Source organism: Prionailurus bengalensis, chromosome D1, assembly GCF_016509475.1.
Source record: "Prionailurus bengalensis isolate Pbe53 chromosome D1, Fcat_Pben_1.1_paternal_pri, whole genome shotgun sequence".
Lineage (NCBI taxonomy): Eukaryota > Metazoa > Chordata > Mammalia > Carnivora > Felidae > Prionailurus > Prionailurus bengalensis.
Window position 1 is genome coordinate 32,407,503 of NC_057346.1, and position 144,179 is coordinate 32,551,681.

Genomic DNA, 144,179 nt, shown 5'->3' on the forward strand with positions numbered 1-144,179 from the left:
TCATTGCAAATGGCAAGATTTCATTCTTTTTTATGGTGGAATAATATTCCATTGTGTGTATATACCACATCTTTTTTTTTTTTAACGTTTATTTTTGAGACAGAGGGAGACAGAGCATGAACGGGGGAGGGTCAGAGAGAGAGGGAGACACAGAATCTGAACAGGCTCCAGGCTCTGAGCAGTCAGCACAGAGCCCGATGCGGGGTTCGAACTCCTGGACTGCGAGATCGTGACCTGAGCCAAAGTCTGACGCTTAACCAACTGAGCCACCCAGGCACCCCTACCACATCTTCTTTATCCATTCCTCAGTTGATGGACACTTGGGCTGCTTCCATAATTTGGCTATTATAAATACTGCTGCTATAAATATAGGGACACATGTACGCTTTAAATTAGGGTGTATTTAAAGATATATATATATGATATATAAGATAGATATTTCTTATATTCTTAAATACTCAGTAATGCAATTGTTGTATCATAAAGTAGTTATATTTTTAACTTTTTGAGGAAAATTTTTCTGCACTGGCTGCACCAGTTTGCATTCCTTCTGATGCTGTATGAGTGTTCCATTTTCTCCACATCATTGCCAACACCTATTTTTCTTGTGTTGTTGATGTTAGCTATTCTGACAGGTGTGAGGTGATATCTCTTTGTACTTTGATTTGCATTTTCCTGGTGATCAGTAATGATGAACACCTTTCCATGTGCCTATTAGCGTATGTATGTCTTCTTTGGAGAAATGTCCATTTATGCCTTTTGCCCATATTTCAATTGTATTATTTGTTTTGGTGGTGTGGGGTTATATAAGTTCTTTATGTTTTTGGATACTAACCCTTTATCAGATATGTCATTTGCAAATATCTTCTCCCATTCAGTAGGTTGCTTTTAGTTTTGGTGACTGTTTCCTTCACTGTTGCAGAAGTTTTTTCTTTTGGTGTAGTCCCAATAGTTTATTTTTCGCTTTTGTTTACCTTACCACAGTAGACATATCTAGAAAGATACAGCCAATGTTAAAAAGGTTACTGCCTGTGCTGTCTTCTAGGATTTTTATAATTTTAGGTCTCATTTTAGGTCATTAATCTATTTTGAATTTATTTTTGTGTATGGTAAAAGGAAGTGGTCCAGTTTCATTCTTTTCATGTTGCTGTCCAGTTTTCCCAACACCATTTGTTGAATAGATCATCCTCTTCCAATTTGATATTCTTTCCTGCTTTGTCAAAGATTAATTGACCATATAACTGTGGTTTCATTTGTTGATTTTCTATTCGGTTCCATTGATCATGTACCTATTTTTGTGCCTGTACCATATTGTTCTGATTACTAAAGCTTTGTAATATAACTTGAAGTCTGGAATTGTCTCCAGCTTTACTTTTCTTTTTCAAAATTGTTTTGGCTGTTTATGGTCATTTGTAGTTCCATACAAATTTTAGGATTGTTTGTTCTACTTCTGTGAAAATGATGTTATTTTGGTATGGATTGCATTATATGTGTAGCCTGCTTTGGGTAGTATAGACACTAACAATATTTAATTTTTTTAATGTTTATTTTTGAAGGAGAGATAGACAGAGTGTGAGTGGGAAAGGGGAAGAGAGAGAGAGAGAGAGACAAACAGAATCTGACACAGGCTCCAGGCTCCGAGCTGTCAGCACAGAACCCGACACGGGGCTCAAACCCACAGACTGCAAGATCATGACCTGAGCCAAAGTTGGATGCTCAACCGACTGAGACACCCAGGTGTCACAAGACACTAACAATATTTGTTCTTCCAATCCATGAGCATGGAATGTCTTTCCATTTCATTGTGTTATCCTCAATTTCTTTCATCTGTGTTTTATAGTTTTCAGAGTACAGGACTTTCACTTCTTTGGTTAGTTTATTCCTAGGTGTCTTACTATTTTGGGTGCAATTGTAAATGGGAATATTTTCTTTTTTTAATGTTTATTTATTTATTTTTAGAGAGATGAGGGAGAGGGGGAGGGGCAGCAAAAGAGGGGTAGAGAGATTATCCCAAGCAGGTTCCATGCTGTCAGCACAGAACCCAGTGTAGGGCTTGACCTCAAGAATGATGAGATCATGACCTGAGCCAAAACCAAGAGTCAAATGCTTAACCAACTGAGCCACCCAAGTGCCCACAAATGTGATTATTTTTTTTAATTTCTCTTTATGAAACGGATTTCCATAAATTGATTTTATATCCTGCCACTTTACTGAATTTGTTTATCAATTCTAGCAGTTTTTTGCTAGAGAGATTTAGGTTTTCTATATTTAGTGTCATGTCATCTGCAAGTATTGAAAGCTTTACTTCTTTCTACTGATTTGGTTGTCTTTTATTTCTTTTTGTTGTCTGACTGCTGTGCTTAGGACTTCCAGTACTATGTTGAATAAAAGTGTTGACAGTGGACATCCTTATCTTGTTCCTGATCTTAGGGAAAGGGTCTTAGGTTTTCTCCATTGAGGATGATGTTAGTTGCGTGTTTTTCATAGATGGCCTTTATTATGTTGAAGTATGTTCTCTCTAAACCTACTTTGTTATGGGCTTCTATCATGCATGGGTGTTGTACTTTGTCAAATCCTTTCTCTGAATTTATTGAAATGATTATTTGGTTTTTATCCGTTCTCTTGTGATGTATCATATTCATTGATTTGCAAATACTTAATTGCACTTGCATTCAGGGAATTAAAATCCATCTTGATATTGGTGAATGATATATTCTATTGTTTTTAAAGTTTTAAACTATATTTGTTCTCTAATCTTCATTTGTTTGTTTTTATTTTCCAGCTCCTTTAGGTGCAAGGTTAGGTTGTTTATTTTGAAATTTTCTTTCTTGTTTTATTTTCTGATTGATCCATTCATTGCTTAGTAGCATATTATTTAACCTCCAGGTATTTGTGGTCTTTCCAGATTTTTTCTTATGGTTGATTTCTGTTTTCATAGCCTTGTGGTCAGAAGAGATGCATGATATAACTGAACTATTCTAATTTTTTGAGGCCTAATTTGTGACCTAGTAGGTGATCTTTTCTGGAGCATGCTTTGTGTGCTCTTGAAAATAATGGGTATTTTTCTATTTAAGGATGGAATCTTCTGAATATATCTGTTTAAATCCATCTGTTCTAGTGTGTCATTCAAAGCTATTATTTCCTTTTTAATATTCTGTTTAGATGATCTATCTCTTGGTGTAACTGGGGTATTAAAGTCCCCTAGTATTTTTATACTACTATAGATTAGTTACTTGTGTTTATTATTAACTATTTTATGTATTTAGGTGTTTTCATGTTGCGTGCATAAGTATTTATAATTGTCATATCTTCTGGTTGGATTGTCCCCTTTATTATTATATAGTGTCCTTTTTGTCTCTGGTTACAGTATTTGTTTTATTTTTATTTTTTATTGTTTTGAGAGTGAGAGGGTGCAAGCGCATGAGGGGCAGGGAGAGGGAGGTAGAGAGAGAGAGAGAGAGAGAAAAGCAGTGCTTACCCAAAGTGGGGCTCACATTCACCTAAAGCAGGCTTTGACCTGACCGGATGTGGGATTTGAACTCCCAAACCATGAGATCATGACCTGAGCCAAATTCAGATGCTTAATGACTGAGCCACACAGGTGCCCTACAGTATTTGTTTTAAATTCTATTTTGACCAATATAATTATTGCTCCTCAGGCTTTATTTTGACATCCATTTGGATGATAGATATTTCTCCAGCTTCTCAGTTTCAATCTGCAGGTGTGTTGAGGTCTAAAATGGATCTCTTGTAGGCAGTATTTAGATGGGTCTTGTTTATTTTTTATCCATTCTCTTACCCTATATCTTTTCATTGAAATGTATTGTCCATTTTCATTCTAAGTACTTAGTGATAAATATGTATTTATTGTCATGTTATTATTTGTTTGTGGCTGTTTCTGAAGATTTTCTCTGATCTTATTTTGTCTTTCTTTCATGGTTTGCTGATTTTCTTCAGTTATATATTTGGATTTCTTTTTATTTTTTTGGATATTTATTAGTGGTCTTTGATATATGGTTACCATTAAGTTTGTATATAAAGTCTTCTGCATATGGCAGTCTATATTTAGTTGATCATCACCTAATTTTCAACCCATTATTCTCTCCTCATATTTTAGGTATATGTTGTCATATTTTACATCCTTTTATCTTGTGAGTTCCTTGACTGATTTTTCACAGAAATATTCATTTTTATTGTTTTTGTCTTTCCTACCTTTATACTGTCACTTTTGGTCTCTCCACTCAAGGAGAGTGTCCTTTTTAATATTTCTTGCAGAGTTGGCTTAGTAGTCATGAACTCCTTTAGGTTTTGTTTGGGAAATGTTTTATCTCTTCTTATATTCTGAATGTTAGCTTTGTTGTATAGAGTCTTAACTGCAGATTTTTCCCATTTAGCACTTTGAATGCCACTTCTTTCTGGCTTGGAAAGTGTCTGCTAAGAAATCCCCTGGTAGTCTTATGGGTTTTCCTTTGTAAGTTACTGTGTTCTTTTGTCTCACTGCTTTAAAAATTATTTTTCATCACTATATATTGCTAATTTAATTATAATATGTCTTGGTGTAGATCTCCTTTTTTTTTTAATGTTTTTGAGACTTCACTTCACCTCCTGGATCTGGATATCTGTTTCCTTCCAAAGACTAGGGAATCTTTCAGCTATTATTTCTTCAAATACATTGCATGCCTCACCCCCACTTTTCTCTCTCTTCTTATTCTGAGACTTCTATAATGCAAATTTTATTATGCTTGATGGAGTCATTGAGTTCCCTTTTGCATACTCTCCTTTTGCATATTTATTTTCTCTCTCTTTTGTTCAGCTTGATTACTTTACTCTGTCTTCCAGGTCATTAATTCATTCCTCTGTTTCTGCTATTTTGTTGTTCATTCCATCAAGCATGTTTCTTATTTCATTTATTGAGCCCTTTACTTTTGGTGTATTATTGCTTATCTCTCTGTTAAAGATATCACTCATATCTTCCTTTTTTCTCCTCAAGTCCAGTGAGTATTCTAATGATCATTGCTTTAAATTCTTTACCTGGCATGTTACTTATATTTGCTTTGATTAGATGTCTGGCTGTAGCCTTGTTCTTCTTTCATTTGAGACAAATTTCCTTGTCTCATCCTTTTGTTTTCCTCTCCATGTCTGTTTCTCTTTCAGCTATGTCTTCTGCTCTTGAAAGTAGTGACTTTATGAAGAAAAGGTCCTGAAGAGCCCTGCAGTGCAGTGTCTTCTGTTCACCATAACCTAGCACTTCCAAAGAATATCTTGTGTTTCTTACTCACTCATGTTTTGTCTGAGTCACTTTTCCTTTCAGTGCAGTTATCTGCACTGACTTTCTTCCTATTGTAGCCTGTACTTGTTCTCTGTGGTGTTACACAAGCTCTGAGGGTACGTGCCTGTCATGGAAGTTGAGAGTGGGGCAGTGGTGTTAGCCAAATTTGTGCTAGACCACTAGCTTTATGCTAGATCACCTGATGCACTTTGGTAGCTGATGGCTGCACACAGGGTTGCCCAGGGGTGCAATGCTGGACATGCACACAGCAATGGCCAGGTACATTTGGGTCCAGCATGTGAGCCTGGCTGGGATTGGCAACTGGGTGAAGTGCAAGCCTGACCACTGTATGGTGACTGGGCATAGTGCATGCAACCAGCTGTGCACCTGGTGCCTTGGCCTGGTATGGGTGCAACTTTAACAAAAGTTGTTTTCAGCCCAGGGCCAAGGCTAGCAGGCTTCGAGTAGGCAAGTCCTCATGAGAACTTGTGGATGTGGCCCACAGCTAGCAGATAAGGTGACTAAGGTTTGTGCAGCTTCACCTCCTGCAGATATCCCTGTGTTTATGCTGGGGACTGGAGAAGGAAAGTGGCTCCTGTCAGCTCCTTCATTTTCAGAGAGGTCCCCAACATGCTCCAAAATTAGTATGAACTGATCCTTTCTCCAGTTTGCCTCAAGCATTGTGTAAATTGTCAGTTTTATGTTTCCTCTTCAGGCAGGCTGCTGACCCTTTAAGGGTGATAACCTCACTCTCCTGGCCTGCTCATTGCTGAATCAGCTGACTTTTAAAGCTCTATGTTCCGATTCCCACTTGTTTTACAAACTCACAGAATTTAGTCAGTCCTTGTTTTTTGAAGTCAAATATTATGGGGATTTGTCTTCCTCATGTAAGCTCCCTGTTTTGAGGGCCCATTTCTCTGCCTCTCTTCACACAGCTCCCTTCCTCCTATAGGCAGCCTGCCTTGCCATCCCGGCCTTCCTAACCTTTCATATTCAATTTCTTTATATGTAGTTGTAAAGTTTATTCTGCCAATATCCAGATCCCTCTTTGGTTTATTGACTTTCATGTGGATGATATCTAATTGAAGATGAAGGATGGGGTGGGATTAGGTTCCTCATACTCTTCAATTTGTGGTTCGTCAGCATTTAAATATGCTTAAATGTCTCCTATCTTAAGAGTAATGACCTTTCTCCAACGTAATAACTTTCCAGCTACTATATTGTGGTTTTCTACACCTATCACTTATCTTCATCTTCCATTCACTCTTCAACCCTCTCTAATCTGGCCCCAACTTCTTCAATGTCATTGAGACTATAATTTTCAAGGTCACCATAATTTCCTTTTTGCTAAATCCATAGTCACTTTTACATACAGATGTTACATGTCTATATACTGAAAGTGCTGACCGTTCTATCCTCTTCTTGAAACCATCCTTCTATTGAGAACAGTAAATTCCTAATGTTCTTCCCAACTTTTTCACACCCCTTATTAGGGTTTTCTTTTCAGCTTCTTTTTAACTGCCCACCCCTTCAATAATGTTGTTAAGATTCTGTTCAGTTCCTCTTGATTTCTCATTCTTCATGGTCATTCTTATTTAGGACCAATTTTTTAATTACTACACATATGCTAATGATTCAAAAGTCTCTATCTTACCCCCAAATTCCATTCTCTCTTGAAGGCTAGATCAGTATATACAGCTGCTTACTTAACATTATCTTTCATTTGACTTTCCCACAAGTACCTCAAATTCATATGATTGTAGCTAAAATTATTATCTTGTCCTCAAGCGTGTTATTCCCCATACTCTTCATCTAGTGATGAAGTACTACTCATCTAGATGAAGAGCATGGGCAATAGTATGTTTGAATTGTTTAAGCTGGAAATTTGGAAATTATTGCGATCACTTTCTCTCCTCCCACTCCCAGTATCAAGTTAACTTCAAAGGCCTTTTATTCACTTTACATTTCAAAATCCACTTGTCTCTATTTCTATGACACTACTCTACTTTCCAACTGGTCTGCCTCCTTATATCTTGATTTACAAGGCCTCTCCTCCTACTGTATGCACACACCCAGAAAAACTTACCTATAATCCATTCTTCTTATTGTGCCAAGTGATCTATCTAAATGTGAATGTGATCAGACTACCCTCTTTCTTACAATAATTCAATATCTCCTCATTGCCCTGAGGAAAACTTTTAGTTTTTATAACTAGCTTCATGGAGTGTCTCAATTTGAAGTGTTTTTTTTTTCTTCATTCACTGCTGGTGGTCAGTATTGACTCTCCTTCCCTGCTCAAAGCAAGGTCTTCCATGACATGTTTAGATTCCTTAACATCCAGGTCATTTTTTTTTACTATTAAAAGTCTATAAAGTTTAAAATTCCAATCTCTTATTAGGGATTAATCTAACCTCCTCCTATGTTCTTCTTGTTAGTAAGGTGAGTGAGATGGGGGAGGGAGCCTCCTTCTTGCCCTCTCAGCTTGAATGATACTGGAGGAAGCATGATGTGCCTCTGGGACAATTGCTTTTCCTCTCTTTTCAAAGTCATAACTCCTAGGCTGTGTCAAGACAGAGTAGGGACAGGCAGAGTTTGTCTTTTCCTAACCTATGCTGGTTGGTTGCTGGTTTTGCTACTTCTTTGGCTAACACTGACTACATCCTCAGTGTTTCAGGCATTTGAATACTGAGGAAGAGAAATACCATATAACCTCTCTTATATGTGGAATCTAAAAAAACCAAACCAAACCAAAACAAAACAAAAAACAACAGACACATTGAACACAAAGAACAAAATTGTGGTTGTCAGAGGTGGGGGATGGGAGAAATGGGTAAAGAGGATCAAAAGATAAAAATGAAAAAATACCATTAAAATTAATTTTAAAAAGGTGATTTCATATTATACTAAAAATATAATTAAAATAATAACAATAAAAGTTGATAAAGCTTGGAAAAGGTTGATAAAACTTGGGGCCCTGAAAAATGAGATGAGGGCATTTGTATGGATGTCCTGAAAGTGTTGGCTTTACACACACATCTAGCTCCCTTGATAATCCTCAGGACTTGCAGCAGTGAGCTACCATTCCCTTGTGAGTGCTAACACTTCCCCCATACTAGAAATAGACCACATAATACTATAAGCTCAGCTTAGTAGTAGCCCTAATCACACTGACACTGATCCATTGCATTGATGATAACATATTGATCAGAGAGGACAAGAGAGAGTGATTAGTACAGTGGAGACACATGCACTCCAGAAGGCAGAAGACAAACCCTATGAAGATATTCAGGGACCTGCCATTTCAGTGACATTTCTAGGAATCCAGTGGTCAGGGGTATACTGAGATATCCCTTATAAAGTATAAGACAAATTGCTGCATCTCGCCTCACCTACCATAAAGAAGAAGCACAGTGCCTGCTTCTTGCATCTCTCCTACCATAAAGAAGGAATCACAGGTCTTTTGGGATATAAAGACAACACATTCTTATTAGGGATTGTGCTGATTTGGCTCATGTTCCAGGTGACATAGAAGACTGTGAGCCTTTAAAGAACTTAGAGCAACAAATGCAGGCTATAATGTCCTGCCCATTGGTCAGTATAATCAGGCTGACTCTATGGGCCATGCAATCTGTCCGGTGATGGGAAAAGATTCAGTGTGAAGCTTGTGTTAAACCCCAGTAGGAGAATCACAATTCAGGCTCTTGGCATTCCAAAGCAACGCTATGGCTTCTACAGCAGAGAATTAATTATACAGTTCTTGACAAACAGTTCCTAGTATGGCCACCAAGTGACATTACATCCTAAAATACCCAAAATTACTTGGATTCTATCAGACCGAACAACTAATAAAGCTGAACAGGCCACACTTGCTGCAGTTGTCTCATTCAGTGAGTACAGTGGGGGCTACACTGCAGGTCTCTTCTTATGAGAAATTCTGCTCTTTCACAAGACAACCAGGCAACATTGGCTGGAGAACTCCCCATTAGCTTGGCCATAGCATTCCTGAGAATGCACAGTGTGCTTCTGGGTAAGTCTCTACCCAGTTGTCCTTCTTTCTCCCTTTGCCTCACCAGTAGCCTGTCTCTGCCCACCCTCTCAGTTTCCTTCCCTTTTATCCTTATAAGAATTTCTCCCCAAAATCTTTTACATCTAATTATCATGTTGAGCCTACATTGAGGAGGGTCTAAACTAACACAAAGGAGACTTTTGGTGTTAGTATATGAGGAAAAACAAAAAAAGAGTAAGAAACTCCATTAGGACTTGATTTCATGATAATTTTTCATCCATGATGAAAGATTGGGATATTATCCCCAAATCTCTGGTAAACAACATCAAATAATGAATTGTTTGTCCCCAAGCTCTTCCTATATTCTCAGACTAGGAATTCTATTTTCCAAGACTACCCCCCTCCAGAGTAGTATTAAAAATTATAACTCCAACTCTATCAAGGATTGAAGAATGTGAGCTCCAATTCAGGTCTCTGGGGCCAAAGAGCTGTCATCCTCAGTAATTCCATTCCAAATCAGCTTTAATTGGTGATAATTTTTAAAAAATCAGAAAAGCTTGCTAATCGTAGGCCTTTGTGGTCCCCACTTCTTTCATTTTTCTTAATTTAAATTTTAGTTAGTCAACATACAGAAACATATTGGTTTCAGGACTAGAATTCAGTGATTCTTCACTTACATAAAACACCCAGTGCTCATCACAAGTGCCCTCCTTAATACCCATCACCCATCTAGCCCATCTCCCACCCACCTCCGTCCATCAACCCTCAGTCTGTTCTCTGTTATTAAGCGTTTTCTGTGGTTTGCTTCCCTCTCTTCTTTCCCCTCCCCCATTACCATGTGCTCATGTTTTGTTTCTTAAATTCTACACATGAGTGAAATTGTATGGTATTTGTCTTTCTGTTATTGACTTATTTCTATTAGCATAATACATTCAACTCAATCCACATCATTGCAAATGATGTTATTTCATTCTGATGGCTAATTAATATTCCATTGTATAATATACCACATATTCTTTATCCATTCAGTAGTTGATGAAAATTTAGGCTCTCTCCATAGTTTAACTATTGTTGACTATGCTGCTATAAACATTGGGATGCATGTATCCCCTTCCAATCTGTATTTTTTTTATCTTTTGGGTTGATATCTAATAGTGTAGCTGCTAGATTGGCAGGTAGTTCTATTTTGAACTTTTTGAGGAACCTCCATACCATTCTCCAGAGTGGCTACAGCAATTTGCATTCCCACCAACAGTGTAAGAGGGTTCCCCTTTCTCCACATCCTCTCCAACACCAATTGTTTCTTGTGTTGTTAATTTTAGCAATTCTGACAGGAGTGAAATGGTATCTCAATGTGGTTTTGATTTGTATTTCCCTAATAATGAGTGATGTTGAGTATCTTTTCATGTGTCTGTTAGCCCTTTGGATGTCTTCCTTGGAAAAGTGCCTATTCATGTATTCTGCCCATTTCTTAATTGGGTTGTTTGTTTTTTGGGTGTTGAAATCAATAAATTCTTTACAGATTTTGGATATCATCCCTTTAACTGAAATTTCATTTGTGAATATCTTCTCCATTCTGTAGGCTGCCTTTTAGTTTTGTTGATTATTTCCCTTACTGTGAAGAATCTTCATATCTTGACGAAGTCCCAATAGCTTAAGTTTGCTTTTGTTTCCCTTGCCTTCAGCAATGTGTCTAAAGAAGTTGCTACTTTAGCAACGTGGATGGAACTGGAGAGTGTGATGCTAAGTGAAATAAGCCATACAGAGAAAGACAGATACCATATGGTTTCACTCTTATGTGGATCCTGAGAAACTTAACAGGAACCCATGGGGGAGGGGAAGGAAAAAAAAAAGAGGTTAGAATGGGAGAGAGCCAAGGCATAAGAGACTGTTAAAAACTGAGAACAAACTGAGGGTTGATGGGGGGTGGGAGGGAGGAGAGGGTGGGTGATGGGTATTGAGGAGGGAACCTTTTGGGATGAGCACTGGGTGTTGTATGGAAACCAATTTGTCAATAAATTTCATAAAAAAAAATAAATAAAGAAGTTGCTACTTTGAGGTCAAAGAGGCTGCTGCCGGTGTTCTCCTCTAGGATTTGGATGGTTTCCTGTCTCACATTTATGTCTTTCATCCATTTTAAATTTATTTTTGTGTATGGTGTAAGAAAGGTGTCCAGTGTCATTCTTCTGCATGTCACCATACAGTTTTCCCAATACAATTTGTTGAAGAGACTTTTTCCCACTGGTATTCTTTCCTGCTTTGTTGAAGATGAATTGACCATATAGTTTGAGTCCATTTCTGGATTTTATATTGTGTTCCATTAGTTTATGTGTCTGTTTTTGTGCCAGCACCATATTGTCTCGATGACTACAGCTCTGTAATGTAGGTTGAATTCCAGAATTATGATGCCTCCAGTTTTGTTTTTCTTTTTCAGGATTGCTTTGGCTACTTGAAGCCTTTTCTGTTTCCATACAAATTTTAGGGTTGTTTGTTCTAATTCTGTGAAGAATGCTAGTGGTATTTTGATAAGGATTGCATTAAATGTATAGATTGCCTTAACAATGTTTGTTCTTCCAATCAATGAGCATAAAATTTTTTTTCCATTCTACAATTTCTTTCATAAACTTTCTATACTTTTCAGCATACAGATTTTTTACCTATTTAGTTAAGTTTATTCCTAGGTATCTTAATTGTTTTTGGTGCAATTATAAATGGGATTGATTCCTTGATTTCTCTTTCTGTTGCTGTGTTAGTCGTGTATAGAAATGCAACAGATTGGTTTTATATCCTGAGACTTTGCTGGATTCATGTATTAGTTCTAACAGTTTTTTGGTAGAGTCTTTTGGGCTTTCAACTCTATGTAGAAATACTCTATGTAGAATACATGTCATCTGTAAATAGTGAAAGTTTGACTTCTCCCTTGTCGATTTGTATGCCTTTTATTTTGTTTTGTTTTCTGATTAATGAATCTGAGACTTCCAGTACTATGTTAAATAGTAATTGTGATAGTGGTTATCCTTGTCTCATTCCTCTGACTGTAGGAGAAAGACTCTCAGTTTTTCCCCATTGAGGATGATATTAGCTCTGGGTCTTTTGTATATGGCCTTTATGATCTTGAGGTATGTTCCATCTATCCCTACTTTGTTGAGGGTTTTTTATCAATAAAGGATGCTGCATTTTGTCAAATTCTTTTTCTGCATCTTTTGACAGGATCATATTGTTTTTATCCTTTTTTTCTATTAATGTAGTGTATCATGCACATATTGAACCAACCTGCATCCCAGGAATAAATCCCACTTAATCATGATGAAAAATTATTTTAATGTACTGTTAGATTTGATTTGCTAGTATCTTGTGGAGAATTTTGGCATTCAGTTTGATTGGGAATATTGGCCTATAATTCTCTTTTTTCGTGGGGTCTTTGGTTTGGGAATCAAGGTAATGCTGGCTTAGAATGTGTTTGGAGGCTTTTCTTCCATTCCTATTTTTGGGAATAGTTTGAAAAGAATAGGTATTAACTCTTCTTTAAATGTCTGGAAGAATTCCTCTGAGAAGCCATCTGGCCTCGGACTCTTCTTTTTTGGGAGATTTTTAAAATTTTTTTTAAATGTTTATCCATTTTTGAGAGACAGAGACAGAGCATGAGCAGGGGAGGGACAAAGAGAGGAGGACACAGAATCCGAAGCAGGCTCCAGGCTCCAAGATCATGACCTGAGCCAAAGTTGGACACTTAACCAAACCTTCGTTGGGAGATTTTTAATTACCAATTTGATTTATTTGCTGGTTATGGGATTTTCAAATTTTCTATTTCTTCCTGTTTCAATTTTGGTAGTGTGTGAGTTTCCAGGAATTTGTCCATTTCTTCCAGGTTGGCCAGTTTGTTGGCATATAATTTTTCACAGTATTCTCTTATAATCGTTTGTATTTCTGTGGTGTTGGTTGTGATCTCTCCTCTTTCATTCGGAATTTTACCTTTTTGGGTCCTTTCTCTTTTATTTTTGGTAAGTCTAGCTAGGGCTTTATCAATTTTGTTAATTATTTCAAACAAACAGCTCTTAGTTTTGTTGATCTGTTATACTGTTGCTTTTGTTTCTATATTGTTTATTTCTTTATTATTTCTCTTCTTCTGCTGGATTTAGTCTTTGTAGGCTGTTCCTTTTCTAGTTCCTATAGATGTAAAGCTAAGTTGTATATTTGGGAACTTTCTTGCTTCTTGAGATAGTCTTGAATTGCAATATATTTTCCTTTTAGCACTTCCTATCCTGCATCCTAAAGGGTTTGGACCATTGTGTTTTCATTTTCATTGGCTTCCATGTATTTTTTAAATTTCTTGTTTAATTTCATGGTTACCCATTTATTCTTTAACTGGATTTTCTTTAACCTCCATGCATTTGAAGACTTTACAAATTTTTTCTTGTGGTTGACTTAAAGTTTCATAGCATTGTGATCTGAAAATATGCACGTTATGATCTCAATCTTTTGTACTCGTTCAGGGCTGATTTGTGACCAGTATGTCACAGTGTTCCATGTGCACTCAAACAGAATGTGTATTCTTCTGCTTTAGGATGAAATGTTCTGAATATATCTGTTAAGTCTTCTGGTTCAGTGTGTCATTTCAAATTCATTGTTTCCTTATTGATTGTCTGCTTAGATGATCTGTCCATTATTGTAAGTGGGGTGTTAAAGTCTCTTACTATTATTGTATTATTATCAATTAATTTCTCTATGTTTGTGATTAATTGATGTATATATTTGGGTGCTTTCAGGTTGGGAGAATTATTTACAATTGTTAGATCTTCTTGATGGATAAGCCCCCCCTTTCTCATCTCTTGTTACAAGTCATTGTTTCAAAGTCCAGTTTGTCTGATATAAGTATGGTTACTCTGGGGGTGCCTGGGTTGCTCAGTTTGTTAAGCATAGGGCTTTGGCTCAGGTCATGATCTCAAGGTTCATGGGTAAGCCCGCATCAGGCTCTGTGCTGACAGCTCAGAGTCTGGAGCCTGCTTTGGATTCTGTCTCCCTCTCTTTCTAACCCTTCCATGCTCATCCTCTCTCTCTCTCTCTCTCTGAAAAATACATAATAAACATTTTAAAAATTTTAAAAAGTATGGCTATTCTGTCTTTCTTTTGACGTCCATTAACATTATAGATGGTTCTCCATCCTGTCTCTTTTAATTTGCAGGTATCTTTAGGTCTAAAATGAGTCTTGTAAGCAGCATATAGATGGATCTTTTTTCTTAATCCATTTTGATACCCTACATCTTTTGATGGGAGCATTTAGTCCATTTACATTCAAAGTGATTATTAAAAGATATGACTTTAGTGCTACTGTGTAACCTGTAGAGTTTCTGGTGATGTTCTCTGGCTCTTTCTGGTCTTTGTTGCTTTTGGTCTTTTGTTTTGTTATTTTTTCCACTCAAAGAGTCCTCCTTAAAATTTCCTGCAGGGCTTATTTAGTGGTCACAAACTCCTTTAGTTTTTGTTTGCCTGGGAAACTCTTTATCTTTCCTTCTATTCTGAATAACAGCTTTCTTGGATAAAGAAATCTTATTTACATATTTTTCCTATTCATCATGTGGAAAATATCCTGCCATTCCTTTCTGGCCTGCCAGTTTTCTGTGGAAAGGTCTGCTGTGAATCTGATCTGTCTTCCCTTGTAGGTTTAGGATGTTTTTTGTCCCCTTGCTGTTTTTAGATTTTTTCCTTGTCTGAATATTTTGTGAATTTGATGATGATATGCTTTGGTGATGGTCTGTTGAATTTAATGGGAGTTCTCTGTGCTTCTTGGATTTTGATGTCTGTGTCTTTCCCCACATTAGGGAAGTTTTCAGCTACAATTTACTCAAATAAAGCTTCTGCCCATTTTTCTCTCTCTTAATCTTCTGAGACTCCTATGATACAAATATTATTGCTCTTTAATATGTCACTGAGTTCTCTAAGAATTGTCTGATGATCTTTAGCATTTGTATCCCTATTTTTTCAGCTTCATTATTTTCCATAATTTTATCGCCTGTATCACTGATTCACTGCTCTGCTTTGTCCATCCTCACAGTCATGGCATCTATTTGAGATTGCATTTCAGTTACAGCATTTTTTAAAGTTTATTTATTTTTAGAGAGAGAGAGAGAGCAAGAGAGCAAGTGGGGAGAGGTAGAGAGAGGGAGAGAGAGAGAATCCCAAGCAGGCTCCGCATTGAAAGTGCAGAGCCCAGTACAGGGCTCAAACTCACAAAACCATGAGACCATGACTTGAGCTGAAACCAAGAGTTAGATGTTTCACTGACTGAGCCACTCAGTTGCCCCTTGGTTATAGCATTTTTAATCTGGGCCTGAATAGATTTTAGTTCTTTTACCTCTGCAGAAAGAAATTCTCTGGTGTCTTCACTGCTTTTTTCAACCTCAGCTAGTATTCTTTTGTGTGTGTGTGTAGTTTAACTTTATTTCCCAGCTAGTATTCTTATAATCATGGTTTTGAATTCTAGCTCAGGCATCTTAACTTACATCTGTGTTGATTAAATCCTTGGCTATGAGTTCTACTGAGTGTTCTTTCTTTTGGGGTGAATTTTTCTGTCTCATCATTTTTTCTGGAAAATAAAATAGCGAATAAAGAAAAGAAAAGAAAAAAACACACAAAGAAAACAAAAAGCAAGCAAACAAAAAACACTAGATCCTGGGTATGTTTTCCCTTGCTTGTTAAAAGAATCTAGATCCTAAAATAAAATATAATAAACGATAAAGTAAAAAATAAATAACAATAAAAGAATATTTATATATAAAATTAAAATAATAATAATAATAGTAAAAAGAGAAAAAATTGAAAAGAATAGTAAAAAATAAAGAATGAAAGTAAAACAGACGTTAATTCCTATTTTTCGCTAGACCTGAAACTTTGCAGTACTATGATAGATTTGGTGCAAAGGAGTTATTTGTGTGGATTCTAAGGGTGACTTGTTTCAGTGGAAATGCACCTCTGAGATACAGGGGGTGAGGTTTGGTATAAGTGACCCTGGCCTCCCCTAGGTAGCCCTGTTTTGCTGCCAGAAGCCTTTTAGCTCTTGAAGCGGGAATGAAGAGGGGAAATAAATCTGGCTGCTCATGCTCTATAGCCCAGAAGCTGAATGTTAGCACCTCCTTCTCTTCAGGGAACCCCCACAGAAGGGCAATGAATCACCCTTCTTGTGTCCGTGGTTTCTGTCAGAACCCCATGTTCACTCAGCCTGTGTCCAAGCTTTTTTTTTTTCCTTTCAGGTGCAGGACTGAGTTTCAAAGCCAAGTTTTAGAGATTCTGAGGGTGCAGACCTGCACTGCTCTTCTGGAGGGGGGTCTGACCACAGTTTTGTATGACTCCAGGGTGAAAAAAGCAGAGGTGTGACTGCACTGATGTTCAGAGTTTATGTCAAAACAGAGCAGAAAGCAGGAACCCCTGCTTGCAGCCCTCAGCTAAGGCAAGTCTCCTTTATGTCTTGAAACAACACAGCATGTTGGTGTGACCCCTCTTTCTTGCAACCTAAGGGATACTCTGGCCTCATGGTCACTCCTGGGATTCTACCCTCACTTCATAACTTGAGCACCCTTAAGCTAGGCACCTCCCCCATGATAGCAGAGGGCTAAAAGTTCAGATTTTGTGCTCAGCTGTTTATATTACTTTCAGCAGGCTCCCTCCCCTGCCCACCAACCAGAGCAATGTCTTTCCCAGTAAACTTTCCACTTCTCCTATCTTGTAAACAGTGGTCACTTTTCTAAATGTAGTCTTGCAGTTTTTGTTCATTCAGACCTCTGGCTGATTTCTTTGATGTTTGGAATGCTTTGATAACTATCTAGCTGTTTTCAAGGACCAGACAAGTTTAGGGTCACACTATTCCTCCACCATCATAACTCCTACTTTCAGTTTCAATAGTGTTGCAGGCACCCCATTAAGGACCCATAAGGTTTTTCTACATCCCTATGTAGTTTCTACATCCCTATCTAGTTTCCCTAGATAAATAATTGTGTGGTTCTAATAAGGTTTGAAGGTACACCATGTCCAGAGCTTTTGGGATCTGACAGGATGACCTCCCTTGGAGTTTAATGGAAATTATTGGTGAGAGCCCTCATTGTGTAATTTACCTTCCATTTGAACTCAAATTAACAATCGCCTCCACCTCACTTGTAAGCAAGGAATCACCTGGCCAGCATTGACTTGCCTTCATCACAATATTCCCTGAGGGTCCCTAGAGCATGGATTTATAAAATATTCTTCAGCACTGCCCTTCACCTGCAAGTTTTTGTGTTTCACATTAATTGGCTGTGTGAGATGCATGTTCCTTTTGTTTGCCTTGCTCAAAATGTGTATGCTTAACACTGATTCCTTGCAATGTTAACAATTGTTCTATAAATATGGCTCCATGGTGTTAATTTAAAAAGGAGGCCAGTAGACTGAGGTTGCTCTAATGCCATGGTGGTCTACCTAAGCAAATCAAAATCTAAACATGTAAAGCCCTCAAGATTACTTAATTGAAACCTAAGGAAAACCAACCACAAACAGCCAAAGAGGCTTTAAGCTATTGCCAATCACATAATTTCTTTCTTTCTTTCTTTCTTTTTCTCTCTTTCTTTGTTTTCTTTCTTTCTTCTTTCTGTTTTTTACAATCCCATCTTCTCTATATGTCATTTATCAGCTCCTGTCAGAGAACTCCTAACCAATTCAGTTTGGTATTGCTCAATTTAAATAGATTTTTGCTCAAATGAAATAAAATTAGTATGTCTTTGTTTATCTCTTTGTAATTATTTTTTTTTGAGTATAGTTGACATTCAACATTAATTAGTTTCAAGTGTACAGCATAGTAATATGACAACTCTGTACATCACTCTATGCTCACCCAAGTGTAGCTACCATCTGTCACCATATAACACTATTACAATACCATTGATTATATTCCCTATGCTATAACTTCTATTACCATGACTTACCCATTCCATAACTGGGAGTTCATATTTCCCACTCCCCTTCATTCATTTTGCACCTTCACCCTCTCTCTTGTGGCTACCATCAGTTTCTTCTCTGTATTTATAGGTCTCGTGCTTTTTGTTTGTTTATTCATTTGTTTGTTCAAAATTCCACATATAAATGAAATCATATGGTATTCGTCTTTCTCTGTCTGACTTATATCACTTAGCATAATACCCTGTAGTCCATCCATGTTGATGCAAATGGAAAAATCTCAAACACTTTTATAGCTGAGTAACATTCCATTATACATACACATACCACTTCCTCAGCCATTCATCTATGGATGGACATGGGTTGCTTCCATAGCTTGGCTGTTGTAAATAATGCTGCAATAAACATAGGAGTGCATATATTTTTTCAAATTGGTGCTTTCATTTTCTCTGGGTAAATAGCCAGTAATGGAACTACTGGAGTATATGGTATTTCTATTTTTAATTTTATTGAGAAGCCTCCATTCTGTTTTCCATAGTGACTGCTTCCATAGTTTGCATGCCTACCAACTGTACACAGGACTTCCATTTTCTCCATTAATACTTATTTTTCAATAAGTATTAAATAATAATTATCTCTCACTAATACTTATTTTTATGGTTTTATTTATTTTTTTAAGTTACATCCAAATTGGTTAGCATATAGTGCAACGATGATTTCAGGAGTAGATTCTTTAGTGCCCCTTACCCATTTAGCCCATCCCCCCTTCCACATCCCCTCCTGTAACTCACTAATACTTATTTTTTATGTTTTTTTTAATTTTAACCATCTGACAGGTATGACGTTATATCTTCTTGTAGTTTTCATTTGCATTTCCCTGATGATGAGTGATGTTGAACATCTTTCAAGTGTCTTTTTCAATTCCAATATCTTCTTTGGAAAAATATCTATTCAGATACTCTGTCCATTATTTAATCAGATTAATTAGTTCTTTTGGTGTTAAGTTTTATAAGTTATTCATATATTTTGAATATTAACCCGTTATTTTATATATATATATATATACATACATATACATATATATATATCTCATTTGAGAATATCTTCTTACATTAAGTAGGTTTCCTTTGCCATTAAGATGGGTTTTTTTGCTATGTAAGAGTTTTTTTAATTTCTCTATAGTCCCAATTGTAGCCTCACACCAAAGAAAAAGTTCTCAGACACTAAGATTGAGTGGACATGCAGGGCTGCTTCTGCTAGCAAAACAGCAGCAGCAGCAAACTGTACATAGCCTTTATTTCATGTTCACCTGGTATAATGTTTGCTTCCAGACATAGATCAAACACACATCTGGTGTTTATGTGAAAGCATGCAGGGAAGATGTGCAGTCTCAAGGACTGCTAGGCAATTACAGTGGGTCTGTTTCCTAACTGGCTCCTGGGAGATCATAGGGCTCTATATCTCATAGTGCTATCACGTTCAACAGATTTGAGACCAGAACATCACTGATGTTTCAGCAATTACCCCATTCACTTTGCCAGGGCTTATAATACACTCTAAAAATAACTCCACATCTCACCCCCCTTTTTTCTATTAGCAGGACCATGACTTGTCATTGAAGTGGTGAGCATCTGGGTACTGGTGAAGAACATCTTGAGTGACCTGTTAGAGGAGCAAAGAGACATCATCATTTTGAAAACTGCAATAAAAAAAGATTAGCAATAATACAATAGTGTTAAACCAGGAGTGTAGATTGAAATCAGAGAACCACTTTTTTTCGTTTGATCCAGTTAGAAATATAATTGAGAGTGTTAATTATGGCCTGTTGGCCTTCTTGTTGAAGCTTTTATAATTGTTTTTGCAATCTGATTTTTAAGTTGTTAATGGAAACATTTAGGGGTGGTGAGTTGAATGCTTGATTAAAACGTCAATGCATTGGACTCCAGGACTCATTGTATAAAGTGGGAGTGAGACAGTAGGTTGTGAAACCTGAATCACATACAAGTTGTGTATGCCCATTGATTATGTCGGTATAGGACCAGTTGAATTTACCATGTACAAATGTAGCAGGATTATGTGTACATTTTTTTTTAGTAAATTGCAGGCCAATCCTACAAGAGAAACTTTGAATAGAGGAATAGGCATTAGTGGAGTATTTGAGTCTAATATTGGACCTGCAAATCGAGGGTTCTATATGGGTTTATCAGTGTCATAATGGAAAGGAAGTGAGCAATTTTAGATGCATCCCTCCAGAGATTTGTTACTTTTTATCACCATCAGTCCTTTGAGTACCAAATTTTTAAGGATAATATTGTTAAATAGGGTATTTTGGTAAAATTTCAAGAACAGTAGAAGTCCCATGAGAAGCCATCATAGGACCCCATCTCCAGCCAGGGTCTGGCTGGCACTGGAGGCACTGGCATTTTTCTTCAGTTAGGTTTTCTCCTATTTTTATTGTGAGAACAAAATGTTGATCTTTGATAGTACTTACCCAAGATTCATCTTCTGGTGTTTTAAGTATGCTATTCACATATCATTGTTTGTGAAGAGGGACACAGAGACTTTGGTTAAGTATGGCGAGTATTAGCATCATAATAGAAACAGAGGGATGCCCAAGTGAGAAAAAGTCCAATTTATTGGGCGCTTATGGGATGAGTAGGTAAACAAATCATCAGCATTAATGGGAACCCAGTGTCTTCTGGTAATAGAGGAGTCATTAGATGAAACAGGAATTTTAGGATCTTTCCAGGAGACTAAATCAAACATAAGAGAGCTAAGAAGTTGAGCCCAATAGGTAAAAGTAGAGTGTGGGTGAGTAGAAGCAAGAGATAAAGAAGGCGACACATTAGCAGCAGTATTACCTTAGTTGAGTTGGTAGCAAGTCAAGAGATGATGGACAGAAACATACCTTTAGGAGTCACAAGCATGCCTGTGATGGCTAAGACCTCTTTAGCCTCTGAGGTTATTTTTTTTAAACATCACCCAAGGAGATGTCTTGCAATCTTCCTCTTATTTGGATTTGACATCTCGTTGGGAGGTGACACTGCGATCAGTTTGAAGTTTGGTACTGGATTTTTGAGTCCCTTTTCCCACTCATGATGTGGTTTTATTAACCAAGCAGGTACACACACAGGATCTTGAGGAGAAAGCACAACCACAAAACCTCTCTCCGAGATTAACAATTGTATTAGACCCTTCCAGGTTGGCCCCTCATTGGGCAATCTATATCATACCTTGGGTTTTGGAAGTTCCTGTTCCATCTGAAAATGTTTGAGCATTGCAGAATGAAAATTTCTATGTAATCATAAATGATTTAATGTGGATAGAGTTCTCAATCTTTCCCTAGGGCTGGCATTCCCCCCCTTTTGTTTTAATAAGAGTAGTTTAAATATGTTTATGGTTTTAAGCTCTGGCAGTGAAGGAGTCTTGGCATCAGGTGGACACACATAGGAGAAAACAGCAAAACATGATTAGATTAACAGAAAGAAAGGAGCCCAAATAAGAGTCCTTTTATAGTTGATAAAATTTTGTTTACTTAATTTTATGTTATTAATTTTTGTTTAGTTTGAATGTAGTTTTATACTTTTGTATATTTTTACCATTTGTTTTATGATCTTAAAGATGTCAAATATCTGTATTTGTCCTAAAAGTTTTTTTATAAGCCTCTATGGATATAAAACACATTTTGTAAAGGCTTCAGAACAATAATTATAAATGACAAAAGTCTTAAAAATGGGCATGGTTAATAATATGATTTGAAAGTTTACTATGATATATGTGAAAGGAAATTTAGTTACTTTTGTGACATATAACATTTTAATAGTTAGAATATTAAATGATTATCTTATATAAAAACATATTAACATTTTAGGAATTATATATAAATGAGCAATTATTGCACTGACCCAAAAGCAATATAACCTAAGTTTTCTTATTATTTGCCAGACAGGGCTTTTAAGTAAAATAAGAAATACAAAGGCCCAACTGTTAAAAAGATTTTATTTACAATTTAATTCTTGGGAAGTTTGTTAACACTTTACAAAGTTACAAAGCACATCCTAAATAGGATTATAGATTATTATAAATTTTAATTATTTATTTAACCAGGGTAGCAATAAATTTTTAAGACAAATATGTAGCTTTATATAGTTGCTAGCAAAACCTACCTCCTTTAGCCCATCCGCCCTCCCATATTCCCTCCAGTAACCGTCAGTTTGTTCTCCATATTTAAGAGTCTCTTCTGTTTTTTCCCCTCCCTGTTTTTATATTACTTTTGTTTCCCTTCCCTTATGTTCATCTGTTTTGTCTCTTAAAGTCCTCATATGAGTAAAGTCATATGATTTTTGTGTTTCTCTAATTTCACTTAGCATAATACCCTCCAGTTCCATCCACATAGTTGCAAATGGCAAGATTTCATTCTTTTTGATTGCTGAATAATAGTCCATTGTATATATATACCACTTCTTTATCCATTCATCCATTGATGGACATTTGGGCTCTCTCCATTGATGGACATTTGTTGGTAGTGCTGCTATAAACTTGGGGGTGCACGTGTCCCTTCGAAACAGCCCACCTGTATCCTATGGATAAATCCCTAGTAAAGCAATTGCTGGGTTGTAGGGCAGTTCTATTTTTAGTTTTTTGAGGAACCTCCAAACATTTCCAGAGTGGCTGCACCAGCTTGCATTCCCACCAACAATGTAAAAGAGATCCTCTATCTCCGCATCCTCACCAACATCTGTTATTGCCTGAGTTGTTAATGTTAACCATTCTGACAAGTGTAAGGTGGTATCTCATTGTGGTTTTGATTTGTATTTCCCTGATTATGAGTGATGGTAAGCATTTTTTTCATGTATCGGTTGGCCATCTGGATGTCTTCTTTGGAGAAGTGTCTATTCATGTCTGTCGCCCATTTCTTCACTGGATTATTATTATTATTATTTTGGTGTTGAGTTTGATAATCCTTTGTAGATTTTTGGATACTAACCCTTTATGTGATATGTTATTTGCAAACATCTTGTCCCATTCTGTCAGTTGCCTTTTAGTTTTGCTGATTGTTTCCTTCACTGTGCAAAAGCTTTTTATTTTGATGAGGTCCCAGTAGTTCATTTTTGCTTTTGTTTCCCTTGCCTCTGGAGACGTGTTGAGTAAGAGATTGCTGCGGGCAAGATCAAAGAAGCTTTTGCCTGCTTTCTCCTCGAGGATTTTGATGGCTTCCTGTCTTACATTGAGGTCTTTCATCCACTTTGAGTTTATTTTTGTGTATGGTGTAAGAAAGTGGTCCATGCAGCGACAACTGCATGTCACTGTCCAGTTTTCCCAGAACCACTTGCTGAAGAGACTGTCTTTATTCCATTGGATATTCTTTCCTGCTTTCTCGAAGATTAGTTGGCCATACGTTTGTGGGTCCATTTCTGGGCTCTCTATTCTATTCCACTGATTTGAGTGTCTGTTCTTCTGCCAGTACCATACTGTCTTGATGATTACAGCTTTGTAGTACAGCTTGAAGTCTGGGATTGTGATGCCTCCTGCTTTGGTTTTATTTTTTAAGATTGCTTTGGCTATTCGGGGTCTTTAATGGTTCTATACAAATTTTAAGATTATTTGTTCTATCTGTGTGAAGAATGCTGGTGTTACTTTGGTAGGGATCACGTTGAATATGTAGATTGCTTTGGGTAGCATTGACATTTTAACAATATTTGTTCTTCCTATCCAGGAGCATGGAATATTTTCCCTTTTATTGTGTATTTTTTTCAATTTCTTTCATAAGGTTTATATAGTTTTCAGTGTATAGATTTTTCACCTCTTTGGCTAGATTTATTCCTAGGTACCTTATAGTTTTTGGTGCAACTGTAAATGGGATCCATTCCTTGATTTCTCTTTCTGTCACATCATTGTTGGTGTATAGGAATGCAAACGATTTCTGTGCATTGATTTTATATCCTGCAACTTTGCTGAATTCATGAATCAGTTCTAGCAGTTTTTTGGTGGAATCTTTTGGGTTTTCCATAGAGACTATCATGCCATCTGTGAAGAGTGAACGTTTGACCTCCTCCTGGCCGATTTGGATGCCTTTTATTTCTTTGTGTTGTTTGCAGTGGCTAAGACTTCCAATACTAAGTTGAATAACAGTGGTGAGAGTGAACATCCCTGTCTTGTTCCTGACCTTCGGGGGAAAGCTCTCCGTTTTTCCCCATTGAGGATGATATTAGCGTTGGGTCGTGCATATATGGCTTTTATGATCTCGAGGTATGCTCCTTCTATCCCTACTTTCTTGACGGTTTTTACCAAGAAAGGATCCTGCATTTTCTCAAATGCTTTCTCTGCATATATTGAGAGGGTCATATGGTTCTTGTCCTTTCTTTTATTGATGTGATGCATCACATTAATTGTTTTGCAGATACTGAACCAGCCCTGCATCCCAGGTATAAATCCCATTTGGTCATGGTGAAAAATATTTTTAATGTCTCGTTGGGTCCACTTGGCTAATATCTTGTTGAGGAGTTTTGCATCCATGTTCATCAGGGAAATTGGTCTATAGTTCTCCTTTTTAGTGGGGTCTCTGTCTGGTTTTAGAATCAAGGTAATGCTGGCTTCATAAAAAGAATTTGGAAGTTTTCCTTCCGTTTCTATTTTTTGGAACACCTTCAAGAGAATAGGTGTTAACTCTTCCTTAAATGTTTGATAGAATTCCCTTGCAAAGCCATCTGGCCTGGACCCTTGTTTTTGGAGAGATTTTTGATTACTAATTCGATTTTCTTACTGGTTATGGGTCTGTTCAAATTTTCTATTTCTTCCTGTTTCAGTTTTGGTAGTGTATATGTTTCTAGGAATTGGTCCATTTCTTCCAGATTACCCATTTTATTGGCATATAGTTAATCATAATATTCTCTTATTATTGTTTTTCTTTCTGTTGTGTTGGTTGTGATCTCTCCTCTTTCATTCTTGATTTTATTTATCCGGGTCTTTACCTTTCTCTTCTTAATCAAACTAGCTAGTGGTTTATCAATTTTGTTAATTCTTTGAAAGAACCAGCTTTTGGTTTCATTGATCTGTTCTACTGTTTTGTTTTTTTTTCGATAGCATTGATTTCTGCTCTAATCATTATTATTTCCTGTCTTCTGCTTGTTATGTTTTATTTGCTGTTCTTTTTCCAGCTCCTTAAGGTATAAGGTTAGGTTGTGTATCTGAGATCTTTCTTCCTTCTTTAGGAAGGCCTGGATTGCTATATACTTTCCTCTTATGACTGCCTTTGCTGCATCCCAGAGGTTTTGGGTTGTTGTATTATCATTTTCATTGGCTTCCACATACTTTTTAATTTCCTCTTTAGCTGCTTGGTTAGCCCATTCATTCTTTACTCGGTTGTTCTTCAGTCTCCAAGTATTTGTTACATTTCCAAATTTTTTCTTGTGGTTGATTTCAAGTTTCATAGCGTTGTGGTCTGAAAATATGCACGGTATGATATCGATCTTTTTGTACTTACTTAGGGCTGATTTGTGTCCCAGTATATGGTCTATTCTGGAGAACGTTCCTTGTGCACTGGAGAAGAATGTATATTCTGCTGCTTTAGGATGAAATGTTCTGAATATATCTGTTAAGTCCATCTGGTCCAGTGTGTCGTTCAAAGCCATTGTTTCCTAGTTGATTTTTTGATTAGATGATCTGTCCATTGTTGTGAGTGGGTTATTGAGGTCTCCTACTATTAAGGTACTACTATTGATGAGTTTCTTTCTGTTTGTGATTAATTTATGTATATATTTGGGTGCTGTCACATTTGGCGCATAAATGTTTACAATTGTTAGGTCTTCTTGGTCTATAGACTCCTTGATTATGATATAATGCCCTTCTGCATCCTTTGATACAGTCTTTATTTTAAAGTCTAGATTGTCTGATATAAGTATGGCTACTCTGGCTTTCTTTTGTTGACCATTAGCATGATAGATGGTTCTCCATCCCCTTACTTTCAATCTGAAGGTGTCTTTAGGTCTAAAGTGGGTCTCTTGTAAACATAATATAGATGGATCTTGTTTTCTTATCCATTCAGTTACTCTATGTCTTTTGGTTGGAGCATTGAGTCCACTGACGTTTAGAGTGAGTACTGAAAGATATGAATTTATTGCCATTATGATTCTTGTAGAGTTGGAGTTTCTGGTGGTGTTCTCTGGTCCTTTCTAATCTTTTGTTGCTTTTGATATTTGTTTATTTATTTATTTGTTTGCTTGTTTGTTTATTATATATTTTCATCTTTGGTCCCCTCAGAAAGTCCCCCTTAATATTTCTTGCAGGGCTGGTTCAGTGGTCACAAACTCCTTTAATTTTTGTCTGGGAAACTTTTTATCTCTCCTTCTATTTTGAATGACAGCCTTTCTGGATAAAGAATTCTTGGCTTTGGAAGATGGTGACGTAGGAGGACACTGGGCTCACCACGTCCTGCTGATCAGATTCCACCCATATCTGCCTAAATAACCCAGAAAACTGCCAGAAGATTAGCGGAACAGACTCTCCAGAGCAAAGCATAGACAAGAGGACCACGTAAAAGGACGGATCTGCCCCCTCCCTAGTGGACCACCCAAGGCAAAGTGAGTTGAGCCTGCCCCTCCTGCCGCTATGCAGCTTGCAGATCCACCCCAGCTAATATGCCGGATCCCATAGAAGCAGCACCACAAGCCTATCAGTGTGCAAGTTGCCCAGACCGGGGCCACGCCACTCCACAGTGAGTCCTGCCTCTGGGAGAGGGGAAGATAAGGTACACACCAGTCTGACTGTGGCCCCAGCGGTGGGCTGGGGGCAGGCACCAGGTCTGAATGCAGCCCCGCCCACCAACGCAACTTACTCCAGATAGCACAGGGCAAGTGCCCTGCAGTTCCACGCCACTCCAGGGACTATCCAAAATGACGAAATGGAAGAATTCCCCTCAAATGAAACTCCAGGAAATAGCGACAGCTAACGAACCGATCAAAAACAATTTAAGCAATGTAACAGAAAATGAATTAAAATAATGGTCATAAAGTTAATCGCTGGGCTTGAAAAAAGTATAGAGAACAGCAGAGAATCTATTACTACAGAGATCAAGGGACCAAGAAACAGTCAGGAGGAGCTAGAAGATGCTATAAATGAGTTGCAAAATAAAATGGAGGCAACGACAGCTTGCATTGAAGAGGCAGAGGAGAGATTAGGTGAATTAGAAGATAAAATTATGGAAAAAGAGGAAGCTGAGAAAAAGAGAGATAAAAAAAATCCAGGAGTATGAGGGGAGAATTAGAGAACTAAGTGATGCAATCAAATGGAACAATATCTGTATTATAGGAATTCCAGAAGAGAAAGAGAGAAAGGGGCTGAAGGTGTACTTGAACAAATCATAGCTGAGAACTTCGCTGATCTGGGGAGGGAAAAAGGCATTGAAATCCAAGAGGCACAGAGAACTCCCTTCAGACATAATTTGAATCAATTTTCTGCATGACATGTCATACGGAAACTGGCAAAATACAATGGTAAAGAGAAAATTCCAAAAGCAGCTGGGGATAAACAGGCTCTAACTTACAAAGGGAGACCCATAAGACTAGTGGCAGATCTATCTACTGAAACTTGGCAGGCTAAAGAAATGGCAAGAAATCTTCAGTGTGATGAACAGAAAAAATATGCAGCCAAGAATCCTTTACCCAGCAAGTCTGTCATTCAGAATAGGAGAGATAAAGGTCTTCCCAAACAAAAACTGAAGGAATTCATCACCACTAAACCATCCCTACAAGAGATCCTAAGGGGGATCCTTTGAGACAAAGTACCAGAGACATCACTACAAGCATGAAATCTACAGACATCACAATGACTCTAAACCCAAATCTTTCTATAACACTGAATATAAATGGACTAACTGCTCCAACCAAAAGACATAGGGTATCAGAATGGATAAAAAACAAAAAACAAAAAACAAAAAACAAAAAACAAGACCCATCGATTTGCTGTCTACAAGAGACTCATTTTAGACCTGAGGACACCTTCAGATTGCAAGTGAGGGGTTGGAGAACTATCTATCATGCTACTGGAAGTCAAAAGAAAGCTGGAGTAGCCATACTTATATCAGAAAAACTAGACTTTAAAGTAAAGGCTGTACAAGAGATGAAAAAGGGCATTATAGAATCATTGCAGGGTCTATACATCAGGAAGAGCTAACAATTATAAATGTCTATGCGCCAAATATGGAAACCCCCAAATATATAAAACGATTAATCAGAAACATAAGCAACCTTATTGATAAGAATGTGGTAATTTCAGGGGACTTTAATACTCCACTTATAGCAATGGACAGATCATCTAGACACAGGATCAATAAAGAAACAAGGGCCCTGAATGATATATTGGATCTGATGGACTTGACAGATATAATTAGAACTCTGCATCCCAAAGCAACAGAATATACTTTCTTCTTGAGTGCACATGCAACATTCTCCAAGATAGATCACATGCTGGGTCACAAAACAGCCCTTCATAAGTATACAAGAATTGAGATCATACCATGCATCCTTTCAGACCACAATGCTATGAAGCTTGAAATCAACCACAGGAAAAAGTCTGGAAAACCTCCAAAAGCATGGAGGTTAAAGAAAACCCTACTAAAGAATGAATGGGTCAACCAGGCAATTAGAGAAGAAATTTAAAAATATATATGGAAATAAATGAAAATGAAAATACAACAATCCAAACGCTTTGGGACGCAGTGAAGGCAGTCCTGAAAGGAAAACACATTGCAATCTAGGCCTATCTCAAGAAACAAGAAAAATCCTAAATACAAAATCTAACAGCACACCTAAAGGAAATAGAAGCAGAACAGCAAAGACACCCCAAACCCAGAAGAAGAAGAGAAATAATAAATATCAGAGCAGAAATAAACAATATAGAATCCAAAGGAAAAAAAAAACAGTAGAGCAGATCAATGAAAGCAAGAGTGGGTTTTTTGAAACAATAAACAAAATCGATAAACCTCTAGCCAGGCTTCTCACAAAGAAAAGGGAGATGGCCCAAATAGATAAAATCATGAATGAAAATGGAATTATTAAAACCAATCCCTCAGAAATATAAGCAATTATCAGAGAACACTATGAAAAATTATATGCCGACAAATTGGACAACCTGGAAGAAATGGATAAATTCCTAAATACCCACACACTTCCAAAACTCAAACAGGAAGAAATAGAAACCTTGAACAGACCCATAACCAGCAAAGAAATAGAATCAGTTATCAAAAATCTCCCAACAAATAAGAGTCCAGGACCAGATGGCTTCCCAGGGGAGTTCTACCAGACGTTTAAAGCAGAGATAATACCTATCCTTCTCAAGCTATTCCAAGAAATAGAAAGGGAAGGAAAACTTCCAGACTCATTCTATGAAGCCAGTATTACTTTGATTCCTAAACCAGACAGAGACCCAGTAAAAAAAGAGAACTACAGGCCAATATCCCTGATGAATATGGATGCAAAAATTCTCAAGATACTAGCAAATCAAATTCAACAGCATATAAAAAGAATTATCCACCATGATCAAGTGGGATTCATTCCTGGGATGCAGGGCTGGTTCAACATTCGCAAATCAATCAACATGATACATCACATTACTAAAAGAAGAGATAAGAACCATATGATCCTGTCAATCGATGCAGAAGAGGCCTTTGACAAAATTCAGCAACGTTTCTTAATAAAAACCCTCGAGAAAGTAGGGATGGAAGGAACATACTTAAAGATCATAAAAGCCATTTATGAAAAGCCTACAGCTAACATCATCCTCAATGGAGAAAAACTGAGAGCTTCTTCCCTGAGATCAGGAACACGACAGGGATGTCCACTCTCACCGCTGTTGTTTAACATATAGTGTTGGAAGTGCTAGCATCAGCAATCAGACACCAAAAGAAAATCAAAGGCATCAAAAATGGCAAAGATGAAGTTAAGCTTTCACTTTTTGCAGATGACATGATATTATACATAGAAAATCCGATAGACTCCACCAAAAGTCTGCTAGAAATGATACATGAATTCAGCAAAGTTGCAAAGAAATCAGTTGCATTCTTATACATTAATAATGAAGCAACAGAAAGACAAATAAAGAAACTGATCCCATTCACAATTGCACCAAGAAGCATAAAATACCTAGGAATAAATCTAACCACAGATGTAAAAGATATGTATGCTGAAAACTATAGAAAGCTTATGAAGGAAATTGAAGAAGGTATAAAGAAATGGAAAAACATTCCGTGCTCATGGATTGGAAGAATAAATATTGTCAAAATGTCAATACTACCCAAAGCTATCTACACATTCAATGCAATCCCAATCAAAATTGCACCAGCATCCTTCTCAAAGCTAGAACAACTAATCCTAAAATTCATATGGAACCACAAAAGGCCCCGAATAGCCAAAGTAATTTTGAAGAAGAAGGCCAAAGCAGGAGGCATCACAATCCCAGACTTTAGCCTCTACTACAAAGCTGTAACCATCAAGACAACATGGTATTGGCACCAAAACAGACTCATAGACCAATGGCATAGAACAGAAACCCCAGAACTAGACCCACAAACGTATGGCAAACTCATCTTTGACAAAGCAGGAAAGAATATCCAATGGAAAAATGACAGTCTCTACAACAAATGGTGCTGGGAGAACTGGACAGCAACATGCAGAAGGATGAAACTAGACCACTTTCTCACACCATTCACAAAAATAAACTCAAAATGCATAAAGGATCTGAATGTGAGACAGGAAACCATCAAAACCCTAGAGGAGAAAGCAGGAAAAGACCTCTCTGACCTCAGCCATAGCAATTTCTTACTTGACACATCCCCAAAGGCAAGGGAATTAAAAGCAAAAATGAACTACTGGGACCTTATGAAGATAAAAAGCTTCTGCATAACAAAGGAAACAACCAACAAAACTAAAAGGCAACCAACGGAATGGGAAAAGATATTTGCAAGTGACATATCGGACAAAGGACTAGTATCCAAAATCTATAAAGAGCTCACCAAACTCCACACCCAAAAAACAAATAATCCAGTCAAGAAATGGGCAGAAAACATGAATAGACACTTCTCTAAAGAAGACATCCAGATGGCCAGCAGGCACAAGAAAAGATGCTCAACGTCGCTCCTCACCAGGGAAATACAAATCAAAACCACAGTCAGGTATCACCTCACGCCAGTCAGAGTGGCCAAAATGAACAAATCAGGAGACATAGATGCTGGACAGGATGTGGAGAAAGGGGAACCTTCTTGCACCGTTGGTGGGAATGCAAATTGGTGCAGCCACTCTGGAAAACAGGATGGAGGTTCCTCAGAAAATGAAAACTAGACCTACCCTATGACCCAGCAATAGCACTGCTAGGAATTTACCCAAGAGATACAGGAGTGCTGATGCATAGGGGCACTTGTACCCCAATGTTTATAGCAGCACTCTCAACAATAGCCAAATTATGGAAAGAGCCTAAAGATCCATCAAATGATGAATGGATAAAAAAATTTTGGTTTACATACACAATGGAGTACTACGTGGCAATGAGAAGGAATGACATATGGCCCTTTGTAGCAACATGGATGGAACTGGAGATTGTTATGCTAAGTGAAATAAGCCATACATAAAAAGACAGATCCCATATGGTTTTACTCTTATGTGGATCCTGAGATACTTATCAGAAACCCATGGGGGAGGGGAAGGAAAAAAAAAAAAGAGGTTAGAATGGGAGAGAGCCAAAGCATAAGAGACTGTTAAAAACTGAGAACAAACTGAGGGTTGATGGGGGGTGGGAGGGAGGGGAGGGTGGGTGATGGGTATTGAGGAGGGCACCTTTTGGGATGAGCACTGGGTGTTGTATGGAAACAAATTTGACAATAAACTTCATATATTGAAAAAAAATAAAGAAAAAAAGAAAAAAAGAAAGACAAAAGAATAGTTTGAAAATTTGAAGAAGTGAATCCACTGTAGTAGATTAAAATAAAATAATGGGAGTAAGATAGAATTTGCAAAAAATTAGATAAAATCAAAAAATATAGTAATAAAAATTAAATGAAACTATTTTTAAAAGAGATTGAAAGTAAAAATGAAGTTTTACTCTTTTTGCGTTCAAGAAAAAGAAAAGAAAAAGAAAAAAAAGAAAAAGAAAAGAAAGGAAATTGTTTAAAAATTTGAAAAAGTGAGTACACCGAGTAGACTAAGATAAAATGATGGAAGTAAAGTAGAATTTGAAAAAATTTACACAAAAGTAAAAAATATAGTAATAAAAATTAAAGAAAGATATTTTTTAATAAACATTAAAAATAAAAATGTGTCTTCTCTCTTTCTGTATTCAAGAAAAAGGAAAGAATTGTAAAAGAGAAAAAGGAAAAAGAGAGAAAAAAATTGAATTGATGAACCTGCTAACAGATTGAAGTAGGACTGAAATTGCTTTGGTTTCCCCTAGAGGTCAGTCCATGTAGCTCTTTATAGTCCATAGATTAAGTCAGTGGTGAGGTTTGTGTTCTTGAAGAGTGAAGTTGGCCCAGTTGGGCAGGGCTTGGTGTAACAGCTCCACTCTCCCCTAGATGGTGCTGCTAGCCTACTGGGGTGGATTGTTGTGGTGCTTGTCGATGCACATGTGCATGCGCTGGAGTGGTGAAAAATGGCGCCACCCAGGCACTCAGTCTGTTCTTCCGGATCACCAGTTATGCACTGGTCCTCCGTCTTCAGCTCTCGTCCACTCCCTGCTTTTCCACTCTCTGTGGGCAGGCCCCAGGCAGTACCTCTCTCCCAAGTTTTGTCTCAGATGCGTCTGTTTTCCCTGGCCCCTTACTTCCAAAGGACTGCGGCTTTGACCAGCTACACCCCTCTGTGGGAGGGTATCACCGAGCGATGGCCGAATGAGCAATGGCCGAATGTTGGCTGCACCTGGGAACCCCCGCTGGATCCTGCTATTCCTGGTGCCCCGAGACTGCAGCCAGGTGCCAGCCTGCCCCCCCCGCCAAGAAAATCGCGAGACAGTGTAGCCTCAGCGTTTCAGGGACCATGGAAAATCCGCAACATACATCTGACACCAGGCTTCACCCTCAGCAACCTTGCCCCAGCACCAGCAAATGTGTCTGCCTTCCGGGGTCTGATGGGACCAGGTGGCTTCAACAGTCTTTACCAAGTGTCCTTCCAGCAGTGGAACCTCTTTTCCCCGTGTGACCCAAGAACCTCCCGGACCCCACTCTGTTCCTGGAGATTCACCTTTCCCACCAGAGCACTGCCAGGTATCAAGCTGCGGAGTTGCAGCCTTTGCGCTCCCCTTGTTTACAGTCTTAATGTAATTTAAACCCTTTCCTTTCTCCTTTCTCCCTTTTTAGTTTAGTCCCTGGGGCTGTTACCAATTTTTAAAATTTTTTAAATGTTTTAGTTATTTGTGAGACAGAGAGAGACAGAGCATGAACGGGGGAGGGGCAGAGAGAGAGGGAGACACAGAATCAGAAGCAGGCTCCAGGCTCTGAGCCATCAGCCCAGAGCCTGACACGGGCCTCGAACTCACGGACCACGAGATCCGTGAGTCGGACGCTTAACCGACTGAGCCACCCAGCCGCCCCTCACCGCTGTTGTTTAACATAGTGTTGGATGTGCTAGTGTCAGCAATCAGACACCAAAAGAAAATCAAAGGCATCCAAATTGGCAAAGATGAAGTCAAGCTTTCACTTTTTGCATATGACATGATATTATACATAGAAAATCCTATAGACTCCACCAAAAGTCTGCTAGAACTGATACATGAATTCAGCAAAGTTGCAGGATACAAAATCAATGTACAGAAATCAGGTGCATTCTTATACAGTAACAATGAAGCAACAGAAAGACAAATAAAGAAACTGATCCCATTCACAATTGCACCAAGAAGCATAAAATACCTAGGAATAAACCTAACCACAGATGTAAAAGGTCTGTATGCTGAAAACTATAGAAAGTTTATGAAGGTAATTGAAGAAGATATAAAGAAATGGAAAAGCATTTCGTGCTCATGGATTGGAAGAATAAATATTGTCAAAATGTCAATACTACCCAAAGCTATCTATACATTCAGTGCAAACCCAATCAAAATTGCACCAGCATTCTTCTCAAAACTAGAACAAGCAATCCTAAAATTTGTACGGAACCACAAAAGGCCCCAAATATCCAAAGTAATTTTGAAGTAGAAGACCAAAGCAGGAGGCATCACAATCCCAGACTTTAGCCTCTACTACAAAGCTGCCATCATCAAGACAGCATGGGATTGGCACAAAAACAGACACAATGGAATAGAATAGAATAGACCAATGGAATAGAATAGAAACCCCAGAACTAGACCCACAAACGTATGGCCAACTCATCTTTGACAAAGCAGGAAAGAATATCCAATGGAAAAATGACAGTCTCTTTAACACATGGTGCTGGGAGACCTGGACAACTACATGCAGAAGGATGAAACTAGACCACTTTCTTACACCATTCACAAAAACAAACCAAAAATGGATAAAGGACCTGAATGTGAGGCAGGAAACCATCAAAACCCTAGAGGAGAAAGCAGGAAAAAAACCTCTCTGACCTCAGCCGTAGCAATTTCTTACTTGACACATGCCCAAAGGCAAGGGGATTGAAAGCAAAAATGAACTACGGGACCTAATGAAGATAAAAAGCTTCTGCACTGCAAAGGAAATAATCAACAAAACTAAAAGGCAACAGACAGAATGGGAAAAGATATTTTCAAATGACATATCGGACAAAGGGCTAGTATCCAAAATCTATAAAGAGCTCACCAAACTCCACACCCAAAAAACAAATAATCCAGTCAAGAAATGGGCAGAAAACATGAATAGACACTTCTCTAAAGAAGACATCCAGATGGCCAGCAGGCACAAGAAAAGATGCTCAACGTCGCTCCTCATCAGGGAAATACAAATCAAAACCACACTCAGATATCACCTCACGCCGGTCAGAGTGGCTAAAATGAACAAATCAGGAGACTATAGATGTTGAAGAGGATGTGGAGATATGGGAACCCTCTTGCACTGTTGGTGGGAATGCAAACTGGTGCAGCCACTCTGGAAGAGTGTAGAGGTTCCTCAAAAAATTAAAAATAGATCTACCCTATGACCTAGCTAGGTCATAGCACTGCTAGGAATTTACCCAAGAGATACAGGAGTGCTGATGCATAGGGGCGCTTTACCCCAAAGTTTAAAGCAGCCCTCTCAACAATAGCCAAATTATGGAAAGAGCCTAAATGTCCATCAACTGACGAATGGAGAAAGAAATTGTGCTTTATATGCACAATGGAATACTACATGGCAATGAGAAAGAATGAAATATGGCCTTTTGTAGCAACTTGGTATAAGCTGTCATATATTACATCCTTTTATCTTGTGAGTTCCTTGACTGATTTTTAACAGAAGTATTCACTTTTACTGCTTTTGTGCTTCCTATCTTTAATACTGTCACTTTTGGTCTCTCCTTTCTACTCAAAGTGTCCTGTTTAAAATATTTCTTGAGGAGCTGGCTTAGTAGCTGTGAACTCCTTTAGGTTTTGTTTGGGAAACTTTTTATTTCTCCTTATATTCTAAATTTTAGTTGCAGATTTTTCCCACTCAGCACTTTGAATACATCATGCCACTCCTTTCTGGCTTGGAAAGTGCCTGCTGAGAAATCCCCTGCTAGCCTTATGGGTTTTTCCTTGTAAGATACTGTCTTCTTTTGCATTTCTGGTTTTAAGATTTTTTTTCTTTACCATATATTTTGCCAACTTAATTACAATATGCCTTGGATTTGGTCTGCTTTTGTTGATTCTGTTGGGGTTTCTCTGTGCCTCCTGGATCTGGGTATCTGATTCCTTCCCCACGTTAGGAAAGTTTTCTGCTATTATTTCTTCAAATAAATTATCTTCACCCCTTCTCCATCTTCTTTTCCTGAGACTCCTATAATACAAATGCTATTATGCTTGATGGAGTCATTGAGTTCCCTAATTCTACTTTCATTTTGTATAATTCTTTTCTCTCTTTTGTTCTCTCTTTCTGGTTTAGGTTACTTACTTTCCATTACTCTGTCTTCCAGGTCACTAATTCATTCCTCTGTTTCTTCCATCCTACTGTTCATTCCATCAAGTGTGTTTCTCCTTTCATTTATTGTGCCTTTTATCTCTGCCATGTTATTCCTTACTTTTCTATTAAGCCTCTCACTCATGTCTTCCACTCTTTTCTCAAATCCAGTGGACATACTTATAATCATTTCCTTAAATTGTCTATCAGCCTTGTTAATTATATCTATTTTTCTTAGATCTGAGGCCATGGCCTTGTCCTGTTCTTTTATTTGAGATGCATTTCTCTGTCGCCTCATTTTGTCTGCCTCTCTGTATCTGTGTGTTAAAAAATGTCAACTGTGTCTTCTGCCTTTGAATGTAATGCCTTTATGAATAAGACGTCCTAGAGTGCCATGCAGTGCAGTGTTCCCTCTTTAGCATAATCTGATACTTTAGGACACTATCTTGTGTGTATTTCTTTGGCCCTGATGTGCTGTTTGAGTTGCTTCTACTTTTAGTGAAGTCATCTGCACTGACTCTGCCTTTTGTGAGCTGTGTTTGTTCCCTTTGGTGTTAGTGGGCCTCAGGCAGGCCATGCGTAAGGGGGGCATGCCTGCTGGGGAACGTGAGCATGGAGCTGTGGTGTTAACAAAATTTGTGCTGGACCACTACCTCTATATAGGATCCCCAAAAGGACTGCAACAAGAGGGGGTTGTGTTCTGGGTCTGCCAGAGCCAGAAGACTAGGTGTGGCATGCAATGATGGCTGAGCATGGCTGAGCCAGGTGCCCAGCTGCAGCTGTGTGCCTGGCAACTGGGAGTTCATAGCTGGATACAATGTGACTAATGTGCTCGGAGTACTTGGCAGCTGTGCACTCAGTTTCTGGTATGGCACATGCACAGCTTTAAACAAATTTGTGCTGAGCCCAGAACTGAGACTAGCAGGCTTGGATTGGGCTAGTATTCAGGAGAACTTGTGGGAATGGCACACTGTTAGCATGTTGGCAGCACGTGTCTGTGTAGCCTCGCCTTTCACAGGTGGCTCTGTGTTATGTTGGGGGATAAGGGAGGGTATTGGCACCTGCCAGCTCCCTCATTTCCAGAGAAGTCCTCACAATGTGCTCCAAAATCAGTATGAATATATATGTCTCTTGTTTGCCCCCAGTATTGTGTAAACTGCCATTTTTATGTTTTCTGTCTGCACCCAAGTGCCTCGTTTATCACACATCTAGAAACCTACTGAAATACTTTCCATCTCAGGGGCTGGAGGTGCCATCTTTGCACTGTCCCTCTGTCCCACTTCAGATCACCTGTATCTCTTGGAAAGGAACTTGTACACTTGTCTGGTGCCCCAATTTTTGCATTTACTACCTAAAAGACATCTCTAAGTTGCCTAGTTCTGGTTCCAGCAGAGCTTATACTTACAGGTCCCTCAAGACTGTAATAAATGTAGAAAAAGTTATTAACCAGCTACCACACACAGGGCACAGCAGAAAGGCAACAGACTGAAGTACCCAGTCTTTTGGTAAAAGAGCTTATTGGCTTATTAGCTTATTTTCATAGGTTTGGTGAGGTGCAGGCTTTAATTAAAAACACAACTAGAGCTGACTATAATACTCTCCAGAGACCTTGGTAGGTTGATGCTATTATCTTGCACTCCCTCAGTTGTCTCCCCAGAGAGCCATTATCTCTGAAAGGGAAGACTGTGCTTGTGTCTGGTTACCCAGTTTTTATGTCTTGTACCCTGGCTATATGGCTTGCCTCCCAGGGAATGCCTCTTGATTTCCTGGCTCTAGTGGCCAGCAGGATTGTATTCATGGTCCCATGGGATGGTAGCAAATAAAAAGAGTTCTTCGACAGCTTCCAACCACAGGACACAGTGCAAAGACAGCAGACTAGCACACCCCAGTCTTTCTATGGAAAAAAAGCCTATTTGCCAATCTTAGAGCTTCAGATTTAGGGACAGCTTTCTGATTTGATAAACATCTAAAATCCTACTAAGGTGTTTTCCATGGATAAAGACCGGTGGGCACAATATTTGTATTCTCCTTTTGCCTTACCCCAGGTCTTTGGTATTTTTGGGGAAGGAGTACTTGTGCACTCATCTGGCATCCCATTTTTTTGAAGTTGCCCCCCACAGGATGCCTTTTGATCATCTGGCTCTGGTGGTAAGTGGGGTTTTAACTCACAACTACTGCAGGACTGTTATAAATAAACAATTCTTAGCTGGCTAACGAACCCCCCCAAACACAGAGACAGCTGACTGAAACACACCCCTAGACTTATTGTGAAGGATTCATATTAGCCATATATTCTAGGTTGTCCAATTTTTTGTTCTATAATTATTCATAGTAGTCTCTTATGATCCTTTGTGTTTGTGTGGTATCAGGTATAATACCTCTTCTTTCATTTCAATTTTATTTGAGTCCTCTCCCCCCACCCCCCTTTTAAGTTTAGCTAAAGGTTCATCAGTTTGGTATATCTGTTCTTTTTTTTAATTTAAAATTTTTATTTATTTTTGGGAGAGAGAGACAGAGTGTGAGCAAGGGAGGGGCAGAGACAAGGGAAGACACAAAATCCAAAGCAGGCTCCAGGTTTTGAGCTGTCAGCACAGAGCCTGAAGTGGGGCTTGAACTCATGAACTGTGAGATCATGACCTGAGCTGAAGTCAGACACCTAACAGACTGAGCCATCCAGGTGCTAGTGTTTTGTTTATCTTTTCGAAACAACAGCTATTATTTTTAGTGATCTATTTTTTCCAAATTTCTTCTTATTATCTCTCCTTTTACCATATCAACTGAGTTAACAATTATGTCATGCAACAATTCTTTTGCTTGATTGTTTCTTTTGCTGATTTAAACAACCTTAGGAAACATTTTTATAACTCCACATTCTAAGAAATGTCAACATTATTTTAAATTCAAAAAAAATTAAATAAAATTATACTAATGCCAAAACTAAAATTATTGCCCTCTCTTTGCTATTAACAAATCTTTAAATTCTGTCCTTATTTTGCAAAGTAAAATATTCAAATAAAGAAATCTGCATCTCAAATGGAAAAAAAGCTAATGTTTTTGTTAATTATTTTCATAGAATTATATTGATTATTTTCCAGTTAATTCCATTGTGTTTTTGTTTTGTTTTGGTAGGTAAAGACTTCTTAAACCTGTCTTGTGGAGGTCCATTCACGACCTCATTATGCAGCATACTATGAAATTTGAATACAAAATTTATTTGGCTTGTTGCAATAGGAAATCTTAAACAGTGAAGGAAGAAAATAAGTAGAAAATTCATGTTAGTATTTGTTTCAAGGGGAATTATTTTTGTGTTCCAGGCAAAAGGCAGACTATTAGTGCAGAAATCGTCCTTACAAGCACCAATAAAGCCTGAACTTTATATAAATATGTATGTGTGTGCACACATGTGCTGTAGTTTTTTTTTAATTGTTTTTAATTGTTGATTTTTGAAAGAGAGAGAGAAACAGAGTGTGAGCAGCAGAGGGGCAGAGAGAGAGACACACACAGAATCTGAAGCAGGCTCCAGGCTCCAAGCTGTCAGCACAGAGCCCAGTGCAGGGCTTGAACTCATAAACAGTATAAACAGTAAGATCATGACCTGAGCCGAAGTCAGAGGCTTAACCCACTGAGCCACCCAGGTGCCCCATTGTACTGTACTTTCCTAGCTGATCTCTCTAGATAGAATAGAAAACTCATATATACCAAAATCAAAGAAAAAATGGAAATTCTATGCTGATGAAAGCCCCAGTAGTAAGGGAATGGGAGTTTATTATACAGGTTTCTGCTACAGACCTGATTTGGTCTTTCATAAGGGAAATTAGAAGGAAGAATTCTGCATAAGAACAAGATCCTCAAATAGGTGAGTCCTTAGTAAAAAGAAGATGAGAGACATCCACTGATGTGGACCTCCCAAAGTTCACTCTTGCTGGCCCTGGTGATTTTTCTCAGTGTTGTCCTTCTATCCTCTAGGCCAGAGTAGCTGAACCTTTATGATTCTAGCTTCCAGCTTACTCTCAAGATGTGAAGATGTCACCTTTACTACCATCATTTCTTACAGAAGGACATTAGGAATATGGCTTTACCCTATTTTTCTTGCCTTCTGTCTATTACATACAAGTCAGTATTAATATATTAATTATATTAAATAGCTACCAGTAAAGAAAATCTATGAATTTGGACTTTAAGGCTTGGGTTCCATTGAGGGAAAAGTGTGCATTTGAGAAGGATACAAGTAACAGAATAAGGAGGAACAGCATATAGTACCAATTAATGAAAGACAGTAGGCAGGCACAAGAAAAACTTCTCTGTGGTTTAAAATATGTGGGAGAAACTGAGAGCAGAGTTTAGAATAGCATCTGGAAAGTCAAAACTCACTAACTATGCATAGAAAAATATTTCCTATCATTGATGATGATGATAATGATAAATAACATTTTTTTTTAATTTTTTAACGTTTATTTATTTTTGAGACAGAGAGAGACAGAGCATGAACAGGGGAGGGGCAGAGAGAGAGGGAGACACGGAATCGGAAGAAGGCTCCAGACTCTGAGCCATCAGCCCAGAGCCCGACGCGGGGCTCGAACTCACGGATGGCGAGATCGTGACCTGAGCCGAAGTCAGACGCTCAACCGACTGAGCCACCCAGGTGCCCCAACATTTTAAAATTATATACCATGTGCCAGTTGTTTCATTTATGGTTTCTCATTTATCCTCATAAACATAGATACAATTGCATATACCACTGTGTTCGTTTCAGAGAAACTGAAGATGAAGCTCACTCACATAAGGTCTTGCCCAAATTCCAACAGCCAATATGTGGAGGAAATGGCACTGGAGTCGAGATCTGTCAGAATCTAATGTTCACATTTTTTTCATTAGTGCTTTGCCTAGCAGATTTGAGGTTGTTCGGCTAAGACTTCTATCCAAAATATGAAAAAAAATGAGTGGAATGTCAAATTTAATGTGTCAAAGCTGGGCTGCCAAGCATTCCCCCCCCCCCAACACACCCATATAGGTACACACCAGTTGTTTCACCTGCAACCTTTCCATGTCAGCTGCTATAAATCCATAATTTCAGCTTCTGAAGCCCTAAATTCTGTATTTTTGGCTCCTCTTTTCGCTCATGTTCCATGGATAATCTAACAAGAAAACTTAAACTCTATGTTCAAAATATATCCAGAATGTGACTACTTCATACCATGTTTCTTGCTACCACCCTAACTTGAGTTTATATCATCTTTTACTTGAATTTTTGCAATAGCCTCCAAACATAGAAGACAAAGTGATCCTTTTAAAGGGTAAGCCAAATCACGTCATTCCTAGGCTTACAAACTTTCAAAGCCTGTGATCTTCCCACCAGCCTTCCCTGTGTCCCACACTGCAGAACTTAGAAAGTAAGAAATTAAATGACTTGCCTAAGTTCACAGAGCTATAGTTAAAAAGTTGATGTTAGAACCCAAATCAATGCAAAAAAAGAAAAAAAATGAGAATAGTAAGTTATGGGTTCTTTAGTCACATTTAACACTGACAATAAATGAATATAAATAAACGAATACTGACAATTTATTCAAATTAATTAATAATGGAAAAGATATGGGGAGAGAGCTGTTTTACCTACCAAAATAAAAGTTAGTCAAAGGCAGTGATTAGTTCTAATTTTAGAATCTTTCAAGGATCTGTCTTAAATGAATGAACCACTCTTCCTCAAAATGACTAAGTGTATAGCACAATGACTGACTTTCAGAGTATATTCTCTATTCTAGGTAATGGATACGACCCCTTAAAATGCATTACCATCAGGATTCTACTATTTCCACTCTGCTATATCCAGCAAGTTATTAAGAAAACCTTTGATGGTACATACATTTATAAATAAGAAGTACTTAATAATTAATTATAAGCAATTAATTATACATTTACAATAAATCATAAATAAATAAAATATTTATGAATAATTAATTACAAATAATTTATAATTATAAATAAATTAATTATAATAAGTGATGAAAATATTAGCTCAATAATACCTTTATACTCTTAAAACTCCCAAACAGCTTTTTCCTAAGGTCTGCTATTCTGTTGAAAATGTTTCCTTACATCCATCCTCCTTTCTACTCCTACACACATGTGAAATAAAACCTTTTAGCCTGGACATCCTCCGTAAGTAAACAAACATTAACCACCAACTTTGCACTGGGTCTCACTCAGAATATTATGTATTAACCTATTCTGGATGCTAAAAATGAGAGTTTTCCAATTAGCACTGGATAATACAAAAAGCCCCTTACCAGAGGCAGGAGGCCCTATTTCCACCTTTCCAACAAACTGTAGAGGTAAGTGCAAATTGAGCTGGTAAGCTTATACGGCAAATGTCCATTTTCCTTTGGAATTGTTTCACTCCTGCTTATCAGCCTGTTTGATCTGGAGAAGGCAATTCAGTTGGTGTTCATGGTTCTGGTTGGCAATATTTTTATTAGCAGCCCTCACTGACATGACACCCCAGTAGTGGCAAGAGATAGATGTGAATAGACCAATATAATAAATTTTCTATTATATATGTATATGTTAACCCCAGGAACTCTTTTGAAAGTATTACATTCTTTCCAACCAATCATTTTTAAAGGTATTAAAAAAGTAATATAGCAAGTAGTATTTTGAGTTCAAATCTCTGAGTTAAAAGTCTCTTAATTGTGTTGTGTCATGTCACATTAGAGAGCTATGCTTATAAATCACTCATTCTTTCTCATTTTATAGATGGGTCAAAAAAGGGATCAAATCATTTATGTAAAGGCACAGAACAAACAGTACTGGCATCAAGCCCCATAATTCCACGATCCAACACAGTGATGCCTAAGGCGATTTGTGCAGTTCTGATGAACAATGTATCAACAAAAAGAGGTGGAACCAGAGGCCCAAAAGTTTACCTTACTCTAATTTCCTTTATTGAAGTAGCAGAAAAATTGCTCCCTATATTTCACAGTAAAAAATAGTAATCTTGAAGCAGTTCTTAAAATGTTATATTATGGGATGCTCTCTGTGAAATAAACATTTGCCAGATTACCTGCATTCCTAACAAACATTTGTATTCAAGAAGGTAGATTGTCTTTAATTATGCAAAAAAGGATTTAGTCAGAAATTGGAAAACTGAATATCCTCAACTAAGAACTCCTTTGATCTTTTGAAATAGAAGATAAAAAACAAAGTCAACAAAAATCATTCAGGTACATGGGGATAGTGCCTGGGGAGATTATTAAATGCAAGGTACCATGTTTCCTGTAGCTTGAGTGAGATTTACCACAAAGAGCCTAAAGAACAAACTTAGTCATTTTAGACGTACCTCTCTCATGAGATACAAAAGGAGAATGAAAGTGTGGACTATGATCCAAAGAACCTGATGTTTATTACCATCAGCTGCAGGACTTTAAGTCCTTTAGCCTTTCTAGGGCTCAGTCAACTTTTATCTTAAAGCTAAATGATCATATAATGGTTCTCTTCAGTTTTAAAATTCAAAAGCTTTACCTTTTCACTTTAACAAAGTATTTACTCTGAACACCACCTCATCCTTTACCCACAACCAAAACACACACAATTCAAATTTCCTCCATTTTGAATATCCTCACACTGTTGCATAAACTATAAAACCATTCTTCCTTCTGAGATAATGTGATCATTTCACAAGACCAGTCTAATCATATCATTCCCTAGATTGAAACACATCATAATTCTAATATCTCAAACTTACTGAGAGGTTAACCATGTTCCAGGCACTGTTCTGAGTCCTTTATGTAGTTTAAGCTGTTCAGTTATTTCAACAACTTTATGAGTGGGTTTTATTATGATTATCACATTTTATAGAAGGATACCTCAGTTTCCTAAACAGTCCACAATCTTAAACGCTCTAAGTTGTTGCCTCTTCCCATAAGATTTTGGAAAACACATTGTGCCTATTACCCTTAGGTTAAAGTTCAATTCTTAGCAAAGCTGGAAAGCCTTTCAGGGATTGAGTCCATGCTTAACCTCATTTCTAGTTATCTTCCTAATAGTCTGCTGCAACTATATTGAACTCACTGAAGCTCTTCTGAAATGCAGCCTTGAGGTGATTGGGAGAGCATGCTGTTTCCTCTACCTCTGCCATTCCTCTCTTTGCCTAGATAACAGAAATGTCATAGTACAGAATTCACCTCCTCCAGGAAACTGATGCAATTATTTTTTTTTTTTTTTTTTTTCATGGTGAAAGACTTTCTTTATAAACATCCGGAAGGAAGTTTTCTCACCCATCTTCTCAAGATGTCCCATGGGGGAGGGAGGGAGGGTAGAGCTGCCTGGAGCAGAGCTAGGACCAGGGCTGTACCTGGTAGGGAGACTCTGGGGCCTCAGTCAAGCCAGGCCAAGCCAATGGTTTCAGAGGCTCCACAGCGTGCAGCTGTGCCCCTCCTCTTGTGTTCGTATACATTATTGCACTACTCCTATTGTAGTATGCCAGATAGAATATTTAAATTACCTGTTTATGTTTTCCTCTACTGTTAACTTTTTGAGTGGAAACTATATATTACTAAAGCCTAACATCTTTTCAAATACTTGTTGAATTAATGAAAGAAGGAAACTTTTTTCCCTCTTCCCATCTCACATTCCTAATATTGTCATGTTAATTCTGTGGAAACTTTTCTTCTCCATTAAAACTTACCCAGTTGCTGCTCTTTTGCTCTTTTTTTTTATCATAGTCTTAGTTTACTTGACCATTTGTCTAATAGTAGCTCACATTTCCCCACCAGTTTTCCAAAGGAAAGACTTCAAGCAATGAGGTAATCTCATTGAGGTAAATGAGATATTTCTAGGCAAGTGATACCACAAAAGGGCCTCCTTGTTTTATTAATACATAAAGCCTTGTGACAGCATTATGACACTTCTGGTTTTCAGAAATGTATGGGTTTTGACATTCTATCAATTAGTGTTATCACTGTTATTCCTTGGGAAAATACAAAAATAACTTTAATTCAGAAAAAAAGATTATTTTATTAATTATAAATATTGGCCTGAAATTTCCAGATTTGGAACATACTTCTGAGATTCTTGTTTTATTTAAGTCTCCAATTTGTATATGGGTTTTTTTTTATAAAGATATAACTTTGGCAATTCCAACCAGAGCAAAAAACATGAAAAAGATTGGGGGTCACAAAACTATGTTGTTTCTTTCCATGGGAGAAAGTATAAAAGGCATTGATAAGAAAATTCTTCACTTTAGAGTTGGTACCATGCCCATTTAAAATCAAGGGCTACTTGACACTTCACGACTTACACAGTTTCTACATTATACAGTTTCTTGGACTTAAGGTTTGAAGTTTGAGGACTGTAAACACAAGAACAAGACAGAATATGACTGCACCAGCCAATAATGTTTTTGCAAATTTGAATCATCCTATGTCCTCCTAAGCCTTCAAACACTGTTTTTGTAAAAGACTGAAGAAAACAGGTTGCCAATAAGGAAACAGGAAGCAGCACATTCCTAGTCTGGACAAACCTTGATAAGCCAGACAAACTCAGATCTACTGGAGTTGTGTTCTGTGTGAAACAATAATATGAGCAAATCTTTCTGGATTTGATGACATTAAATTAGATTCGGAGATATCTAGATTTTGGCTGGGCATCTGAAGTTTTGTCTTGCATGGAATGGCAACTTATTGCAGAAGCGATTTTTTTTTACAGCAAACAAACTTCTTTGCCCATGTCACATTAACAGATAAGTTTAGCCTTACAATTTTATGGAATTATTCCTTTTGGTGTTTAGAGGATTTTGACTTTAAGGATTTTGTAAATGACCTAACTCTAAAATCTAAAAAGGGCAAGTCAGAATAAGAGTCTTTTGCCAGACCATTTCTCATCTGATCCTTTTTCTAAGTGAATTCTTAGTGCACCAAGGAATTTCCTTTTTTCAGTCCCTTCATCCTGGGGCATTATAGCAAATGATGATTGTTAATAATAGTTGGCATATTACATAGAACATTTACATGCATTATCTAGGTCATGATTTGAGGATTAACACAACAATCTGCACAATCTGAACCACAGAATTCAGCAGGTATGTGGCATAGAGAGCTGAACTGGGAGAAAAAGAAGCTGCAGGGGGCAGGGAGCTGTTTTTGCTTACAAAGAGAGGACAGAGATTGGGGAGAGTATGGGAAAAGCATCCCCCTTCACCAAAAGCAATTGGAGAGAAAGAGAAAGTGGAAATAGACACAAGGGTCTGAACAAAAAGGGATAGATGAGAAAGGAGAGCATTTAAATTCCATTAAGACTCTGTAAACAGGGAGAGTGCAGAGTCTGAAACTCCAAGCTGGATACTGGTGGTACTCTGGTGGGAAGGGTGAATCCCCAGGAGCAAAGACCAAAGTCCAAGGGGACCTCAGGCCACATGGGGAGTGATAGTTCCCCTGTTGGGAGGACATTTGGTAGAGTCTGTGCAGTCTCCCCACAGGCAAAAGTCCTAGAAGAGCCCGGAGAACAGCCACATTTGCTCGTGTTGAAACAAGGATTTTAAGGGTGAAGCCTAGCCCCAGATGTGTGTTATTATTTACCATAATCCCCGAAATGCTGCTGCTACATGATTGTGTAAATTTCTGGGGGGATGGGCTGGCACCCAGCCACAGTCTCTGGGCATTGCCAGCAGCACAGTCTCATGAACATTTCTGGGGTTGGGCCAGCACCTGGCCATTGCTCAGTGAGACCCTCCTCCAGATGGTCTGAGCAAGTCAAAGCCACAGTCCCTCAGAAGTGAGGGGTTGGAAAACAGCCCCATCTGAGGTAAAACTCAGGAGGGAGGTGCCACTTGGCAGCCTGATGGCTTGGTCATGGACAGTGTAGAAGTGGAGAATGGATGGAAGCTGAAGACAAAGGAGAGGTGCTTGATTGCTGGTTGGGGAGAGCACAGAGTTAAGACACTAGAGATTGGGTAGCTGGGTGACACCATTTTCATCCCTCCCACGCATGTGCTTACATGCTTACATGCACCAAAACAATCCACTCCAGTAAGCTAAGCAGCTCCATCTAATGGAGAACAGAGCCATTACACTAAGCCCTGCCCAACTGAGCCAATCTTGCTTTTGAGCAACACAAGTCTCTCTGATGGCTTAGTTTTTGGATTAAAGTGCTTCATAGTTTGACTTCTAGGGGAAAATGGATGTAATTCCAATTGTATTGCATTCTGTTTCTAGACCATGTATTCATTTTTTTTCCTTTTCTTTACTTATTCTTGAATACAGAAGAGAAAAAATTATTCTTATTTTCTTTTTAGTAAAAATGTTTTTCTTTAAATTTTTTCTGCTATATTTTTACTTTTTTGTAATTTTTAAAAATTCTATTTTACTTTAACCATTTCGTTTGATTCTATTTTATTGTATTCGTTTTTTAAAATTTTCAAATGTTTTTCTTTCTTTCCCCCCTTTTTTTCTTTTCTTATGTTTCCCTTTTTTTCTCTAATCTGTCAAGCCTCTTTCAACAACTAGACCAAAACACACCTAGGATCTAGAATCCTTTATTTGATTTTTTGTGTTGTTTTTATTTCTTTATTAATTATTTATTTTTTTACTTTGTTAATTCCTTTTCTTCCTTCAAAATGACAAAGTGAAGGAATTCACCCTGAAAGAAAGAACAACAACAACAAAATGACAGCCAGGAACATAATCAACACAGACACAAGCAAGATATCTGAACCAGAATTTAGAATCATGATAATAAGAATACTAGCTGGGGTTGAAAATAGATTAGAATCCCTTTCTGTGGAGATAAAAGAAGCAAAAACTAGCCAGGATGAAACAAAAAATGCTATAACTGAGCTGCAAACTCGAATGGATGCCACGGCAGCAAGGATGGATGAAGCAGAGCAGGGAATCAGTGATATAGAGGACAAATTTATGGAGTATAATGAAACAGAAAAAGGGAGGGAGACTAGGCAAAAGAGCATGCTATAAAATTTAGAGAACTCAGTGACTCATTAAAAAGAAACAACATCAGAATAATAGGGGTCCCAGAAGATGAAGGCAGAGTAAAAGGGGTAGAAGATTTATGTGAGCCAATCATAGAGGAAAACTTTCCCAACCTGGAGAAAGGCACGGACATCAAAATCAAGGAAGCACAGAGAACTCCTATTAGATTAAAAAAAAAACGACCATCAACAAGACATATCAGTGTCAAATTCACAAAATTCTCAGGCAAGAAAACAATCATGAAAGCAGCAAGGGAAAAAAAGACCTTAACCCACAAGGGAAGATGGATCAGGTTCACAGCAGACCTGTCCACAGAAATTTGGTAGGCCAGAAAGGAGTGGTAGGATATATTCAATGTGTTGAATCAGGAAAATATGCAGCCAAGAGTTCTTTATCCAGCAAGGCTGTCATTAAAAATAGAATGACAAATAAAAAGTTTCTCAGACAAACAAAAATTAAAGGAGTTTGTGACCACTAAACCAGCTCTGCAAGAAATTTTAAGGGGGAGTCTCTGAGGGGAGAAAAGATGAAAAAACAAAACAAAACAAAAACAAAAACACCAAAAGCAACAAAGACTAGAAAAGAGCATAGAACACCACCAGAAACTCCAACTCTACAAGCAACATAATGGCAATAAAGTCATATCTTTCAGTACTCACTCTAAACATCAATGGACTAAATGCTCCAATCAAAAGACATAGGGTAACAAAATGGCTAAGAAAACAAGATTCATCTATATGCTGTTTACAAGAGACCCATTTTAGACCTAAAGGCACCTTCAGATTGAAAGCAAGGGAATGGAGAACCATCTATCATGCTAATGGTCAACAAAAGAAAGCTGGAGTAGCCATACTTATATCAGACAATCTAGACTTTAAAGACTGTAACAAGAAATGAAAAAGGGCATTATATCATGATTAAGGGGTATATCCCCCAAGAAGACCTAACAATTGTAAACATTTATTCTCCAAAGATGGGCGAACCCAGATACATAAATCAATCAACAACATAAAGAAACATTGATAATAATACCATAATGGTAGGGGATTTCAACACTGCACTTACAGCAATGGACAGATGATCTAAACAGAAAATCAACAAGGAAACAATGGCTTTGAATGACACACTGGACCAGATGGACTAAACAGATATATTCAGAACATTTCATCCTAAAGCAGTAGAATACACATTCTTCTCTAGTGCACATAGAATGATCTCCAGAATAGATCACATACTGGGTCACAAATTTGCCTTCAATAAGTACAAAAATATCGAGATCGTACTGTGCATATTTTCAGACCACAACGCTATGCCACTTGAAATCAACCACAAGAAAAAATATGGAAAGATAACAAATACTTGGAGACTAAAGAACATCCTACTAAAGAATGAATGGGCTAACCAAGAAGTTAAAGAGGAAATTAAAAATGACATGGAAGCCAATAAAATGATAACACCACAGCCCCAAAACCTCTGTGATGCAGCAAAGGTGGTCATAAGAGGAAAATGTATAGCAATCTAGGCCTTCCTAAAGAAGGAAGAAAGGCCTCAATACACAACCTAACCTTACAACTTAAAGAGCTAGAAAAAGAACAGTAAATAAAACCCCAAACCAGCAGAAGACAGGAAATAATAAAGACAAGAGCAGAAATCAAGGAGCATACCTCGAGATCATAAAAACCATATATGAACAACCCAATGCTAATATCATCCTCAGTGGGGAAAAACTGAGAGCTTTCCCCCTAAGGTCAGGAACAAGACAGGGATGTCCACTCTCAACACTGTTATTCAATATAGTATTGGAAGTCTTAGCCTCAGCAATCAGACAACACAAAGGAATAAAAGGCATCTAAATCAGCCAGGAGGAAGTCAAACTTTCACTCTTCACAGATGACAGGATACTCTATATGGAAAACCCAAGAGATTCCACCAAAAACTGATAGAACTTATCCATATATTCAGCAGAGTCATAGGCTATAAAATCAATGCACAGAAAGCAGTTGCATTTCTATACACCAATAATGAAACAACAGGAAAAGAAATCAAGGAATTGATCCCATTTACAATTGCACCAAAAGCCATAAAATACCTAGGAATAATCCTGACTGAAGAGGTACAAATCTATACACTGAAAACTATAGAAAGCTAATGAAAGAAATTGAAGAAAAAACAAAAATATGGGAGAATATTCCATGATCCTGGATAGGAAGGACAAACATTGTTAAAATGTTGATACTACCCAAAGCAATCTACATAGTCAATGCAATCCCTATCAAAATAACACCAGCATTCTTCACAGAGCTGGAAGAAACAATCCTAAAATTTGTATGGAGCCAGAAAAGACCCCGAATAGCCAAAGCAATCTTGAAAAAGAAAAACAAAGCTAGAGGCATCACAATCCTGGTCTTCAAGATGTTTTACAAAGCTGTAATTATCAAGACAGTATGATATTGGCACAAAAACAGACATTCATATAAATGGAACAGAATGGAGAACTCAGAAATGTACCCACAAATATATGGCCAACTAATCTTTGACAAAGCAGGAAAAAATATCCAATGGAGTAAAGACAGTCTCTTCAGCAAGTGGTGCTGGGAAAACTGGACCGCGACAGTGAAGAATGGACCTGGACCACTTTCTTACACCATACACAAAAATAAACTCAAAATGGATGAGAGGCCTAAATGAAGACAGGAAGTCGTCAAAATCCTAGAGGAGAAAGCAGGCAAAAACCTCTTTGACCTCGGCCACAGCAACTTCTTACTCACCACGTCTCCAGAGGCAAGGGAAGCAAAAGCAAAAATGAAGTCTTGGGACCTCATCAAAATAAAAAGCTCACAGTGAAGGAAACTATCAGCAAAACTAAAAGGCAGCCAAAGGAATGGGAGAAGATATTTGCAAACAGCATAACAGATAAAGGGTTAGTATCCAAAATCTATAAAGCACTTATCAAACTCAACACCCAAAAAAAAAATAATCCAGTGAAGAAATGGACAAAAGACATGAATAGACACTTCTCAAAGAAGACATCCAGATGGCTAACAGACACATGAAAAAATGCTCAACATCACTCATCATCAGGGAAAAACAAATCAAAATCACAATGAGATACCACCTCACATCTGTCAGAGTGGCTAAAATTAACAACTTAGGCAATACCAGATGTTGGTGAGGATGCAGAGAAAGATGTTGTCTTTTGCACTGCTGGTGGGAATGCAAACTGGTGTAGTCATTCTGGAAAACAGTATGGAGGTTACTCAAAAAATTTAAAAAAAATCCTACCCTACAACCCAGCAATTGCACTACTATGTATTTATCCAAGGGACACAGGTGTGCTGCTTTGAAGGGGCACATGCACACCAATGTTTATAGCAGCACTATTGACAATAGCAAAAGTATGGAAAGAGCCCAAATGTCTATCGATGGATGAATGGATAAAGAAAAATTGGCATATATATACAATAGAGTATTACTCAGCAATCAAAAATAATAAAATCTTGCCATTTGCAACTACATGGATGGAACTGGAGGGTATTATGCTAAGCGTAATTAGTCAGAGAAAGACAAATATCATATGACTTCACTCATATGAGGAATTTAAGATACAAAACAGATGAACTCATATGAATAAGAGAAGGGAAACAAAAATATACAAAAACATGAAGGGGGACAAAACATAAGAGACTCTTAAATATAGACAACAAACTGAGGGTTGCTGGAGGGCTTTGGGTGGTGGGTTAATTGGTAAGGGACATTAAGGAATTTATTCCTGAAATCATTGCTGCACTATATGCTACCTAACTTGATGTAAATTAATTAATTAATTCATTAATTAATTAAAATTAAATAACAGTGTACTCTTGATTTTTTAAAATCTATTTCACGAATCTCCCTGCCTCCCCTTTGACGATCACAAATTTGTTCTCTGTATTTAAGATTTTGGTTTTTTTGGTCTCCTTTTTTTGTTTCTTCATTTGTTTTGTTTCTTAAATTCTGCATATGAGTGAGATCGTATGGTATTTGTCTTTCTCTGACTAATTTCACTTAGCCTTAGAACATCTAGGTGTATCCATGTTGCAAATGGCAAGATCTCATTCTTTTTTTATGGCTGAGTAACATTCCATTATATATCTATATGTGTATATGGAAACATATTGTTTCCATATCTTGACTATTATAAATATGCTGCAATAAACCTAGGTGTCATGTATAGTTTCAAATTAGTGTTTAATTTTTTTTAGTGTTTAATTTTCTCCCAGCAGTAGAATTGGGAGATCATATAATTCTATTTTCAATCTTTCGAGGAAACTCCATACTGTTTATCACAATGGCTGTGCCAATTTGCATTCTCAACAACAGCACGGGAGGGTTCCTTTTTCTCCACATCCTCACCAACACCTATTGTTTGTGTGTCTGATTTTAACCATTCTGACAGGTATAGGGTGATATCTCATTGTGGTTTTGATTTGCATTTCCCCAGTGATTAGTGATGCTAAGCATCTGTTCTTTGCTGTTGGCCCTCTGAATGACTTCTTTGAAAAAATGTCTATTCAGGTGCTCCAGACATTTTTAAATCAGATTATTTGTGTGTGTGTGTGTGTGTGTGTGTGTGTGTGAAATTGAATAAATTGTTTATATGTTTTTGATACGATTCCCTTATTGGATATACCATTTGCAAATATCTTCTCCCATTCAGTAGGTTGCCTTTTTGCTTTGCTTATGGTTTCTTTCACTGTACAAAAGCTTTTTATTTTGGTGTACTACCAATAGTTTAATTTTGGTTTTATTTTCTTGCCAAGGAGACATATTTAGAAAAATGTTTCTACAGTGAATGTCAAGGAAATTAGTGCCTATGTTTTCTTCTAGGAGTTTTATAGTTTCAGGTCTCACATTGGGGTATTTGTTCCATTTTGAGTTTATATTTGTGTATAGTGTAAGAAAATGATTCATTTTCCTTCTTTGCATGTAGTTGATCAGTTTTCCCAATACCATTTTTTTCTTTTCCCCATTGCTTATTCTTGCTTTCTTTGTCTAGATTAATGGACTATATATGTGTTGGTTTATTTCTGGGCTCTCTATACTGTTCCATTGATGTAGGTGTCTATTTTTGTGCTTGTATTATATTGTTTTGATTACTACAGCTTTGTAACTATATTTTGAAATCTGGGGATGTGATACCTCCAGCTTTGTTCTTCTTTCTCAAATTTGCTTTGGCCATTGGGGTTTTTTATGGTTCCACACAAATTTTAGGATAACTTGTTCTGGTTCTGTGAAAAATGCTGTTGGTATTTTGATGGGGATTGCAGTAAATTTGAAGATTGCTTTGGGTAGTGGACATTTTAACAATATTAGTTCTTCCAACACATGAGCATAGAATATCTTTCCATTTGTTGGTATGATTTTCTATTTCCTTTCTTTTTTCTTCAATTTCATTAATCAATATATTTTTTAATGTTTATTTATGTTTGAGAGAGAGAGAGAGAGAGAGAGCACTAGCAGGGGAAGGGCAGAGAGAGAGGGAGGCACAGAATTTGAAGCAGGCTCCAGGTTCTGAGGTGTCAGTAAAGAGCCTGATGTGGGGCTCAAACTCACAAACTGTTGAGATCATGACCTGAGTCATGACCTAAAGTCAGACACTTAACTGACTGAGCCACCCAGGTGCCCCAATTCAATATTTTATAGTATTCAGAATATGGATATTTCACCTCTTTGGTTTAGTTTATTCCTAGGTATTTTATTATTTTTGGTGCAACTGTAAAGGGGATGTTTTTCTAGTTTCTCTTTTTGCTACTTCATTATTAATATATAAAATACAAATGATTTCTGCATATTAATTTTGTATTCTGTACTGAATTCATTTATTAGTTCTAGCAGGTTTTTGGTGGAATCTTTAGGGTTTTGTATATATAGTATGATGTCATTTGCAAATAGTGAAAGTTTTACTTTTTCCTTATAAAATGGGTGCCTTTTATTTCTTAATCTTGTCTGATTACTAGGGCTTTCAATACGTTGAAGAAAAGTGATGAGTGGACATCTTTGTATTATACTTGTTTACAGAGGGGAAGCCCTCAATTTTTCACCATATATATTAGTTGTGGGTTTTTCATATGTTTCTATTATGTTGAGGCATGTTTCCTCTAAATCTACTTTGTTGTTGAGTTTTTCTCATGAATAGATGCTGTACTTTTGTCAAATACCTTTTATGCACCCATTGAGATATAATTGTTACCTTTTTTCTTGTTAATTTGATGTAATACACTGATTGATTTTGAATAGAGAACCAACCTTTATTCCTGGAATAAGTATCATTTGATCATGGTGAATGAATTTTTTTAAAGTATTGATGGATTTAATTTGCTAATATTTTGTTGAGGATATTTGCATCTGTGTATATCTAAGATATTCACCTGTAGTTTTTTTTGTTTGCATTTTTTTTCCTTTGGTTTCCTTATCTGGTTTCAGTATCAGGATAATGCTGTCCTTGAATATAAATTTGGAAACTTTCCTGTCTCTTCTATTTTTTGAAATAATTTGAGAAGAAAAGGTATTAAATCTTTAAATGTTCAACAGGATTCACCTGTAAAGCCCTATCTGCTCCTGGACATTTGTTTGTTGGGAGCTTTTTTATTACTGATTTCATTTCATTGCTAGAAATCAGTCTGTTCAAATGTTCTATGTCTTTCTGATTCATTTTGGAAGGCTTTTAATTTCTATGAATGTATGCATCTCTTTTAGGTTGTCCAATATGTTGGTATGTAGTTTTCCATAATATTTTCTTATAATTCACTGTGTTTTTGTGATGTTGATTGTTATTTCTCTTCTTTCATTTATCATTTTATATATTTGAGTTCTCTCTTTTCCTTTTTTTGATGAGTCTGGCTAAAAGTCTGACTAAATTTTGTTGATCTTTTCAAAGAACCAGCTCTTGGTTTCATTGACTTAGTCTATTTTTTTTAGTCTAAATTATTTATCTTTGCTCTAAGCTCTATTATTTCCTTCCTTCTACTGGCTTTGGGCTTTGCTTTTCTTGTTCTAACTCCTTTAGGTGTAAGGTTAGATTTTTTATTTGAGATTTCTCTTGCTTCTTAAGGTAGGCATGTATTGCCACAATCTTCTTTATTAGAACAGCTTTTTCTGTATTCCAAATATTTTGTACCATTGTGTTTAATTTTCTTTTGTCTCCATGTATGTTTTGATTTCTTGTTTGACCTTAGTTGACCCATTCATTGTTTATTAGCATGTTATTTTGCCTCCATGTATTAGTGTTCTTTCCAGATTTTTTCTTGTAATTGATTTCTATCTGCATACTGTCGTATTTGGAAAAAATGCACGGTATGATTTCAATCTTTTTTAATTTATTGAGACTTGTTTTGTGGCCTAAGATGTGATCTATTCTGGAGAATGTTCCACGTGCACTTGAAAAGAGTAAATATTCCACTATTTTGGGTGGAATGTTCTAAATACATATGTTAGGTCCATCGGGTCCAAAGTGTCACTGAAAGTCACTGTTTCTTTGTTGAGTTTCTGTCTGGATGTTCTATCCGTTGATGTAAGTGGGGTATTAAAGTCCCTTATTAGTGTTGTATTACTATCAATTTTTTTCTTTACATTTGTTAACAGTTGCTTTATGTATTTTGGTGTTTCATGTTGGGTTCATAAATATTTACAATTATTATATCTTCTTGATGGATTGTCTCCTTTATAGTGATGTAATGTGTTTCTTTGTCTCTTGTAACAGTCTTTGTTTTTTAAAGTCTTTTTTATTCAAAAATAGAAATCTCAGTCATTGTTTTTTAAAGTCTATTTTGTTCAAATAGAAACCCCAGGTTTCTTTTCACTTCCATTTGCATGGTTAATATTTTTCTATACATTCATTTTCAATCTACAGGTATCTTAAGGTCTGAAGTGAGTCTCTTGGAATCAACAATTAGGTGGGTCTTGTTTTTTATCCTTTCAATCACCTTATGTCTTTTGATTGGAGCAAATAAAGTCATTATTGATAAATAAATATTGCTATTTTGTTGCTTATTTATGTTTGCTTTTGTAGTTCTCTGTTCCTTTCATCTGTTCTTGCCGCCTTCCCTTGTGGTTTGATGACTTCCTTTAGTGTTATTCTTGGATTCCTTTATCTCTATTGTTTGATTTGTGGTTGCCATTAGCTTCATATATAACATCTCCTGCCCATACCAGTCTATATTAATCTGATGGTTGCTTAAGATTGAACCCATTCTAGAAGCAATAACATTTACTCTCCTCCCTCATGTTTTAAGTATATGTCATACATTATTTTATTTTCTGAATCTCTTGATTAATTTTTATAGATGAAATATATTTTACCCCTTTTTTGCTTTAATCTTCATACTGGTTTTATAAGTGATGAATCTACTACTTTTATTATACATTCGGATTTACCTGTGAGATATTTTTCCTTTCATAATTTTCTTATTTTTGATTATGGCTTTTTTATTTCCATTTGAATAATTCCTTTAATGTTTCTTATAAGGTTGTTTTAGTGGTTTTGAACTCTTTTTAACTTTTGTTCTCTGGGAAACTCTTTATTTCTCCTATTCTAAATGATAACTTGTCTGGGCAGAGTATTCTTGGTTGCAGGGTTTTTTTTGTTTTTTGTTTGTTTTTTTTTCCTTTCAGTTCTTTAAATATATTATGGCACTCCCTTCTGACCTTTAATGTTTCTGCAGGAAAGTCAGCTAAGAGCCTTATGGGGTTCCCCTTGTATGCAACTTTTTTTCTTTCTTTCAGTCACTTTTATCACTACTTTTTGCTATTTTAGTTATTATGTGTTTTGGTACAGAACTCTTTGGGTTAATTTTCTTGGGTGCTCTCTGTGCTTCCTGGGTCCAGATGTCTACTTCCTTCCCCAGATTAAGCAGTTTTCAGCTATTATTTCTTCAAATAAATTTTCTGCCCCCTTCTCTCTCTCTTCTCCTTCTGGGATCCCTGTTATGCAAATGTTACTATGCCTGATGATGTCACTTAGTCCCCTTAACCTACTGTCATTTTTCAATATTCTTTTTCTTTTTGCTATTCAGTTTAGTTGCTTTTCATTACCTGTCTTCCAGGCCTCTGATCTGTTCTGCTTCCTTTAATCTGCTGTTGATTCCCTTCAGTGTATTTTTTTTTTATTTCAGTTACTGCATTCTTCATTTCTACTGATTGTTTAAATATTTTTTTATCTCTTTGTTAAAGGACTGATTGAGATCTCCCACTCTTCTGAAGTCTACAGAATATCTTTATGACTATTACTATAAATTGTTAACTAGGCATGTTGTTTAATCTCCATTTTATTTAGTCCTTTTGCTGATTTTGTCCTCTTCTTTAATTTGGGATACTTTCCTCTGTCTTCTCTTATTGTTGAAATGTCTGTATTTTTTCTATATTTTGTGGAAGTAAGCTATGTGTCCTGATCTTTAAAGTGTTGGTCTTGGGGTGCCTGGGTGGCGCAGTTGGTTAAGCGTCCGACTTCAGCCAGGTCACGATCTCGCGGTCCGTGAGTTCGAGCCCCGCGTCAGGCTCTGGGCTGATGGCTTACAGCCTGGAGCCTGTTTCCAATTCTGTGTCTCCCTCTCTCTCTGCCCCTCCCCCGTTCATGCTCTGTCTCTCTCTGTCCCCAAAATAAATAAACGTTGAAAAAAAATTTATAAAGTGTTGGTCTTATGAAGAAAAGGTCCTGTGGTGCCCTGTAGCACAATGTCTCCTGTTCACCAGAACCAGTTGCTTCAGAGATGTCTCTTATATGGGTCACATGTGCCATATTGTTGTGGTTGAGCTCCTTGCCTTCAGTCTAGTTAGCTTCAGTGGCCTACTTTTCTTGTTATGGGTGCGATAAACAGGGTTTAGTCCTTGTGCTATTTAAGGGCCAATTTGGGGCCACCTGGGACTTATAGTGGGTATTGTCAGCAGTCAAACCAGCTACCTGCCCTCAGCCCATCTGCTAGGCCTGCAGTTGCACTGACCTGCAAAATACTGTCTCTGCTTTGTTTCCTAAGATACTCTCATTGGTGGGTAGTGCCAGCATTCAGAACAAACGCCTGCTCAGCCCATCTGCTGGGGCTGTAGTCACACTGATTGGCAGGATACCCTCTGCACTGCTAGCTATAAGTTTGGCTGCTAGGAGTATGGGCACACTGGTGTGTGCATTTATCTCTCCCATGGCAGGAGTCATTTTGGAATGGCACTGGTCTTTGCCAAAGCTGCTTGCAGGGTGTGTTGGGGCAGACTCTGCTTTGAAGGGACTACTGCTGAGTGAGGAGGCTTGCATAGGATAGATCCATAGGAGAATGTGGGAGTGGGGAACATGGTCTAAAAAGATAGGTAGAGAATGTTCATGCTGGTTCCTGTAAATTTGCTTATATATAAACTGGGTGAAACAAGTGATGTTACAGCTCTTCTACTCTTGGAGAAGTCTCTTAAAGCTCCCAGCCCTTTCAGCACAGGTGCTGAAGTTAAATAAATCTATAAGGATAGCCCAGGCACTTTTCAAACTGCTGCTTCTGTGCTGTATCTCAGCAGAATTCTTTGTTTTGTCATCTCTTTAAGGGCAGGAACTCAGTTTTCCATTGCCCTCTGGTTCTCCCAGAGCTAAGCCCACTGAATTTTATTTTATTTTATTTATTTATTTTTTATTTATTTATTTTTTATTATGAAATTTATTGTCAAATTGGTTTCCACACAGCACCCAGTGCTCATCCCAACAGGTGCCCTCAATACCATTACCCACCCAGCCCTCCCTCCCACCCCCCATAAACCCTTAGCTTGTTCTCAGTTTTTAGGAGTCTCTTATGTTTGGCTCCCTCCCTCTCTAACCATTTTATTTTCTTGCCCTCCCCCATGTTTTCTGTTAAGTTAATCAGGATCCACATAGGAGTGAAAACATATGGAGTTTGTCCTTCTCTATATGACTTATTTCACCTAGCATAACATTCTCCAGTTCCATCCATGTTGCTACAAAAGGCCATATTTCATTCTTTCTCATTGCCACGTAGTATTCCATTGTGCATATAAACCATAATTTCTTTATCCATTCATTAGTTGACAGACATTTAGTCTCTTTCCATAATTTAGCTATTGTTGAGAATGCTGCTATAAACAATGGGGTACAAGGGCCCCTATGCATCAGTACTCCTGTATCCCTTGGGTAAATTCCTAGCAGTGCTACTGCCGGGTCATAGAGTATGTCTATTTTTAATTTTTTGAGGAACTCCACACTGTTTTCCAGAGTGGCTGCACCAGTTTGCATTCCCACCAACGGTGCAAGAGTGTTCCCATTTCTCCACATCCTCTCCATCATCTATAGTCTCTTGATTTGTTCATTTTAGCCATTCTGACTGGCGTGAGGTGATATCTGAGTGTGGTTTTGATTTGTATTTCCCTGATGAGAGGCGATGTTGAGCATCTTTTCATGTGCCTGTTGGCCATCTACATGTCTTTTTTAGACAAGTGTCTATTCATTTTTTCTGCCCATTTCTTGACTGGTTTGTTTGTTTATCGGGTGTGGAGTTTGGTGAGCTCTTTATGGATTTTGGAGACTAGCCCTTTGTCCGATATGTCATTTGCAAATACCTTTTCCCATCCCGTTGGTTGCCTTTTAGTTTTATTGATTGTTTTCTTTGATGTGCAGAGGTTTTTATCTTCATGAGGTCCCAATAGTTCATTTTTCCTTTTAATTCCCTTGCCTTTGGGGATGTGTCAAGTAAGAAATTGCTACGTCTGAGGTCAGAGAGGTATTTTCCTGCTGTCTCCTCTAGGGTTTTGTTGGTTTCCTGTCTCACAGTTAGGTCATTTATCCATTTTTGGTTTGTTTTTGTGAATGATGTAAGAAAGTGGTCTAATTTCATCCTTCTGCATGTTGCTGTCCAGTTATCCCAGCACCATTTGTTAAAGGGACTGTCTTTTTTACATTGGATATCCTTTCCTGCTTTGTCAAAGATGAGTTGGCCATACGTTTGTGGGTCTAGTTCTGGGGTTTCTATTCTATTCCATTGGTCTATGAGTCTGTTTTTGTGCCAATACCATGCTGTCTTGATGATTGCAGCTTTGTGGTAGAGGCTAAAGTCTGGAATTGTGATGTCTCCTGCTTTGGTCTTCTTCTTCAAAATTACTTTGGATATTTGGGGCCTTTTGTGGTTCCATACAAATTTTAGGATTGCTTGTTCTAGCTTCGAGAAGAATGTTGGTGCAAATTTGATTGGGATTGCATTGAATGTGTAGATAGCTTTGGGTAGTATTGACATTTTAACAATATTTATTCTACCAATCCATGAGCACAGAATGTTTTCCCATTTATTTGTGTCTTCTTCAATTTCCTTCGTAGGCTTTCTATAGTTTTCAGCATACAGATCTTTTACATCTGTGGTTAGGATTATTCCTAGGTATTTTATGCTTCTTGGTGCAATTGTGAATGGAATCAGTTTCTTTATTTGTCTTTCTGTTGCTTCATTATTAATATATAAGAATGCACGTGATTTCTGTACATTGATTTTGTATCCTGTGACTTTGCTGAATTCATGTATCACTTCTAGAAGACTTTTGGTAGAGTCTGTAGGGTTTTCCATGTATAATATCATGTCATCTGCAAAAAGTGAAAGCTTGACTTCATCTTTGCCAATTTTGATGCCTTTGATTTCCTTTTGTTGTCTGCTGATGCTAGCACTTCCAACACTATGTTAAACAACAGTGGTGAGAGTGGACATCCCTGTCATGTTCTTGATCTCAGAGGGAAAGCTCTCAGTTTTTCCCCATTGAGGATGATATTAGCTGTGTGCTTTTCATAAATGGCTTTTATGATCTTTAAGTATGTTCCTTCGATCCTGACTTTCTCGACGGTTTTTATTAAGAAACGTTGCTGAATTTTGTCAAATGCTTTTTCTGCATTGATTGACAGGATCATATGGTTCTTATCTTTTCTTTTATTAATGTGATGTATCACGTTGATTGATTTGCGAATGTTGAACCAGCCCTGCATCCCAGGAATGAGTCCCACTTGATCATGGTGAATAATTTTTTTTGTATGCTGTTGAATTCGATTTGCTAGTATCTTATTGAGAACTTTTGCATCCATATTCATCAGGGATATTGGCCTGTAATTCTCTTTTTTTACTGGGTCTCTGTCTGGTTTAGGAATCAAAGTAATACTGGCTTCATAGAATGAGTCTGGAAGTTTTCCTTCCCTTTCTATTTTTTGGAACAGCTTGAGAAGGATAGGTATTAACTCTCCTTTAAATGTCTGGTAGAATTCCCCAGGGAAGCCATCTGGTCCTGGACTCTTATTTGTTGGGAGATTTTTGATAACTGATTCCATTTCTCTGCTGGTTATGGGTCTGTTCAAGCTTTCTATTTCTTCCTGTTTGAGTTTGGAAGTGTGTGGGTGTTTAGGAATTTGTCCATTTCTTTCAGGTTGTCCAATTTGTTGGCATATAATTTTTCATAGTATTCCCTGATAATTGCTTATATTTCTGAGGGATTGGTTTTAATAATTCCATTTTCATTCATGATTTTATCTATTTGGGCCATCTCCCTTTTCTTTTTGAGAAGCCTGGCTAGAGGTTTATCAATTTGTTTATTGTTTCAAAAAACCCACTCTTGCTTTCATTGATCTGCTCTACTGTTTTTTTCTTTGGATTCTATATTGTTTATTTCTGTTCTGATATTTATTATTTCTCTTCTTCTTCTGGGTTTGGGGTGTCTTTGCTGTTCTGCTTCTAGTTCCTTTAGGTGTACTGTTAGATTTTGTTTTTGGGATTTTTCTTGTTTCTTGAGATAGGCCTGGATTGCAATGTGTTTTCCTTTCAGGACTGCCTTCACTGCATCTGAAAGCGTTTTGATTGTTGTATTTTCATTTTCATTTGTTTCCATATATTTTAAAATTTCTTCTCTAATTGCCTGGTTGACCCATTCATTCTTTAGTAAGGTGTTTTTTAACCTCCATGCTTTTGGAAGTTTTCATCCTTTTTCCTGTGGTTGATTTCAAGCTTCACAGCATTGTGGTCTGAAAGTATGCATGGTATGATCTCAATTCTTGTATACTTATGAAGTATACTTATATATACTTTTGTGACCCAGCATGTGATCTATCTTGGAGAAGGTTCCATGTGCACTCAAGAAGAAAGTATATTCTGTTGCTTTGGGATGCAGAGTTCTAAATATATCTGTCAAGTCCATGTGATCCAATGTATCATTCAGGGCCCTTGTTTCTTTATTGATCCTGTGTCTAGATGATCTGTCCATTGCTATAAGTGGAGTATTAAAGTCTCCTGCAATTACCACATTCTTATCAATAAGGTTGCTTATGTTTGTGATTAATTGCTTTATATATTTGGGGCTCCTGTATTCGGCACATAGACATTTATAATTGTTAGCTCTTCCTGATGTTAGACCCTGTAATGATTATATAATGCCCTTCTTCATCCTTTGTTACAGCCTTTAATCTGAGTTGTAGTTTGTCTGATATAAGTATGGCTACTCCAGCTTTTTTTGAGTTTCAGTAGCGTGATAGTTCTCCATCCCCTCACTTTCAATCTGAAGGTGTTCCCAGGTCTAAAATCAGTCTCTTATAGATAGCAAATAGATGGGTCTTGTTTTTTTATCCATTTTGATACCCTATGTCCTTTGGTTGGAGCATTTAGTCCGTTTACATTCAGTCTTATTATTGAAAGATATGGGTTTAGGGCCATTGTGATGTGTGTAGATTTCATGCTTGCTGTGATGTCACTGGTACTTTGTCTCACAGAATGCCCCTTAGGATCTCTTGTAGGGCTGGTTTAGTGGTGGGTGATAAACTCCTTCAGTTTGTGTTTGTTTGGGAAGACCTTTATCTCTCCTTCTATTCTAAATGACAGACTTGCTGGATAAAGGATTATTGGCTGCATATTTTTTCTGTTCATCACATTGAAGATTTCCTGCCATTTATTTCTGGCTTGCCAAATTTCAGTAGACAGATCCGTCATGAGTGTTTTTGGTCTCCCTTTATATGTTAGAGCATGTTTATCCCTAGCTGCTTTCAGAATTCTCTCTTTATCCTTGTATTTTGCCAGTTTCACTATGATATATCATGCAGAAGATCGATTCAAGTTAAGTCTGAAGGGAGTTCTCTGTGCCTCTTTGATTTCAATGCCTTTTTCCTTCCCCAGTTGAGGGAATTTCTCAGCTATGATTTGTTCAAGTACACCTCAGCCCCTTTCTCTTTCTCTTCCTCTTCTGGATTCCTATTATAAGGATATTGTTGCTCTAGATTACATCACTTAGTTCTCTAATTCTCCCCTCATACTTCTGAATTTTTTATATCTCTTTTTCTTAGTCCTCTTTTTCCATAATTTTATCTTCTGATTCATCTATTCTCTCCTCTGCCTCTTCAATCCGAGCTGTGGTAGCTTCCATTTTATTTTGCCCCTCATTTATTCCATTTTTTTTAGCTCCTCATGACTATTTTTTAGTCCCTTGATCTCTGTAGCAATACATTCTCTGCTGTCCTGTATGCTTTTTTTCAAGCCCAGCAATTAAATTTATGACTATTTTTCTAAATTCATGTTCTGTTATGTTGCTTAAATCGTTTTTGATCAATTTGTTAGCTGTAGCTGCTTCCTGGAGTTTGTTTTGAGAATTGTTCCATTTCATCATTTTGGATAGTCTCTGGAGTGGTGCAGAACTGCAGGGCAATTCCTCTGTGCTGTCTGGAGTAACTTGTGTTGGTGGGTGTTGCCGCTGTCAGACCTGATGTCTGTCCCCAGCCCACCGCTGGGGCCACAGTCAGACTGGTGTGTACCTTATCTTCCCCTCTCCCAGGGGCAGGACTCACTGTGGAGTGGTGTAGCCTCTGTCTGGGCTCCTTGCACACTGCCAGTCTTGTGGTACTGCTTTGATGGGATCTGGTGTATTGGCCGGGGTGGATCCGCAAGGTGAACCATGGCAGGAGTGGTAGTCTCAGCTAGCTTTGCCTTCAGTGGTCCACTTTGGGAGGGGCCTCACACTACCGGGAGGGAGGCAGAGCAGTCGGAGGGATGGATCTGCAGAAGCACAGCGTTGGGTGTTTGTGCGGTGCAAGAAAGTTCCATGACGGGAACTGGTTCCCTTTGGGATTTTGGCTGGGGGATGGGCGAGGGAGAAGGTTCTTCCCAGCGCCTTTGTTCACCACCAAGCTGAGCTCTGTCCTCTGGGGCTCAACAACTCTCCCTTTCACTCTGCAAGCAGAGCTTTTGACTTATAACATTCCAGATGTTAAATCCCACTGGGTGTCAGAACACACTCCATCTGGCCCCTCCACTTTTGCAAGCCAGACTCGGGGGCTCTGCCTTGCCAGGTGGGCTGGCTGCCCCTCCACTGCCCTGCCTCCCTCATGCCAGTCCGTGTAGCACGCACTGCCTTTCCACCCTTCCCACCCTCTTCCATGGACCTCTCATCTATGCTTGGCTCCGGAGCGTCCATTCTGGTAGTCTTCTGGTCGTTATTGGGGTAAATTAGGCAGATGTGTGTGGAATCTAAGTGATCAGCAGGATGCGGTGAGCCCAGTGTACTAACGCCACAATTTTCAGCCCACTGCATTTTAAAGTGTTCAGAGTTAATCCCTGCTTACTGTAAAAACTCAAGGAGTTAAGCCCTACTGGTTTTCAAAGCCAAATATTTTGGAAATTCACCTTCCTGGCATGGGTCCCCCTGCTTAGTATGCCTGGTGTGGGTTCAGGGATTTTGTTCCAAACTGTGTTTCCACCTCTCCTACCCTTTTTGATGTGGCCTCCTCTCTATGATTAACTTGGAAAGTCTGTTCTGCCAATCTTTGTGTCGTTTTCCGAGTTAGTTGCACTGATGTGTCTCAGTTTGTTCATGGGTTGAGGTGAGGTCAGGATCTTCTAACTCCATCATGTTCTTAGAAGCTGTTAAGATCAACTTTTTTACACTCACTTGTCAGCATAAATATTCTTACATAATGCTTGCAGAAAAAGTTTCCTTGTTTTTAAAAGTGATCATTTGGGTTCACTCAGAAAATGCATGTCAGGATTCTTGTATTATAAATTTACTAGTTGTGGGATGCCTGGGTGGCTCAGTCAGTTAAGCATCCAACTTCAGCTTAAGTCATGATCTCGTGGTTCATGAGTTTGAGCCCTGTATCTAGCTATGTGCTAACAGCTCAAAGCCTGGAGCCTGCTTTGGATTCTATGTCTTCCTCTCTCTCTGCCCCTCTCCAGCTCATGCTATCTCTCTCTCTCTCAAAAATAAATAAATATTATAAAAATTATAAATAAATAAATACATTTACTAATTATAATGTCAGTAACTGCTGTTACCCTCTTTAAAAAAATATAATTAATTTTGAAGTTTTCTGGATTGCCACTTGCTTTGTGAATAATGAAAGGAAATCCAGTCATGCGTTGTATTTGTTCTAGCCATTTCTATTTAGGCTACAACTTGTAGCTAATTTTATCTGCAATTAATTAATTCAAAAAAGTAAATACTTTTCAAAATTAAAAAAATATATAAAAGTAACTTAAAATTAATTATTTAATTAAAAGTAAAACGTTGTTACACAAAATTTTGATATCCTTTCAAGGTGATGTCTAGATTTGATGATCCATATTTATTAACACATTTAATTTTTTTTATTCACAATACATTTATTGTACACATAAAGTATAGCTTGCCATCAGCAGAAAATAAGTTCTGCTTTACGTTGGGGTTCAAGGTAAAACTTGAAAAACTTGTAAAACTTGTAAAACTTCAGTGGAAAGAATTTTGTAAGAAATTATTGTTGGCATGAAAGATTTCACATAAATTCTGTAATGAAATTATTACTGTGCAGAAAGGCTGGTTTTGATGATTGTATTTTTTCAGTCTATTAAGACACTAACAAGGAAGATATTTAAACCTGATTTATATAAAATATAACCATAGTGCAAGGCACATAGATAAAAGAAGTATGGGTCTCTGATGACTACAGAGTTACCTTATGCCTAAGGCTGCCTATCTTGGGACTTCTTCTACATGAGAATAAAAATAACTTCTTTCTTAAACAACTATTATTTTGGGTGCTCCCCTATATACAGTTGAATTTAATAACATCAGAGCAGCCTGAGGGTGACAATAAACAAGTTATTTTTAAGGTCAGATAAAGGTGTTTTTGGAGAAGTCAGAACTTGAGTTGCAATTTTTAGATCCTCACTTTATGTATGATTAGTAAAAGAGCCTCATGGATGTATCAGGATAGGACAGATAGCTACATGCTGTGATAGGAAGTATGAGAGAAATTTGGAAACACATTTGACCACTTAGCTCTTTCAAATAATACTAAAAATACTGCTATCAGACCATTAGGTATCTGCAATAGCAAACTTGGCCACAGTCTTAGCTCCTTGTCTATATAAATATTTTTATCATGGCCTGTGTAGTAGGAGGAAGAGGAGAAGAAAAGAAAGGAAGTTGCATGGCTTAATATGTGTGAGGAAACTTTCATCTGTTGTGTGTTCTTGAACTTAAGGTCTGTTTTCCAGTTTTTACTAGGCTCTAAGCCAAATTTCATGGCTGTTGCCCCCACTCAACAACACAAGACCCCAATTTCTTGAAGTCTTTGGTATATCAAAAGTATCTAAAAATAATCTATTATATATGAATGACCTGTTACGTACCTCTTACACTTCCATGTTTCTGTTACTTCATGCTGCACACTGCTTGTGATTGCTAGAATCTTCTGGTTGTCAATATTATATGACAACTTATACTCCAGTCTATAAAACACTCAAGTACACACAGACTTATTTTCATTCTTCTCCAACAGATTTATAGTGAAGCAGCTCTTTGAATTTTTCTCTTTTCTTTTCTTTTCTTTTCTTTTCCTTTCTTTTCTTTTCTCTTCTACTTCTCTCTCTCTCTTTCTTTCTTTTTTTACAGAATGAGTAATTTATAGTTACTATAGTAGTTTTTCATGGGGAGGAAGTGAGACACACAAATCCAAAGGTTTCTCCTGTATCTTTCCATGACACTTTTATAGATCTAAATGACTTATCCATGGTCAAAAACACTAGTAACTAGTGAATCTTAATCAAACCCAGATCTCTGATTTCATGTTGACATTATATATATGATTTTAATGGATAGATTAGATAGTCTCATTCCATCTCATAATATTGGGAATATTAAAGTGAACATGCCCCATCTAGGTACTAGAAAAAAAAAAAGATGAATCAGAAACCTCTTAAGTGTCACTTCATTCTTCAAGTGCCCTCTTTATTCCTTGGCCCAGAGGCTGGATCATTTCTTTATGGGCTCTACAGAAACATGAAAGCACCTTGTCTCATGCTGGTGCAGGAGAAATTTACCACTCATTTCCTACCTTCGTTGGGATGCCATGTAATGTTCACATGTGTGTAAGCCGTAAAAACTTGGTGTCAATGCCCTATAGAACATACCTTTAGTGAATGTAAAGTATTGTGGAAAATTCTTTGCCTTTCCTTCACATCAATGGACTATTCTGATGTACAGTTTATTTTTTTTAAGATTTTATTTTTAAATAATCTCTACACCTGAGATAGGGCTTGAATTTACAACCCCAAGATGAAGAGTCTCATTCTTTATTGACTCTCAGCCAGATGCTCCCTGAAATACAGTTTATATAGCTTCTTAAGGACTGTCTTTTAGGATCAAGCATTCTTATCTTGATTCTTCTTCCTTCCCTGCTTCACCGCCTGTAGTGTAAGGGGGGGGCACATCACTGATAAGATTAAAGTACTTCCATATGTGTCATTTAGAAGTAACTGTCATTTAGAAGTAGCACAAATTATGCTGTACTATGTGATGAAATCAATTAAATTTGAGAAGGCTTGGGTTTTTTTTTAATTTTATTTTTTATTTTGTAAAATTTACATCCAAATCAGTTAGCATGTAATGCAACAATGATTTCAGGAGATTTCTTAGTGCCCCTTACCCATTAGCCCACCCCCCTCCCCCAACCCCTCCAGTAACCCTCTGTTTGTTCTCCATATTTATGAGTCTCTTCTGTTTTGTCCCCTTCCCTGTTTTTATATTATTTTTGTTTCCCTTCCCTTATGTTCATCTGTTTTGTCTCTTAAAGTCCTCATATGAAAGCTTGGTATTTTAATGACAAAATGATAATGAGAAGCTGTACAGAGTAAAAAAAAAGGGTTAAATTCTGGACTGTTACTGCTAGAACTCTCCTTTTAAATGGCCTTGTTAAACTTCCTCATTTTAATTTTTATAAATTGATTTAGATATGTACTTAGTTTTTGAAAGACAGAGAGAGACACAAGCATGAGTGGTGAAGGAGCAGAGAGAGGGAGATACAGAATTTGAAGCAGGCTCTAAGTTCCAAGCTGTCAGCACAGAGCCTGACACGGGTCTCGATCCCATGAACTTTGAGATCAAAACCTGAGCTGAAGTCAGATGTTTAACCAACTGAGCCACTCAGGTGCTCCTAAACTTCCCCATTTTAGAAATGAGGAAAACTAAGAGATAAGTCACCTCTCCCAACTCACACAGCCAGTTCATGACAAAGTCTGGGTAGCATCCAGGCCCCCAACTCTCAACACTGTGTTTCTTACATCACACTGCAATACTGATCCTGACTAATGATATCAACATTCTGTCCACTTGGCATTATTGGTACAGAGAACAAAGAGTGAAACATCAGACCCTCACAGCTTGGTGAAAAATATCCAGGAAGGATTCCAACCTGACACGCTCTGTTCTCCCACATAATTTTGGTTGTTAACCAGTTTGCACAGATTCTTTCATTCCAAAAAGAGGTAGCCATGATTACTGTACACAAATATTAAATATACCTAATAGCTTCAGGCTTGAATGTAAATTATTTTGAATCAGGTCAATTCTCCAGAGTAATCTGGAGTTCATCTCTAAGTAAATGAACAAGTAAAGTTTCATTTCTTGAATTGGAGAGTCAGAGGAAAAAACTTCAGAGCATGTAACTACAGCAACACTTGAGTGTCTGCCTGAAACAGAAGCCAAACTACAGAAGCCATAAGGCTTTCTCCTCATCTTTGGTTCCAATCCATGAATAGAAAGTTGGCTCAGAAATTTGTGTCAATTTAATTCAACAAACATCTGTTGAGGATTGACTATATGCAAGAAGCTGAGCTCATGGAAACAGCAATCTCTGAGAATCCGCTGAAGCCCTTCTCTTCCATAAAAGTCTTCCACAGATACTGTATATCTCTCTCCCTGAGTGACAATAGCACTTAAACAAACTAAGTTTGTGAATAGGAAAATCAGTGTGGCATAATTAGTATGCCACATAATTAGTACTTTTTTTTTAAAGTCTTTAAACTCTATAAGGGCAGAAACTGTATAGGTGTATGTTTTGTTTACTGTTGTCATCCTTGTTGTCTAACGCATTGCACAGCAGGTACTAGGCATTTATTAAATACTTGTTGAATTAATTGTTGAATCAATTAGTCTTGTTCCGCACCCTGTAGGGTAACAAACTTGTTCCAATTTGCTGGAGACTTTCTTGGTTTATCACTAAAAGTCTCACATCCCAGGACATGCCTAAATCCCAGAGAAATGGGAATGATTGGTCACTCACCCCATTATAGGAATTTACAAGCTGGCAAACTTGTGAAAATCATGCCTTCTAAAAGTACATACCTTGAGACTCTGCTGGGTCTGTAATAAATAGTAAATATATATTTATCCTGATACTTTCCAGATACTTTCTTTCCAGATACTAACTAGAACTCTTTCAAAAGAGATTGCTTTCCCAGACTATTCCCAAAAATCTACTAATACTATCCTCACATGACTAGAATTATCTTGGAGAATCTTTTCTCTGGCAAAAAATAAATTCCTTTGTTATTAAAATCTGACTTGCTGAGATGCTCAAGGGACCAAGGATCAGGGTAGTTCACAGGAAAGAGGAGAGCATAGTGACCCAGCAATTCTTGTGAATGGCCATAAATGTCTCACAGAACATCAAAGTGAAGAGAGGCAATTTCCTTTAGTTATTAGTAAGTGACTGTATCTTGTAACCCTTCTTTGATGCAGAAAAACTGGCAGTCTCATTTTTTGGTCCCATAATGTGAAGTTGTGGTGATAAAAACTATATAAGATACATCCATACTATTTTCCACAGTGGCTGCATCAATTTGCATTCTCACCAAAGGTGTACAAGGTTCCATTTTCTCTGCATCCTTGCTCAAACTTATAATTTCTTGAGTTTTTACTTTAGCCATTCTGACAGGTGTGAGGTGACATATCATTGTGGTTTTGATTTGCATTTTCCTGATGATTAGTGATAAGCATTTTTTTTGTTGCTGTTAGCCATCTGTATAACTTCTTTGGAAAAATGTCTATTCATATCCTCTGCCCATTTTTTAACCAGATTATTTGGTTTTGGGGTGTTGGGTTGTATATATTCTTTATATATTTTGCATATTAACCCCTTATTGGATATGTTGCTTGCAAATATCTTCTCTTTTTCAGTAGGTTGTCCTGTTGTTTTGTTGATGGTTGCCTTCACTTTGAAAAAGCTTTTTATTTTGCTGTAGTCCCCATAGTTTACTTCTGTTTTTGTTTCCCTTGCCTTAGGAGACATGTCTGGAAAAATGTTTCTATGACTGATGTAAAGAGATTACTGCCTATTTTTTCTATTTGTATCAATACATTATTCTGAATTTATTTTTGTGTCTAGTGAAGATCCAGTTTCCTTATTTTGCATGTATCTGTCTAATTTTCCCATAATCATTTGTTTAAAAGACTGTCATTTTCCCACTGCATATTCTTGCCTCCTTTGTCATAGAAAGTGTGGGTTTATTTGGAGCTCTCTGTTCTATTCCATTTATCTATGTTTCTATTTTTGTGCCAGTATCATACTGTTTTGATTACTATGCCTTTGTAGTATAGCTTAAAATTTGAGACTATTATACCTCTAGTTTTATTCTTCTTTTACAAGATTGCTTTGGCTATTTGGGATCTTTTGTGGTTCCACAAAAATTTTAGAATTATTTGTTCCAGTTCTGTAAAAAGGTGTTTTTGGTATTTTGATAGGTATTGCATTGAGTAGTATGGACATTTTAACAATATTGGTTCTTCCAATCCATGAGTATACAATAGATATCTTTCTGTTTGTGTTATCTTTAATTTTTTTTCATCAGTGTTTTTATAGTTTCAGTATACAGATCTTTTACTTCCTTGCTTAAGTTTATTTCAATGTATTTTTTTTCAGAGAAAGAGATAAAGAACTCTTATGCATGAGCAGAGGAGGGACAGAGGGAAAGGGAGTGAGAGAATCTTAAAGAGACTCCAACTGAGCACAGAGTCTGATGCAGGGCGTGAACCCAAAAACCGTGAGATCATGATCTGAGCCAAAATCAAGAGTCAGAAACTCAACTGACTGAGCAGCCTAGGCACCACTATTACTATGGATTTTATTATTTTTGGTTATTTGGTTATTTTGGTTATTTGTTATTATACTAGAATTTTAAAAAATAAATTAAAAAAACCCATAAAGGTATTATTCAGTAGCTCAAGATTTTATACTAACCTGTTTAATTTTATTTCGCTTTTATCTCATCTCTCAAATAAGTAATCAATGCATACATTCTAATTGTATCAAAAATAAAAAAGTATATAAAAAAAAACTTCAAGTAATGTTCTCACCCCACACCCAACCCTGCTAAAATCCTCCTTCCCCCAAGTGCTGTAAATGATTTAGTGTATATAATTCTGATTGTTTTTGAGAATACAGAGAAATGTAAAAACATATTTCTTCATAAACAGAATCATTCTTCTGCATTTCTTATTGCATATACATTTCTCAGAGAAGTTTCTAGTATTTTTAATACAGATTTACTTCATTATTTTAACAACTCTAAGGTGTACCATCACATGGATGTAATAATTTACCCACTGTCTCATTGGTGCATAGTTTATTTCTAAGTTTTTTCTGTTACTATTACACAATCAAAAAAATCTGTGCTTGCTTAATTGCTATATTGAAAGGTATGGGGAATTTTAATATATTCAATGAAAGGATTGATAATTGGTGGGGTTTTTTGGAGGATAAGTTGGCATTATCTGGTGTACCTGCTTGACCATATCCTTACCAACTTTAGTATTAATCTTTTAAAAAATTGCCAATATAGCAAGGAAAATATATCACACTGTCCTTTTACTATTACTTGCCTTAATTATTTATTAGATACATTTTATACATTAAATAAAAAATTCTTTTTGAAGTAACTTACAATATACAAGTCCTTTTCTAGGTGCTCTTATTACAGTAACTTATAGATGAGGGTAGAGCGGTAAAAAAACAAACAAGTTCCCCATTCCATGGTATTTATATTCTACACCAGGGAAACAGAGAATTAAAAGTAAGAAACACATGTGTTGGGTGTTTATAATTCTATGTCAAAATTAAGTAGGAAATGTAAGATAGACAGTATCTTGGGGTGCCTAATGTTTTATATGCAGTGGGCATGGGAGGTATTTCTGACTAGATGACATTAAACAGAAACCTGAAGGAGAAGCTGAGATGGCGGAACAGCATGGAAGTTTTTTTTGTGTCTTGCATCCATGAAATACACCCAGGTCAACACCAAACCATCCTGCACACATAGAAAAATGATTTGAGGATTAACACAACAAGCTGCACAACCTGAACCCCAGAACTCAGCAGGTACACAGCACAGAGAGGTGAACTGGGGGAGAGAGAGAAGCTGTGAAAGGCTTTGTGTCCAGAGAGAGGATGGAGACTGGGGGGGAGAATACAGGAAAAGCACCACCCTCAAAGAAGCTGGAGAGAAAGTGGAAAAGTGGAAACAGCCACAGGGACTAAACTAAAAAGGGAGAAAGAAGAAAGGAGAGGGTTTAAATTCCATTAAGACTCTATAAATAGGGAGAGCAGAGTCTGAAAAGCCATAGCTTGATAACTGGCAGTGCTCTGGTGGGAAAGGTGAATCCCCAGGAGCAGAGTGAAGTCTGGGGTCTTTAGGCCACATGGGGAGAGGCAGTTCCCCTGCTGGGAGGACATCTAGTAGAGGCTGTGCAGCTAACCCAAAGGCAAAGGTCCCAGCAGACCCAGGAGAACAATCATATTCGCTGGTGCTGGAACAAGGTTGGGGGTGAAGCCTGGTGCCAGATGCATGCTGTTATTTAACATAATCTCTGAAGCGCTGCTGCTGCTGCCAAATTGCATGAACTTTTTCTGGGGTGGGCTGGCACCCAGCTTCAGTCTCTGGGCATTAGCAGCACAGTCCTGCAAAAGTTCCTGGATGCAGCTGGCACCCAGCCATTGCTCAGTGAGGCCCTCCTGCAGAGGGGCAGAGCAGGTCAGAGCCTCAGTCCTTCAGAAGTAAGGGGGCGGGAAACACAGCCACATCTGAGATAAAACTCAGAGGGAGGTGCTGCCTGGGGCTTGGTCATGGACAGTGTAGAAGCAGAGAGTGGATGGAAACTGAAGACAAAGGATGGGTGCACAACTGTTGATCAAGGAGAATAGAGTTCTGATGCTAGAGACTGAGTAGTTGGGTGATGCCATTTTCACGGCTCCCGTGCACGTGCATACACACCTACAAGCACCACAACAATTCATCCCAGTAAGCAAAGCATAGCCATCTAGTGGAGAACAGAGCCATTACACTAAGCCCCGCCCAACTGGGTCAACCTCGCTCTTCAGGAACAAAATTCCATCTGCCTGCTTAATTTACAGATGATAAAGTGTTTCATAGTTTGACTTTTAGGGGAAAAAAAAGTAATTTTAATCGTATTTTAGTCTGATCACTAGTCCATCTATTCAATTTCCTTTTTTTTCTTTTTACTTTTTCATCTCCTTTTCATCTATTTTCTTTTTCTTGAATACAGAAAGAAAAAAATTATTTTTATTTTTAATTTTTATTAAAAATATCTTTCTTTAATTTTTTCCCTACTATATTTTTTACTTTTGCATAATTTTTTTCAAATTCTATTTTACTTCCATCATTTCATTTTATTCTAATTCAGTGTATTCATTTTTTTCAAATTTTCAAATGATTTCCTTTTTTCTTTTTTTCTTTTCTTTCCCTTTTTTTTCTCTAATCTGTCATGCCCCTTTCAAAACCCAGAAAAAAACACACCTAAGGATCTAGCTAAGCATCATTTATTTTATTTTTTTGTGGGTTTGTTTTTAATTTTTAATTTTAATTTTTTTAATTTTAATTCTTTTCTATGTATTTTTTACCTCATTAATTCCTTTTCTTCCTTCAAAATGATGAAACGAAGGAATTCACCCCAAAAGAATGAGCAGAAAGAAATGACAGTCAGGGACTTAACTAACACAGATACAAGCAAGATGCGAGAACCAGAATTTAGAATCATGATAATAAGAATACTAGCTAGGGGAGCCTGGGTGGCTTGGTTGGTTAAGCGTCGGACTTCGGCTCAGGTCATGATCTCACGGTCTGTGAGTTCAAGCCCCACGTCGGGCTCTGTGCTGACAGCTCAGAGCCTGGAGCCTGTTTCAGATTCTGTGTCTCCCTCTCTCTCTGCCCCTCCCCTGCTCATGCTCTGTCTCTCTCTGCCTCAAAAATAAATAAACGTTAAAAAAATTAAAAAAAAAAAAAGAATACTAGCTAGAGTCAAAAATACATTAGAATCCCTATCTGCAGAGATAAGAAGAAAAATATTCAGAATGAAATAAAAAATGCTATAACTGAGCTTTAATCTCGAATGGATGCCACGGTGGCAAGGTTGGATGAGGCAGAGCAGTGAATCAGCAATATAGAGGACAAAATTATGGAGAGTAATGAAGCATAAAAAAAGAGGGAGACTAAGGCAAAAGAGCACGATTTAACAATTAGAGAAATCAGTGACTCATTAAAAAGGAACATCAGAATGATAGGGGTTACAGAAGATGAAGAGAGAGAAAAAGGGATAGAAAGGTTATGTGAGCAAAACAGCAGAAAACTTTCCTAACCTGGAAAAGACACAGACATCAAAATCCAGGAAGCACAGAGGACTCCCATCAGATTCAACAAAAAGTGACCATCAACAAGGCATATCACAGTCAAATTCAAAATACTCAGTCAAGGAAAGAAGCAAAGGAAAAAAAAAGTCCTTAACCTGCAAGGGAAGAGAGATCAGGTTTGCAGCAGACCTATCCACAAAAATTTGGCAGGCCAGAAAGGAGTGACAGGATATATTCAATGTGCTGAACCAGAAAAATATGCAACCAAGAATTCTTTTTTCCAGCAAGACTGTCATTCCAAAGAGGAGAGATTAAAAATTTCCCAGACAAACAAAAATTAAAGGAGTTTGTGACCAGTAAACTAGCCCTGCAAGAAATTTAAGGGGGAATCTCTGAGGGGAGAAAAGATGAAAATACATACATACATACATACCCAAAGCAAAGACTAGAAAGGAACAGAGAACACCACCAGAAATTCCAACTCTACAAGTAATATCATGGCAATAAATTCATATCTTTCAGTACTCACTCTAAACATCAATGGACTAAGTGCTCCAATCAAAAGACATAGGGTAACAGAATGTATAAGAAAACAAGATCCATCTGTATGCTGTTTACAAGAGACCCGCTTTAGACCTAAAGACACCTTCAGATTGAAAGCAAGGGGATGGAGAACCATCTATCATGCTAATGAAACTCATTGATAATAATACCATAATAATAGGGAACTTCAACACCCCACTTACAACCCTGGACACATCATGTAATCAGAATACCAACAGGAAACAATGGCATTGAATGACCCACCAGATGGACTTAACAGATATATTCAGAACATTTCATCCTAAAGCAGCAGAACATACATTCTTCTCCAGTGCATGTGGAACATTCTCCAGAATAGACCACATACTGGGACACAAATCAGTGGTCAGCAAGTACAGAAAGATCGAGATCATACCATGCATATTTTCAGACCACAATGCTATGAAACTCAAAATCAACCACAAGAAAAAATTTGGAAAGGTAACAAATGCTTGGGGACTGAAAAAACATCCTACTGAAGAACGAATGGGCTAACCAAGAAGTTAAAGAGGAAATTAAAAAGTACATAGAAGCCACTGAAATTGATAACACCACAATCCAAAACCTCTGGGACCTAGTAAAGGGTGTAATAAGAGGAAAGTATATAGCAATCCAGGCCTTCCTAAAGAAGGAAGAAAGATCTCAGATATACAACCTAACCTTACACCTTAAGGAGCTCAAAAAAGAACAGCAAAGAAAACCCAAAACCATCAGAAGACAGGAGATAATAATGATTAGAGCAGAAATTAATGCTATCAAAACAAAACAAAAAAACCCCCAGTAGAACAGATCAATGAAACCGGAAGCTGGTTCTTTGAAATAATTAACCAAAGTTATAAACCACTAGCCAGTTTGATCAAAAATAAAAAGGAAAGGATACAAATAAATAAAATCAAGAATGAAAGAGGAGAGATCACAAGCAACACAGCAGAAATACGAACAACAATAAGAGAATATTATGAGCAATTATATGCCAATAAAATGGGCAATCTGGAAGAAATGGACAAATTCCTAGAAACATATACACTACCAAACTGAAACAGCAAGAAATAGAAAATTTGAACAGACCCATAACCAGTAAAGAAATCGAATTGGTATTCAAAAATCTCCCAAAAAAACCAAAAGTCCAGGGCCAGATGGCTTTCCGGGGGAATTCCACAAAATATTTAAGGAAGAGATGACACCTATTTTCTTAAAGCTGTTCCAAAAAATAAAAATGAAAGGAAAACTTCCAATCTCTTTCTATGAAGCCAGCATTACCTTGATTCCAAAACCAAAGATCCTACTAAAAAGGAGAACTATCGACCAATTTCCCTAATGAACATGGATGCAAAACTCCTCAAAAAGATATTAGCCAAGTGGATCCAACAATAAATTAAAAAAATTATTCACCACGACCAAGTGGAATTTATACTTGGGATGCAGGGCTGGTTCAATATCCACAAAACAATCAATGTGATTCATCACATCAATAAAAGAAAGGACAAGAGCCATATGAAACTCTCAATAGATGCAGAGAAAGCATTTGACAGAACACAACGTCCTTTCTTGATAAAAACCCTCAAGAAAGTAGGGATAGAAGATCATAAAAACCATATATGAAAGACCCAATGCTAATATCACCCTCAATAGGGAAAAACTGAGAACTTCCCCCCTAAGGTCAGGAACAATACGGGGATGTCCACTCTCGCCACTGTTTTTCAACATAGTATTGGAAGTCTAAAAATAGGAACTTGATCTATTAAGGATGGTTACCCTTTATTCTTTATTTGTATTTCTCTCAGTTTTTGTTTACAAGTACTCCATGCATAGTGCCTTTTTTATGAACAGGAGTTTTAAATTTCCTTGTCTAGTGGAAGGAGATTTTCCTGAATAAGTCACTTTCATTTTTCCTGTGAAAATAGAGGTCATAAGCATTCCAGATAAATTACCCTCAACTGCCTTATTTATTTTTGTTTCTATTGTGGTTGAACACAATATTATGTTAATTTCAGGCATACATCATAGAGATTCAACATTTATATACAGCACGAAGTTACCACTACAATAATACATAGCTACCATCTTTCACCATACAAAATTGTTAAAATATCACTAACCATATTCCCTATGCTGTACGTTAAATTCCAATATCTTATTTATTGTATAACTAAAAGTTTGTACCTTTTAATCCCCTTCACCAATTTTTCCCATCCCTCTTTCCCCTCTAGCAACAGACTGTTCTCCATATTTATGTTTCTGTTATGTTTTGTTTTTTGTGGTTTTTTTGGATTGCACACATAAATAAAACCACACAGTATTTATTTTTCTCTGACTTATTTCACTTAGCCTAATACCCCTTATGTCCATCCTTTTTGTTGCAAATGATCAATTTTATTCTTCTTTGTGACTAATACTCAATTTTGTGCTTGTGTGTATTTATAGATATATATCACATCTTCCTTATCCATTTTTCTATCAGTAGCTACTTAGGTTGCTTCCATATTTTGGCTACTGTAATAATACTGCAATAAACATAGGGGTAAATATATCTTTTTGAATTAGTATTTTCATTTTCTTTGGATAAATACTTAGAAGTGGAATTGTTGAGTTGTATGGTAGTTCTGTTTTTGATATTTTTTTATTTTTTTGGAGGAAGCTCCATACTGTTTTCCATAGTAGCAGAACCATTTTGCATTACATCCAACAGTGCACAAACATTTCTTTTCCTCCACATCCTCACCAATACTTGTTATTTCTTGTATTTTTGCCTAGCCATTCTGAGATAGGGTAATGTCTCATTATGGTTTTGATTTGCATTTTCCTGATTAGTAAGTTGATCATCTTTTCATGTGTCTGTCAGCTATCTCTGTCTTCTTGGGAGAAATGTCTGTTCAGGTTTTTGCCCATATTTTTAATTGAATTGTTTTTTCCTATTGAGTTGTATGAATTTTACATATTATGGTTGTTAACACTTTATTCAATACATCATTTGCAAATATCTTCTCCCATTCAGTAGCTTGTCTTTTCATTTGTTGATGGTTTCTTTCACTATGCAAAAGGTTTTTAGTTAGATGTAGTCCCATTTGTTTGTTTTTGCTTTTGTTGCCCTTGTCTGAGACAGAGCCCCAAATATATTGCTAGGTGTGATGTCTAAGACCTTACTGCCTATGTTGTCTTCTGGGAGTTTTATAGTTTTCAGTATTACATTTAAATCTTTGATACATTTTGAGTTTATTTTTATGTATGGTATAAGAAAGTGGTCCAGTTTCATCTTTTGCATCTAGTTGTCCAGTTTTCCCAACACTATTTATTGAGAGACTGTCTTTTCCCCCATTATATATTTTTGACTCTTTTGTTATAGATTAATCGACCATAAAATTGTGGGTTTATTTCTGAACTCTGTATTCTGTTCCATTAATCTAAGTGTCTGTTTCTGTGCTAGTATCATACTGCTTTACAGCTTTGTAGTATAGTTTGAAAACAGAAAACATGATGCCTCCTGCTTTCTTCTTTCTCAAGATTGCTTTGGTTATTCTGGGTCTTTTGTGGTTTCATACAAATTTTAAGGCATTTTGTTCCAGTTCTATGGAAAATGCCCTTGTTATCTTGGAGGATATTGCATTGAATCTGCAGATTGTTTTGTATGGCCATCTTCATATTAATTTTTATAATCTTTGAATATGACATATCTTTCCACTTATTTGTGTCATGTTCTATTTCTTTCATCAACATCTTATAGTTTCAGAGCACAGGTCTTTCACTGTTGGTTAAATTTATTTCTAGGCTAACTTTATTCTTTTTAAAGTTTATTTATTTTGAGAGAGAGAACGTATGAGTAGGGAAGGGGCAGAGAGAGAGGGGGAGAGAATCCCAATCAGGCCCCACACTGTGAGCATGGGACCTGACATGGGGCTTGAACCCATAAGCTGAGAGATCATGACCTGAGTAAACAGTCAGACACTTAACTGACTGAGCCATCCAGACACCCCTAATCAATCTTTTTGTTGCAGTTATAAATGAGATTTTTTTTTTAAATTTTTTTTTCAACGTTTATTTATTTTTGGGACAGAAAGAGACAGAGCATGAACGGGGGAGGGGCAGAGAGAGAGGGAGACACAGAATTGGAAACAGGCTCCAGGCTCTGAGCCATCAGCCCAGAGCCTGACGCGGGGCTCGAACTCACGAACCACGAGATCATGACCTGGCTGAAGTCGGACGCTCAACTGACTGCGCCACCCAGGCGCCCCGATAAATGAGATTTTTTTAAGTTTCTTCTTCTGATAGTTCATTATTAGTGTACAGAAATGCAACAGGTGTTTGTATATTAACTTTATATTATTAAACTTTACTGAATTCATGTATAATTCTAATAGTTTCTTAGTGCAGTCTTTAGAATTTTCTATATATAGAACCATGCCTGAAAATAGAGTTTTACTTCTTTTGTTTTCAAATTTGGATGCCTTTTATTCTTTTTCGTGTCTGTTTGCTACACCTAGGATTTCTAGTACTATCTACTTTTATTAATAAAAGTGTCAAATGTGAACATCCTTATTTTGTTTCTAATCTTAGAGAAAAACTTTCAGCTGTTCACTGTTGAGTATGTTAACTGTGGGCTTCTCATTTATGGACATTATTATGTTTAGATATGTTCACTCTTTATTAACTTTGTTGAGGTTTTAAGCATACATGGATGTTGAAATTTATCAAATGCTTTTTCTGAATCTATTGAGGTAATCATGATTTTTATCCTTATTTTTGTTAATGTGTTGATTGATTTGAGACTTTTTTTGTTTATTTTAAATTTACTTGGGGGGAGGGAGGGTAGAGAGAAAGTAAGAAAGACTCCCAAGCAGACTCTGCACCATCAGCATGGAGCCCAATGTGAGTCTTGAACTCACGAACTGTGAGATCCATGACCTAAGCCAAAATCAAAAGTCAGATGCTTAACCAACCTGAGCCATCCAGAAGCCCTGATTTGTGAATATTGAACCATTCTCTATTCCCTGGAACAAATCCCACTTTATCATGGTGTATGATAATTTTAATGTATTGTTGAATTTGGTTTTCCAATTTTGTGTTGAGGATTTTTGCAGCTATATTCATCAGAGATATTGACATCTAATTTTCTTTATTTTGTGGTGTAGTTTTGGTCAGGGTAATGCTGGCCTCAAAGAATGAGCTTGGAAACATTCCTTCCTGTTCAATATTTTGAATAGTTTGAGAAGAATATGTATTTCCTCTTGTTTAAATGTTTGGTAGAATTGACCTGTGAGTCATCTAGTCTTGGGTTTTTATTTGTTGAAAGTCTTTTTATTACTGATTCAATTGCCTTTTTTTCCATTACTAGGAGTTGGTCTATTCAGATTTTCTGTTTCGTCTTTATTCGGTATTGGAAGATTGTAGTTTTCTAGGAATTTATCCATTTCTTCTATGTTGTCCCATTCATTGGCATACAATTGTACATGATCCTTTGTATTTCTGTGGCATCAGTTGTAACTTCTCTTTTACTTATAATTTTATTACTTTAGGCCCTATTTATTTATTTTTGATGAGTCTGGCTAATGATTTATCAATTCTGTTTACCTTTTCAAAGAACTAGCTTTTAGTTTCATTGACTTCTTTCCCATTTTTTGCTTCTATTTTATTTATTTTTGCTCTATTATTATTTACTCTTTTCTAGTAATTTTGGGCTTTGTTTGTTCTCTATTTCCTTTAGGTATAAGGTTTGAGATTTTTCTTGTCTTGAGGTAGGATTGTATTGCTATAAACTTTCCTTTTAAAACTGCTTTTGCTGCTTTCTATAGATTTAGGACTGTTGTGTTTCCTTTTTCATTTGTCTGAAGGTATTTTTTTTAATTTCCTCTTTGACTTAACTCATTGGTTGTTTAGTAGCATGTTGTCTAACTTCCACACGCTTGTGTTTTTTCCAGTTTTCTTCTTATAGTTGATTTCTAGTTTCATATTCTTCGGTTCAGAAAAGATGTTTGATATGATTTCAATATTCAATTTATTGAGACTTGTTTTGTAGCCTAACATGAGTTCTATTTATCTAAACTGAAGAATGCTCTGTGTGCACTTTGAAAGGAATTTTTATTATGCTTTTGGATAGAATGATCTGCACATACCTAATAAGTCCATTTAATGTAATGTATCCTTTAAGGTCAATGTTTCCTTATTGATGTTTTTGTGTAGATGGATGATCTATTTGTTGACATATATCAAGGTTTGAGTTCCCTACTATTATTGCATTGTTTTTCATTTCTTTGCATGGAATATGTTTTTTCATCCCTTCACTTCAGCCTGTGTGTGTTTACATTTGAAGTGAGTCTCTCATAGGCAGTATATATATATATATATATATATATATATATAAATTATCATACACCATAATAAAGTGGGATTTGTTCCAGGGAATGCAAGTATGGTTCAATATTCACAAATCAGTTGGGGCTTCTGGATGGCTCAAGTTGGTTAAGCATCTGACTCTTGATTTCGGCTCAGGTCATGGATCTCACAGTTCGTGAGTTCAAGCCCCACATTGGGCTCCATGATGACAGTGCAGTCTGCTTGGGAGACTTTATTTCTCTCTCTCTCTCTCTCTCTATATATATATATATATTCCATATATATATATATTCCATATATATATATATATATATTCAGGCAGACTATGTCTTTTATTTGAAGCATTTATTTCATATACATTAAAGTAATTATTGATAGGAATGTGTTAATTACCATTTTGTTGATTGCTTTTTTAAAAAAAACGCCTCATTTCTGACTGATCCCTTAGCCTTCCTGATATTACTGAAGTAGCTCTTTGACTTACAGTCATGTCTTGAGGAAGGTACAGGACTCAGGAATCACCACCAGCAACTCTCAGCCTTTCCAGGACATGACTGTATTCCATGAAGCTCCACAGCTATGCATCAGATACAATATTTTTTCCCTCAGGTGACAAAAAAATGAGATTTGGATCAATTTACTGGGGCTCAGAGATAACCACAGAGTTGATATATTTCTAGGCTATCATATAGTTGGTTCTGGAAATGGTTTAGTGAATGAATTAGTCATACATTTCTCTTCATTCACATCTTTATTAGATTCCAAGAAAGTATATGACAAGGGAATGCAGAGTATATAAAAAAAACTGGTCCCTCAAAACTTTGGAGAACAGATAATCCAGAAGATTGTGTTGTTTACAAACTCCTTATATATTTTTCTATATCTGGATACATCAGCTTTGAAGTAAACCCCTAGAGTATGTTTCTCAGATCTGGGTGAGCATCAGAACCACTTGTATGGTTTTCTGAAAATTCAAACTTCAAACCAAGACATTCAATAGGTCTGAGGTGAGCCTTGGAGACTGTATCTTTAAATTTGTTTTTAATTTATTTATTTCAAGAGAGACAGAGCACGAGCAGAGAAGGGGCAGAGAGAGAGGGATAAAGAGAGAACCCCAAGCAGGCTCCACACTGCCAGCACAGAGCCAGACACGGGGCTCAAACTCACAAAACTGTGAGATCATGATCTGAGCCAAAACTAAGAGTCAGACGCTTGACCAACTGAGTCACCCAGGAGCCCCTGGAAACTGTATTTTTAAAACCAAATGACCAATTCAGGTGTCCATACCTGCCTGGGAAGCCTGAATGAAAATATCAAGCACATATCACTCTGACTATTTTGCCAATTGTCTATATACGTCCATTGCAACTGTTCTATTTCCAAAACAACTTCAAAGTGCTTGACTATTATGGGCTGTTTAATCACCTTTTTAAGAATATCGAGTGGCAAATGTCTTATAAAATTGAACATACATGCTTTTAGACTTTCAGTTTTGTGAAATGAAACACTAAGTTTTGCTTCTCAAAGGACTAAGGGCCTTTTGTGACAGCACACCTTAAGTTTGTGAGTTTTTGTGGTTTGTTCTTGAATATGGAGTCTTTTAACTTGCTTTTGTTCTATTTCTTCCTGCTGGTTTCTTATTTCCTCAGAAATAGGAATATTTCCTTTTTTTTTCTATCAAGAAAAATACTGAAAGCAGAACGCTTTGTAAACATATACTATCTGACCACATGCTCCAGAAATCAGGAAACTAAATAAATCACTATTACTTTTCCAGAGTTGGTTGACTAAACAGCATAATTATGTTCTCTGTGTACCACACATAAGAGATAATGTTTTATTAATTAACAATCATTATAAAAAGTACATCAGCTCTAAGGACAAATAAAAAGAGTTCCTTGAGTAAAGTTTCAAACCATAAAGAGGATATGTAACTGGTGTGGCTAGAAAATAAAACCCATATTGAAATTCACATACCAGAATACATAAAGTGATTTCTTTCTGAAAGATCAAATTTGAGGGGGTGGTGAAAACATGGAAGACATGTAGAGGACACAGTTCCAAGCAGCCTTTGCTCTTTTTATGACCCTACAAAATCACTGTAGGAGTATGTCGTTCTAACCCAAATAACAAGACATAAAAATACTCTCCTTTGCCCTCATCTCCAGACAACTGCAAAACCAAGTTTATGATTCTCTCAGGAATCCATGACTCATTTGGATGAATCAGAGGCCAACACAAACTGTCAAGTCTTCTGAACCACACTGGGACAGAGTAGCCCACACATCAGACCTCCATCTGGGGAACTCTGTCTTACTAAATTCATCCTAAGTCCAGTTGGATGCTTTTGTATGTTCCCCATTATCCAGCTTCTTATTTACCTCTTTGGTCTTAGTTTCTCCCTAGGTCCTATCCTTTACACCATGTGCTCCAGCAAGACTGACAAAAATATCACAGTGTAAGCATCCTTGTTTTCTTCCCCTTTCAACAATTTAAAAGGAGTCTGTATTTGAATTACTTAGCTCTTGTGTTACTTAGCTCTGGAACCATTGTGTGAAGATAATGGAGACAAAAGAAGAAGCTATGAATGGGTGAAATGATATATATAAGACAGAAAAAGGAAATGATTTTCCCAACATTATGCCTTCTGCTAATGCCTGTTATGGGTAACAAAGAGAATCTTTTCATTGAGGGAATAGGCACGCAACTTTGTGGTGTGTTTTATGTTACAGAGCCCTTACCTACTGGATCAGGCCAAAGCTAGATTTTACATGAAAACATTATTGATCAATTCTATCTCCCTTGTTATCTTGATTCCTTTACCAGTTCTTCCTAAAGAAGGAATTTTACTATGTGTTATGTGAATCATTATAATTTCAAGCTTTTTGGTGTTAGCATTTTTTTAAATACAGCACTACATTTAAGGACAAAAGCAAGAAGGCCTAGATTATTCATATTACAATGAAATTCTCAGAGTTCCATCAAATGTACCTCACCTCCTTTTTAGATCTTCTTACATGCCATTCCCTAGTTCTAGGACATTTTTCAACCTATCATTTATCTAGAAAACTCTAATTTATCCTCAGTTTAGATTCTTCCAAGAAATCCTCCCAGATCTTCCCTAACTTGTCCTCCTAAATCTATGTTACATGCATTCCTGTAATAGTCTGTACTTCTGGCCATGATATCAACTCAAGAATGATATGGACTAAATCTATCTTGGTAATTTCAAAACCCCCAGAATATAGCATAGTACTTGACACAATAGGAATGTAATTTTAAATTAAAAATGAGTGAATGTGTGAGGGGCACCTGGGTTGCTCAGTTGGTTAATCATCTGACTTGATTGTGGCTCAGGTCTATGATCTCATGGTTCATGAGATCATGCTTGGTATTTTCTCTCCTTCTCCCTCTGCCTCTCTCCCACTCATTTTCTCTCTCTCTCTTTCTCTCTCTCAAAATAAATGATGTTTAAAAAATGAGTGAATGTGTGAATACTAACAAAATGGAAGATATGTTGGATGGTATTTTTATTATGTGATCCTAGAATAGTCTTGTACATAATATAGGATTGGAGCAACTTTTCTCACCAGGTGGACAACTGCACTGTATCCCATATCTAACTCCCATCAAGTCCTTCTCTGCCACCTTTCCAAAATAGCGTCTCAGATGGGAGGAGGGTGTTCCATATTGCATTTAGAAAGAACTTGACTTATAATCACTAAACTGTGAACTGCTTAATGGAAGGGACTGTGTCTTATTTACCTCTTTATTCCAAAACTCTGGCATAATGCAAGGCAAACAGAAAATGTTCAGGAAATATTAAACAGGCAAGTAATCTTAGTTTTCTGGAGCATAGTCTAGTGCCATAGAAACTCATTAAAAATGAAGTTCTGATTCTGACTTTCCTACCTACCTTTTTTCATTGCTACTTTTTAATACTGTGTTCACCTTCCTCTAGAATCAACTTATTGTCCTCTTCTATTGCCATTCACATCCCATATATGCTATTCTTATTATGTAGAATGCCTTCCCTATCTCCTCTGTGTATCCCAAACCCACACAATTCACCGAAGTCCTCAGTTGATTCACAAGACTTTCTTTCCCAGACTCTTCCATCTCTGTTGACCTTCTTCACTGGATTTCATAAAACTCAAAACCACAAAAATGTCATCTCCTCTAGGGCATAAGCTCTCTCTTAGACACTTGGAATGCAGAGATAAATAATGCAGTGTCCAGAACAAAATTGGCATACTATAAATGTTTTTGGATTTTTAAATAAGTCAATATAACAGAGTGGGGGGAAATAAAAATTCTTTCATCACTTTCTGTAGTCCATAGCTAAACTTAAGATTAAAGAAAAGTAGATTGGGACCAGGAGCATTCATTGGCACTTAATGTAAGGAAATTTACAAATTTACCTAATGCACCCAGTAGGTTAATATTTTTTTTTACTTTTCTTTTTGTAATTAAAAAAATTCTATTTATTTAACATACAGTGTAATATTAATTTCAGGTGTACAATACTTTCGGGTTTTTCAATACTTAAATGTAACACCTGGTTGGTGTTCATCACAACAAGTGCACTCCTTAATCCCCACCACCTATGTAAACCATCCCCCACCCACTTCCTTTCTGGTAACCATCAGTTTTTTCTCTATAGTTAAGAATCTTTCTTGGTTTGTCCCCCTCTCTCTTTTTTCCTTATGCTTGTTTGTTTTGTCTCTAAAATTCCACATATGAGTGAATCATATGGTATTTGTCTTTCTCTGACTGACTTATTTTGCTTAACATAATACTGTATAGCTCCGTCCATGTTGTTGAAAATGCCAAGGGTTCATAGTATTTTATGGCTGAGTAACATTTCATTGTATATGATTACCACATCATCCTTATCCACTCATCAGTGGATGGACACATGGGTTTTTTCCATAATTTGGCTATTGTAGATAATGCTGCTATAAACATCAGGGTGAGTATATTCTTTTGAATTAGTATTTTTGTATTCTTTGAATAAATACCTAGTAGTGTAATTGCTACATACTAGGGTAGTTTTATTTTTAACTTTTTAAGGAACTTTCATACTGTTTTTCAGAGTGACTGAACCAGTTTGCATTCTCACCAACAGTGCGGAAGGTTCACCTTTCTCCACATTTTCACCAACACCTGTGTTGTTGATTTTAGCCATATTGATGAGTGCAAGGTGATATTTCATTATTGTTTTAATTTGTATTTCCATGATGATGAGTAATGTTGGGCATCTTTTCATGTGTCTGTTAGCCATCTGGATGTCTTTGGGAAAATATCTATCCATGTCCTCTGCCCATTTTTTAAATTGGATTATTAGTTTTTTGGGGTGCTAACTTTTACAAGTTCTTTATATATTTTGGATACTAACCCTTTAGCGGATATGTCATTTGCAAATACCTCTCCCATTCCATAGGTTGTCTTTTCAGTTTAGTGTAGTTTCTGATTGTTCCCTTCACTGTTACAGAAGCTTTTTATTTTTATGTAGTCCCAATGGTTTGTTTTTGCTTTTGTTTCCTTTACCTCAGGAGGCATATCTAGAAACATGTTGCTACAGCTAACGTCAAAGAGGTTACTTCCTTTGTTCTCATTTAAGATTTTTATAGTTTCTGGTCTCACATTTAGGCCTTTAATCCGTTTTTTATTTTTGTGTTTGCTGTAAGAAATTGGTTCTGTTTCATTCTTCTGCATGTTGCTGTCCAGTTTTCCTAACACCATTTGTTGAAGAGGTAGTCTTTTTCACGTTGGATATTCTTTCCTGCTTTGTTGAAAGACCATAGAGTTGTGGGTTTACCTCTGGGTTTTCTATTCTGTTTAGTTGATCTATATGTCTATTTTTGTGCCATTACCATACTATTTTGATCATTACAGCTTTGTAATATAACTTGAAGTCCAGAATTGTGATGCTTCCAGCTTTTCTTTTCTTTTCAAGGTTTCTTTGGCTATTTGGGGTCTTTTGTGGTTCCATACAAGTTTTAGGATTCTTTGTTCTAGCTCTGTGAAAAGTGTTATTGGTATTTTGATAGAAATTTAATTCATTTAAATTTGTAGATTGGTTTGAGTTGTATAGACATTTTAACATTATTTTTTGTTCTGATCCATGACCATGGACTGTCTTTCCATTTCTTTGTGACCTTTTTTATTTCTTTCATCCGTGTTTCATAGTTCTCAGAGTACAGGTTTTTCACCTCTTTGGTTAGGCTTATTCCTTGGTATCTTGTGGTTTTGGGTGCAATTGTAAATGGGATTGATTCCTTAATTTCTCTTTCTGCTGTTTCATTATTGGTGTATAGAATAGCAACAGATTTATGTACATTGGTTTTGTATCCTGTGACTTTTCTGAAATCATGTATTAGTTCTCACAACTTTTGTTTTTTTTTTTTTTTTTTAGGTTTTCTACATAGAGTATTATGTCATTGGCAAATAGGAAAGTTTTACTTCTTGCTGATTTATTGGTTTTGGTATTGGGGTAATGGTGACCTTATAGAATGAATTAGGAAGATTTCCTTTCTCTATTTAAAAAATATGTTGAAAAAATAGGTATTAAATCTTTCTGAAATTTGTAGTAGAATTCACCTGTGAAGCCTTCTAATCCTGGATGTTCTTTTATTGGGAGTTTTTTTCTTTAATTACTGTTTCGATTTCATTGCTAATAATCAGTCTTTTCAAATTTTCTATTTTTTTTTCTGATTCAGTTTTGTAAGTCTATATGTTTCTAGGAGTTTGCCCATTTCCATGTTGTTAAATATGTAGGCATTTAATTTTTCATAATATTCTCTTAAAATCCATGGTATATCTATAGTGGTGGTGGTGTTTTCACCTTCTTCATTTGTGATTTTATTTAACTCCTCTCTTTTCTTTTTCTCTGACTAAAGGTTTACCAACTTTGTTGATCTTTTTAAAGAAACAGCTCCTGGTTTCATTAATCTATTCTATTGTATTTTTAGTCTCTATTTCATTTATCTATCCTCTAAGCTCCATTATTTCCTTCCTTATACTGGCTTTGGACTTTGCTTTTCTTGTTCTAACTCCTTTAGGTTTAAGGTTAGATTTTTTTATTTGAGATTTTTCTTGCTTCTTAAGGTAGGTATATATTGCTACAATCTTCCTTCTTAGAACAGATTTTCTGCATCCCAAATATTTTGTACCCATTGTGTTTAATTTTCTTTTGTCTCCATGTATGTTTTGATTTCTTGTTTGATATCTTGGTTGACCCATTCATTGTTTAGTAGCATGTTATTTTGCCTCCATGTATTTGTGTTCTTTCTGGATTTTTCCTTATAATTTATTTCTAGCTTCATATTGTTGTAGCTGGAAAAAATGCATGGTATGATTTCAATCTTTTTTAATTTATTGAGACTTGTTTTGTGGCTTAAGATGTGATCTATTCTGGAGAATGTTCCACGTGCACTTGAGAAGAATAAATATTCTACTCTTTAGGATGGAATGTTCTAAATACATCTGTTAGGTCCATCTGGTCCAATGTGTCACTGAAGGCCACTGTTTCTTTGTTGATTTTCTGTCTGGATGATCTATCCATTTATGTAAGTGGGGTGTTAAAGTCCCCTATTATTGTTGTATTACTGTCAATTTCTTTCTTCATATTTGTTAATAGTTGTTTTATGTATTTTGGTGTTTCATGTTGGGTTCATACATATTTACAATTATCATATCCTCTTGATGGATTGTTTCTTTTATAGTGATGTAGTGTGTTTCTTTGTCTCTTGTAACTGTGTTTTTTAAAGCATATTTTGTCCAACGTAACTATTGCTACCCCAGATTTCTTTTCATTTTCATTTTTATGGTTAATGTTTTTCTATACCTTCACTTTCAATCTGCATGTATCTTAAGGTCTGAAGTGAGTTTCTTACGGGCAAAAATTAGGTGGGTCTTGTTTTTTTATCCATTCAATTACTTTATGTCTTTTGATTGGAGCAATTAATTCCATTTACATTCAAACCTAGTATTCATAGGTATGTACTTATCGTCATGTGTTTTATGGTTATTTTTGTAGTTATTCTCTGTTTCTTTCTTCTTTTACTAGGAGAACTTAATCTCAACATCATCCATATAGGATAGGCACTAAGAGTATACCAAATTTACAGCTGAGGAAACTGAGGCACAGAGAAGTTATAAATTATTAAAAGCCATGCAGTTGGAAAGTGTTAAGCCAATATCCAACCAAGTCAGTCTGGTTTTGTCTAATTAATCCATTCTAAAACTCTGTTGAAAAATTTTGGTATTTAGACCATAATGTTTAACACTCATTTCTTTCCAGTTATTTTTTAGTGTTTTCACATTTCCAGACGTTTTGCACGTCTATTTTCTGTGATTCTTCAAACACTTAACATCTGTATATTTTTCCAAGACCTCTTAAAGAATCACTCATGGGGTGCCTGGGTGGCTCAGTCAAGCATCTGACTCTTGATTTCAGCTCAGGTCATGGTCTCACAGTCCCCGCTATGGGTTCTGTGCTGGGTGTGAAGCCTACTTAGAATTTTCTCTCTCTCTTCCCCTCTACCCCTTCCCCACTTACACTTTCTCTCTTTCAAAAAAAAATAATAGAAAAAGTCTCTTATATTGGGTCTCCACTTACATGTGACTGATTTACAATTTCTAATTTTAAAGTCCTAGATGGAAATTAATGAAGCAAGAGAGTCAGCTGTCAATTTGACAGTTTGTGAACCCAGGCATGGGCTCCCTTCTCACCCTTCTCTAATTTCCAATTAATTTCACAAGACTTTTTCACCTTCAGTAGAAGTTCTGCTATGCTCTTGTTCTGATCTTTGATACTTTTTGTATCTAGTGTCACATACTTGCCTTGATCATTCAACAAATATTTATTGTCTATTGTGTAACCATACTACAATAGTCCTTGGGGAATCAAAGATAAAAATGGTATAATCTTGACCTTGAGGAGCTAATAGTTTAGTGGTAGAAAAAAGTTTCTTAGAAAAGAATGCAAGACTGCAGATAGCTTGCTATCAATTTTGCAGAGTACATAGAGGTTTTCCTTGTCCTACTTGGAACTCTCACTTCCAAATTCATTCTCCTCCCCTCTAAGATTCATCTTTCCACCACTGGAAAATAATATATCAAAATGTTAATAGGAGTTATTTCTCTGGATGTGACAGTACAGGAGATTTACACTTTCCTTTTAGTAACAATTTTATGTACTTTATGCATTTTTTTGTTTTGTTTTTGTTTGTTTACAATAAGTAGAAGCCCGTTTAAATGTCAAGAACTTTTTCTGGACTAATATTCTCTCCATCACCCTCAATTACATGTCAAGAAGTAATGTTGAGAAAGTTGCCCCTCTTGGGGGTACATATTTCCATCCAAGGCCAAAATCACATTGTTTTCCTTAAGTTGGCAGTATTTCATGTCGAGGATGTCTCCCAGTTTTCTTAGAGTTTGTCCTGCCACTTGCTCTCACATTTCCATTAGGCCATTTTCTTTTACTAGTTCATATTTGTTCGTATGTTTTGTGTGAGCATAGCTCATAGCTTTCTTTAGAATACATTATATTTAGTGTCACTAACACTTAGGCCACAACAGGTATTTTCCCCTTAAATTATCTTTTTTGCCCTTATTACAGTCCTTTGAAAATTCTGAATTCTGGAGACAGTAACCAATCTTTCCAGGGCCAATGGTTTAAAAATAACAAAAAGAAATCAATAAAAACATCTAAGTTGTATTTTGAGGCTAAGCAATGTGACATTAGAAGTCTAGTACTCCATTAGCTCATCCGAGGATACATTGATTCCTTGATCTTACTTTATAGGTCCTGGGACTTGTGGTATGAAGCCATTATTGAGTCTACCATTATGCAATCTTTGGGTGAGTAAATATACACCTAATCATCTCCCAGTCTCAATTACTATCTTTTAATGTAAGAAAGCAACATGATATTTCCAAGATGCTAATTATTCCTTTTGACTTCCATGTGGTTTTGTTGTAAAAAAAAAACCCACAATTTTTCTCTACAATATTCTTTATCTCACACCCTCTTATTGACAATGTTTTCTGGGAAGATCTTCAAAGAAGTTACACCCTTATTAATGATGATTTCATTTTACTTTTATCATAAACTAGTATTTTTTACTCAGAAAAATAAATGTAAAATGTTAGATTTAGAAGGAGCTTTCCAGATTCTCTTACCTAAACTCCTGAAGAATTAAAAGCCCAAGAAACTGAAGTCAAAAGTAGAACTTATTCTTTACATAGCCTTTTTCCCACTTCACAAAGCACAGAGCACATATTCAAGACCCTGAGTATCTGCTTTCAGACTTCATATTGAGTAGAAGAATAGAGCTCATTAAATTAAAAGACTGTTATCATTTCTCATAAATAAATTTGTTATAGTCATATATACATACATATACACATATACATGCATACATATGTGCATGCACGTGCACACACACACACACCTTTTTTCACATAGGTTTCTTCAGTTTCAAATAAAAAAAGAAGAAACTTGGGCAAGATGTGGAAAAAGCCAAAATTACTGGAAGATCTAGAAAATCAGGAAGAAATTAACTGAAGAGGTTATAAAGCAAGTAGATGACTTCCAAAGCTGTTGTTCTCTTCCCAGAAAATGCTAATAGATGCCATAAGTTGTAAGAGAATAGATTATCACAAAGTAAATTTGGGTGAAATTACTTTTTGTAGAGATTCATTCATCTGATGCTCCATTTTGTAGGCAATGACCTAAATACCTGAAAAAAATGACCTAAAATGACCTAAAATACTCTTCAGTATGGAATACGGTTCAGTAAAAGCTTGCTTCACAAATATAAACATGTTAAATGTGTATGTTGAATAGTACATCACTTTTCTTTAAATCTAAATTTTAGGAGAAAACTTTTAGTGAGGGATTTGGTGAACTGTGTTAAAGAATGTGTTCCTCACAAGTTAAAGGTAAAGGTAACTGAAGGCCTTTATGAATTTTGTTAAAATATTAAAAAATCAAAATATAAGCTAACAACAATTTCTGTTATTAAAAAGACCATGAAATAATGACTAGAATTTTTTGATCATCACCTTGCCTCTCTCCGGACTCACTTCCTCCCACATATTTTCTGCTCAACCAAGTATATAGAGGTAGCATAAACATCCCCAATACTATCATTTGTACAAAATCCCTGTGGTCTCAAAACTCACTACTTTTTGGACTATATCATAACATGGATACTTCTTAAATATGGTCTCATACTTCTTTAAATCTGCATTAGAGTCTAGATAAGAAATAAGCAAGTTGAAAGTTTAAAAATGGATGTCAAATAACTTCCAAATTAGTATATATCCTTCTTAAACCTTTCTTCTAAGCTTTATTCTCTCAATTCCAAATATTTTCTCTACATCTCCACATAAATATATTTTAGTAACTTCAAACTCATTTCAGTTAAAATAAAATGCATATTTCTTCTCTGTACTCACTACCCAAACACGCTTCTTTGTGTTCCATAACCCAGTAAACGGTCCTGTATCTGTTTTGTTTATGACAGAAACCTAAAAAAAATCATCCTTGGCTTTTCCCTTTCACCACTGCAGACCACATATATTCCAAGTCTTGATCCTTCAGTACCTGACACACTGTTGCCAGACTCTCTACCTCTTAGTCTCATTCTTCAGGCATTGATCAGAGATATCTAGTTAAAATTTAAAAAACGATAAGGGCATTATTCTGCTTAAAATCATTCTACAAGTTCCTATTACTGAGGAGAAATTTATAAGTATTTCACATGGATTTTTGGTTGCCTACATGTTCCCTGCTCTCATAAAACTCTGTCTCTTAGCTTTCACATCTTTCATATTATCACGGGGATAATAATACCTTATAGGATTATTATAAGGATTAACTGAATAAGAAGTATTTGTTAAGGCACTTACAGCTCTTCTTGGCATAGAATAAATGTTGCATAAATGTTTATTAAACACACAAGTCAATAAATCTCATTTTGAACCATCCATCCCTTATTTTATTTTCTCGACCACATTGACACCCTTTTAATTCCTTGACTATTTCCGCGCACCTGGGTGTCTCAGTCGGTTAAGTGGACAACTTTGGCTCAGTCTTTATCTCCCAGGCTGTGAGTTCAAGCCCCGTGTCAGACTTTGCTGACTACTCAGAGCCTGGAGCCTGCTTCGGATTCTGTGTCTCCCTCTCTCTCTGCAGCTCCCTGCTTGCTCGCTTTCTCTCTCTCTCTCTCTCAAAAATAAATAAACATTAAAAATTTTTTTAAAAAATTCCTTGACTACTTCAAACTTGTTTTCCCATTAGCACCTCTGCCCAATTTAATTTCTCTACCAACAATTACTATCTCCCATTTCATCCTGTTGCCTCCACTCATTCTTTGGGCTCAGTTTAAAAAGGGAAGCTTTTGTTGACATTCCACCATCCCGACTAACTTAAAGCACCCTACTACATATTTTGTAGCACCCTCTAGTTTTCCTTTGTTGACTCTATTACAATTATAATTATTTGTGTGTTTCCTGCTCAATGCCCATGTGCTTAACTAAATTAGAAGACCCAGGAAACTAGCACTAGGATTGTGTTTATGTTGCTCATGTTCTAACCCTAGCATTTATCACAGTATGTAGCAAATGGTAAATTCCTAATACATATTTAGCAAATGAACAAATGAATTAGTGAATGAAAAAATGATATCATAACTAGCCACCTGCATACACAATCCTTTTCCCCTTGAGTTCCATATATACCTTGTAAGAAAATGGCAGTGTAGTCTCGATAATTTATGAAAGATAGATTGCCAAAGCTGAGCTTTAGACACAGGGCTTCAAACTGGCTTTGTGTAGTGTGAGAATTTGTTTAAGGATGTCAAAGTGTGAATATTAACACACAGTGTTACTTTATCTTAAAAGATATAGCAAAAGTAATGATTCCCAGAGCAATGATAAATGATTTCCTTAGCCTTTAAGCAGTTCAAATAAAGTTATTCTGCTTATAAGATGCTCTCTTGTTATTCGTCACTTGACTATGAGTTGATTAACTCTTCCTAAAGTGGTAGGTTTGTCTCAGGGACTTTAACTGGCCAAACATCCTTTTTTACATGTTGGGGTTTCTGAAATCAAGCATATGGAGTCATTTCTATATCATCTAGCTGTAAGGTATGTGTAAGATTAAAACCAATAAGAAAAAATTTACTTTGTTTTTAATGATTTTAGAATTTTTAAGCAATCTCTATTTCCAGGGGAACAGTGCAGTGAAATCACATCACAAGAGTGACTTAAAAAATATACTTCTACTTACCCCCTAAAAAAGCATCTGTTCTTTTGTATACTTGCTCTTACGTTCTGAAACAGCACAGCTTTGGTTTGGGTGATTTATGAAGTGATCAGATCAACTGTGAGCCAATCACTCTCCTTGTAGCAGCAAGAGATATAACCATTTTCATGGCAGCAGTGTGTTTTGATATTATGAAGTAAACTGCCTCCTCTTGGATACCAAGTGGTACCAGGAAAAAGTAATTTACCTTCTTTAGGTTACACAGCCCCAGAGGGTAAAGTACTCACCTAGATGAGAAAATTTGTTTGTTTTCCCTTATCATTATGAAATGCCCTTCTGATACTGTGTTCTCTTTGTCTTGGTCCATCAGATGGCTGGCTTTTATCACCCATTTTTATGCTCTTCTCTCCTTTCAGTGTATAGCTGGGAAAGAATTCAGTGTCAAAATGAAGAGTGTCATTTTCACTGAAAATCAAAGCCACAACTCAATGGAGTAATATTCATATTTGCATCTCTAAAACACAGTATCAACACCAATGATAAAAGTGCATTTCCGAAAGAGAAGCAGAACAGAAAGGTATAAACATGTTCAAGTAGGCTGATTTGCAGTCACATAGAAGCAGCCTGAGAATAAACATTCTGAATGATATTTTTTACAATGACTCATTTCAACCATTTATAACTACTTTACTAAACTCTACAGTACTAACTCTAGAGTTTAATTTGGCATTTAAGGGTTCTGAAACCCCTTAGTGAAAATGAGGAGATGACCTCTTTCAGGAGATCCATGAGTTCTTTTCAGTCATGAGGGCATCATGTTATGTCCTCAAAACTCAATTTCATAAATTATCTTTTGTGTCTTCCAAGAGTTAATGTGACCGTCCTCTTCCCAAATGACTCACTGTCTTTTCATCTGCAGTGACAGGTGTGCAATGGATTTGATTGCATCAAAAATAAGCACTAGTTAAAGATAAAATGTTTACAGAATTAAAGGCAGGAGAAATATTAGACATATATCAAGATGGGCAGGTATAAAAATACACAAGGGTGTCCTGACCCATTATGGTTTTCATGGAAGAATTAACTTCAAATAGACAATGATTTTTGTGGTTTGCTTTATTTTTTTTCTGGGAAAACTACTATATTAATTGAGAGAAATTAAACAGACCATATGTATAGTTATTAATTTGGTAATGTGATTTTGACCCCAAGGTTTATTTACAGGCTTCAGTTTGCAGCCATAGAAAATTAACATTTAAAAAGTAACAGGGGCACCTGGATGGCTCAACTGGTTGAACGTACGACTTTGGCTCAGGTCATGATCTCACAGCTTGTGAGTTCAAGCCCCACATCGGGCTCTGTGCTGACAGTTCAGAGCCTGGAGCCTGCTTAGGATTCTGTCTCCCTTTCTCTCTGCCCCTCCCATGCTCATGCTCTGTCTCTCTCTCCCTAAAAAATAAATAAACATTAAAAAAATTAAGTAACAAATACAGCATTTAAAATATGAAATTTTTCTAACCTAATGACATCTTATATTAAAATAATATTTTGGAGTAACATCAAATTAAAAGAAAAATAATGTGAAATTATGATGCTGTAAATATAGTAAGTCGTAAAGGAAATGGAGTACCCTAATATAATCCAGAGGAATGCTCATTTTCCGTTTTACCCCCACACTTAAAAAGAAACACAGAGCTAGAAAGGCCTTAAAGGTAATCTTGTCTAATATTTTAATTACAGATAATACCCTCTGCTCTGGTTAGATTCATATTTAATCTAACTGATCACCAACAACCTTATCAGCACAATTATCTATTTAGCTAATGAGTTTTAGTTTTCCTGAAAATAACACATGTAATATCAAACATGGAAAAGAGGAAGAGAGAAAGAAGGATGTATCTAAGATAGAAATGAAAGAAGGGGTGGACTTGGCAGTATGCACCTCACCCCCTTGGGATGTGCAATAACCAGGAGACAATTTCCAAAACTCTAGCTCACATCTTGTTCTATATATTTTTTGGGAGGCCTAGATTCCCATTTCACTACTAAGAAATAGCTAATCATTTCTGCAACTCTTTTTTTTTTTTGTATTTCACTTCTGCATTCTTTTTTTCACTTTTATTTTAATTTTATTGTATAAAAAAATAAATTAGTAAATGTTACACCAACATGCTATTTGCATCTCTTTCTTCCAGTAAAGCTGGGATTTTATATGCTTGCTCATTTATTCCATCAATAATTTATAGATTGAATATTATCTGCTACAATTTGTATTAGACAATGGTGTTGCTACATTGGAGAGAATATAATTGTTCTTGCTCCAACATACAGAAAGTTAAGTTTTGAATACAAAAATTAGCAAATGTAGGCATCTTTCTTTCTTTCTTTCTCTTTCTTTCTTCTATCAATTCTGAATTGAAAAAGATGAGCAATGAAAGGATAAGAGACTTCTGCTTCTAGACAAGGTGGAGCAATAGGGACTAGAGTTTTTTTCCTGTCTGAAATAATAAAAAACTAGACACAATGTGTGAGACATCAGGCAATACATAAGGCAATAAAGTACAGAGACTGGGAACACATGAGGTCAGCTCTACAAATTCTTCAGCTTACTACCTTCAAGTAGTTCTAGGCTACAACAGAAGTTAGGGGAACCTAGGCAGAGTGCGACACATTCTTTGAGTTGAGAAAGATGAACCCGAGAAAGATCAAGGTAGCTGAAGTTGGCACAATAGAGTACTGGAGAAGACAAAGCTGAATAAAGAATTCTCAGTGTCTTCATAGGATCCTTCTGAAAATATAACAGAGTATCAATAAACTCATTTATGCTAGAAAACTACCCAAAACGGTGAGAAAAACAATCAAAAGACTTAGAAGTTACAAAGCTGAGCACTCACACAAGGACAGTAATAGTGCCTTTTCTTATCAGCCAGACTAGAAAACTTCCTAATTCATGAGGTATTGGATAGAGTACCAGAAGTGTCTTGACTCAGTAGTGCAGAATAGTTAGGCTAAATAAATCACTGCTTGGATCCTACTTAACACATTTTTAAAACAAGATCAAAAAAGATCAATCTGTTTCTAGTAACTTAACTACACCCCAGAGCAAAGCTTAAGAATATTTATAAGATATGAAAATATCTAGCTGAAGATAAAATTAAGAATGCTAGGCATCCCATCCTCAAAATTGGAGGAATTAAAAGAAGATGATACCAATCATCATTGGTAGAGAAGAGAAAGAGAAGAAAAAAAAGAAATCAATCAAAACAGCCAAAAACTGTCACAGATGTTAGAAGTTGAAGACAAGGACATTAAAAGGGTCTTTATATATGTATTCCATATGTTCAAGAATTTAAGCAGCAACATGAAAAAATATAAAAATGGCAAACTCAAGTTTCTAGAGATGAAAACTACAATGTCTGAAATGAAAAATACATTAGTTGGGAATCATAGTATATCAGACATTTTCAGGACAAAAGATTCTTGAACTTGAAGACAGAGAACTAGAAATTGTCAAAAATTAAACATAGAGATAAAAAAGAATTTAAAAAATAATCAGTGAGCTATGAGACTACAGTAGCAGCCTAACATCATATAATTACTATCACTGAAAGAGTGGAGGGGCAGGAAGAATATCCAAAGAAATCATGGTCAAAATTTTTCAATGTCTGATGCAATGAACTTAAGAATTTCAATGAACCCCAAGAATAAAAATATAATAAAAACAACAAGTCATATCATAATCAAATCCCTCAAAACTAGTGATAAAGAGAAAATCTGAAAAGAAGCCAGAGGTTTTTAAAAAATTGTTATATACAAGGAATACAAATATGAATGATGGCAGTTTTCTTGTTGGAAACAATGCAAGTGAGAAGACAACGGAGCAACATATTTAAACTAATACAAGGGGTGCCTGGGTGGTTCAGTTGGTTAAACATCCGACTTTGGCTCAGGTCATAATCTCATGGTTCATGGATTTGAGCTACAGCCCTGCATGGGCTCTGTGCTGACAGCCTGGAGCCTGAAGCCTGCGTCAGATTCTGCATCCCCTTCTCTCTCTGCCCCCCCACCCCCACTCTCAAAAATAAATAAACATTAAAAATTTTAAAGTAATACAAAACAAAAATCTCAAGGAGCATCTTTAAAAGAGGAAGTAAGATGGCAGAGGAAGAAGGTGACTCTAAGCTTGCCTCTTCCCTTGAACACAGCTAGATAAATATCAAATCATTCTGAACACCCAAGAGAACCCAAAGCTGCACATCTACAAACCAGAAAAATGACCTGTGGAAGGTAAGAACTGCATAGAATTCATGGGGGGAAAAGAGCTGTGGGTGCTCCCAGAGGAGGGAGCCCTGCCAACAGTGGGAGTAGTGAGGGCGGAGGAGGAGGAAAAAAAGTGCAAGAAAAAAGAAAGAGCAAAAACACCCTCAGGGGGACTGCATGAGAAAACTATTGCCAAAACCTTTGGCAAGGAAAAAGGAAAGGGTTACAATATAACCAGTTTGCTATAAACAGTGGAGCACAGATTCTGGTTTCAGAGGTCTATGATATTTCCAAGTTTGTACCTGGGGAGTTGAGCAATGCTCCAGTGGGAAAACAGAGCTGACCTTCAGCAGTGGGCAATATGAAGATGGCTGGGAAACGTGAGAAAAAATGCCTCCCCTGCTTGGAGTGCATGTGGCCAAGGTGCCTCTCCTTGGGCAAAGAACCCGGCAGGCACCATCAAACTATCCTGCTCACCAGTTTAGGAACAAAGTCACTGGCTAAGGTCTGCAAACCCTGGCACCATGTTTGTGTTGGGATTTACCATAAACCCCAAACTGCTGTGTGGTCATGCAGCTATAGCTTGGAGTACTTTTGGGAGAGGTGATGCAGCCTCTCCTTGGGCAAAAGGATCCTGTGGGTGCCACTGAGCTATTCTGATCACCAGTATAGGAGAACAGATGCTGGCAGAAAGCAGCAATCCCTGGAGCCAGCTGTCTATTTACCATAAACTCTGAACCTCTGCTCAGTCATGTGGCTGTCCTCCACCGTAAGCCAGCATCAGCCACAACACAGGAGACCCTTCTCCAGAGGATCGGTGTGGGTTGGTAGTGTGGAGGTCTTTGAAGTGTGGAGTTTTGAAACACAGCCATTCCTGAGGTAAAACACAGGAGTGCTGCACACTCAGTGGACAGCTCAGACACAGACAGGGTGAAGGTCGGGATCTGATGGAAACCAGGGACACAGGCAGGGTCACTGCACAACTGTGATGGCTTACTGAAGAGGGGTGGCATGCATTTCCCACTCTGGAGAAGAAAGAACGAGGCAAAGCCATTTTCTCCCTGCATCCACCAGCTTGATCCACCTCAGTGAGTTAAATGATGCCACTAAATGGAGAAGGGAGCCACTCACCAAGTCCCACCCCTGTGTGCCCTGGAGGCACATGTCCACTAGGGCAATTGCATCTGAGAATCAGAATAGCAGGGCTCTTTCCTAGAAGACCAGCACAAACCCCTCGTCCACACCAAGTCTACTGATCATAGAGTGCTGCAAAGCTTCAGCTCTAGGGGAAAAAGATCTAGTGTTCTTTGTTTTTCATTTGTTTGTTTTGTGGGTTTTTTTGTTTCTTTTTGTTCTTTTCTTTTTGTCTTTGTTTTCGTTTATTTTATTTGATTTCTTGATACAAAAGGAAATTTTTTTTCCTATTTTTATTTTATTTTTTATTATTTTAACTATTTTATTTTATTATATATATTTTTAACTTTTAATTTTCTTTTTTGTACCTTTTTTTTCTATCAAGCTTCTCATAACAAGCAAACCAAACACACCTAAGACCTAGCTTCCTTTATGTATTTTATTTAATTACATTTTTTGTCGAAGTTTTAAATGTTATTTTATTTTATTTTGCTGTCTTTTCTTTCTCTCCAAAATGACAAGACAGAGAAATTCAACCCAAAAGAAATAAGAAGAAATTATGGCCAGAGATTTAATCAATACAGATAAAAGTAAGATGTCTGAACTAAAATTTAAAACAATTATAAAACTATTAGCTAGGCTTGAAAAAGGCAAAGAAGATACTATACATTCCTTTATTATAGATATAAAAGAATTAAAATCTAGTCAGGCCAAAATTAAAAAAATACTATAACTGAGATATAATCCCAAATAGAGGTCATAAAAACAAGAATGGATGAAGTAGAGGCATGAATCAGTGGTATAGAAGATACAATTATGGAAAATAATGAAGCCAAAAAGAAGAGGGAAATAAAGGAAATGGACCACAAAGATAGACTTTGGGAACTCAGTGATTTATTAAAACATAAAACGTTTGTATCAAAAGAGACTCAGAAGATGAAGAGAGAGAAAATGGGCAGAAGGTTTATGCAAACAAATTATAGCTGAAAACTTCCCTAATCTGGGGGAGGACACAGACTTCCAAATCCAAGAAGCACAGAGAACTCCCATTAAATTCAACAAAAACCAATCATTGCCAAGGCATACCATAGTCAAATTCACAACATAAATAAACAAGGAAAGAATCTTGAAAGCAGCAAAGGAAAAAATGCCCTTAACCTACAAGAGAAGATAGATCAGGTTTCCAGCAGATTTGTCCACAGAAACATGGCAGGCCACAAGGAGTGGCAGGAAATATTCAACATATTGAATGGGAACAACATGCAGCCAAGAATTCTTTATCCAACAAAGCTGTGATTCGGAATAGAAGGGAAGATAAGAGTTTTCCAGACAAAAACTAAAGGAGCTTGTGATTCCTATACCAACCCTGCAAGAAATTTTAAGGGGGACTCTTTGGGGGGGTGGGGGGAGGACAAAGCAACAAAGACTAGAAATGACCAGAGAACATCACCAGAAACACCAACTCTACAAGATACACAATGGCACTATTTATAACTTTCAATAATCATTCTGAATGCAAATGGATTAAATGCTCCAATAAAAAGATATAGGGTATCGGAATGGATTAAAAACAAGATCCATCTATATTCTCCTTACAAAAGACTCATTTTATACCTACAGATTGAAAGGGTGGGGATAGAGAGCCATCTATCATGCTCATGGATGTGAGCCAGAGTAGCCATACTTATGTCAGACAAACTAGATTCTAAAACAGACTGTAGCAAGAGATAAAGAATGGCATTATATCATAATTAAGGGGTCTATCCATCAAGAAATTCTACCAATTATAAATATTTATGCCCCCCAACTTGTAACACCAAAATACATAAACCAACATAAAGAAACTCATTCACAATAATACAGTGATAGTAGGGGAATTTAACACTCCACTTACAACAATGGACACATCACCTAAGAAAAAAATCAATAAGGAAACAATAGCTTTAAATGACACAATGGACCAGATGGACTTAACAGATATATTCAGAAGAATTCCGTCTAAAGTAACAGAATACACATTCTTTTTTGAGTGCACATGTGACATTCTTCAGAATATATCACATAGTGGGTCACAAAACAGCATAAGTGCTGTTTTGTTTATAAGAGCAGTATATAAGTGCAGAAAGATCAGGATGATACCATGCATATTTTCAGATCACAGTGCTATGAAACTTGAACTCAATCACGAGAAAAAATTGGAAAGCCCTAAAATACATAGATGTTAAAGAACATCCTACTAAAAAATGAATGCGTTAATTAGGAAATTAAATGAGAAATTAAAAAAAATACATGGAGGCAAATGAAAATGAAAACACGACAGGCCAACCCCTTTGAGAGGTAGCAAAGGCAGCCCTAAGAGGAAAGTACATTGCAATTCAGGCCTATCTAAAGAAGCAAGAAAGGTCCCAAATACACAGCCTTACCTTACACCTAAAAGAAGTACAAAAGGAACAGAAGAGAAAGTCTCAAGCCAGCAGAAGACAAATAATAAAGATTAGAGCAGAAATAAACAATGTAAAAAAAACCAGTAACATATCAATGAAACTAAGAGATGTTTCTTTGAAAGAATTAACAAAATTGATAAACACCTAGACAGACTTATCCAAAAGAAAAGAGAAAGGATCCAAAAAGGTAAAATCACGAATGAAAGAGGAGAGATCACAACCAACACCACAGAAATACAAAAAATTATTAGAAAATACTATGAAAAATTGTATGCCAATAAGCTGGGAATTCTGGAAGAAATGGACAAATTCCTAGAAACTCACACACTACCAAAACTTAAATGGGAAGAAATAGAAAATCTGAACAGATGCATAACCAGCAAAGAAATCAATAATCAGAAATCTCCCAACAAACAGGAGTGCAGGACCAGATAGCTTCCCAGGAGAATTCTATAAAGCATTTAAAGAAAAATTAATACCTCTTCTTTTGAAGGTATTCCAAAAAATAGAAATTGAAGGAAAGATTCCAATGCATTCTATGAGGTCAGCATTACCTTCATTCCAAAACCAGACAAGGATCCCACTAAAAGGGAGAATTACAGGCAAATATCCCTGATAAACATGGATGCACAAATTTTCAACAAGATACTAACAAATATAATTCAACAATATTATCAAAGAATTATTCACCATAATCAAGTGGGATTTATTCCTGGGTGCCAGGGCTTGTTCAATATTGGCAAATCAATGAACATGATACCCCATATTAATAACAGTAAGGAGAAGAACCATATGATCCTGACAATAAATTCAGAAATACAGCATCCATTCTTGATAAAAACCCTCAATGAAGTAGAGGTAGATGGAACATACCTTAATATCATAAAGGCCATATACAAAAGGCCCACAGTTAATGGGGGAAAACTGAGAGGCTTTCCTGTATGGTCAGGAACAAGACAGGGATGACCACTCTCACCATTACTATTAAGACAGTACTGGCAGTCTTAGCCTAAGAATTCAGACAACACAAAGAAATAAAGTGCGTCCACATTGGCAAGGAAGTAGTCAAGCTTTTGTTATTTGCAGAAACATGATACTCTATGTAGACCTGAAAGACTCCACCAAAAAAAGTTGCTAGAACTAAAACATGAATTCAGCAGTTACAGGATATAAAATCAACGTGATTCTGTTGCATTTCTACATACAAATAACAAAACAGCAGGCAAAGAAATCAAGGAATCAATTCCATTTGCAATTGCACCAAAAACAATAAAGTACCTAACTAAAGAGGTAAAATACTTATCTCTAAAAACTATAGAACACTCATTAGAGAAATTGAAGAGGATACAAAAACATGGAAAAGCATTCCCTGATCATGGATTAGAAGAAAAAACACTGTTAAAATGTCTATACTACCCAAAGCAATCTACACACTTAATATAATCCCTATGAAAATACTACCAAAATTCTTCACAGAGCTAGAACAAACAATCCTAAAATTTGTATGGAACTAAAAAAGGCCCTAAATAGCCAAAGCAATTCTGAAAAAGAAAAACAAAACTAGAGGCATCATGATTCCTGATTTCAAGCTACCTTACAAAGCTGTAGTCATCAAGACAATATGGTACTGGTACAAGAACAGGTACATAGATCAGTAAAACATAATAGAAAACCCAGAAATGGACCCATAATTATATGGTCAACTCATCTTTGACAAAGTAGAAAGAATATCCAACATAAAAAAAAACATTCCCTTCAACAAATGGTGCTGGGAAAACTGGATGGCGATATGCAGAAGAATGAAACTGGACCACTTTCCTACACCATGCAAAAATAAATTCAAAATGGATGAAAACTTAAATGTGAGACATGAAACCATCAAAATCCCAAAGGAGAACACAGGCAGCAACCTCTGACCTCAGCCTGAGCAACTTCTTACTAGTCACATTACTGAAGGCAAGGGAAACAAAAGCAAGCATGAACTATTGGGACTTCATCAAGATAAAAAGCTTCTGCATAGAAAAGAAAACAATTAACAAAAATAAAAGACAGCCTACAGAATGGGAGTAGATATTTTCAAATGACTTATCAGTTAAGTAGTATCCAAAACAAAATCTATAAAGAACTCACCAAACTCAACACCCCCCCCCCCAAAAAAAACCGGTTAAGAATTGGGCAGAAGACATGAATAGACAGTTTTCTGATGAAGACATTCCAGATGGCTAACAGACATATGAAGGAAGCTCAACATCACTCATCATCAGGGATATACAAATCAAAACCATGATGAGATACCAACTCATACCTGTCAGAATGGCTAAGATTAACAACACAAAAAACAACAGATGTTGGGAAGGATTCAGAGAAAGGAGAACCCTCTTGACTTGCTGGTGGGAATGCAAACTGGGTACAGCCACTCTGCAGGATCGTATGGAGCTTCTTCAAAAAACTAAAAATAGAACTACCCTATGATCCAGCAATTGCACTATTAAGTATTTACCCAAAGGATACAAAAATACAGGTTCAAGGAGCATTATCAACAATAGCCACACTATGGAGAGATCTCAAATGTCCACTGACTAATGCATGGATAAAGAAGATGTGGTATACATTCACATCCACATTCCATTGGTATATCCAATGGAATTAAAAAAAAAATGAAATCTTGCCATTTGCAGTGACATGTTTGGAGCTAGAATATATGAAGGGAGATAAGGTAATCAGAGAAAATGTATTTCACACATGTGGAATTTAAGAAACAAAACAAGTGAACATATGGGAAGAAGGGGGAAAATAGGAGAGAGTGAAACAAATCATAATGGACTCTTAATGATAGAGAACAAATTGAGGGTGATGGAGAGAGGTGGGTGGGAGTTGTGCTAGATGGGTGATGAGTATTAAGGAGAGTACTTGTGATGAGCCCTGGATGTTTATATGTAAGTGATGAATCACTGAATTCTACTCCTGAAACCACTATTGCACTGTATGTTAATTAACTAAGTTTTAGGTTTTAAAAAAAGCATCTTTAAAAAAAAGAAAAAGGAAAGAATTTCAAATGATAATTCTAAAATATCTTTCAAAAATAGAGGTAAAATAAACCCTCTTATGAAAAGCGGAAAGAATTGATCTATAGCAGACCCACACAATAAGAAGTGTTAAAGAAACTACTTTAGGATAATGAAAAATGACACCAGATGAAAAATGCATCCACAAAAAGAAAGGAAAATACGAAGGTCAGTAAACAAGTAAATATATTTGTCTCTTACCATTTACATCTCTAAAAGATAACTGAGAGTGACTTCTACTTCTAGAAAAATAGAGTATACATTATTTTCCTAACTCCTCCAAGAACAACTAAAACCCCGGTGATTATATATAAAACGAAAAGAAAGAGATTCCGGAGGATGGAGTGAAGAGGGCACACTGGGACCTTGAAACCCAAGAAATGACATCGTGGTCAATTCCCTGACTTTTCTTTATGTCTCATGTATCCCAGACTGGGTGCTAAAGAAGCCAGCAACCAATAAAATGCCAATAGGTACAGACAAAAAAAAAAAAAAGCACTGAGAAAATCCTAATCTCTCTAGCCATAAGACTAGAAAAGGGTCAATCCAAGAAGAAAACAAACAAACAAAAAAACCGTAATGGTGAAGACCGAATGCTATCCCCTTAAGATCAGCAACAGACAAGGATGTCTGTTCTCACCACTCTATTCAACATGACATTGAAGTCTATCACCAGTGCAATAAATGAAAAAATAAAATAAAATAAAATAAGAAGTTGAGGTGTTATGGACCTCTTGTAGCCCATCCAACTTAGAATCCATGAACTCTGGTGTTATTATTTTTTTCTAATTTTTACTTTTTTTATTTGAGAGAAAGAGAGTGAGTAGGGAGAAAGGCAGAGGGAGAGAGAGAATCTTAAGCAGAATGTTCAATGCAAAGCCTCAGACGGGGCCTGGAATCATGAGCTGAAATCAAGAATTGGACGTTCAACTGACTGAGCCATCCAGGCACCCCTAAAGACCCCAGTATTAAAACATTGCATTAGAAGTACACTTAAAGACTAAGTTCCTGCCCAATAAAGAAATTTCCTCTACAACACATTTCAGTTAGGGCCTCACATCTTCTGCATAGAGAGATCCAGTCCCAAGAACTATGGGCAATGCCGTATAGTCATAAGAGTTGATAGTTTTAGGAAACAGTTGCTCTTAGAAACACCATATTTATCATCACATAAGGCATTTGGGCAGAGTAGCTCAGAAGACAAGCTATGGAATCTGACTGTGGAATCTGTTCAAATCCTGACCTCTACCATATTAAACTTCCCTAATCCCTAAATCACCACACTGTGTGCCATAAAAATCCACAGTGCCACCACACTGAAAGCCATAAAAATTCACATAAAAATTACTCAGGTTATCTTATATTTTTTATCCTTTCGTTTAATAATGCCATTTGAGGCATCAAGGATAAAAACATGAACAGAAATATTAACTATATTTCTATATACACTATATTTCTATATACACTAATATAGTGTATATAGTGTAGCATTATATATATATGTATAATATATTTATTATATATTTATATATAGATTTAAATTTATAAATTATAAATTTAAATTAAATTTATAATTTATACATTTATTTATAAATTTTAATATATATCTTTAAATATATATATATATAAATCTATCTATCTGTATATAGAGAGACATATATATTGCATTCTCTTAAGGAAATATTGTCATGAATAAAATATTCTCCATATTCTTAAAAATATTAAACATCTTAGAAATATTAAACATCTGTTTTTAATGAAACATAAACAGAACGTCATAGACAATGTGTTCAGTGACCACAGGCTCCCATTTTATTGGGACATTCCCTGCAAGAATGCTGTCATCCTGATGCCCTGCAGGTGGGGATTGTGAGCTTAGAAAGCACAAAGATCTGTGTTTGAATCTCTTAACTTGAAACTAGCAGTTTAATTAGGAGCAATTTATTAATCCTTTCCTCAGCTATAGACTGGAAATAATAAAATACCTACCTTGCAGTGGTTTTTTTGATGATAAGTTGAGAATATAAATGTATCACAGAATGCATCCTTGATTAGAATTAGATACTATTTATCATTACAATTGCATGGTACTTTTACAGTCATAACAAGACCAATTAGAGACAACTAAGTTCAGTCTTATCCAAAGGCTGTTTTCAATTTAATAATTCAAAGAAAATAGCATTGAATATTTTAGGCAATGAGATTTGAAGTGACTATAACTGTAACTTGTCTCCAAGGATGCTGGTAAGAACATTATTTTCAATGTTTGATTTCAATTCTAGATTAAGTATGTTTTAACTACTTTATAACACTATAGTGAAGTTTTTCTCAAAAAATATTAGAGTGAACCATTATGTTTGTGAATAATTTATGAAACTGGATTAACTAGTTTGTGTGAAGCTATTAGATTTGTTTTTCCAGCTTTTTAAATATTTGAAGAGTAACTATGATTTTAAGATGAGTACAAAGATATAACTAGTACCATCTAAAATTACTTATCTGTGAGAATCATGATCATTCCTAAACTTTGAGCCAAATGAAATACAAAAATAAATAGGTTGCTGTTAAATATTAAATAAGAAACTATTAAATAATTGCTATTAAATAATTGACTGATGTAAAATTGTAAAACTGGCATTATAACTTCCAACTCCAAATATTGGTATTCATCAGGTCTTATTAACTAATTTTATAATAAGCTAAATGTGCTTTTGAATTATATTTATTACTCTGACCTTAGAAAAATATAATATTTAGTATTTATCTGTGGGTAAAGGAGAATTTTATTATGAACAAAATTTAGAATCACTGTTCTAAGGTGTAGAAATGGGCATTACTTACTAATCACTTAATCTTAAGGAACTTACCTATGATAAAATGAAATGTATACATATAAATCTTAAGCCATATAATCTTAATTACAAAGTATTATTTTTTGAGATGATTTGTCAAAACTGAGAAACTATAAAATGAAAAACTTTAGACTGAGAAAAAAATCAAATGATTGAATATAGACCAATGGCAGACAAGAAGTATTAGAGAATAGCTAGGTTTTATTAAAGGGAAGGATTACTTTGTTCCAATGAGGAAGAGACAACTAATGTTAATTTACCTGGGTTAGTGGCAGTGAAATAAAAGGCTGATGGAGATGTGGGGGTTGGAGGTGGTAGAGTGTGCTTAGTGTGCTTAGAATCAGTCTTTGGAGTAGCAAAAGTATCTCCATAGCTGGAGGGAGACAGCTTGGCAGGTGCAAAGTGCGTGGATATGAATTGGGGGAGAGAAAAATGGCTGAGCCACAGAGGGGAGAGAAAGACAAAAGGGAGAGAAAGGCAGAGGGGTTGAGATAGTGTAGCATCAAGTAAGCACAAGAGAAAAGCCTCTCTGGACTATAGACTGGGGAGTGAGATGTACTGTCTCAGTTCTTTTTTGCAAACAGCTTTTGGAGCTCAAACTCAGGTTTTGGAAGTACATGACTTTATTCAGAGTGGAGCAGTGGCATGAACTCCTGGGGCAGAGGGAGCTGGCCCTGGAGTGCATAGTATGGTGTAGTGTTCTCCAACCCTCAAAGTGCACTGGCAGAGAACAGTCCCCTTCTGAGAGTACTTATAGAAGAGGGTTTATTGTCTCCCAGATGACAAGAGACTCTGCAGGTGCCAAAGGCCTTCCATAAGCAGGGTGGAGAGGATCTATTCTGGAGGAGTGGAGTGGATCCACACCATGCCAAGTCCTGTAAGACTGAGTTTTGAATCCCAGCTGTGTGCCAAACAAAAAAATGCAAGAGAGTTTGGGGCAGGACAAGCTGACTTCCCTTGCTATTCTGTGAGGGATGTCTGAACAACAGGCATTAAGATCCTTGGTGTGGGAATGACAGATTAGGGTGGCTCCATTTTTCCTCCCAAGACCAACATGGTGGTATTTCAGAAAGCAAAACAGTGTCCCCCAGTGGAGGAAGGACCTGCTGACACAAATCCAGCCCCTCTGTGCCAGCAACTGCCTATTGGCTGAGGCAAGACTGACTGTGAGCTAATACAAAGGCCTCTCCTCCAGAAGACCAGTACAGCCATCACCACCCCAGGCACCAACAGCCAATTCTGTTTTTCTTTTTTCCTCTTCTTCTTTTTATATTTTGGAATAATGCTCATAGTTCCTTTTTTTAAAAATGTCTTTTTCTCTTTTTGGGGAGATAGTCTGTTTTATTCTTTTCTTTCTTTCTCTTCTGCTTTCTTTCTATTTTTTTCCCTTTGAAATCAGCCTTATAGTTTTTTGATTTGCTGTTTGTGTGTGTGTGTGTATGTTCCCTTTCCTTTTTTCTTTATTTAGGATCAGGCTTTCCCCATCCTTCTTTTCCCCCAGGGTTATAATAACAAACAAATCAAAACACATCTAGTTAAATACCCAAATACTCCACTATTTCAAGCAAGAAGCCCTGCAGAGGACTAACCAGTTGGAAAGAGGAGTCAAAACACAACATCAGAGTACACACAGCATATGCCAAAAACATTTCATGGAGTGCCAGATCCTGGACAGTGTACAACCCCCTTTTAATATAGTAGTACTCTTTGGTGCAGGACATACAACAAGCTTTAAAAACATGCAAAAGACAGAAACCTAACCAAAATGACAAGATGGAGGAATTCTCCCCAAAAGAAAGGTCAAGAAAAAATCACAGCCACGGATTTGTTCAAAATAAGTATAAGCAATGTATCTGAATACGAATTTAGAACAACAGTCATAAAACTACTAACTGGACTTAAAAGGCATAGAAGACACCAGGGAAAACCTTGCTACAGAGATCAAAGACCTAAGAATTAGTCAGGATTAATTAAAAAATGCTATAACTGAGATGCAAAATAAACTAGATACAGTGACAGTGATGATTGAAGAGGCAGAGGAGAGAATACTGAAATTGAAGATAAAATTATGGAAAATAATGAAACTGGAAAAAAGTAAAGGAAATTACTAGACCATGAGGTAGACTTAGAGAACTGATTCCATGAAATAAAACAATACTCATATCATAGGATTACCAGAATAAAAGCATGAAAAGTGGGCAGAAGGCTTATTTGAACAAATTATAGCTGAGAAAATCCATAATATGGAGAAGGAAACAGGCTTCCAAGTCCAAGAGACAAAGATAATTCCCTTCAAAACAAGAAAAACAAGCCAACACCACAGCATATCATAGTAAAACCTGCAAAATACAAAGATAAAGAGAGAATTCTGAAAGCAGCTTAGGGACAAAAGGTCCTTAACCTACAAGGGTAGACACACAAGGTTAGTTGCAGACCTGTCCACTGAAACTTGGCAGGCCAGAGGGAGTGGCAGGAAGTATTCACTGTGCTGAATAGAAAAAAAATGCAACCAAGAATCCTTTATCCAGCAAGGCTATCATTCAGAATAAAAGGCAAGATAAAGATTTTCCCAGACAAACAAAAACTAAAGGAGTTAGTGACCTGCAAGAAACCAGCCCTGCAAGAAATTGTAAGGGGGACTCTTTAAGTGGAGGAAAAAACAAAACAAAACAAAAGACCAAAAGCAACAAAGACCAGAAAGAACCAGAGAACATCACCAGAAACACCAACACTGCAGGTAACACAATGGCACTAAATTAATATCTTTAAATAATCACTCTGAGTGTGAATGGATTAAATGATCCAATAAAAAGACAGGATAACAGAATGAATAAGAAAAACAGGATTCATCCATATGCTGCCTACAAGAGACTCATTTAAAAAATTTATTAATGTTTATTTATTTTTGAACGAGAGAGAGGCAGAGCATGAGCAGAGGAAGAGCAGAGAGGTGGGAGACATAGTATCTGAAGCAGGCTCCAGGCCCCAAGCTGTCAGCACAGAGCCTGACATGGGGTTTGAACTCGCAAACTGTGAGATTATGACCTGAGCTGAAGTCAGACGCCCAACTGACTGAGCCATCCAGGCACCCTTAAGAGACTCATTTTAGACTAAAGGACACCAAAAAATGGAAAGTGAGGGGATAGAGAACTATCTATTATGCTAATGGAGATCAAAAGAAAGCTGGAGGAGCCATACTTATATCAGACAAGCTAGATTTTAAAACAAAGACTGTAATAAGAGATGAAGAAGGGCATTATTTCATAATTAAGGAGTCTATCCATCAGGAAGATCTAACAATTGTAAATATTGAGTTTCCCAACTTGAATGCTCAAATATATAAATCAATTGATAACAAACATAAACTTACTGATGATAATACCATAATAGTAGTGAATTTTAATACCTCTACTTACAGCAATGGAAAGGTCATCTAAGAAAATCAACAAGGAAACAATGGCTTTGAATGATACACTGGACCAGATGGACTTAACAGATATATTCAGAACCCTTCATCCTAAATCAGCAGAATAAATCTTCTCAAGTGCACGTGGAACTTTCTCCATAATAGATCACATACTACGTCACAAAACAGCCCTCAACAAGTAAAAAAAAAAGATTGAGATCATATCATGCATATTTTCAGATCATAACACTATGAAATTTGAAATCAAACACAAGAAAAAATGTGGAAAACCCTCAAACACATAGAGGTTAAAGAACTACTAAAGATATAATGGGTTAACCAGGAGATAAAAGAATAAATTAAAAAATACATGGAAGCAAATGAAAATGAAAACATGATAGACCAAAACCTTTGGGAGGCAGCAAAGGCAGTACTAAGAGTAAAGTACATTGCAATTCAGGACTGTCTCAAAAGCAAGAAAGATCTCAAATATACAACCTAACATTACACCTAAAGGAGCTAGAGAAGGAACAACAAAGAAAGCTCAAAGCCAACAAAAGAAGGGAAATAATAAAGATTAGAGCAGAAATAAATGATATAGAAGCAAAGAAACAAACAAATAAATAGAAACAGAACAGATAAATGAAACTAAAAGCTGTTTTTTTGAAAGAATTAACAAAATTGATAAACCCCTATCCAGACTACACAAAAAGAAAAGATAGAAGACCTAAATAGATAACATCACGAATGAAAGTGGAGAGATCACACCAACACCACAGAAATACAAACAATTATTAGAGAATAGTATGAAAAAATTATACACCAACACACTAGGCAGTCTGAAAGAAATTGACAAATTCCTAGAAACTCACCCACTCCTAAAACTGAAATGGGAAGAAATAGAAAATTTAAACAGGCCCATAATCAGCAAAGAAATTGAACCAGTTATCAGAAGTCTCCCACATGGGGCGCCTGGGTGGCTCAGTCAGTTAAGTGTCTAACTTTAGACCCAGTCATGATCTCTCGGTTTGTGGGTTCAAGCCCCGTGTTGGGCTCTGTGCTGACAGCTCAGAGCCTGGAACCTGTTTCGGATTCTGTGTCTCCCTCTCTCTATGCCCCTCTCTTACTCATGCTCTGTCTCTCTCTGTCTCTCAAAAAGAAACAAACGTTGAAAAAATATTAAAAAAAAAAGAAGTCTCCCACAAACAAGTGTCCTATGCCAGATAGCCTCCCGGGGGAATTCTACCAGACGTTTAAAGAAGAGTTAATACCTATTCTTCTCAAACTATTCCAAAATTTAGAAATGGAAAGAAAGCTTCCAAACTCATTCTATGAAGCCAGCATTACCTGATTCGAAAACCAAAGACCCCACTAAAAAGGAGAATTACAGGCCAATATTCTGATGAACCTGGATGCAAAAATTCTCAACAAGATGCTAACAAATCAAATTCCACAGTATATTAAAAGAATTATTTATGATGATCAAGTAAGATTTATTCCTGGGCTGCAGGGCTGGTTAAATATTCACAAATCAATCAATATGATACACCACATTAATAAAAGAAAGGATAAGAACCATATGATCCTTTCAATAGGTGCATTAAAATTATTTGACAAAATACAGCATTGTTTCTTGATAAATACCCTCAAGAAAGGAGGGATAGAAGTTTACCTCAACAGGGGCGCCTGGGTGGCGCAGTCGGTTAAGCGTCCGACTTCAGCCAGGTCACGATCTCACGGTCCCTGAGTTCGAGCCCCGCGTCGGGCTCTGGGCAGATGGCTCAGAGCCTGGAGCCTGTTTCAGATTCTGTGTCTCCCTCTCTCTCTGCCCCTCCCCCGTTCATGCTCTGTCTCTCTCTGTCCCAAAAATAAAAAAATAAAAACGTTGAAAAAAAAAGAAGTTTACCTCAACATCATAGAAGCCATATATGAAAGGCTCACAGCTAATATCATCTGCAATGGGGAAAAAAGAGCTTTCCTCCTAGGGTCTAGAAGACTACAGGGATGTCCACTGTCACCATTGTTGTTCAACATAGTACTCGAAGTCCTAGCCTCAGCAAACAACAAAAAGAAATAAAAGGCATACAGATTGGCAAAGAACTCAAACTTTCACTCTTCACAGATGACATGATACTCTACATGGAAAACCTGAAAGACTCCACTTTATAATACTGACCTATGGGTTTGGTTTTGTGCCAGTACCATGCTATATTCATAATTATAGCTTTGTAATATAGATTAAAGCCCAGAATTGTGATGTCTCTGGCTTTGGTTTTCTTTTTCAACATTACTTTGGCTCTTTGGGTCTTTTCTGGTTCCATAAAAATTTTAGGATTTTTTGTTCTAACTCTGTGTCAAATTCTGGCATTAGTTTGGTAAGGATTGCATTGAATGTGTAGATTTTTCGGGTAGTATGACATTTTAACAATATTTGTTCTTCCAATCCATGGACATGGAATATTTTTCCATTTATTTATGTCTTCTTTAGTTTATTCCAAAAGTTTTCTATGTTGCTCAGTGTACAGATCTTTTAGCTCTTTGGTTACGTTTTTTCCTTGGTATCTTATGGTTTTCAGTGCAATTTATAGTTGCACTAAATGGTTGTGTGTTCATTTCTGGATTTTCTATTCCATTCTTCTGACCTATGTGTCTATGTTTGTGCCATATCATACTGTCTTGATCACTACAGCTTTGTAATATAACTTGAAGTCCAGAATTGTGATGCCTCCAGCTTTGTTCTTCTTTTCCAAGGTTTTCTTTTTTTTTTTTTTTGGCTATTTGGGTCTTTTGTGGTTCCAAATATTTTTAGAATCGTTCTAGGTCTGTGAAACTACAATGAGATATCCCTCCACACCTGTCAGAATGGCTAAAATCAACAATACAAGAAACACCAGGTGTTGGAAAGGATGTGCATAAAGGGGATCCCTCCTGCACTGTTAGTGGAAATGTAAACTGCTGCAACCACTCTGGAACACAGAATGGAGTTTCTTCAAAAAGTTAAAAATAGAACTACCTTATGATTCAGTAATTGCACTACTAAAAAACATAAATACCAATTCAAAGGGATATATGAACCCCAATGTTTACAGCAGCATTAGCTGCAATAGTTAAATTATGGAAACAGCCTATGTCCATTGACTGATAAATAATTAAAAGATTAAAGAAAGTAAATAATTAAAGAATAATATATAACATATATATTATTATATAGTGTATATACTATATATAGTATAATATATAAGTATACATATATATGTGAGAGAGAGAAAATATTGGATATACACATGGAATATGCATATATATGTATAGAATATTAGTCAAAAAAAGAATGAAATCCTGCCATTTGCCTGACATAGATGGAGCTAAAAAGTATTATGCTGAATGAAATAAGTCAGAGAAAGACAAACACCATGATTTCACTCATCTGTGGAACTTAAGGAACAAAACAAACCATCATAGGGTGAAAAATAGAGACACAAACCAAAAAACAGACTCTTAACTATAGTGAACTGATGATTAACAGCAGGGAGGTTGGTGGGAGGATGGTTTAGAATGGTGATGGGGATTAAGGAGTGCACTTGTGTTGAGTACTGGATGTTGTATGTAAGTGTTGAATCATTATATTGTACACCCAAGACTAATATTTCACTGTATGTTAACTGTTTTTAAATAAAAACTTTAAAAAAGTGTATATTCATGTCTTCTGCCCATTTCTTCACTGGATTATTTGTTTTTCAGGTGTGGAGATTGGTGAGCTCTTTATAGATTTTGGATACTAGCCCTTTATCTCATATGTCATTTGCAAATATATTTTCCCATTCCATCGGTTGCCTTTTAGTTTTGTTGATTGTTTCCTTTGCAGTGCAGAAGCTTCTTATCTTGATGAGGTCCCAATAGTTCATTTTTGCTTTCAATCCCCTTGCCTTTGGAGATGTGTTTAGTAAGAAATTGCTGCAGCTGAGGTCAAGGAGGTTTTTTCCTGTTTTTTTCCTCTAGGGTTTTGATGGTTTTCTGTCTCACATTCAGGTCCTTCATCCATTTTGAGTTTATTTTTGTGAGTGGTGTAAGAAAGTGTTCCAGTTTCATTCTTCTGCATGTTTCTGTCCAGTTCTCCCAGCACAATTTGTTAAAGAAACTGTCTTTTTTCCATTAGCTACTCTTTCTTGCTTTGTCAAAGATTAGTTGGCCATACATTTGTGGCTCCAATTCTGGAGGCTCTATTCTATTCCATTGGTCCATGTGTCTGTATTTGTGCCAACACCATAGTGTCTTGATGATTACAGCTTTGTAGTAGAGTCTAAAGTCTGGGATTGTGATGCCTCCTGCTTTGGTTTTCTTCTTCAATATTACACCTTTCTAAAGAAGACATCCAGCTGGCCAACAGACACATGAAAAGATGCTCAGCATCACTCCTTATCAGGGAAATACAAATCAAAACCACACTGACATACCACCTCACGCTGGTCAGAGGGGCTAAAATGGAAAAATCAAGAGACTATAGATGCTGGAGAGGATGTGGAGAAACGGGAACCCTCTTGCACCATTGGTGGGAATGCAAACTGGTTCAGCCATTCTGGAAAACAGTGTGGGGGTTCCTCAAAAAATTAAAAATAGATCTACCCTATGACCCAGCAATAGCACTGCTAGTAATTTAAAAATATATATATTTATTTATTTTTGAGAGACAGAGGAGACAGAGCGTGAGCAGGGGAGGGGCAAAGAAAGAGAGGGAGACAGAATCAGAAGTAGGTTCCAGGCTCTGAGCTGTCAGTACAGAGCCTGACATGGGGCTCCAACCCACGAACCATGAGATCATGACCTGAGACAATGTGGGACGCTTAACTGATTGAGCCACATAGGCACCCCAGCACTGCTAGGAATTTACCCAAGGGAAACAGGAGTGCTGATGCATAGGGGCACTTGTACCCCAATGTTTATAGCACCACTTTCAACAGTAGCCAAATTATGGAAAGAGCCTAAATATCCATCAACTGACAAATGGATAAAGGTGTGGTTTATATATACAATGGAATGCTACTTGGCAATAAGAAAGAATAAAATCTGGCCATTTGTAGCAACGTGGATGGAACTGGAGGGTATTATGCTAAGTGAAATAAGTCAGGCAGAGAAAGACAGTTACCATATGCTTTCACTCATATGTGGATCTTGAGAAACTTAACAGAGAACTATGGGGGAGGGGAAGAGGGGAAAAATTACAGAGAAAGAGCGAGGCAAAACATAAGAGACTTAAACACTGAGAAAAAAATGAGGGTTGATGGGGGGTGGGGGAGAGGGGAAAGTGGGTGATGGGCATTGAGGATGGCACCTGTTCGGTTGAGCGCTGTGTGTTGTATGGAAATAAATCAGACAATAAATTATATTTAATATAAAAAAATTTAAGAAGAAGCAAAAAAATCCTCAAGAATATACAAAGACATAAATAGAAAAGCACCTAAGTTTGGCAAGAACACAAAGTTAATACACATAAATTATTTGTATATACATACTAGCATCAAACAACTGAAAATGAAATTAATAAAATGATTACACACAATAGTATCAACATACAATAGGAACAAACATGAAAGACATGAGAAAGGTCTACACTGAAGACCACAAAAATTTGCTGTGATAAATTTTAATAGACTTTAGTGAATGGAGATATATACTGTGCTTATAGATAGGAAAACTCAATATTTCATAATGTCAATGTCAATTCTCATGAAATTGATCTATATATCCAGTGCACTCCTGGGTCGCTCAGTAAGTCAAGCATCCAACTTAGGCTCAGGTCCTGATGGTTGGTGAGTTCAAGTCCCACAGATTGCTTTCTGCTGTCAGCACAGAGCCCACTTCGGATCCTCTGTCTCCCTTTCTCTATGCCCCTCCAAGTGTGGTCTTTCTTTCTCTATGTCTCAAAAACAAACATTTTTTAAAAATATGTTTTTTTTTAAAATGCAACCAACAGTTTGATATAACTTAACAAGCTAATTTTAAATTTTATAGAATGTCTTTATTTTTAAGTTCACTTATTTTTGAGAAAGAGAGCACAAACAAGGGAGTGGCAGAAAGAGAGGGAGAAAGAGAGGGAATCACAAACAGGCTCCATGCTGTCAGCGTGGAATCCAATGTGGGGCTCTAACCCATGAACCATGAAATCATGACCTGAGCCAAAATAAAGTCTGACGCTTAACCAACTGAGCCACCTAGGTGCCCCCAAATTTTATAGAATTTAAGAGGACCTAGACTACACTAAAAAAGTTTGAAAATGTTGAATGACTTAGACTACCTGACTCTAAGACTTACTGTAAAGCTACAATAGTTAAAAGAATGTAATAATTAGCATAAAAATCAACAAAGACATCCATGGGACATATTAGAGAGCCCAAATGTAGAACTGGACTTATGCATTCATTGGATACCTGACAAAAACATCAATGAGGAAATAAAAGTCCTTTCAACAAATAGTGTCATTACAAATGCATACTCAAAAATAAAAAAAGATAAATCTTGATTACCTAGGTCACAATATGCAAAGATTAATTTGAAATAGGTCATATGTCTCAACATAAATGCTAAAAATATGCTTCAAAAATGCTTTTGAAGAAAACACAGAAAAGACTCTTTGTAACTTTGGAGTTGAAAATGTTCCTGGTTTGAACACAAAAAACAATAAACATGAAAAAATTGTTAAATTAGATTTCATAAAATTTAAAACATATTCATCAAAAGATACTATAAGAAAATGAAAAATCAAAACACGGACTTGGAGGATATATTTACAACACATATATTTGATAAAGATAACATAAGGCTGGTGTCCAGATTATATTTTTTAAGTTTATTTATTTATTTTGAGAGAGAGAGAGAGAGATATCAGAGCAAGCGGGGGAGAGGCAGAGAGAGAGGGAGAGAGATTCCCAAGCAGTTTCCGAGTTGTCACGTGTAGCCCAGCACAGGGCTTGAATTCACTATGAGATCCTGACCTGAGTTGAAATAAACAGACACTTAACTGACTAAGCTACCCAGGTAATCCACCCAGAATATATTTTTAAAAAGCTACTACTCAATAATAAAAATACAAACACAAAAAGGGGCAAAAAATTTTGAAGAGACTCTTCAGTAAAGAGGATATACAAATGACAAAAAAGAAAAGAAAATGTCCTCAAAATAATTAGTTATCAGGGAATTGAAAATTCATAACATAATAAAACCAAAATATACCCATCAGAATGGTTAAGATTTTTAAAAGAATAACAAACCAAATATTGAAGATCATGTAGAGAAACTGGAATTTTCATATATATTGGTGGGCATGTACAATGGTACAATGGAAAGGAGTCTGTTAGATTTTCTTTTTTTTTAAGTTTATTTACTTATTTTGAGACAGAGAGGGCATGACTGGAGGGAGGGGTGCAGAGAGGGAGGGAGAGAAAGAATCCCAAGCAAGCTCCACTCTGTCATCACAGAGCCTGATGCCGGGTTAGATCTCATGAAACTTCAGTTCATGACCTGAGCCAAAATCAAGAGTCACTTATCCAACTGAGCCACCCGGGTGCCTCAGGAGTCTGTTAGATTCTTATAAAACTAAACTTATGTCCTATTCTTAAATATTTACCCAAGAGAAATAAACATGTGTTCAAAAACAGGACTTGTACAAGAATATCCATAGAAACTTCATTAATAGTAGCTACAATTTGTAAATATGTTAGGTGTCATCAATAGGAGAAGGGATCAACAAGCTATTGTATCTTTGTACAAAAGAATACTACTCTGAAATTAAAACAAGTAACAAACTTGTTACTATGTAATAGTATAGATGAATCTCAAAAAAACTTCTGATGAGTCAAAGAAGTCTTACACATGAAAGTACATATTGCATTGTTCCACTTACATAAAGTTCTAGATGAGGCAAACAATCTATTAGTGGTTGTCTCAGAAAGTTGAGGTCAGTAATTAACTGAAAAAGGGCACGAGGGAACTTTTTTAGGGTAATGGTAATGCTCTATACCGAAATCAGTGTTTGTGTTGTAAGGTGTACGCATTTATCAAAGTCAGCTAATTTTAAGATTTGTGCTTAGGGTTGCACACAAATTTTGCTTCAAAAGAAAAAAACACGAATATTTTACTATCGGTAAGTCTCCTGATGGCAATTTATTTTAAATGCATCCAAAAATAATATGGACTAATGGGTGGTTAGAAAAATGGAGAGATAATAGATATGGTATTAAGACAAATATAGTAAAATATCAATGGTGAAATTTGTGTGGTGGGTATCAGTGTGTTCACTGTAAAATTTTTAAAAATTTTCTGTGTATTAGCACATTTCCATAGTAAAATGTCAAGAAATAAAGTACTTATACATGTGTGTACCTAAAGTGTATGTATTTCACTGTATATGTTCCTCAAAACTGAGGGCCAGCTCCATGATACTGGTCCAAAGGTCAGAGGCTGTTAAGATTTTTTTCTTTCTTTATTAACTGATATATCCTAAGTGGATACAACAGGGCCCAACACATTAGAAGTAAATACTCAGTAAATATTTGTTGAACTGTATGACTGACAACATATGTATATATGTGTGTGTGTACTGTGTATGTGCACACTGTGGGACTAAGCAAGGAAGCCATTAGATTGAGATGGCTTTAAATCTGCGATGGCCTATGTAAGCAAACAAAAAGATACACCTGTACTACCTCAAGGTTACAAAATAAAAACACTAAAGATAACCAATCATGAACATCTTTAAGCTATAGCTAGTCAAATAATTTTCTTTCTTTGTTTCTGCACTTTCTCTTCATGGCTTTCCTCTGGTTTCTGTCTGCAAAGCACTCGTAACAATTTCCCGTCTGGTGCTGCCAACTGGAATCGATTTTTGCTCAGATAAACTCTTAAACTTATTGATATGCCTGTTTACTGCTTAACAGTTCAATATGTGTGTGCATATATATATATAGAGAGAGAGAGAGAGGGAATGAAGGAGTGAACAGAAAAGAGAGATGGGGATGAAGAGAAGGAGGGAAAAAGAAGGGTTGGAGTTCCCAAAATAATTTTTCTCATGATTTTTCCTGAAGTCAACTCAATCATTAACAACTAAACAATTTTGGAAAGGATAAAAATCATTCTACCCACAGCCCTGAGCATGAGGTCAAACCTCTAATTCTGGAGGGTTCTGTCCAGCTCAGTGGCTCTATATCCTCTCCTCCTACTTTGAAAGATTTACTCACTGTAAACAGGGCTATGTTATGACCTTTGTTGATCCTAGGCACCTCTGCTTCTGTGGACTTGTTCCTCCATGAAACACATTATATTTTATGACCATGTTGGTATAAAGACAAATATATTTATGACTGGATTTATTATTATATACTTATTATTTTCATTTTTCTTCAGATTTAAAGGATATTAATAGCATTTCCATTTTTATGGGACACACAAGTATCATGGGACCTAGGTACTGTTCTTTTTTTGCCCAAATGGTAAATTGGCCCTGACTGGAAGGGTTCCCTTTTGAATTTGTTTTGCCTTCTAATATTTTCCTTTCCCTCCTCAACTTCCCAGCCATGCCAAGTCATCTTTTCAGTGGTGACAATATGTAATTTGGATTTTATACCCAGATTCCAAAACTTAAAGAAAATAATTTTCTAAGAAAATTTCCTTTCTTCAGCAAGCAAACTTTTAATTTCTCTGAGTGTAGGGAAGTCAGCCTGCTACACATTTATCTTATCAGGCAGAGCTGCCTTGATCAGAGAGCTTTTATTAAATTGAGAGAGAGCAATTTAATATGTTCTGTGCTTTTGAATGATAGCAGTGCTAATATGCTCTTCTTACTATTACCTAATACAAATGGAAAGCCTGTTCCTTTTCCTGCAGTCCAAAAGGAATTAAATATATATATATGATTAGTAATCTTTTCTTACATTAAAAAAAAGCATATCAGGGAGTCGAGTAGTTTTGGAAAATATTACCTGGATTACCTTTTCCTAGTTCTAAGACCAAAGAATGTGGAATCTGATTATTATTCCAGTAGAAACATAGAATAAACCATTCAGTACAACATATCTATTTTGAGAACCTACATATACTGTGCTCAGTCCTAGCAGTGGTGATATATAAAACGTGAGTAAGACACATTTTTTTGCTTTTAAAGAACTTGAAGTCTACCTGAAAAAATAAATATGGCAATAAATATCAATAAAATTTGTTAAATTCTAGTTAGGAAATACATAGAGAATGAGTATTGTGTAAACAAAGAAAGCTTCAGGGACTATCCCTAATTATCTTTTCATCTCATCAGAGGGTTATCATATATCCACATCTACTTCAATGTAATTTGAGATACATATCTGTAGGCAGAGTATATTTTCCATTCCATTATTGGCTTGGCTATCTGACTTGCCTGAGACAATGGAAAATAAGCAAAAGTGATATTGTGTCAGTCACAATCAGAAGCTTTAAAATGAAGGAACTACTTGTTTTGGTTTGGTCCTTTGCAGTATTTCCCTTTGCCATGAAAATTGAATGGCCAAAATACGGACAGTTCCTTCTTCTGGATCTTAAACTGGGAATATATAAGCAACCAAAGAGAGTGTAACCAAGCTGGGCTACACCCAAGCCACTCTATACACTGATAGGCAAAACACAAATGCTTATTTTGGTAAGCTATTGAGACTTTTAAAATTATTATTACAGCAAAGTGTGCAAATACAAGTAAATTTGGCCATGATAATTTATCACACATTTTTTAATATTGTCAAATTGGTTTCCATATAACATGCAGTGCTCATCCCAACAAATGCCCTTTCAATGCCAATCACCCACTTTCTCCTCTCCCCCACCTCCCATCAACCCTCAGTTTGTTCTCTGTCTTTAAGAGTCTATTATGGTTTGCCTCCCTCCCCCTCTGTAAATTTGTTCCCCTTCCCCTGCCCCGTGGTCTTTTGTTAAGTTTCTCAAGATCCACATATGAGTGAAGACATATGGTATCTGTCTTTCTGCGACTGACTTATTTCACTAGCATGACACTCTCCAGTTCCATCCATGTTCCTACAAAAGGCCATATTTTATTCATTATCATTGCCAAGTAGTATTCCATTGTATATAAAACCACATCTTCTTTATCCATTCAGCAGTTGATGAACATTTAGGCTTCTTCTGATATTTGGCTATTGTTGAAAGTGCTGCTATAAATGTTGGGTACAAGTGCCCCTATGCATCAGCACCCCTCTATTCCTTGGGTAAGTTCCTAGCAGTGCTATTGCTGGGTCATAGGGTAGATCTATTTTTAATTTTTGAGGAAACTCCACACTGTTTTCCGGAGTGGCTGCACCAGTTTGCATTCCTACCAATGGTGCAAGAGGGTTCCCGTTTCACCACATCCTTGCCAGCATCTATAGTCGCCTGATTTGTTCATTTTAGCCACTCTGACTGGCGTGAGGTGGTATGTCAGTGTGGTTTTGATTTGTATTTCCCTGATGAGGAGTGACATTGAGCATCTTTCCATGTGTCTGTTGGCAATCTGGAAGTCTTCTTTGGAAAAGTGTCTATTCATGTCTTCTGCCCATTTCTTCACTGGATTATTTGTTTTTCTGGTGTGGAGTTTGGTGAGTTCTTTATAGATTTTGGACACTAGCCCTTTATCCGATATGTCATTTGCAAATATCTTTTCCAATTCCATCGGTTGCCTTTTACTTTTGTTGATTATTTCCTTTTCAGTGCAGAAGTTTTTATCTTCATGAGGTCCCAATAGATCATTTTTGCTTTTAATTCCCTTGCCTTTGGAGATGTGTCGAGTAAGAAATTGCTGCAGCTGAGGTCAAAGAGTTTTTTTCCTGCATTTTCCTCTACGGTTTTGATGGTTTCCTGTCTTACATTCAGGTCCTTCATCCATTTTGAATTTGTTTTTGTGTATAGTATAAGAGTGTGGTCTAGTTTTATTCTTCTGCATGTTGCTGTCCAGTTCTCCCAGCACCATTTGTTAAAGAGACTGTCTTTTTTCCATTGGCTACTCTTTCCTGCTTTGTCAAAGACTAGTTGGCGATACATTTCTGGGTCCAGTTCTGGAGGCTTTATTCTATTCCACTGGTCTATGTGTCTGTTTTTGTGACAACACCATAGTGTCCTGATGATTACAGTTTTGCAGTAGAGTCTAAAGTCTGGGATTGTGATGCCTCCTGCTTTGATCTTCTTCAAAATTACTTTGGCTATTCTGGGTCTTTTGTGGTTCCATACAAATTTTAGGATTGTTTGTTCTAGCTTTGAGAAGTATGCTTGTGTGATTTTCAGGGAAGATGGCAGCGTAGGTGGATGCTGGGCTCACCGTGTCCTGCTGATCACTTAGATTCCACCCACATCTGCCTAAATAACCCAGAAAACTTCCAGAAGGCTAGCAGAATGGACTATCTGGAGCCAAGCATAGACGAGAGGCCCATGGAAGAGGGTAGGAAGGGCGGAGAGGAGGTGCGTGCTACAAGGACTGACGGGAGGGAGCTGGGATGGAGGCGCAGCCAGCCCACCGGCAAGGCAGAGCCCCCAAGCCTGGCTTGCCAAAGCAGAGGGGCTGGACAGAGTGTGTTTGGACACCCAGTGGGACTTAACATCTGGAATGTTATAAGTCAACAGCTCTGCTCCGAGTGGGAGGGCTAGAGGACAACAGGAGGGAGAGTTGAGCCCCAGAGGACAGAACTCAGCTTGGCGGGGAACAAAGGTGCCTGCCAGTGCCATCTCCCTCGCCCAGCCCCAGCCAAAATCCCAAAGGGAACCATTTCCCAGCACGGAACTTGCTTGCACCATGCAAACACCCAACACTGTGCTTCTGTGGATCTATCCCTCTGATGGGTCTGCCTCTCTCCTGGTGCCACAGGGCCCCTCCTGAAGCAGACCACCTAAGGCAAAGTGAGCTGAGCCTGCCCCTCCCGCCCCTGTTCACCTTGCAGATCCACCCTGGCTAATATGCCAGATCCCATCAAAGTAGCACCACAAACCTGGCAGTGTGCAAGTGGCCCACCACTCCACAGTGAGTCATGTCCCTGGGAGAGGGGATGATAAGGTACACACAAGTCTGACTGTGGCCCCAGCGGTGGGCTGGGGGCAGACAGCAGGTCTGACTGCGGACCCACGCTCCAACGCAAGTTACTCCAGACAGCACAGGGGAAGAGCCCTAAGTTCCGCGCCACTCCAGGAACTATCCAAAATGATGTAACGGAAGAATTCTTCCTGGAGGAGGTAGCGACAGCTAACGAACTGATCGAAAGTTCGTTACTGATCTGTTACATTTAAGCAATGTAACAGAAAATGAATTTAAAATAATGGTCATAAATTTAATTGCTGAGGTTGAAAAAAGTATAGAGGACAGCAGAGAATCTATTGCTACAGAGATCAAGGGACTAATAAAAAGTCAGGAGGAGCTAAATAATGCTATAAATGAGCTGAAAATAAAATGGAGGCCACGACATTGCATTGAAGGGGCAGAGGAGAGAATAGGTGAATTAGAAGTAAAATTATGGAAAAAGAGGAAGCTGAGAAAAAGAGATTAAAAAAATCCAGGAGTATGAGGGGAGAATTAGAGAACTAAGTGATGCAATCAAATGGAACAATATCCATATTATAAGCATTCCAGAAGAGGGAGAGAGAGAGAAAGGGGCTGAAGGTGTACTGAATAAATCATAGCTGAGAACTTCCCTGATCTCGGGAAGGAAAAATGCATTGAAATCCAAGAGGCACAGAGAACTCCCTTCAGACGTAACTTGAATCAATCTTCTGCATGACATATCATAGTGAAACTGGCAAAATACAAGGATAAAGAGAAAATTCTGAAAGCAGCTAGGGATAAACATGCTTTAACATATAAAGGGAGATGGATAAGACTAGTGACGGATCTATCTATTGAAACTTGGCAGGCCAGAAAGGAATGGCAGAAAATCTTCAATGTGATGAACAGAAAAAATATGCATCCGAGAATCCTTTATCCAGCAAGTCTGTCATTTAGAATAGAAGGAGAGATAAAGGTTTTCCCAAACAAAAACTGAAGGAATTCATCACCACTAAACCATCCCTACAAAGAGATCCTAAAGGGGATCCTGTGAGAAAAAGTACCAGAGACATCACTACAAGCATGAAACCTACAAACATCACAATGACTCTGAACCCATATCTTTCTATAATAACACTGAATGTAAACGGACTAAATGCTCCAACCAAAAGACATAGGGTATCAGAATGGATAAAAAAACAAGACCTGTCTATTTGCTGTCTCTTACAAGAGACTCATTTTAGACCTGACGACACCTTCAGATTGAAAGTGAGGGGATGGAGAACTATCTATCACTCTACTGGAACTCAAAAGAAAGCTGGAGTAGCCATACTTATATCAGACAAACTGTACTTTAAATTAAAGGCTGTAACAAGAGATGAAGAAGGGCATTATATAATCATTACAGGGTCTATCCATCAGGAAGAGCTAACAATTATAAATGTCTATGCACCGAATATGGGAGCCCCCCAACATATAAAGCAATTAATCACAAACATAAGCAACCTTATTGATAAGAATGTGGTAATTGCAGGGGACTTTAACACTCCACTTACAAGAATGGATAGACCATCTAGACACAGGACCAATAGAGAAACAAGGGTTCTGAATGATACATTGGATCAGATGGACTTGACAGATATAATTAGGACTCTGCATCCCAAAGCAACAGAATATACTTTCTTCTTGAGTGCACATGAAACATTCTCCAAGATAGATCACACACTGGGTCACAAAACAGCCCTTAAGAACTACAAAAGAATTGAGATAATACCATGCATACTTTCAGACCATAATGTGATGAAGCTTGAAATCAACCACAGGAAAAAGTCTGGAAAACCTCCAAAAGCGTGGAGGTTAAAGAACACCCTACTAAAGAATGAATGGGTCAACCAGGCAATTAGAGAAGAAATTTAAAAATACATGGAAACAAACAAAAATGAAAACACAACAATCCAAACACTTTGGGATGCAGCGAAGGCAGTCCTGAGAGGAAAATACTTTGCAATCCAGGCCTATCTCAAGAAACAAGAAAAATCCCAAATACAAACTCTAACAGCACACCTAAAGGAAATAGAAGCAAAACAGCAAAGATATCCCAAACCTAGCAGAAGAAGAAAAATAAAAATATCAGAGCAGAAATAAACAAATAGAGAATCTAAAAAAAACTTAGAGCAGATCAATGAAACCAAGAGTTGGTGTTTTGAAACAATAAACAAAATTGATAAACCTCTAGCCAGACTTCTCAAAAAGAAAAGGGAGATGACCCAAATAGATAAAATCATGAATTAAAATGGAATTATTACAACCAATCCCTCAGAAATACAAGCAATTATCAGGGAATACTATGAAAAATTATATGCCAACAAACTGGACAACCTGGAAGAAATGAACAAATTCCTAAACACCCACACACTTCCAAAACCCAAACAGGAAAAAAATAGAAAGCTTGAACAGACCCATAACCTGTGAAGAAATGGAAATAGTTATCAAACATCTCCCAACAAATAAGAGTCCAGGACCAGATGGCTTCCCTGGGGAGTTCTACCAGATGTTTAAAGCAGAAAAAATACCTATCCTTCTCAAACTATTCCAAAAAATAGAAAGGGAAGGAAAACTTCCAGACTCATTATATGAAGCCAGCATTACTTTGATTCCTAAACCAGAGACCCAGTAAAAAAAGAGAACTACAGGCCAATATCGCTGATGAATATGGATGCAAAAATTCTCAATAAGATACTAGCAAATCAAACTCAACAGCATATAAAAAGAATTATTCACCATGATCAAGTAGGATTCATTCCTGGGATGCAGGGCTGGCTAACATTCGCAAATCAATCAACGTGATACATCACATTAATAAAAGAAAAAATAAGAACCATATGATCCTGTCAATCAATGCAGAAAAAGCATTTGATAAAATTCAGCATCCTTTCTTAATAAAAACCCTCGAGAAAGTTGGGAACGAAGGAACATACTTCAACATCATAAAAGCCATTTATGAAAAGCACACAGCTAATATAATCCTCAATGGGGAAAAGCTGAGAGCTTTCTCCCTGAGATCAGGAACACGACAGGAATGTCCACTCTCACCGCTGTTTTTTTTTTAAATTTTTTCTAACGTTTATTTACTTTTGAGACAGAGAGAGACAGAGCATGAACAGGGGAGGGGCAGAGAGAGAGGGAGACACAGAATCTGAAACAGGCTCCAGGCTCTGAGCTGTCAGCACAGAGCCCGACGGGGGGCTCGAACCCACGGACCGTGAGATCATGACCTGAGCCGAAGTCGGACGCTTAACCGACCAAGCCACCCAGGCGCCCCTCACCACTGTTGTTTAACATAGTGTTGGAAGTGCTAGCATCAGCAATCAGACAACAAAAGAAAATCAAAGGCATCAAAAATGGCAAAGATGAAGTTAAGCTTTCACTTTTTGCAGATGACATGATATTATACGTGGAAAACCCTATAGACTCCACCAAAAGTCTGCTAGAACTGATACATGAATTCAGCAAAGTTGCAGGATACAAAATCAATGTACAGAAATCAGTTGCATTCTTATACACTAACAATGAAGCAACAGAAAGACAAATAAAGAAACTGATCCCATTCACAATTGCACCAAGAAGCATAAAATACCTAGGAATAAACCTAACCACAGATGTAAAAGATCTGTATGCTGAAAACTATAGAAAGCTTATGAAGGTACTTGAAGAAGATATAAAGAAATGGAAAAACATTCTGTGCTCATGGATTGGAAGAATATTGTTAAAATGTCAATACTACCCAAAGCTATCTACACATTCAATGCGATCCCAATCAAAATTGCACCAGCATTCTTCTCGAAGCTAGAACAAGCAATCCTAAAATTTGTATGGAACCACAAATGGCCCCAAATAGCCAATGTAATTTTGAAGAAGAAGACCAAAGCAGGAGGCATCACAATCCCAGACTTTAACCTCTATTACAAAGCTGTAATCATCAAGACAGCATGGTATTGGCACAAAAACAGACATATAGACCAATGGAATAGAATAGAAACCCCAGAACTAGACCCACAAAAGTATGGCCAAGTAATCTTTGACAAATCAGGAAAGAATATCCAATGGAAAAAAGACAGTCTCTTTAACAAATGGTGCTGGGAGAACTGGACAGCAACATGCAGAAGGATGAAACTAGACCACTTTCTTACACCATTCAGAAAAACAAACTCAAAATGGATAAAGGACCTAAATGTGAGACAGGAAACCATCAAAACCCTAGAGGAGACAGCAGGAAAAAAACCTCTTTGACCTCAGCTGCAGCAATTTCTTACTTGACACATCCCCAAAGGCAAGGGAATTAAAAGCAAAAATGAACTATTGAGACCTCATGAAGATAAAAACCTTCTGCACAGCAAAGAAAACAATAAACTACAACTAAAAGGAAACCAATGTAATGGGAAAAGATATTTGCTAGTGACATACCAGGCAAAGGGCTAGTCTCCAAATCTATAAAGAGCTCACCAAACTCCACACCCGAAAAACAAATAACCCAGTGAAGAAATGGGCAGAAAACATGAATAGACACTTCTCTGAAGAAGACATCCAGATGGCCAACAGGCACATGAAAAGATGCTTAATGTTACTCCTCATCAGGGAAATACAAATCAAAACCACTTTGAGATACCACCTCATGCCAGTCAGAGTGGCTAAAATGAACAAATCAGGAGACTATAGGTGCTGGCGAGGATGTGGAGAAACAGGAACCCTCTTGCACTGTTGGTGGGAATGCAAACTGGTGCAGCCACTCTGGAAAACAGTGTGGAGGTTCCTCAAAAAATTAAAAATAGACCTACCCTATGACCCAGCAGTAGCACTGCTAGGAATTTACCCAAGGGATACAGGAGTGCTGATGCATAGGGGCACTTGCACCCTGATGTTTAAATTAGCACTCTCAACAATAGCCAAATTATGGAAAGAGGGATTTTTTGTAGACATAAAATAGATGGATCTTGTTTTTTTATCCATTCTAATACCCTATGTCTTTTGATTACAGAATTAGTCCATTTACACTCAGTGTCATTATTGAAAAATGTGGGTTTAGAGTCATTGTGTTATTCGTAGGTTTCATGCTTGTAATGAGGTCTCTGGTACTTTGTGGTCCTTTCAACATTTCACTCACAGAATCCCCCTTAGGATCTCTTGTAGGGCTGGTTTAGTGGTGATGAACTCCTTCAGTTTTTGTTTGTTTGGGAAAACCTGTATCTCTCCTTCTATTCTGAAAGACAGGCTTGCTGCATAAAGTATTCATGGGTGTATATTTTTCCTGTTCATCACACTGAAGAATGCCTGCCATTCCTTTCTGGCTTACCAAGTAGCAGATAGATCTGCTACTACCCTTGTGTGTCTACCTTAGTATGTTAAGACCCATTTATCCCTAGCCACTTTCAAAATTCTCTCTTTATCCTTGTATTTTGCCAGTTTCACTATGGTATATCATGCAGAAGATCGATTCAAGTTAAATCTCAAGGGAGTTCTCTGTGCCTCTTGGATTTCAATGTCTGTTTACTTCCCCAGATTGGGGAATTTCTCAGCTATAATTTGTTCAAGTACAGCTTCAGCTCCTTTCTCTCTATTCTTATTCTTCTGAGATTCCTATGATATGGATATTATTCTGTTTGATTGAATCACTTAGTTCTCTAATTTTCTCCTCGTGATCCTGGATTTTTTTTATCTCTCTTTTTCTCAGCTTCTTCTTTTTCCATAATTTTATCTTCTAATTCACCCATTCTCCCCTTGCCTCCTCAATCCATGCTGTAGCTGCCTCCATTTTATTTTTCATCTCATTTGTAGCATTTTTTTAATTCAACATGACTATTTTTTAGTTCCTTGATCTCTGCCACAAAAGATTCTCTGTTGTCTTCTAAGCTTTTTTCAAGCCCAGCGATTAATCTTATGACGATTATTCTAAATTCCTGTTCACTTATATTGCTTATATCTGTTTTGATCAATTCTTTACCTGTTACTTTTTCCTGGAATTTCTTTTGAGAGGAATTCTTCCATTTCATAATTTTGGCTAGTTTTCTGTCCTTTATCAGTTTTAAAAGCTTGTTTTGTGCTCTGCACCTGTGAGCACTTCTATACTAAAAAGGGGTCATACACTGTCCAGGGCCTGGCCCTTCAGGAGGTGTTTTTTGGAGAGTGTTACTTGCTCTCTGTTGTTGTGACTTTAGTTATTTTATTTCCCTACTCATAGTGATTTTTGGACCCTCCACCAGGTGTGCTTTGATTTGTTTCTTGAAGTAGCCCTTGAAAAGAAGACAAACAAACAGGAATCAAAAACATGCAAACACAGAAACAAATAAAACAACCAACCAACCAAACAAACAAATACAAAAAGAATCCAAAAGCAAAAAACCAGAAACACTAGCTATAAGTAAAGAACAGGGTGGAGGTGTTGCTGATGGAAGAGCACATACAAAGAGAGAAATCACAGGGGAGGGGAAAAAGAAAAAAATGAACATTGACCAGGAAGAGAGACTAAACAGCTTAATCCAGAGAGAGAAAAAGGAAAATAAAGAAGGAGGTGGGGAAAAAGAAACGAAGATAAAGTTATATGGCTTTATTATTTCAGAGAGAGAGAAAGTAAAGAAGGAGGTGTAGAAAATGTATCAAGAGAATGGATTAAATATGTCTGCTTAAACAAATAGACAACCAGAGTAACCGGCCTAGAGGAGGGAAGATATAGGAAGGAAAAAAGGAAGGAAGAATATATGTAAATAATAATTGTCTTAGAAATAATCCAGGCAATGCAACAGCACTGGTCTGGAGGAGGGGGCCGTCTGCTTCCTCAAAGGCTATCCCACTCCAGTAGATAAGCAGTTACCTGGTGCAGAGGTGCGTGGTTTGGTGTAGGCAGGTCCCGCCTCCACTGCAGGTCCCAGGACCGATCCCTGAGACCACACGTTGGTGGTGGTGGGGAGAAAAATATGACCCCCCCCCAGTCTCTTCTCCAGGGACCTAGTGTCCCAAATCACTCCATTTGAGCCATCCTCACTGTGCCACAGGTGCAGATGAGTCAGTGTGTCTCATTCTGCCAACTCCCGTGCCCTGGCTCTTGGCTAGGATTTAAACTCCTGCTACATGTGCCCCCGAACTGGGGAAGTGCCTTTTTATGTCGCCCGATATGTGGTCCTGGCTGGTTTTGTCCTGTCCCGCAGCATTTTAGGTTACCGCTTTCTCCTACTGCAGATGTGCCCCTGAAATACCACCAAACCCAGGGTTTGCTCCCCTCCTTCCCGGGTGTGTGAATAGGGCAGCCAGCCCCTGTCTGGAGAAAGTCCTGCAGTTAGAGATGGGATCCCTCTCCATCCCAGTCCGGTGTTTTTCTTGTTCATATACAGTCCTTTGCTTCCCCAGCCACTCTTTCTTTTCCCTTTGTCTCTCCTCAGAAGGGGATCCCTCCCTTCTGTGCCTACTCGCCCGTTTTATCTCTCCCAGTTTGCGATCACCTACCTATGGCCCATCAGGCTGTCCCAGTGTCTCCCTGGTAGTTTCATTCTCTTTTCCTCCCGGACTCTTAGGGTTCAAAGTCCTTTGGCTTCAGCCTTTCTTTGTTTGGGAGATGTGGGAAATACGGATCTCCCTACTTCTCTGCCATGTTGGCCCCTCCTGCCTTATCACACATTTTCTATATGACCATCCCTATATCTGAACCTTAGAAGCAGAAAATATGCTACTTGACTGTAATTAATAGAATTACTCAGAAAATAGAACAAAGAAAAACCATGCTGGTTTACCATAGTTCTTTAAAAAGATCCAGAAGATCATTTCATAAAAATATAGTGATAAAATCTGATTTTGTGAACTTCTTATGAAATTTGTACACTCATTCCTTTCTAATGCTTTTGTAATGGCCCCAAGTCTTCAGGAAAATAATTACATGAACTGTAAAAATGTTTCCATTTGGCACAATAATACCATTACTGAAAGTGTGGTTTAATAAAATAATTTTTTAAATAAAATAAAACATCGCATTGACTTTTTCCCCAAAAATTATCCACAATGGTAGAAAATTATAAAATTATACATAATTATACTTATTAATGGGCATATTTAGTAACTATGGCAAACCAGTTTTATGGAATGTTATGAACATTAAAACTGTACTTATGAACACTATATAGCAATGGGGCAAAGTTTATGAAAAAATGTTATTGAAGAGAACCAGATTAAATTGGAATACACACTATAATTATAAGTATTAAAAATATGTAGGAATATGGATTAAAATGAATATTAGAAGTCTTTGATATCTCATCATCCTAATTTTAATACTTTTTGATATGTCTGAGATGGGACTGAAAAAGACAAAACTAACCTATTACAGCAAAGAGACAACACTCTCATGCCAGCAATTCTCCATAATCATGTTTAGTCTTTCATTGCCAAAAATTCTCTAAAGTGTGATTGCAAATCTGTGTCTAATATACAAAAATATCTTTGCTTTTTATAATAAAATGCTTAGTTCAGAGTATTGAGCAATTGAAGTATGTATTTTCAAAGACTGAGAACCAAACTGGAAAATATAGATTAGATCCAATTAAAACAATTAAGAATATTTAGCCTGGAGAAGAGGAGATTTAAGGAGGTGTAAGATTTTTCTACCAGTGCATAAAGACTTTAATTATTCTATGTAGAAGAAATGGCAAAAATGTAATAGGTAAAAATCAGAAAAAACTACCAAACTCATAAAATTGAAAGGCTAAGAAATTGGTCCAAATTTAAATAAAATGAATGGAAATGCAATATTTTATCATGAAATGGATCCCAAGGCAGAAAGAACAATAACTGTTGATATAGGTAGCAAAATTTCAGTGAGGTATGTGCAATACATGGTATTGTTACCTCAATGGTTATTTCATTTTCAGACAATGTATGATGGTTATGTTGAAGAGGTTCCTTGTTCTTGAGAAATATACACTGGAGAATTTGTGGGTGATGATACAACATGCCTGAAGCTTGTTCCAAGTAGCTCTGAAAAGAATTAAAGAGATGATAGATAGATGATAGACAGATAGATAGATAGATAGATAGAAAGATAGATGATAGAGAAAAAAATGTGGCAAAATGTTAAAAATTCAGGAAATCTTAGGGAAAGACATACGGATGTTGCAAATTTTATATAATCTTAAGATTATTTTGACAAAAATTATGTAAAAAATTAAACTGTGGAAAGAATCAGAAAAATATTAATAGGAGAAATTAAAGTTAAATTGTTCCAATGTGAGAATTCTCCTTACCTCTGGGAGAAATAAATCAAACATTCTTTGGATAAAAGAATCTCCTCCATCCAGGCTCCTCAAGATTCCCAAAGATCAAGTTCATCTAATTATGAGAGCACAATAAGAATATTTACCAATCCATGAGTAAATAATTTACCAAGAAAGAGTCAGCAAAAATGACAATAACAACAATAAAAAATTAGAACTGTCAAGATTTTAGATAAGTATATTCAATACATTTAAGGAGATAAAAGCTAAAATAAAAAAAAAAGACCAAGAAATAAGATGTTATCAAAAATAAGGGGAAGTGGGTATGAGGTGGGTAAGATAGATAATGAATATATCGATCTTGATGAGCACTGAGAAATATATAGAATTGTTGAATCATTATATTGTACACCTAAAACTAATGTAACATATAGCTAATATAATTAACATAACATCTTAATTGAATAAAATAAATATAAATAAAACATTACAAAATAAATGATAATAATAACTAGGCATATTTCACAATGTACCAAGAAATCTTTTAGAAATAAAAAATACAATTCTCGGGATTTCAAATCGGTAGAATAATTAAGGGAAAAACTATTTAAATGGACAATAGATCTAAAAATCTGTCACTCAGAATGTAGCCACTAGACATGAAAACATAAAAGAATATAAAAGAGTAGTAAACAAAGTAGAAGATAAAGTCTAGTACATAACCACTTTGCAATTTCAGAAGAGACAAAAACAAAGAACAAAGAATAGGAACAAGCAATGTTGGAAGAGAAATGGCAATAAACACAAAGAGAAAACTATAAAAGCATACAAAGAGAAAGTTACAAATCCTCTAAAAGAAAAAAAAAATAGGCGGCCTTTCTCAGTAGAAATGATAGTAACCAAAATAGAATATCTTTAAAGTGCTGAGAGATAATAAATATTAACCTAGAAGTGTGTAATTTACTGGACTGCACAATTTATGCTTTACAATACCTTAATGAAGAATATATCAACCATTACCTTAATTTGACCCTTACTGAAAGGCCACATTTTAATCAGATGCTAGCTTTTCCCAATTTTGTCTTTTAATGGTCAAGATTGAGCAGTACTTGCTTCTTCTAATTACTTGAAACCAAGAATTAAGAGCTCATTCTATTCCTCTTCATTCCTGCTTGTAAACTGGCCAATTTATTTCTGAGTATATGTCTTTATTTTAAGAATTTAATAAAGACAGACATAGTAACCAATACATATGACAAAAAAATTCTGATCCTTTCTTCTACAGCAAAAAGTTATTAAATGAAAGATCTTCAGTCCCCAAAACAAACAGTGCTAATTTCACTCAATGTTTTGCCACTGCACAAGAAGGATTGTCACCCTTCCAGCCTCTAATAATCAATTTTCTTGCTATCCACACCCTGTTTTTATCTATCATCTATCATCTATCTATATCTATATATCTATATTTATATCTATCTATATCTATATCTATCTTGAGAAATATCTATATATCTATATCTATATATCTATATGTAGATATAGATATAGATATATAGATATAGATATATAGATATATATAGATATAGATACATATAGATATATAGATATATATCTACATATATATCTATATATATATCTACATTAAGCCAATTTTTAAAATATATTTTAGGTTGCTGTTAGGCATCCTACTTTGGGTACCAATTTCTTTACAAGTCAAGATGGCCTAAGTAATTAACAACTGCCCAAATGTCAGCGTCTCTAAATAATAAAGATATATTTCTCACTGCGCTGTTTGGATAAAGGCTCTATTCCACATCATACTCATTTGTGACACAGGCTAAGAAAGAATCCATCATTGGGAATGTCACTTTTTGTGATAGAAACCAAGGTATATTCCCCAGAACGCTCTTGGAACAAGTACTTTCTGCTCAGCTGCAAGGAACAGAGTCATCAGACAGCTTCCCGCCTGTCAGGGCCAGGATTAGACTCAGGTATATCAGGCAAATTAAGTACTTGCCTCACATGAAAAATTTAAAGGAGGGCCAAAAAAAAAAAACCTCAGTGATTAAGATAAATCATATTTTAATGAAATATTTTAAAAATCAAAATTAATTAAAATTTCCATGATAAAAAAAAATCAAATTTTAAATAAATACTGCCTGTCAGCTCCTTCAGGGTCAGCCTCAACTACAGAAAACCCTTTTCCCCCAAGGTCACAATTTCTCATGCAGCCAGCATCTTTCTGATGAGTGAAGGAGATTGTGGTATAAAGTCTCACTAACCATTAAATCCCAAATCATAATGTTGAGTGAAAAAAGCAAGTTGATGACAAACACGACTGTATGATACTTATTATTTAAAATTTTATAAATAAAAACAGGCATATGTACTAAAATTATAACAAAAAAAATATATATATAAAGTACAAAATTCAAAATAATGATTAGCCTTCAGCATTAGAAAAAAGACATAACTTAAAATGGTAGACTCATAGGAGGCTTAAAAGATATTGATTATGTACATATATAATATATATATTACATATGAATATAGATAGATAAACATTATGAATGATTTCATAATTAAACGTCTAGAACAATATACATGATATAATCCCATTTAGACATATATATATATAAACACTAGAAAAATGCATGCATACACAAATATACACACAAAATATTATCATTGTTCTTTGGGCATTTTAAGTCATCTGGCTCCCCAATTTTTAAGTCAATATTATAAAATGAAAAAAAAATAATTATTGTTTTAAATAATTGTGAATATAAGAGTATATCTCTGTAATTTTATAACTTAAGGGTATACTTCTATTGGTTAGACATGAGAAATATTTAACCAAAATCCTGAGTCCATACAGAAACTGCAGAACAACACATTGCCTTTGTTTACCCAAGCCTCAAGTTAAATGTCAAAAATTTAGCATTGTCAGTTTATGTGCTTGAATTTGATGAGCAAAAAAACCTAAAATATCACTCTTTTCTTTCCAACTAGTAAATGTACTCTTGGCATAATAAGCTTTTGATCTCCATAGTGTACAAGGAAATTGATTAGATACTTCTCAGGTCATACTGGCTTTTTGACTCACTCCCATTTATACATCTTGACCTGATGTGTGGTAGCAAAAGTGGGTCTTGACAGCCTATTGAGCCTTAAATCAAACATGAGAGAGTGAATTTAAGTAGAAAATTTTTCTTAGGGATTTCTATTACATCAGATTGTAATGCTGCTTTTATTGTACTTAAACTATGTTCAGGGTTATGCAGGCAAGACAACTTCTCAGATCTACTTGATGCACAGAATTTTATAAAAACTTATCAAAAAATTTCTGGTAAAGAGAAGTGGGTTGGAGTGGGCCAAGTGTAATTTTTGTAGCCAAAGTAGTATTATGGGAGCGGCATGACTTTGAAACAAAAGGTCAGGCTACTCAACTCGAAAAAAGCCTCAAGGTAGTGTCATTATGATCCAGTCAGCACCTGCAGCAGGTAAATGTAACAATATTGTAGAAAAGACCAACACAGCAGAAATTGCAACAACCAAACTTATTTAACCTTTACTTAAGGATCTTCTAATTTCTTTTTCTGGCATCTGTTTTCTACTTTGTTTCCCTCCAGTAAAGTTTAAACATCATGAAAACAGAGACTTTGCTTATCTAATTCATTGCTGAATCTCCAACATGCTTAAAATTTAAGACTACGTAACTGACTCATCAAAGTTACTCAACCATCACTCCTGATTCTGATGGAGACAACACATAGAAAAGCCAGCCTAAAGAGGTAGCTGTCATCCAGGGAAATGAACTCACCCATCCTTGTCTGCATATCCAACATCCTATGAGTTCTTCTCTCCTACCTGGTCATATTTCTTCTCTTCAGGTTTTCATCAGCTGAAGAGCATCATCTCTTCTTGTCTGAACCAATAAAATAGAGTAAAAATCTTTTCAGCTTGTGATCTCACTCATTTCCCTATATTTGTAACTCTGATTTGATTAAATTCATCTGTGTGTGGACAGAGTTTCTTTACTTAATGAAACATAACAGTATAGTACATTAGGACATTCTGAGATTTAAAAATTTCCAAGGCAGAGTAGAGTCAGAAGATATATATGGGAATCTGCTGACAAGTGCTGGTAGTTTTCATTATTTTTTCAATAATTTAACACTCTTGTCAAAAGTTAGAATGTGTGGATCACTGGATCTACAATTTAACATTAAGGAATTTGTATGATCTCTTGACAAGTGTTGAAATGTTAGCTTAATTGAGATCCTAAGCCTTATTTTGAGAACATGTCCCAACTTTTTTAAAACAAAATTAGTTTGCTTTTTTTTACTTTTGAGAAGAAGAGAGAGAGAGAGACAGAGGTGTCAGCAGGAGAGGGGCAGAGAGAGGGAGATACAGAATCTGAAGCAGGCTCCAGGCTCTTAGCTTTCAGCACAGAGTTCAATGCAGGGTTCAAAATCACAGACCACGAGGTCATGACCTGAACTGAAGTTGGACACCTAACTGACTGAGCCACCCAGTGCCCCAGAACATGTCCCTACTGATTTAAAAAATTTATAGTTTCTCATTTTCCTTTCATTTTCTATTTAAATTTATTCACTTATTTTGAGAGAGAGAGAGGGGAAGAGGCAGAGAAAGAGAGGAAGAGAGAGTGAGTCTCGGCTCCACATTGCCAGCATGGAGCCCCATGCAAGGTTCAAATTCATCAACCATGAGATCATGATCTGAACCGAAATCAAGAGTTAGAGGCTTAACTGACTGAGCCACCCGGACACCCCCAACCTGTTTTCTAACACATTTCAAAGACATTTCATCAACTGTATATCTTATAGCATTACTACTGAATTAAACTTTATGCTTTCAGTCAATTTTTAAACTTTAAGGAAAGACAGTCAAATCATTCTCCTTATTTTCTTCCTTTTGGGATTTGCTAATCCTCTCTAATACTTCAGTTTGAAGTTTCAATTGCTATATTCATGTTCATATTTACAAAAACATATCCCCTCTCTTATTTATCAGTTGCATCCTCAATGAAACCTCTTTAAATGAATCCTTTGATTTGTTTTCTGTTCAGTAACTCCTGTTACACTTCATTGCTTATAGGTATTATCCTCTAATTTTATTTCTGGTTGTATACCTGTAATTGTTTTTGTTGTTTACAAAGCAGAGGACCAGGGACTGTGGAATCAGACAAGTGGGTTTGAATCTCTACTCCTACTCTTTTTTTTTTTAAGTTTATTTATTTGGAGAGAGAGTGTGTGCAAGTGGAGAAAGGGGCAGAGAAAGAGAGGAGGATGAGAATCCCAAGCAGGCTCCACAATGTCAGCACAGAGCCCAATGAGGGGCTTGATCTCACAAACTGTGAGAACATGACCTGATCCAAAGTCAAGAGTCAGACCCTCAACCAACTGAAACACCCAGGTGCCCCATACCTGCTCCTACTCTTAAACAAGACTTTAAGTTTGCTATTTCAGCTCTTTAAGCTTTTATAATGCCTTTATAAGATAATGTCTATTTCATATAGTTGTTACGAGTATCTGTGTGACATATGAAAAATACCTAATACAGGACAGTTAAAAACTATATGCTTCCTCCTATTTGAAGTAGAAGATAAATGAGCTCTGCTTTGGATTGTTGAATTTGTGGTGAAGTATTGTGGTCCAGACAGAAGTCTGGGCTGAAGCTAGATTGCAAAAACTTGCAAATCTATAAATAGTAATTAAATTCATAGGAACAAATGAGACCACCAAGAAAGAAAATGTAGAGAAAATAGAGAAGAGAGACTAAGAAAGAACCGTAAGGAGCAATAATACTTAACAATACTTAATGTCCATTTCTTTTCTTGTTCCCTTCCATTGGCATCTCCCAAGACCCAACACTGGGCAGGTTGTTTGCTTTTCTCTTCATCGGTCATTCATTCATTCATTCAGGTGACTTACCCAGGATCTGTAAATATGCACAGCCTTGTTGCATTCTCTAGAAGTACAGTAATGAACCAGACAGAAAAAAAGGTCCCTACTTACACAGAGCTTACAATCTTGTGCATCAGCCAAGCAATTAATCAACCAATAAATGAAATATCAAAATAACAAAGAAAACGTCAGATAGCAATAACTGCTTTGATGACAATAAAAACAGATGAAAAGATAGCAACCGGGTCTGGGAGTACTTAGGTTGTTTATTCAAGAAAGCCCTCTTTTTGTTGGGGAATTTAAATTATATCTGAATGACAAGAGGGCAACAGCACAGAAAAGAACTCAGGGAAGAGAGTTAGAGGAATGGAGGAAAATGAGTGCATAGGATTTAAGTGAGGAATCAGTTTGGCCTGTTTAAGGCTTAGAAAGGCCACCATACTTAATGTATACAACTTGACGAGTTTGGAGATAAGTATACATTCATGAAACAATTTCCACAGTTTATGCCATAAACAGAGACATAATCCAAAAGTTTTCTCCTGTCCTATTGTTATTATTATTGTTGTTGTTGTTATTTGCATTTTATAGGAACACTTTACATAATACCTCAATAAAGTGGTTTAAACATGAACAACAACAAAAAGGCTAGCTTTGCTAGAGGTAGTAAGTAAGGAAGAGACTAATAAAAGAAGAGACCAGAAATCCAATCAGGAGCCAGAACACATAGTACCATGTAGACTGTGTATTTTATTCTAATTAAATGGAAAATCCATTAAAGTGTTTTAAGTTGACTAATATGATTTGCATTTTTTAAAAAGATCCTTTCCCTTTAAAAGCAAAAATGAACTACTGTGACCTTATGAAGATAAAAAGCTTCTGCACAGCAAAGGAAACAACCAACAAAACTAAAAGGCAGCCAATGGAATGGGAAAAGATATTTGCAAGTGACATATCAGACAAAGGGCTAGTATCTAAAATCTATAAAGAGCTCACCAAACTCCACACCCGAAAAACAACCCAGTGAAGAAATGGGCAGAAAACATGAATAGACACTTCTCTAAAGAAGACATCCAGGTGGCCAACAGGCACATGAAAAGATGCTCAACGTCGCTCCACATCAGGGAAATACAAATCAAAACCACACTCAGATATCACCTCACTCCAGTCAGAGTGGCCAAAATGAACAAATCAGGAGACTGTAGATGTTGCAGAGGATGTGGAGAAACAGGAACCCTCTTGCATCATTGGTGGGAATGCAAATTGGTGCAGCCACTCTGGAAAACAGTGTGGAGGTTCCTCAAAAAATTAAAAATAGACCTACCCTATGACCCAGCAGTAGCACTGCTAGGAATTTACCCAAGGGATACAGGAGTGCTGATGCATAGGGGCCCTTGTACCCTAATGTTTATAGCAGCACTCTCAACAATAGCCAAATTATGGAAAGAGCCCAAATGTCCATCAACTGATGAATGGATAAAGAAATTGTGGTTTATATACCCAATGGAGTACTACGTGGCAATGAGAAAAAAATGAAATATGGCCTTTTGTAGCAACGTGGATGGAACTGGAGAGTGTGATGCTAAGTGAAATAAGCCATACAGAGAAAGACAGATACCATATGTTTTCACTCTTATGTGGATCCTGAGAAACTTAACAGGAACCCATGGGGGAGGGGAAGGAAAAAAAAGAAGTTAGAGTGGGAGAGAGCCAAAGCATAAGAGACTCTTAAAAACTGAGAACAAACTGAGGGTTGATGGGGGGGTGGGAAGGAGGGGAGGGTGGGTGATGGGTATTGAGGAGGGCACCTTTTGGGATGAGCACTGGGTGTTGTATGGAAACCAATTTGACAATAAATTTCATATATTGAAAAACAAAAGATCCTTTCCTTACAATCATAAAAGAATATTATGAAAATTATATGTGAACAAATTGGGCAATCTGGAAAAAAATGGATAAATTCCTAGGAACATACAAACTACCAAAATTGAAAGAGAATAGAAAATTTGAACAGGCCAATAACCAGCAAAGATACTGAATCAATAATCAAAAGTATCCAAAGCCAGGTGGCTTCCCAGGGGAATTCTACCAAATATTTAGAGAAGAGTGAATACCTATTCCCAATCTTTTCCAAAAAATAGAAATGGAAGGAAAACTTCCAAATTCATTCTACAAGGCCAAAATTACCCTGATTCTAAAACCAGACAAAGACCCCACTAAAAAAGGAAAATTAAAGGCCAATATTCTTCATGAATATGGATGAACAAATTCTCAGCAAGATAGTAGCAAACCAAATCTAATAGTACATTAAAAGAATTATTCACCATGATTGAATGGGATTTATTCCTGGATTGCAGGTGTGGTTAAATATTTGCAAATCAATCAACATGATACACCACATTAATAAAAGAAAGGATAAGAACTATGGATGGTGTCAATAGATGGAGAAAAATCATTTGACAAAATACAGCACCCATTCTTGATAAAAACCTTCAATGAAGTAGGGATAGATGGAACATACCTCAACATCATAAAGGCCATATAAAAAAGACCTACAGCTAATATCATCCTCTATGTGGAAAAACTGAGAACTTTTCCTCTACAATCAGGAACAAGACAAGGATATCCACTCTCATTATTGCTATTTAACATAGTACTGGAAGTCCTGGCTGCAACAGACAACACAAAGAAATAAAAGGCATCTAAATCGGCAAGGAAGAAGTCAAACTTTCATTATTTGGAGATGATATAGTTTCTGTAGAAAACCCAAAAGACTCCACCAAAAAATTGCTAGAACTAATACATGAATTCAGCAAAGTCACAGGATACAAAATCAATGTACAGAAATTTTCTTGGTGTCTATACACCAATGAAGCAGCAGGAAAAAAAAAATCAAGGAATTAATTCCATTTTCACCTGTACCCAAAATCATAAGAAATAAACCTAACCAAAGAGATAAAAGATCTATACTCTGAAAACTATTGAACACTCATGAAAGAAATTGAAGAGGATACAAAGAAATGGAAAAATGATCTATCCTCATGGACTGGAAGAACAAATGTTGTTGAAATATCTGTATTACCCAAAGCATCCTACACATTTAATGCAATCCAAATCAAAATATCATCAGCATTTTTCACAGAGCTGTGACAGACAATCCTAAAATTTGTATGAAACTATAAAAGACCCTGAATAACCAAAGCAATCCTGAGAAAGAAAAGCAAAACTGGAGGCATCATGATTCTGGACTTCAAGCTATATTACAAAGCTGTAGTCATCAAAACAGTATGTTACTGGCATGAAAACAGATACAGAGATCAATGGAACAAAATAGAGAACCCAGAAATGGACCCACAACTATATGGTCAACTCATCTTTGATAAAGTAGGAAAGAATATCCAAGGGAAAAAAGACAGTCCCTTCAACAAATGGTGTTGGGAAAACTGGATAGTGATGTGTAGAAGAATGGAACTAGATCCTAAATGTGAAA